This window comes from Danio aesculapii, chromosome 2 (assembly GCF_903798145.1).
Source record: "Danio aesculapii chromosome 2, fDanAes4.1, whole genome shotgun sequence".
Classification (NCBI taxonomy): domain Eukaryota; kingdom Metazoa; phylum Chordata; class Actinopteri; order Cypriniformes; family Danionidae; genus Danio; species Danio aesculapii.
This window is the reverse complement of record NC_079436.1, coordinates 3,194,990-3,328,947: the sequence shown is the minus strand read 5'-3', so window position 1 is coordinate 3,328,947 and position 133,958 is coordinate 3,194,990. Positions and strand designations below refer to the sequence as shown.

The 133,958-nt window shown below is 38.3% G+C and overlaps 2 protein-coding genes across 2 annotated transcripts in view; both read left to right on the top strand.

The window, feature by feature from the left end:
• The first annotated feature begins 45,572 nt into the window (after positions 1–45,572).
• wnt3a (wingless-type MMTV integration site family, member 3A) lies at positions 45,573–97,928 on the top strand. Its single transcript, XM_056470989.1, has 4 exons — positions 45,573–45,950; positions 72,699–72,940; positions 95,440–95,705; positions 96,074–97,928. The coding sequence occupies exons 1-4, from the start codon at positions 45,877–45,879 to the stop codon at positions 96,551–96,553; spliced, it is 1,062 nt and encodes a 353-aa protein (XP_056326964.1). The 5' UTR covers positions 45,573–45,876; the 3' UTR covers positions 96,554–97,928.
• A 34,534-nt stretch (positions 97,929–132,462) lies between these two features.
• arf1 (ADP-ribosylation factor 1) overlaps positions 132,463–133,958 on the top strand; it is a 10,865-nt gene continuing 9,369 nt past the window's right edge. The window contains exon 1 of the mRNA XM_056470979.1: positions 132,463–132,546. The gene's annotated coding sequence lies outside the window, so the exon portion shown is untranslated. The remainder of the gene's footprint in view (positions 132,547–133,958) is intronic.

The following is a 133,958-nucleotide window of genomic DNA, read 5'->3' as shown; positions in this document are numbered from 1 at the left end:
TTTATGTATTAAGAATAAATACGGAAATCAATTAACAAGTACTGTACTTGAAAGTGTACTTAATTTACTTACTAGTTACTACACTATCAAGTAGCCTGTACTTGTGAATATACCTGACTTAATTGGCCAACATTTAGTTCCTAAAAGTATACTGCAATAAGTGATGTAAGTAGCCTACTTTAAGTTTATTTCAATATGTACACTTTACGTATATGCTACTTTATGTATTGAGAATAAATACTGGTATCAATTAATAAGTATACTTGAAAGTGTTATAGTTTTATGCTAGCACACTCTCAAGTAGCTTATACTACTTGTAAATTTAATTCAAATGTATGTATACCAACAAAAATAAGTAGCCTACTTTAAGTTAATTTCATTAAGTATACTGTAAGTATATGCTTCTTTGTGTATTAAGAAGAACTACTCATATCAATGACAAGTAGTATATGTAAGTGTACTAGTTATACACTTCAAGTATCCTTCAAGCCACTATCAAGTAGCCTACACTTGTAAATTATACCTGGGACTAAATTGGCCCACATTTTAATTAATAAAAATGTATGTTTAAGTATGCATTAAGTGTAGCAGTAGTAAACTGAGGACAAAGATAGTATACTTGAAAAAGATATACTGATAGTTTACCAGTTTTATTTAGTTTATATATTTTCTATCTTAAATATAATATACAGTTTTATAAAATTTTATTTACTTTATGAAATTACATTTTATAAGTATTCTATCAATACATGAATTCCATAAAGTTACCAGGGATTATTAATAAATGTATTGTTATTATTTATATATCTTCGTAATTACATTAATTTACATTTACACTTATACAACCTTATTGTAAAGTGTAACCATTATTTTTGTACCTTAAATATATCTGACATGGGTGACATGGTGGCTCAGTGGTTAGCACTGTCACCTCACAGCAAGAAGGTCACCGGTTCGAGTCCCGATCAGTTGACATTTCTGTGTGGAGTTTGCATGTTCTCCCCGTGTTGGCATGGGTTTTCTCCGGGTGCTCTGGTTTCTCCCACAGTCTAAACACATGTGTTAGGTCAGGGGTAGGGAACCTATGGCTCGGGAGCCACATGTGGCTCTTTCACCAAAAATATGTGGCTCTCCAGCTGTCTCTCTTCAATAATATTTTAAAGTTAAAAAATTATAACTCACTAGAAATCATTGAAAATACAAAGCAATTCCCTTTTATTGTAATTTTTACAGCAAAATGAAAAAGAACTCAGTTTACAATAAAAGGACATGTGTGGAGCTGTGGATTAACCTGAATTGCGAATCCAATAAAGGGCAAGCAATTTACATTTCTTTGGTAACCTCGTGCACGTAAATGCAAACAACATTCATCAGTGGGAATGGCAAAAAGAAAAAAAATCTATAAATTGTCCTTTTTCATACATTGTGATCCGTCATATTTGTTTATTTTTGAGTTGTGCATAGATATGACCCCCAATGGCTCTTTAAAAAATGCATTTGCCAAAAAAAAATGGCTCTTTGCTGAAAAAAGGTTCACGACCCCTGCGCTAGGTGAATTGAATAAACTAAATTGCCCGTAGTGTATGTGTGTGAATGAGTGTGTATGGGTGTTTCCCAGTACTGGGTTGCAGCTGGAAGGGCATCCGCTGCATAAAACATATGCTAGAATAGTTGACGGTTCATTCCGCTGTCGCGACCCATGATGAATAAAGGAACTAAGCCGAAGGAAAATGAATGAAATATATTTCTAAGTTTCTATTAAGTTTTTTTTCCTTTCGCTTAGTTAACTTGTACACTACAACTAAATTACACAAATCAGTTGGAACATATCTACTTATCTTCTGGTAATGGTTTATTATAGCTGCCACAATGAATAAAGTCTGTTATAAAAACACCCGTGAAGTATTGTCAATAAAATCAGCCACATTTTCATCATTTCATCTTAAAAAGAGATCAGGTTCATTTCAAAACACATTTTTTCCCTCGTGTTCCAGCCAAGTGTTTGAGACAGTGTGTAAAAACAGAGCGGGGAAAATGTATTTAGTAGCTTAAAAATGTATTTTAAATTTTTTTTAGTCAGTATAAGATAATTATTCTGACTGTGTGGAGTTTGCATGTTCTCCCCGTGTTGGCGTGGGTTTCCTCCGGGTGCTCCGGTTTCCCCCACAGTCCAAACACATGCGCTATAGGGGAATTGAATAAACTAAATTGGCTGTTGTGTATGAGTGTGTGTGTGAATCTGAGAGTGTATGAGTGTTTCCCAGTATTGGGTTGCAGCTGGAAGGGCATCTGCTACATAAAACTTTGCTGGAATAGGTGGCGGTTCATTCCGCCAGGACCTGCTCAAGATGATGGCAACCCCTGATAAATAAGAGAATGAGCCAAAGGAAAATGAATGAATGAAGGTCGCTTCGAGATGTTGCTATGAGGCTTTATAATGGGAATTTTCCATTAATAAGTAAAGTATGGTCTGTGGTAATCAGAAACGGGAAAGATTCACACTCTAAACATTCTCATCCATTTATTAATTAGAAACATATGTTTTGTTATATTTGCATAAAAGCTTAATAATGTTTACAATACTACTATTTTGTACTATGTTTACAGTATTACTTATTGTAAAGAATACACTGTAAAAAAAACTATCATTTAAAAGCTGATGTTTATATATTTTCCTCAATGTATTTATGCTTTTAAATTTCCTTCAATAACTTGAAAAGGTGACTTTTGTTAAAAATTTTAATAGTTTGAAGTGTTATGTTATTGTCTGGGTAGGGATTTTAAATTATAGTACTAAAACCTGGTAATAAACTAATATTTTACAGACTTAATTCTATATACTGTTTGTTATTTCTTACAGTATATAGAATATATACGTTTACACTTGCAAACTATACTGTAAAATAAAATCTGTAAATTTTAAATCTTTAAATCTTAAAATTTTTCCGTATTTTATGATTCATATATATATTTTTTTATTTATTTATCTATGCTTTTGTGTTGCTTTATGGGACCTTGATCTATTCTCCAACAACTTGTGTTGTTGAGTTAGAAAAGTCTGGATTGATGTTGTATATTACGGTACAAAAGCCTGGTAATAAACTGCCAGTACTTTTTCTGTTACTTTACCAACCCAGGCTCTTTCTGAAAATGAACCGCTATATACATTTCTGCAGAGTGCTAAAATATGTCCCAGGAGCTACGTTCTTTCAGTTTTTGTTTTCAAGAATTCACCAGAGACCACTGTGTATGCTTTTTGATATCTCATATTTATCTCCCGAGTGCCATTCGTGCCTGCTGTTCTCATGCAGATTGACTGACCGACCCTCCTCCTTCCCTAAACCCAACCAACAGTGTTTTCAAAAGCACCAAATGACCCGACCATCTACTTCCTTAAACCCAACCGACAGTGTTTTCAAAAGCACCAAATGACCCGACCACCCACCTCCCTATACCCCACCGACAGTGTTTTCAAAAGAACCAAATGACTCGACCACCCACTTCCCTAAAGCCAACCGACAGTGTTTTCAAAAGAACCAAATGACCCGACCACCCACTTCCCTAAACCCTACCGACAGTGTTTTCAAAGGCACCAAATGACCCGACCACCCACTTCCCTAAAGCCAACCGACAGTGTTTTCAAAAGCACCAAATGACCCGACCACCTACTTCCCTAAAGCCAACCGACAGTGTTTTCAAAAGCACCAAATGACCCAACCACCCACTTCCCTAAAGCCAACCGACAGTGTTTTCAAAAGCACCAAATGACCCGACCACCCACTTCCCTAAAGCCAACCGACAGTGTTTTCAAAAGCACCAAATGACCCGACCACCCACTTCCCTAAACCCAACCGACAGTGTTTTCAAAAGCACCAAATGACCCGACCACCCACTTCCCTAAACCCAACCGACAGTGTTTTCAAAAGAACCAAATGACCCGACCACCCACTTCCCTAAACCCAACCGACAGTGTTTTATAAAGCACCAAATGACCCGACCACCCACTTCCCTAAAGCCAACCGACAGTGTTTTCAAAAGAACCAAATGACCCGACCACCCACTTCCCTAAACCCTACCGACAGTGTTTTCAAAGGCACCAAATGACCCGACCACCCACTTCCCTAAAGCCAACCGACAGTGTTTTATAAAGAACCAAATGACCCGACCACCCACTTCCCTAAACCCTACCGACAGTGTTTTCAAAGGCACCAAATGACCCGACCACCCACTTCCCTAAAGCCAACCGACAGTGTTTTCAAAAGCACCAAATGACCCGACCACCTACTTCCCTAAAGCCAACCGACAGTGTTTTCAAAAGCACCAAATGACCCAACCACCCACTTCCCTAAAGCCAACCGACAGTGTTTTCAAAAGCACCAAATGACCCGACCACCCACTTCCCTAAAGCCAACCGACAGTGTTTTCAAAAGCACCAAATGACCCGACCACCCACTTCCCTAAACCCAACCGACAGTGTTTTCAAAAGCACCAAATGACCCGACCACCCACTTCCCTAAACCCAACCGACAGTGTTTTCAAAAGCACCATATGACCCGACCACCCACTTCCCTAAACCCAACCGACAGTGTTTTCAAAAGCACCAAATGACCCGACCACCCACCTCCCTAAACCCAACCGACAGTGTTTTCAAAAGAACCAAATGACCCGACCACCCACTTCCCTAAACCCAACCGACAGTGTTTTATAAAGCACCAAATGACCCGACCACCCACTTCCCTAAACCCAACCGACAGTGTTTTCAAAAGAACCATATGACCCGACCACCCACCTCCCTATACCCCACCGACAGTGTTTTCAAAAGAACCAAATGACCCGACCACCCACTTCCCTAAAGCCAACCGACAGAGTTTTCAAAAGAACCAAATGACCCGACCACCCACTTCCCTAAACCCTACCGACAGTGTTTTCAAAGGCACCAAATGACCCGACCACCCACTTCCCTAAAGCCAACCGACAGTGTTTTATAAAGAACCAAATGACCCGACCACCCACTTCCCTAAACCCTACCGACAGTGTTTTCAAAGGCACCAAATGACCCGACCACCCACTTCCCTAAAGCCAACCGACAGTGTTTTCAAAAGCACCAAATGACCCGACCACCTACTTCCCTAAAGCCAACCGACAGTGTTTTCAAAAGCACCAAATGACCCAACCACCCACTTCCCTAAAGCCAACCGACAGTGTTTTCAAAAGCACCAAATGACCCGACCACCCACTTCCCTAAAGCCAACCGACAGTGTTTTCAAAAGCACCAAATGACCCGACCACCCACTTCCCTAAAGCCAACCGACAGTGTTTTCAAAAGCACCAAATGACCCGACCACCCACTTCCCTAAAGCCAACCGACAGTGTTTTCAAAAGCACCATATGACCCGACCACCCACTTCCCTAAACCCAACCGACAGTGTTTTCAAAAGCACCAAATGACCCGACCACCCACTTCCCTAAACCCAACCGACAGTGTTTTCAAAAGAACCAAATGACCCGACCACCCACTTCCCTAAACCCAACCGACAGTGTTTTATAAAGCACCAAATGACCCGACCACCCACTTCCCTAAACCCAACCGACAGTGTTTTCAAAAGAACCAAATGACCCGACCACCCACTTCCCTAAACCCAACCGACAGTGTTTTATAAAGCACCAAATGACCCGACCACCCACTTCCCTAAAGCCAACCGACAGTGTTTTCAAAAGCACCAAATGACCCGACCACCCACTTCCCTAAAGCCAACCGACAGTGTTTTCAAAAGCACCAAATGACCCGACCACCCACTTCCCTAAACCCAACCGACAGTGTTTTCAAAAGCACCAAATGACCCGACCACCCACTTCCCTAAACCCAACCGACAGTGTTTTCAAAAGCACCATATGACCCGACCACCCACTTCCCTAAACCCAACCGACAGTGTTTTCAAAAGCACCAAATGACCCGACCACCCACTTCCCTAAACCCAACCGACAGTATTTTCAAAAACAATCCAGGAAAAGAAAACCCCTCGTGGCAGCCTGAATTTTACCATATTTTACCACCCTCTCACCCTGTTATTTACTTGTTTATTTTATTGTTTGGCTTTTGTTATTGTCTTACCTGCTTTCTGGAACTGTTGTTCGCAGGACTCAAACCCCATCATCGTGATGAACTCCACTCTGCATCTCACGTCCTCTGACATACGTGGCAAGCCACTGGACAAACTGGTAACAGCAGAAAAGCAGTCCACAAGGAGGTAAGTGGTCAGCTGGTAAGCGTGAAAAGAAACGGCATCATACCACCCTGTAGCGTTCATTTTTAAGACGAAATGCAGCCATACGTTTCTCCGGCTACATAATTCGTAATCTCCAGAAATGTCTATAGGGCTACGTTTTCAGAATGAGCCTGTGTTGCACTTTACAGACTTATTTCTCTTATTTTATTTCTTATACATTATATTATTTCAAATGACTAAAATGACAAACTTTTTCAACATCAAAAGTCGACAGAGCAGAGATCAACATCCTATAATGAAATTCACGATCGTAAATAAACGGAAAACACTTGTCACAAAACATGGAAACTGTTAATTAACAGATAGTCCAAAAAAAATTCAACTCATTTCCAGAGAAGCCGAGTATTTCAACGAGGACACACTGGCACCAGTTCAGTCTCGGTGAGCAATTACAGGCCAATTATTTTGCCTCGTGTTTCGCAAGATCTAGATGAAAATTTAATAAGCAAGCAAAATGAGTTATTGTGAGTTATAAATCACGACCAGAGAGATTTGTTTTGGCAGGAGCGCTGGAGAAAAGCTCTGTCTATTCTTGTCTGAAGGCTTTTTTTATTGATGAGAAATGAAGACAAAGTACATCACGCTCCTAAACGTTCATCTAGAGCTGATGCCAATCAAGATCACTAACATAATATCGTTAAAAGTGCTTTGAAATGTGCAGTTTTTATTGGATGTTTGACGTGATCTCAACTGAAACATGAAGAGAGAGCGGGACATAGTGTAGCTCCTCCCCTTTTTAAAGACAGCCAATAGAGGTTTGTGTTGATCACAGCTCTGCAGGTGAGAGTGGTTGAGCTCAACCGTATCTAATGAAAAGCAAATGAGAAGAAGTGGGCGGGGCATGTCAGATACTAGAGAGCATTTGATTGTTCTGAAGATTTGATGAGAAACTAAAGTATGAGGTATGATCTTTGATCCATTTAGGCGGAAATCATATACACTAGATATCACATATGGGCCCTGAGCATGCGTCAATACCGTCGCCACATTTGTACAGTGCTCCTAGGACAAACGTCATTCAAACGCACTAGTCAAGATTAAAGCCAATCTGAAGATGCTGGACTTCTGCGCTGCATACGGGTGTAGTAACGAGCAAACAAAGAAAACAAAGCATAAAGGCAAACCATTTCATAGGTAAGATTTCGTTTTTTACGATTTCGTATGTTACGAACTTTTGTGCTAAACAAGTAACGTTATTGATGATATTACAGTCTCTTACTGCACTGACCATAAGGCAAAGTAGCACCAACTTGCACTAAATACTAGGCTTAAGCCGCCTTTCCACTGCACACGACATTCGGACACGACTGTCAGAATATGCCCCCTTGTGGCAGTCGCAGAATTTTCAGTTTTGTCGTGCATCCTGGGAAAGAAGCTGGATTTGAAATTAAGGAGTGCAAAAGCAAGTGCCATTATTCTCCATCCGTTCACCATGGTTGAATGAATGAATACTAGAAACTCATAGACCGCTAAAAATTTTGGAGGGAATGTGGAGACATTAAAAAATATTATATTTTTATTACTCATTTATGAATAGAAATGGGTTTTTTTTATTGTTCCTGACACTTTATTAAACAAATATAAATGTAATAATAATAGTTAAAAAACATTTAAAGAGCAAAATTTTACATGCCTCTCTCCTTCCCATAAAATGTGCTTGTTTGTATGTCAGCCATTTTGGGTGCAGTGTAAGAAGTGGTTCCTAGCATGCCAGCCAATCAAATGACATATCACTGTAAAGCCCAGGATGTCCTCTGAACAGTACAACAGGACTTGAGTAGCTCAAAAAATTCAAAGAAAATTCATGAAAACGCAATGTCCACTACAGAGGACACAAGTCAATGGGTGGAGTCTCAGGAGGATATGACAACAAGACGCTGCGGTGCCAGAAACTTGTATTATTGTCGGCTAAGTGAAGTAACGGATAGTTTTTGAAGTAACTTATAAGAGTACCTGATAACCAATTAATTAGTGCTGGAGCATGCCAGATCCGGATGCACCTCTTTTTACAAATCCCCCTCCTCAACCGCCCTCCTCCCCTGTCCGCTGTTCACTTTCTTCCGCGACTCCCCAACCCTCGTCACTTTCCTCCGCGACACCCCTCCTCCACCAAACCCCCCTCCATTTTCGTGCATGACACCTCTCCATCCTCGGATAACATGCCGGATCAGTTACCGTGATCCGTTCCGGGGCTTCGCAATTCACAAATTAAGCACTGCTGATAACATAACAGTCCCTGCGCCTCAATGTGCGTACTGTCCACCCTAAATTCCTGAATATTACAAATGTAATACACCATTTAGATCAGGAAGGTGGATATGCACACTGAGATGCAGTGATATCAATAGTTCATAACAGAGATTCAAACGAATTAGAAGTGAAAGCAGGAGAGGGAGTGTGTTTCAGGACACGGTTTAGATCAAATTAAACAGGGAGGGAGGATAATACATTTCCATGCACACGATCATAGATATATGTATATATGTTTACGTATCTATGACTCTGAATAATTAGTCCTCCACTGCATCTTCACCCACATTCATTTCAAAGGACACCACCCTGTACTAAAATGGCGGCTCTGTTGACGCAGTCCTTTCAATAGACAACAACAGCGTAGGCGACATCTAATGTAAATATCTATGGGCGGAAGTGTCAAACTACAAGCTTCGGATGTTTATATCTTCTAAATGCAAATTTTGTCACTGTTTTGAAGCACACTCGCTTATAGATATCCTATAGACTAACATACTGATACTAACATCTATAAAACTGTATTTTAACTTAAAACTTAAAATTCTGCCATCATTTACTTGTTTCAAGTTTTTTCTTTCTTCTGCTGAACATAAAAGAAGATATTTTGACAAAAAGATGAAAACTAACCACTGACTTCCATAGTATTTGTTTTTCTTACTGTGGAAGTCAATGGTTACCGGTTTTCAGCTTTCTTCAAAGTATCTTCTTTAGAGTTCAACAGAAGAAATAAACTCGTAAAGGTTTACAACCACTTGAGGGTGAGTAAATCAAATTTATTTGGGGTGAACTATCCCTTTTAAATGTAAACAAACAGCGGTGAAGTCAAAGATGGGACTCAAAATCTTGGCACCATCATCGCCATTGCTTTGGCAGGGATTGTTTTGCGATAGGGATCTGTTGGGCTGGATCCAGCGCGCTCTCTCTCTCCCTCTCTCTTTCTCTCTCTTGAGTAGCTATATATACAGTTGAAGTCAGAGTTATTCCCAAATTATGTTGAACAGATTCAGGAATTTTTCACAGTATTTCCTATAATATTTTTTCTTCTAGAGAAAGTCTTATTTGTTTTATTTCAGCTAGAATAAAAGCAGTTTTTAATTTTTTACAAATATTTTTAAGGTCAATATTATTAGCCTTAAGCAATATATTTTTTCGATTGTCTACAGAACAAACCACTGTTATACAATGACTTCCCCAATTACCCTAACTTAACCTAATTAACCTAGTTAACCCTATAAATGTCACTTTAAGCTGAATACTTGTATCCTGAAAATTATCTAGTCAAACATTATGTACTGTCATCATGGCAAAGATGAAAGAAATCAGTTATTAGAAATGAGTTATTAAAACCTTATGTTTAGAAATTAGTTGAAAAAAAATCGTCTTTCCATTAAACAGAAATTGGGGAGAAAATAGTTCATAATTCAGGCTAATATTTCTGACTTCAACATGACAAACTCTGAATGCTGCAACTATAAGTATCTTTTCATAGCAGGGATCACAACAAGTGGGCTACTGGAACATTTTGCCAAGTTTCTGTTTGCCAAGCGTCCTGTTCTGCTGGATCATGACACGAGTAAAGAATAAGGGTGAAAAGACATTACCGAGGAGATATCTGAGCAACCACGAGGCAGTGACGTCTGCTTTGTTTACACTATACTGTAACAAAATATCTGTCAATTAACAGTTTTCGTATTTTCACAGGTGATTTCTGTTTATTTACGGTTGTGCATTGCATTATGGGATGTTGATCTCTGCTCTGTCGACTTTCAATGTTGAAAATTTAACTCTACAGTTTAACCGAGTTACTTTTAATGACATTTTAGTAGTTTGAAATAATATAATGTATAAGAAAGAATATATAGAGAAATAAGTCTGTTAAATGACAGAAAAATGTACTGGTAGTTCAGTTTGCAAGGTTTTTGTAACACCAGCACTGACAATATATCACTTTAAACTATTAAAAATGCTCATAAAAGTCACTTTTCTGAACTCTTCAAGGTTAAAAGTTGTTAAAAGGACCCATAATGCAATTCAAAAGCAGAAATAAAAAAGGGGAATATAAAAACATGAATCACAAAATACAAAAAAATATGTTTACAGTGCAGATGAAGCTGCTTTCGGCCTCATAATTAAAAGAACTGGATTTAAAACACTAAATGACAGTCAAAAATTTATCGTTTTTTTTTTTTTTTTTGTCTATGTAAAATAAGATCATACTTCATAAGTGCTAATAAACAGTTAAGATCTTAATGATAGGTAGGTAATATGACAGTAATGGTGTGAATTGTTACTTAAACTAAAGTATACAACAGTTCTGTCTGGTTCTCGAATTGATATCTATCGATAACAGCATTTATGTAGCCTCTTCACACTTGTGTATTACTCCGCCCAAATAGAGTGAGAGCAGATCAATAAACTCACTGCAGTTTGACAAATATTGCAGCTGTTGGACAACATAATGCACTTTTGAGACTTTTTTAGGTAAGAATGTAGTTGTTTAGATTGCAGCTACGCAGTTTATTTATAAGGACAGTGCCTGTTAAAATATTTATTATTTCTGAGATTCAGCACACCGGCAGCCATCAGCCTGTCATACTGAGCAAAACAAAGACACTTGATGTTCTGCCACAAGTTGGCGACAGAGACAGCATAATAAGTCCTTAGAAGAGAAAAACTCTGTGTGAATTCAAAATACAGCTGATCAAATCCTTAGAAAACAGGTAAATTACATTCTAAGTCGATCTCTCTCTCTTGTATGTTGTAGTGCTGTATTTATACCATAGTAATATGCTAGTGTTTGCTTTACTTTAGCTTTTTTTGAGATTAATTATTGTGATCTCCTGATTGTATCAGAGAAATTTTGGGAAATCTCTGTAGACTGATGGCATTTCATGCCGTTCAGCCATATAATCTTCCTGCAAAATCACCTGCTTTGTCATCGGTTTTTGAAGTTAAAGTTTGGGCCTAATTTTGAAGAGAGATATTAAGTGAACATTACTAGTAACTAATACATCGTTGAATCTGCTTGATTATTTACAGTGTTTGATTAGCTTTGTTACAATCACTGTATTGTTGATCTCCTAACATACATTCCACCAACATCAGCTCTGTCATATACAGTTGAAGTCAGAATTATTAACCCTCCTGAATATTTTTTCCCCAATTTCTGTTTAACTAATTATCTAAAGATAATAGTTTTAATAACTGATTTCTAATAACTGATTTCTTTTATCTTTGCCATGATGACAGCACATAATATTTATCTACATATTTTTCAACATACTAGTATTCAGACAATCAAAACAATATTGCTTACGGGGGCTAATAATATTAACCTTAAAATGTTTTGTTAAAATTTAAAATCTAGCCAAAATAAAACAAATAATAGTTTCTTCAGAAGAAAAAATATTATAGGAAATACTGTGTAAAAAAACTCTTGCTCTGTTAAACATCAATTGGGAAATATTTGACAAAAGGAAAAAATAATCAATGTGACTTAAACCCTAAATCTAATCTGTCCATTATAAACCCAATGAGAGTTATATTGTCTTCAAGCTTGCATTGTAGCTCCTCCTCGTTTTGTTTGACATCACAAAGCCCCGCCCCTCAAACACCTGTCATGAGCCACCCACACTAACCTATGAGCAGCAACACTAATCTCAGGCAGAGCTGGTGGATGTGCTGCTCTGATAATCTCCCTCAGTCTCTGAAAGAAAGCAAAGTTTTGTCCTGAGATTTAACATTTAATGCATCATTAACCCAGTTCTAAACAAGCCTGTCATGTTAAGTCATTTCAGAGGCCAAACCTGCTTCGAAGAGCCAACAAACTTGCAAGGATATACAAACAAATCTGGAGTGCAATATGGTTTTATTTGATTATATTTTATATTCTAATAAGATTTTTTTCTCAGTACATACAGTATATATTAATTTATGCAGTTTAAACTTTAAATTTAATTAATTTATTTAACTGAACTTATCTTGAAAACAATATTTATTTATTTATTTATTTATTTATTTATTTATTTATTAAATATGAAGGGAAAGGGTTGTGTGTGTGTTTGTTTGTGTTTGTATTATTTTAATTACTTATTGTTATATTTACAACATGAAAAATACTATAGTAATGTATAGTAAATACTAGATACTATAGTAACGTACTTGAAATAATCTGATGATACTTCTATAGATGCTGTGGTAAAACAAACAACTTAACTTTACCACAGCTGAATATTGTACTACAATACACCGCAGTATACTGTAGTAAAAACTAAATATACTACGGTATTTATTACAGTTAATACTACAGCATTCATTAGCAGAGAGCTGTGAATACTACAGTATATATACAGTATAATTTACTAGGGTATGTTTGAAAAACACCTTAGAATTTGATAATAGCATGAGTTATTATTTTACTAACCACATCATATAACTAGTTAATACCAACTAATAATTGGGGGTTGTATTAATGTTTTAATTCTGCATATACTGTAGTACATTTAGAAACCCACTATATTGTGCAGTTTTATACCACTGTAAAAATGACAAGTACACTAAAAAAAATTTTTTTTTAATTATTGCTGCCTTAATATTTTTAGTTGAATCAATGTAACTTGTCTTGTCATCTCAACTTACATCAGTCAAAAAGACAAATAAATGTAAGTTAAACTTAGTATAACTTAATATACTTATCTGAAATCTTATTAACTTATTAAAATAAGTTAAAGTAACACGAAAATATTAGTTTTCATGACTTTTTGCCATTTTCATTCATTCATTCAATCATTTTCTTTTGGGCTAATCAGGGGTCACCATAGCGGAATGAACCGCCAACTTATCCAGCATATGTTTTATACAGCAGATTCCCTTCCAGCTGCAACCCATCACTAGGAAACACCCATACACTCTCACATTCACATTATTCAAATTATTCAACTATAGTGCGTGTGTTTGGACTGTGGTGGAAACCGGAACACCTGCAGGAAACCCACGCGAACACGGGGAGAACATGCAAACTCCACACAGAAATGCCAACTGACCCAGCTGGGGCTCGAACCAGCGACCTTCTTGCTGTGAGGCGTTCATGCTACCCATTGCGCCACCGTGACGCTTTTTGCCATTTTCTTATAGCCAATTATTATTTAGTGACTGAATATTTTGTAATTGTTACAGTATTTACTTCCACTGATTTGTTTCCAGCTATGATTTTGTCTTCAAAATATTATAGGAATTTCAATTTTTGTAGTTGACTTTAACTTTAGAAAGATTATACACTCTGTAAAGAAAGTTGTAAAATTGACAGGATTACTGTCATTGTAAATAAACAATTACAATCAACAAAGGCTCATTCTGAAAACGTACCACTATATACATTTCTGGAGAGCACCAAATACGTCCCAGGAGCTACTTTTTTGTGGTTTTTGTTTTCGCCAATCCACCGGAGGCTGCTATGTATGCTTTTTCAGATCTCAAATTTCGTTTGCGCTTGCTGTTCTCGCGTAAATCCACCAGAGGCCGCTGTCGACTGACTGACTAACCGGCCGACTGATCCACCCTCCTCCTTCCCTAAACCCAACCGATGGTGTTTTCGAAAGCAATCCAGACAAATAAAAGCCCTTGCCTGATTTTTACCACATTTTCAGATTTTCCCACCCTGTTATTTATTTGTTTATTTTATTTTTTGGCTTTTGTTTTAGTCTTACCTGCTTTCTGGAACTGTTCATCACCAGGCTGGAACCCCAATAAACTCCCTTCACATCACAAGTCTGTCGACGTATGCGGCGAGCCACTGGACAAACTGGTAACAGCAGGAAAGCCGTCCACATGGAGGTAAGCAGTCAGCTGGTATGGGTAAAAGAACGGTGTCATACCGCCCTGTAGCATTCGTTTTAAAGACAAAATGCAGCCATACGTACCTCTGGCTACGTAATTCAAGCTCTCCAAAAATGTATATAGGGCTACATTTTCAGATTGAGCCGATGTTGATTACAATTGTAAGTTTTGATTGTTCATTTGCAGTTGGCTTCTAAATTTTGTCAATAATACCGTAGAAATAGTTAGTAATACTGTAAAATTTACAAGCCAACTGTAAATTAACAATTACAGCACAACTGTAAATGTAAAACTACAGCACAATTGTAAATGTAAAACTACCCCACAATTGTAATTGTTAATTTACAGTGCAGTTGTAAATTTACAGTATTACTTGCAAGCAAAATTGCTAGTTTTATTGCAATATTGCAAATTTTTCACAGTGCAATATTGAAGGCATTTGTGGGTCACACTTTATTTTGATGGTCCATTTGTTTACATTGCATCTACATGCAAACTAGCTTTCAAGTAGACTGTTAGGGTTAGGGTTGGTGTAAATTGACATGTACTTGCAAAGTTTCTTATGGTCAGTTAAATGTCTGTTTAGCCGCAGAATCAACAGATATTAAGCAGACAGTCTACTAATACTCAAACGGACCATCAAAATAAAGTGTTACCCATTTGTGTTCAGTAGTGTAGCTAACGTTCACTTTTTACCCTAAAAATAACTCTTCATTTTACACTTTTATTAGTCTTTTTTACTAAATCCAATCTTAGATATGCCATCTCTCTTCCAATATAAAAATCATTGCATTTATCAGTGGTTACAGTGGCTAAACATAACCTTTCGCCTATTTGTCATGACAAACGCTCGCACCAATTTCAATGAGTAGGGTATGAGTGGAATTTCAATGGAAAGCATTACCACATAGAGACGAAAGCATGCTTGCATTTCTCTCTAAGGTATGCGTGGAGATTTACAAATACTAAATGCCACCTGAAGATGATGATTGACAGGCCATTTGCGCTGATGTGTAAAGCAGTGTCATGTTTAGTGAGTAATCGTGAGCCTGTTGCCCTGCAGGCTTTTATGGTTAGGTGTGTGTGCAGGACACATTCGCTCCTACACGCTCGCTGCATCCATGTCCACTTGTGTTTTTCCAGATCAGACATGCTCGAACATGCATGTGTAAATGATCAGAATGGCTGCCGTTTTTCTTCAGCATGTGCATAGCAGTGATTAATGGGGCTGTGTATTCAGAAACCCTTGTTATTAGTGACACCGGTGGCCATTGTACGGCAGCAATATCGCTCATATTTGCACTCATGCACACGTCATGTACAATTGAAGTCAGAGTTATTCGCCCTCCTGTGGATTTTTCTTTTTCTTTATCAACTATTTCCCAAATGATGAGCAAGGAATTTTCACAGTATTTCCTATAATATTTTTTCTTCTGGAGAAAGTCTTATTTGTTTTATTTCGGCTAGAATAAAAGCAGTTTTTCAGTTTTTAAACCCTTTTAGGGGCAATAGTATTATCCACTTAAGCAATATTTTGGCCCAAACCCAATTCTATTTTTGTACCCCTTCCCCTTGGCCCTTGAAACATAGTGTGAAGGGAAGGGCTTCAAAATTTACCCCTAAGAATTGGGACAACACTTGCACACGTCATCATATGTCATCGCGATCTCTTGCTTCATATAGGACCAGACGATCGCGACTGCTATAGTTATTCCAGTTGCATTATTTTTTGGCATTTATCTTCAGGAAATCACTGAAGGCGTATATCATGTTATCATACTGATATTATGTGGCAATAAGATCATAACTATACTGTGCATTTACACCCTGGCCATATTCATCATGTCAACACACCAAAAACAACATTAACATTACAGCAGACACTGTAAAAAGCTCATTCCCAGCCACTAGACTTTTCTGATAGGGTATTCGAGTGTCATAGAGTGTCAGAATGTTGTGGGACTGCTGTACATGAGTTATTATTATGCATTATAGATCGCGAAATTTAGCTTTTATTTTAGCATTTTTTTTAAAGCATAATAGTAAAACATGAATGACGTTATGAATATATTAAAACACATGCTTGTTTGTTGTAAAAATTCGTAATAATGACAAAAAATACTAATTTGTGGATCTCCTTACTTCCGGCATTTGATGTCGTTATTGGGCGTCAAAACAATGTTGACGCTTACTAGACATTGAATTTTGGTCATCTGATGTCACAACCTAAATCTAACCTAATATTAACGTCTTATGACATTGTGTGCCTGCTGGGAAGACAAAATATCTAAAAATTCTTAAAGCAAGAAGCATTTGCTAAACAAACGTGAAACATGGAAACGGTAAGTTGATTTAACTTAATTTTTCTACCTACGCACATAGTTCATTCACGTAAATATTTAAGGCAACAGGTTTACACACTTTTTAAAGTAAACTCAACTAATCGTTTAAAAAGCTGCAGGTTTACTCACTCATTTTAAGTAAACTCAACTAATCGTTTAAAAAGCAGCAGGTTTACTCACTCATTTTAAGTAAACTCAACTAATCGTTTAAAAAGCTGCAGGTTTACTCACTCATTTTAAGTAAACTCAACTAATCGTTTAAAAAGCAGCAGGTTTACTCACTCATTTTAAGTAAACTCAACTAATCGTTTAAAAAGCTGCAGGTTTACTCACTCATTTTAAGTAAACTCAACTAATCGTTTAAAAAGCTGCAGGTTTACTCACTCATTTTAAGTAAACTCAACTAATCGTTTAAAAAGCAGCAGGTTTACTCACTCATTTTAAGTAAACTCAACTAATCGTTTAAAAAGCTGCAGGTTTACTCACTCATTTTAAGTAAACTCAACTAATCGTTTAAAAAGCAGCAGGTTTACTCACTCATTTTAAGTAAACTCAACTAATCGTTTAAAAAGCTGCAGGTTTACTCACTCATTTTAAGTAAACTCAACTAATCGTTTAAAAAGCTGCAGGTTTACTCACTCATTTTAAGTAAACTCAACTAATCGTTTAAAAAGCTGCAGGTTTACTCACTCATTTTAAGTAAACTCAACTAATCGTTTAAAAAGCTGCAGGTTTACTCACTCATTTTAAGTAAACTCAACTAATCGTTTAAAAAGCAGCAGGTTTACTCACTCATTTTAAGTAAAGTCATCTAATAGTTTTTTTAAGTCTATTAAATGTATATTCAATCTGGTTAACGTTAGCGCATCACAGTCTGACTCCCCTGCCAACTTTTTCAGGGCCCTGTGGTATTTTGAGGACTTTCAGGCATCATTAGTGGTTTGGGATGTGGAGGCTGAGTCTGCACCTCAGACAACTGCGCAGTCACTTTCTACTCTGTTTATTTTCATCTGAATCACAGCCATAAACAAGAGGCTTCAAACCACACGTTTAGACTCACGCCAGTTCTAATCCCTATTTACTCTTCAGCTTGTAAGTAGCATCATACTGTATTTCAAAGGGGTGGTGGGGGGGAGTGTGTGTCTGTAATCCTTAATCAAACTGTAACGTCTTGATCTTGGCTCTAAAATATCTTTTCTGTTTTTGGCTGATGTCACTACACAAATTCCTCCACCTCCAACTCCCAGTCAAACAGAAATCAATTAATTCCAGATGGATAAAATCAAGGTTCGCCTACTTTTTGTTCTTTCTTATTATTATTGAATATCTTGCTTCACTTTGAAACAAGTCATTTTACTGAATTAATGTGATTGGTTCTTTCTGCGGTCCAACATGTTGACCTTCGATCTTTAAAACTAAGGTTTTGTTGACACTGATGGATCCATGAAGAGCCTTTTAAGGGATAGTTCAATCATCATTTACTCTCCCTTCACTTCTTCAAAACATGTTTGAGCTACTTTCTTCCGTTGAACACAAATTACGTTTGTTTGTTTTGTTTTTAAATGCTGGTAGCTGTCACCCATTGACTTCTATAGTATTTTCACAGCAACCAGCATTCTTCAAAATACACTCACTGGCCACTTTATTAGGTACACATTACTAGTATTGGGTTGGACCCCTTTTTGCCTTCAGAACTGCTCTAATCCTTCGTGGCATAGATTCAACACGGTACTGGAAATATTCCTCAGAGATTTTGCTCTATATTGACATGATAGATTCACGCAGTTGCTGCAGATTTGTCGGCTGCACATTCATGATGTGAATCTCCCGTTCCACCACATCCCGAAGGTGCTCTATTGGATTGAGATATGGTGACTGTGGAGGCCGTTTGACTACAGTGAACTCATTGTCATGTTCAAGAAATCAGTCTGAGATAATTCGCGCTTTATGACATGGCACGTTAACCTGCTGGAAGTAGCCATCAGAAGATGGGTACACTGTGGCCATAAAAGGACGGACATGGTCAGCAACAATACTCAGGTAGGCTGTGGCATTAACACGATGCTCAATTGGTACTAATGGACTCAAAGTGTGCCAAGAAAATATCCCCCACACCATTACACCACCACCACCAGCCTGAACCGTTGATACAAGGCAGGATGGATCCATGCTTTCATGTTGTTGATGCCAAATTCTGACTCTACCGTCCGAATGCTGCAGCAGAAATGGAGACTCATCAGACCAGGCAACGTTTCTCCAATCTTCTATTGTCCAGTTTTGGTGAGTCTGTGTGAATTGTAGCCTCAGTTTCCTGTTCTTAGCTGACAGGAGTGGCACCCCTGTAGCCATCTTCCTGAAAACCTGAAAGAGTTGGAGCTCATATCTATAGATTAATGGGCAAATATATCAGTAGAGACATGGGAAAAGCTGGTCAGCAATTATAGCAGGCGTTTGATTGCTGTTAGCCTATAAAGACGTTTCTATTGATTATTGACAAGGGTATGAGTAATTCTGGACATGCCACTTTTTATTTAGATGTAAATAAAAGCTGAGAATTTTTTTTTTCACACTGATGTCTCTTGTACATAGTTTTACTATCTTTTGGGAGAATGGTGTGTTATTATAAAAAACAACAACTTACTGCTATATACTGTATACATACAGTCAAACAATGCACCAACTAAAATATATAGAAAATGTTACTCTACAAATGGAATTGTCCTGAATCTAAAAACTGTATAGATCTATATATTTAAACACATTAATATAATTAAATGTAATTATGTGTGGGTCCAGCTATAGGCCAACATTACATTAAATGCAAAACCTGCACTGAACTTTAAAATGAAGGTCTATTTTTGTTACTGTGCATTGCAAGACTGATATTTAAATTGGCTAGAATTTATAACAATACAATTAAGATTTTAATACAGCTTCATCTGTGTCAGCTACAGTGTAGAAAAATGTAGAACAATGCTCCCTTCAATATTATCAATTGGGAATTGATTGTATTGTAGAGAGTGGGTGTTACATAGCAAATAGAGCCACTTGTATGGAGGGGAAAAAGTTGGAAAAGTAAGACAGTGTTTTGGAGCAAGTGATTATATTTCCTTTAAAGATAATGAATATTTTCTTTCATATTACATGAAGTAAAGAACTGGTTGCTAAAGAGTCCAATAACATGTATTAGAAAAGCAATTAAGCTCAATATGACTTCATACAAACATTCATTCATCCGGCTTAATTTCTGATTTCGCCACAGTGAAATGAACCGACAACTATTCCAGCATATGTTTTACGCAGCGGATATCCATCCAGCCACAACCCAGTACTGGAAAACACCCATACACTCTCAAACACAATACGGGCAATTTAGTTCATCCAATTCACCTGTTGCACATGTCTTTGGACTGTAGGGGAAACCGGAGCACCCAGAGGAAACCCACACCAACACGGGGAGAACATGCAAACTCCACACAGAAACGCCAACTGGCCCAGCAAGGAATCGAACCAGTGACCTTCTTGCTGTGAGGTGTAACCCTGCCGGTCCTATGCCACTCAATCCGCTCCGAGCCGTTATCGAACCGGCGACCTTCCGCAATGGAGTCGGTTGCTCTAACAAGGAGGCTAAAGACCATGGCGTCTAGCGTCTGTCACTAGAGCGCCTTTAGAGATCAGAGGAGTGAGGTTTACCTGCACAGCTCTTACTAGCTGGCCTCCGCTACACTCACCCCCTAAACCTCACTCCCATCCGGGTGACGGCACCAATGTAACCCTGCCGGTCCTACGCCACCAAACCCGCTCCGAGCTGATATCGAACTGGCGACCTTCCGCATGGGAGTCAGTTGCTCTAAAATGGAGGCTAAAGACCATGGCCTCCAGTGTCTCTAGAGCACCTCTAAATGTCAGAGGAGTGAGGTTTACCTGCACAGCTCTTACTAGCTGGCCTCCATTACAGAGGCAACAGTGCTAACCACTGAGCCACCATGCTGCCCCATTTAAACATATTTTTGTGCATGTGTCAAGCTGTTAAACCAAAGCTCCTCAATACCTTGTCATGAAGATTTATACTATGGCTCCTCAGATGTACCAAAGCTATTCTCAAATATAGACTTCACGCATACGATTTGCCTGGAATATCTTATGTTTATCCAAATTATTGGTGAAAGACAACAGTGAGAGGTCTTTCCAAGCATCATTTTTATCGTGTTGAGAGGAGCCCACATTCAAGGTGTCTGAGGAATGCGCAAGCAGAAGAAGGCTTGCATAGAAACCAGTGACTGTTGTTTGTACAGTGTGCATTAATGGACTTTATTGCATTAAAATAAAACGCATTAGTGCATCGCTGAGCAATAGAGCGGCAATGGTTGTCTGTCATAATAGGAAGACCCACTCTGTTAGTGTTGTAAATTTAAGCTAATGTACATTTCTTCTCTTAAGTGTTGTGAAATTCTTCTCTTTCTAATATGTAATGACGTGTAGGAGCATGTCCATCTCCTAAAGGTTTTCTCTTTAAACTCGTTGTCCTCACAATACATTTTTTTTTTTGGTGACACTTTTGAAAAGAAGAGATTCCTGGGGCTGAGATAGGGATAGTTCATCCAAATATTAATGTTCTGTCATCATTTACTTGTTTCAAAGTTGCGTTCTGCTTTTAAACACAAAAGAAGATGTTTTGAAGAATGCTAAAAACCTGTAACCATTGACTTCCATGGTATTTGTTTTTACTGCTAAGTCATAAGGGTTTTTTTTCTAAATGTATTATTTTGTGCTCAACAGAATAAAGATGGAATATAGTGAGCAACTTGTCTGTTTTGGGGTGAACTATCCCTTAAAGAAAAACACAGCAATCAACTTAAAGTCACAACATTGTATACAAAAGTAATAGAAGAGACTGAAATGTTAATAGGCATGGTGGCTCAGTGGTTAACGCTGTTGCCTCACAGCAAGAAGAAAGCTGGTTCGAGTCCCTGCTGGGCCAGTTGGCGTTTCTGTGTGGAGTTCTCCCCATGTTGGCGTGGGTTTCCTCCGGTTTCCCCTACAGTCCAAACACATGCGCTAGGTGAATTGGATATACTAAATTGGCCGTAGTGTACTGTATGTGTGTGTGTGAATGTGAGAGTGTATGGGTGTTTCCCAGTGCTGGGTTGCAGCTGGAAGGGTATCCGCTGTGTAAAACGTATGCCAGAATAGTTGGCGATTCATTTCGCTGTGGTGATCCCTGATAAATAAGGGATTAAGGAAGGAAAATGAATGAATGAAATGTTAATAATTTCACACTATGTACACTTCTTGTGCCCAAATACATTACTTATACTATATTATAAGATTCTGTCACTTATTTTACAGTTTAACAAAAGAAGTAGTATGTGTAGGGACTCAAATAGTTTGTAGAAACCTTCAGTACATGTGCTTATCAGATTGCTTCTCCACAAACAAAGGGTGGGAGAAAAGCACAAGACATCTCTGTCACCAGTCTTGCTGTGTGTATTGGTGCTTTATCATCCTGATACACTGCACTGCCTTCAGGATACAATGTTTGACCCATTGGGTATACATGGTCCTCCAGAATGGTTCGGTAGTCCTTATCAGTGATGTGTACATCTAGCGTAAGTATTGTGCCAAGGAAAGGCCATGATATTCCAGCCCAAACTATCACTGATCCACTGGGCATGCTACAGTCTGGGTGGTACACCTCTTTGGGGCTTCTCCACACCTTAACTCTCCCATGAAGGTGGACTCATCAGAGAACCATACATTTTTCACATTGTCCACAGTTCAAGATTTTCGCTGCTGGCACCATTGAAACCGACGTCACAAGTGACCAAAGGTTTGGCTATAGCAGCCCGGCCATATTTATTGACCCTGTGGAGCTCCTGACGAACAGTTTTGGTGGAAACTGGAGAGTTTGTTATGTTTTTTGGGTACAATCCGGGTTACTGCCTGGAAATCCCTTTCAGACAGCATCCTCTTGGGTCCACAGTTACTCCTGTTGGATGTGGTTCTTCTTCTTGTCAGTATGCCGATGTTACTCTGGATACTGTGGCACTTGATACATCACAAAAACTTGCTGTCTTGGTCACAGATGCGCCAAGGAGAAGCACACCAACAATTTGTTCACTTTTAACTCGGATATGTCACCCATAATGTTGTGTGCATTGCAATATTTTAAGCAAAACCGAGCTTTATTATTGCTCAATAAACCTTTACACTGTGCTCTTACTGGTGGAACGTGCAATCATTGAAGATTGGCCACCAGGCTCACATTTAGCCATGAAACCTCTAACCCTAATTTGGCCAGTTTCAGTTTTATTGTATAACCCAGGGGTCACCAAACTTGTTCCTGGAGGTCCGGTGTCCTGCAGATTTTCGCTCCAACCCTAATCAAACACACCTGAACAAGCTAATCAAGGTCTAGGTATACGTGAAACACCCAGGCAAGTGTGTTGAGGCAAGTTGGAGCTAAATCCTAGAGGGACACTGCCCCTTCAGGACCGAGATTGGTGACCCCTGGTATAACCCATAAGGGTGGCACCGTGGCTCAGTGGTTATCACCAAGAAGGCCGCTGTTTTGAGTCCCGGCTGGGTCAGTTGGCATTTCTGTGTGGAGTTTGCATGTTCTCCCCATGTTGACATGGGTTTTCTCCGGGTGCTCGGTTTCCCCCACGGCCAAAGACTTGGGCTGCGTCCGAAACTGCCTGCTATTCAGTAGGTACTGCATTTGAATTTAAACATACTACTCGGCCGATGGAAAAGTATGTTCTATACAGTAAGAATGGGAGTAGTATGAATGGAATTCAGACGTACTACAGCCGCCATTTTGTCATGGTCACGTGACCTACCTGCGTCAGTTGCATTGCTTCACTCCCATTCATGAATTCTCTCGCAGGGCATCTTGGGATAGCCTAGCATGCATGGCATGCACACTTCAGAATCTCGCCGGACGTAGTAAGTCATCCGGGTACTTCTCGCATACTGATTTTAGAATTCTATGAATTCCGACATACTACTCGGGTCGCATACTTATTTTAGCGTACTGTATAGTATAGAAGTATGGTTTTGGACGCAGCCATGTTCTGCAGGTGAATTGGATAAACTAAATTGGCTGTAGTGTAAGAGTGTGGGTGTGAATACGAGAGTTCCTTGTACTGGGTTGCAGCTGGAAGGGTACCTGCTACGTAAAACATATAGGAATAGTTGGCAGTTCATTCAGCTGTGGTGACCCTTGATAAATCAGAGACTAAGCTGAAGGAAAATGAATGAACGATCTTGTTTTGTAGTCAGAAAAAAGGGGGCATGTAACACTGGAACATCAACGAGGTGAATGAATAATGACTTAACATTCATTTCTGGGTGTGTTTAATCATTCAGCGTGACTTCAAAACAGACATTTTCCCAGTGTTTTCGTCCATAATTCGCTCAATTGAACTTACGCTCAACAAAACGATCAGCCAAGGTTTTCTGGGGGTTTGTCCTGTGGTTAACCTCGTACAGCATGATTCATAGATGCTTTGTTTGGTCTATCAGGGCTGACGGCTGATGAAAGCTCTCTGAGATCATCAAACGAGGCACTACCTTCAGCCCAAAAAGCCCTTTTCCTTCCCCTCGCTGTCTCTTCAGCCCATGGGTCAAGCAGTCTCCGGGAAGAGCCCAGTTTTCAAAGACTGAGGGCAGATTAACAGGTCAACGAATAGAGGATTGAGAACTCCACCCGACTGATTTCAGCTCTTCAGTGATTGGACGATATTTAAAGCTGACGTAGATGGACACGGCTGTAGTGATGCTGGTGTCAGGAGAAACTAAGACCCAATGCCTTCTGTTTGATGGAGACAATGAACAATTACGGGAATCTGGAGACAATTGTGCCATTTATTTACATTTTACTGCATAACTCACAGATTATTTGAAATTTGGTCATCTTTTATACAAGATACAAATCAAGATGCACTAATTAATGATAGTTAATAATAGATCATTAATAATTTCAGTAATAAAGACCAGACGGTTACTTTAAGTTATATGCAAGAAGTCAGAGTGTTACAGTTATCATTTTTTAAGTGCTGTGAAGTGTCTAATTTTACTTAAGAGTTTATTTTATATGGTAAAAAATTATAATAATGCGTTTAAAAATAGGCAATATAGTGGCTCAGTGGTTAGCACTGTCACCTCACAGCAAGAAGGACGCTGGTTCAAGTCCCGGCTGGGTCAGTTGGCATTTCTGTGTGGAGTTTGCATGTTCTCCCCGTGTTTGCGTGGGTTTCCTGCAGGTGCAAACTAGTCCAAACTATAGGTGCACTATAGGTGAATTGAATAAACTAAATTAGCCGTAGTGTATGAGTGTGTTTCCCAGCACTGGGTTGCAGCTGGAAGGGAATAAAACATATGCTGGATAAGTTGGCAGTTCATTCCGTTGTGGCAACCCCTGACTAATAAAGGGACTAAGTTAAAGGAAAATGAATGAATGAACATTTAAAAATACATTTCAGCATGAAAATACCCCAAAACACGCCGCACAAGTGGTGAAGAAACGATTAGCAGACAAAAACATTACCGTTTTGCAGTGGCCCAGCCAGAGTCCTGACTTAAATCCAATTGAGAATCTGCGGAAGGAGCTAAAGATTAGTGTCTGCAAAGAGAGGGGGCAAAGAGTTGGAGCTGAGGTGGAGCTCATTTCTTTTAAATGTCAGGTTTCAAATACATTATAAAATTAACAATCTTATCATTTTATTGTTTTTTTTTTAAAACAATCAAGGCGATTCTTCTAGTGGTGATAGATTTTAGCTATTTAAATATATATTTGTCACTCAATGCTTTAATTAGTTAAAATATAATAATAATAGTAGTAATAATAATAATTCCTTACATTTATATAAAACTTTTCCGAGTGGAATCTCCTCATCCACCACCAGAGTGCAGCATCCACCTGGATGACGCATCGGCAGCCATATTGCGCCACACCACACAGCAGCTGATTGGTGGAGAGGAGACAGCGTGATGAAGCCAATCAGGTCACACTTTATTTTGATGGTCCGTTTGTTGAATTTAACTTACATTGCATCTACATGCCAACTAATTCTCATTAGATTATAAGTAGACGGTTAGGTTGGGGTTAGGGCTAGTGTAAGTTGACATGTACTTGCAAAGTTTCTTATAATCAGTTAAATGTCTGTTGAACGTCTGTATCAACAGATATTGAGCAGTCAGTCTACTAATACTCAATTGGACCATCAAAATAAAGTTACCGCCAATTATGATATGGGGATGCTTAGGAGGCCATGATGGACAGAGGCCAGTTGGCAAATTTTGCCAGAATTAAATCCCTACATTTTTTTTTGGGTTGAGATTTTTAACAACTTATCTGAAAGATGAGCAGTATAAGGTCCCCTTCACTATATTGGGGCATTAGGACTCACACAGATTGAGCGCCCCCTGTTGGCCTCACTAACACCGCTTCTGGCAGCAAGCTAGCTTTCTCATGTGGTCTCCCATCTAGGTAATGACCAGGCGCAGCCCTGCTAAGCTTCAGTAAACAACCATGCGAGAGTTGCAGAGCTAGCTGCCGGCTAAACATTGCAGAACTTCAAGAATTTAATTGAAACCTGATTACCTTATTGAGATAAGTCAAAGCAACATAAAAATATTTGTTGTCTTGACTTTTTGTCATTACATTTTTACAATGACTGAGATCATGTAGAGATTTATTGATTTATACTCATTTTTAAAAAGACTTCATTCTTCTTTATTTAAGATTGGAGGAATTGAGTGTTACAATTGTCATTTTTAAGAAACGAACGCACATATTTCTTCAACGCTTGATCATAAATCAACATATTGTCTCTTTTTAAGTGATCTGAAGTGTACGTCGCTAAATAAAACGTCTCAGGATCAAATTTTCTGCTGAATAAAGAAATAGATGCAAATACGAATACATACCTATCTGCTGTTAGAGCGAACAGTACATCTGCGCTAAATCTAGAGGCATCATCCACAACACTTGTGTGCATCTGGAAATTTCATTGTACGAGTGAATTATTTGGATTTATTTGGAAAACAGACGCAATCCACAATGGACTCCGGCGTAAATCTCCAGTTTCAGCAACTCTGATAAGTAATAAATATGACATGCAGACGTTCATTTGTATTTTTTGTAATGAAAAACACACAAGAACACATCATTCACCCCTGTTAGCATCTATAATGTGTCCACTTATGCATGTTTCCTGTGTGTTAATGTCATTTTCAAATATGACATACTGACTGTCTATCTTCATGTAGATTTACCATGTTCTCCCCGTGTTGGCGTGGGTTTCCTCCGGGTGCTCCGGTTTTCCCCCACAGTCCAAACTCATGCGCTATAGGGGAATTGAATGAACTAAAGTGGTTGTAGTGTAATAGTGTGTGTGTGTGAATGAGTGTGTATGGGTGTTTCCCAGTACTGGGTTGTAGCTGGAAGGGCATCGCATAAAACATGTGCCGGAACAGTTGGCAGTTCATTCTGCTGTGGCGACCTCTGAAATATAAAAAATTCTTAAATCGTGGTCAGGCCAGTTTTCACTTTTAAGAAACACACAATAAATCTACAAACTGTTTTGCAATACACCAGGGGTCACCAATCTCGGTCCTGGAGGGCCGGTGTCCCTGCAGGATTTAGCTCCAACTTGCCTCAACACACCTGCCTGGATGTTTCAAGTACACCTAGTAAGATCTTGATTATCTCATTCAGGTGTGTTTGATTAGGGTTGGAGCTAAAATCTGCAGGACACCGGCCCTCCAGGAACAAGTTTGGTGACCCCTGCAATACACTGTTAAACATTTTATTGTATTTTTGCGGTAACTTACTGGAAAATCCACCTGGCAGACCCATAATTAGTGGGAATGAATCGATCACAGAACCCGCCTCAAAATTTGTTGATTATTTTCATAAAATCGATTGTTAAAGATCTGCCCTCTTACATTCAGGACACAACTCAGGTATTAAACACTATTAAAAATTTACACTGTATACTGGCAGCTATGGATGTTGAATCATTCTATACAAATATAGATCATAGAGAAGGTCTAGAACAGGCATGGGCAAACTTGATCCTCGAGGGCCGGTGTCCCTGCAGAGTTTTGCTCCAACACTAATCAAACACACCTGAACACCCTAATTAGTGTCTTTAAGATCACTAGAGCTAAGCTAAGCACTAAGCTACAAGCAGGTGTGTTTGATTAGGGTTGGAGCAAAACTATGCAGGGACACCGGCCCTCCAGGATCGAGTTTGCCCATCCCTGGTCTAGAAGCATTGTTATATTATCTAGGAAAGAGACCACTGTCAGAAAAGCTACCTACTTGCTTTATTGTACAGTTGGCTGAATGGACATTGAAAAACAATGTTTTCTTGTTTCAAGACCAATTTTATAAACAAATTAAGGGAACAGCTATGGGAGCCTGCTTTGCCCCAAATTATGCTCATTTATTTCTGGGATTACGGGAAGAGAGATTTGTATATTCTGATTCAAACCCATATCAGAATCAGAATCAGAAAGAGCTTTATTGCCAGGTATGTTCACACATACTAGGAATTTGTTTTGGTGACAGAGCTTCTACAGTGCAACAGGATTACAGAGACAGGACAAAAAACAGATAATAAATATATATTAAAAAATAGAAGTAAGTAGTGAGTGCAAATATACAGATTGACAAGTGTATGTACAGGTATATTACTATATACAACGTTATATGTGCAGCTGTTACTGTATGTGCAAATTGGCATGTAAAGTGTGTTGTTAAATAAGTGTATATGTGTATAAAAGTGTATAGCAAGTAGTGATGTTGGTTTCGCAATTATTATCATCAAGTGTTCATGAGATGGATTGCCTGAGGGAAGAAACTGTTTCTGTGTCGGGCTGTTTTGGTGCGCAGTGCTCTGTAGCGTCGACCAGAAGGTAAAAGTTCAAAGAGGATGTGTGCTGGGTGTGAGGGGTCCGAAGTGATTTTGGCAGCCCTTCTGCTCGCTCTGGATAAGTACAGTTCTTGGGGAGTAGGAAGGGTTGTACCAGTGATTCGCTCAGCAGTCTGAACTATTCGACGTAGTCTTTGGAGGTCGTATTTAGTAGCTGAGCTAAACCACACAGTGGTTAAACTTCCTCAGCTGACGAAGAAAGTACAGCCTCTGTTGAGCTTTTTTGACAATGGAGTCAATGTGAGTGTCCCACCTCAGGTCCTGAGAGATGGTGGTGCCCAGGAACCTGAAAGACTCCACTGCTGCCACAATGCTGTCCATGATGCTCAGTGGGGGGAGAGCAGGGGGGTTTCTCCTGAAGTCCACTATTATCTCCACTATTTTGAGCGTGTTGAGCTCCAGGTTGTTGTGGCTACACCAGACAGCCAACTCCTTAACCTCCTATCTGTAAGCAGACTCGTCACCGTCCTGAATGAGGCTGATATTTGGGTAGTATTGTGTGGTGGGGTAGATATACTGTATAGTTGATGTTATCTTGATATGGTCCGGATTGGAGGCAGATTTGATGGATTTTCGTGCATTTTTAAATACTACTAATGCAAATTTGAGATTCAGTTTGGATTTTTCACTTACAGAAATTTTTTTGGACTTAAATATTTTTAAAGATAATACAGGAGAATACACACCACCATTTTAGAAAAGAAACAGAAACACCATCCTTAGAGCAGATAGCTTCCATCCTCCATGGCTGATCGATAATATCCCTTTTGGACAATTTCAGAGGTTGAAAAGGATTTGTGATAAAGAAGAAGATTTTGATAATTAAATCACAAGATATGATTCACAGATTTAAACAACATGGTTATAAAAACAAAGTAATCTATAAATCTTATAATAAAGCAAAAGATAGTAACAGAGATGAACTTTTAATACAAAGACCTAGATTGAATCAGTCAGGAAGTTCTGTTTATTTTGTCACACAATACAGTACAGAGGCAAATAAACTTAAGAGAATTGTTAAAAAACAATTGGAATATTGTGATGAGTGATCCCCATCTTAGGGAAGTTTTACCTGTGTCCCCCTCTATTGTATTTCGAAAAGCTCCTACTATTCAAGATAAACTAATGAGAAGTTATCTCTCCACCAAGAAGACTTGGTTAAAGGGCACATAGTTGACCTCTTTTTTATGATTTAATATTAATATTATGGTTCTTCTGAGTGTGCCAGTTTAGGTTCAGTTTAAAACACAATTCAGATTTTTTTATTATAATGTGTTTAAAAGTGTCATGTTGGGGGGCGTGTCCACAGTTTGCTGATTTATGGGTGTGTTGCTTCACATGTAGATTAGTCTCGGCTTCCCGCCAACGTAACAAGTGGGCGGGGCCTTGAGCTCACCCGCTCTGCGTTTGCAACAGTCTGACAGGAAGACGGAGAAAGAGAGAGAGGATCACCATTCAGTCGTACATGTACGACTCTGACACAGACCAAGCAGAGAGTACAAAATCATTTGTGTCTTTGTACAGTTTTACAGCCAACTGTGTGCTAGTTTCAAGTGCTGAGCTTGTACACAGAAGCTAATAACCACGCACACTGAATTAACTTTGACTGAGGCACCGGATGCGCCGCTCGAAGCCGCGACACGGCACACCAGACACTCTCTGTGGCGCGGCAGAAACATGAAGTGTCCCGAATCGTCGCGCCACGCATTTTTGAATTGTAAACATAGGTTTCTGCAGCGGCCCGCGGCGCCCAGCCGTCGACTTGAGTGTGCCCTGATAGAAACCTATGTTTAGAACTCTAAAACGCATGCTAGTTAAGATCACAGGGAGCTTCTGGGATCGCGAGAAATGCAAACGGCTGAAGTATAAGGTAGACTCAATGAGAAGTACACATGTTTGCAAACCTACCTAAAGATACAACCAACAATTCCGATTAGAGCGATAATGTGGAGAATATTGCTCTTGTGTTGAGCCCAATGAGCCTTGGATCTAAATATAGAGCAAGGGTGTTCCTTTAGTGATATCGCTTCGACTCACGCTGAAAATGGCGGACGTGAATCAACAAACTGAGGATATGATGACGCGCCTGTCAATCAATATTGGTGGGCGGGGGGGACCGCTCTCCTACGTCAGGTAGCGGTCGATTTGAAAACAGCTCCAATTGGTCCACCGTTTTTTATGTTGTTAAATTGAAAAAAAACCACTGGGTGTGCTTATATCACCCCAATATGACAGTCTATACACCATACATGCACATATGTCTGTCCAAACAGCTTAAAAAGTAGATTTTTTACCATAGGTGCCCTTTAAGTCAAACAACAGGAAACTACAGATGTGGTAATTGCAATCCTTGATAACATACTCAAAACGAATATATTTAGAGATCCATCATCAGGCCGTGAATTTAAGGTTAATTCATTTATTAATTGCAATACTACATTTGTTGTTTATCGACTGGAATGTCTGTGCGGATGTTTTTATATAGGAATGACTAAGAGAAAATTAAAATTGAGATTAGCGGAGCATAAAAATGTGATACGTACCTGTAATCCACAATATCCTACGGCCCTACATTATAAAAATCAAGGTCACGGCAATCCCAGTTCATTAAAAATAGTTGGGATTGAACATATTTATAATTCTACAAGAGGAGGAGACAGGATAAAATGATTCAAACAGAGAGAGACTTTTTGGATCTATACATTGTCAAAAAAGCTCAACAGAGGCTGTACTTTCTTCGTCAGCTGAGGAAGTTTAACCTCCCAAAGGAGCTGCTGAAACAGTTCTACACCTCCATCACTGAATCAGTCATCTGCACATCAATAACTGTCTGGTTTAGCTCAGCTACTAAATACGAACTCCAAAGACTATGTCGAATAGTTCGGACTGCTGAGCGAATCACTGGTACAACCCTTCCTACTCCCCAAGAACTGTACTTATCCAGAGCGAGCAAAAGGGCTGCCAAAATCACTCTGGACCCCTCACACCCAGCACACTGCCTCTTTGAACTTTTACCTTCTGGTCGACGCTACAGAGCACTGCACACCAGAACAGCCCGACACAGAAACAGTTTCTTCCCTCAGGCAATCCATCTCATGAACACTTGATGATAATAATTGTGAAACCAACATCACTACTTGCTAGACACTTGTATACACATATACACTTATTTAACAACACACTTTACATGCCAATTTGCACATAACAGCTGCTCATATAATGTTGTATATAGTAATAAACATGTACATACACTTGTCAATCTGTATATTTGCACTCACTACTTCTGTTTTTTATATATATATATATTTATTATCTGTTTTTTGTCCTGTCTCTGTTATCCTGTTGCACTGTAGAAGCTCTGTCACCAAAACAAATTCCTCGTATGTGTGAACATACCTGGCAATAAAGCTCTTTCTGATTCTGATTCTGATTCTAAAAGCAACTAGATTCCCAGGTCTAAATGGCCAATAAGACTTTTCTTCATTTTTGTAAAACAGTTCATCCATAGATGATCCACTGATTATCTTCATACATTGTAGAATGTGTGTGTATTTTCCTATGTGTACATGTTTTTATACGTGTATGTGTGTATATATGTGTATGTGCACATGTAAAAGTGTTCGGAAGTATGTATGTACATGCCATGTTTAAGCATTTTTGTATGTCTGTGCATGGTGTAAAGTCACCCTCTATCTATGCTGAATTAATGATGATAGTTGACTGTGTCGGTTAAATTATTTGAGTGTTGTTGAGATGTTTGAATGAGTCATGTGACCATAGTACTCAAAAGAGACTCTAAACCAGGGGTCACCAAACTTGTTCCTGGAGGTCCGGTGTCCTGCAGATTTTAGCTCCAACCCTAATCAAACACACCTGAATAAGCTAATCAAGATCTTACTGGGTATACTTGAAACACCCAGCCAGGTGTGTTGAGGCAAGTTGGAGCTAAACCCTGCAGGGACACCGGCCCTCCAGGACCGAGATTGGTGACCCCTGCTCTAAACGCACCTGATCACTGTTACCCTGATGAAGGAAGATCTTACGCCGAAATGCGTAGGTTTCTTTTAAGATTAAGCCATGTGAATAAAGGCTTTTTAAACTTTCCACACAAACCTGAAAAAGTTTAGAAGCTTATAACCATTGACCGCCATAGTATTTGTTTATCCTGTTATGGAAGTCTGTTTACAGGTTGTCAGCATTCTTCAAAACATCTTCTTTCATGTTCAACAGAAGAAAGAAACTCATAAATGTTTGGAACCACTTGAGGGAGAGTAAATAGTGAGTACATTTCAAATTTTCGGGTGAACTATCCCTTTAAACTGCTATACAATAAGCATAATTTCAGACAATGCTGACCTCTAGTGGTTTTAATTGACATTTTAGACAAGGCTCATCATTGCTGGTGCTTCAGGGTCACTATCAAGCAGAATTGTATAATTAAACACACTCAAATGCAGGACTTCTGCACTTCCGGAGAGTTTCAGTCTGGTTAGATATGTTTGGTGTTGGAAATAAACCTGACGGTGGCCTTCAAGGACCAGATTTATAAGTGCTTTGGATGCATCCACAGAGCTCTGTTTTTACGGCTAACAAGGAAAGTGAGTATTTATATGTGTTTTAAAGTAAACTGCTGCTACCATAAAACTGCTTCTTTTCCGATGCTGTAACCTTGAAGAGCTAAATCATCCTCTTAATGCATTTGCCTGCTTGCAGCATTTCATTTCTTCACATTTCCTATGCCTCAGTCCCAAGACAGACCAAAACGGACAATTTTTTCTCCCTCTGGATGTTCCAGGCAGTGAGTCAGCACCTTGTGAAACAGGGATATGAAATATACTGCGTGACTGTACACCTGCTGTGATGGAAAGTGACCGGATTGATGGGACTCAGCAGTGGGTGATATAAGACAGGATGCGTTTGACTCTCTGTTTTTAAACATTAAGACCGGCAACGCTTGGTAAATAAATGAATTTTATTCCTGCTGTTTGCGAACAGGCAAAGACTGGAATGTACTCATGTTGTCTTGGGGAAATTATTAGTTCAACCTTGTGAGTCACGAGAAATAAAACAGGGTTGTAAAACATTTTAAACCGACAAAGTACACGGTCCATTTAACTTCTTCTGTCTTGCTGGTCATTTAAACCAACTGGCTGCAGACTTGCACATGCACTCTCAGACACATGCGGGGAAAATAAGTATTGAAAATAAGTATTGAAAACATATTTCTAAAGTTGCTTTTGACTTGAAATTTTCACCGGATGTTGGTAACAATCAGTTATATACAAAGAAAACATATTAATTAGTTTACAAATGAAGTTTTGTGTAATAAAATGAAGCGACACAGGGAAAAAGTATTGAGCACATGAAGAAATGAAGGTGTAGAATAGCAGTGAAAGCCCAGACAGCAGCTGAACTCTCTCAGTAGTTCTTCAGCAACCCTCTGCCCTTCCTCAGTGTATATGAATATCAGCTGCTTCAGCTTCTGCTTCTACATTAGCAGATGATGAAGATGAAACCAGGGTGGACATTTCAGCAAGACAGTGATCCAAAACACAGCCAAGGAGACTCTCAGATGCTTTCAGAGAAAGAAAATCAAGCTGTAGAATGGCCCAGCCAATCACCTGACTTCAATCCAATCCAAAATAAAGCTCAGGTTTGATAGAAGAGACCCACAGAACCATCAAGATTTTTACACTCTGTTGACGTCTGTGATAAACTCACACCTGAGAAATGCGTGGGACTTCATTCTCCATATGAGAGGCGTCTGTAAGCTGCAGCACCGAAAAATCACTTCATTAATTTGAAAAAATGTATTTGCTCTCATTGTCTTTAATCAAATATCATAACCTTCCCTACCCTCGAAATGAGTTTACTTTACTTCTGGTCAAATCGAATGCTTTTATGGCGGGGCTATCAGTCATTTAGGGAGGAGCTATTAGGTATTTGGGACAGGGCTACCAGTTGTTTAGGGCGGGGCTTTTGGTCCTTTAAGGCAGGGCTATGAGGATGTGTTTCATTTCTGCTCTGCCTTCATCCATTTATCAGTTATGTAACAAGTTTTGCAGATACTTGATTGATTGATTGATTGATTGATTGATTGATTGATTGATTGATTGATTGATTGATTGATTGATTGATTGATTGATTGATTGATTGATTGATTTAATTGGTTGGTTGGTTGGTTGGTTGGTTGGTTGGTTGGTTGGTTGGTTGGTTGGTAGACTGGTTGGTTGGTTGGTTGGTAGACTGGTTGGTTGGTTGACTGGTTGGTTGACTGGTTGGTTGACTGGTTGACTGATTGGTTGGTTGACTGATTGGTTGGTTGACTGATTGGTTGACTGGTTGACTGATTGGTTGGTTGGTTGACTGATTGGTTGGTTGCCTGATTGGTTGGTTGGTTGGTTGGTTGGTTGGTTGGTTGGTTGGTTGGTTGGTTGGTTGGTTGATTGATTGACTGGTTGGTTGACTGGTTGACTGATTGGTTGGTTGGTTGGTTGGTTGACTGATTGGTTGGTTGCCTGATTGGTTGGTTGGTTGGTTGGTTGACTGGTTGACTGATTGGCTGGTTGGTTGGTTGGTTGGTTGGTTGGTTGGTTGGTTGGTTGATTGATTGACTGGTTGGTTGACTGGTTGACTGGTTGGTTGACTGATTGGCTTGTTGATTGACTGATTGGTTGGTTGGTTGACTGGTTAGTTGACTGATTGGTTGGTTGGTTGGTTGGTTGATTGACTGATTGATTGACTGATTGGTTGACTGATTGACTGACTGATTGATTGACTGATTGGTTGATTGATTGACTGATCGGTTGACTGATCGGTTGACTGATTGACTGACTGATTGATTGACTGGTTAATTGACTGATTGACTGATTGATTGATTGACTGATTGGTTGACTGATTCACTGACTGATTGATTGACTGATTGGTTGACTGATTGACTGACTGGTTGGTTGGTTGGCCGATTAATTGATTGTTTGGTTGACTGATTGATTGATTGATTGATTGATTGATTGATTGATTGATTGATTGATTGATTGATTGATTGATTGATTGATTGATTGATTGATTGATTGATTGATTGATTGGGGAACTAATTGATTGGTTGATTGACTGATTGAGGAATTGATTGTATGATTGATTGATTGATTTATTGAATGTTTGATTTACTGGTTGATTGGTTGGTTGGTTGGTTGGTTGGTTGGTTGGTTGGCTGATTGACTAAGGAATTGACTGATTGATGCGACATTAGTTGGTATTCATATTAATTGTTTGACACGTATCGTTTCATATAATGCTGAACTGCCTCTCTCTACAGATGGTGAAGTAAAAGCTGGAATGAGGGATCCGTTGAGTGACATGCAGCTGATGTGGAGGTTTGGCCCACCCAGAACACCAGCGCTCCTGGATCCCACCTTGACTTTGCATTTCTCCACATGACATCATGGTCTCGCTGAGGTCAGAGCAGGCGCATGAAAGCCCCCTGATGTTGACTCAAGGTCCCTCTTACCCACAGAAAAAGTTAAAGCTGGGCAAAAAAATGGTTGAGGGTGAACGATACATTTACAAACATGTACATTTAAAAACCAGGAAAAACATGAAGAGATCACTGATGTAGAATCGGCCCAGATCTCTTCACATGTTTCTTTTCTACCTACATTCATTTATTCTTATTCTTATTCTTATTCTTATTCTTATTCTTATTCTTATTTGTTTTGTTTTGAACCCACAAAAGTCAAAGACAAAATGCAATCTTAAATTATGAAATAGATTTTCATTTGTTAATTTTCCTTCGGTTTAGTACTGGGAAAATACTGGGAAACACCCATGCACACTGATTCACCTATAGTGCATGTGTTTGGACTGTGGGGGAAACTGGAGCACGCGAAGGAAACCCACGCCAACACGGGGAGAACATGCAAACTCCACACAGAAATGCCATCTGGTCCAGCAGGGGCTTGAACTATCGACCTTCTTGCTGTGAGGCGATAGTGCTAACCATTGAGCCACCATGCGACTCGATTTGAAATATTGTCTGATGAAAAATGCATGTGCTTTACTAGCATTTTTTGTCTACATAACCAAGAAGTCTAAATACTGACAAGAAAGAAAGAAAGAAAGAAAGAAAGAAAGAAAGAAAGAAAGAAATGAGACTTATCGGCCTCATTCAGGACGGTGACGAGTCTGCTTACAGACAGGAGGTTAAGGAGTTGGCTGTCTGGTGCAGTCACAACAACCTGGAGCTCAACACGCTCAAAATAGTGGAGATGATAGTGGACTTCAGGAGAAACCCCCCTGCTCTCCCCCCACTGAGCATCATGGACAGCATTGTGGCAGCAGTGGAGTCATTCAGGTTCCTGGGCACCACCATCTCTCAGGACCTGAAGTGGGACACTCACATTGACTCCATTGTCAAAAAAGCTCAACAGAGGCTGTACTTTCTTCGTCAGCTGAGGAAGTTTAACCTCCCAAAGGAGCTGCTGAAACAGTTCTACACCTCCATCATTGAATCGGTCATCTGCACATCAATAACTGTCTGGTTTAGCTCAGCTACTAAATACGACCTCCAAAGACTACGTCGAATAGTTCGGACTGCTGAGCGAATCACTGGTACAACCCTTCCTACTCCCCAAGAACTGTACTTATCCAGAGGGAGCAAAAGGGCTGCCAAAATCACTCGGGACCCCTCACACCCAGCACACTGCCTCTTTGAACTTTTATCTTCTGGTCGACGCTACAGAGCACTGCGCACCAGAACAGCCCGACACAGAAACAGTTTCTTCCCTCAGGCAATCCATCTCATGAACACTTGATGATAATAATTGTGGAGCCAACATCACTACTTGCTAGACACTTGTATACACATATACACTTATTTAACAACACACTTTACATGCCAATTTGCACATAACAGCTGCTCATATAACGTTGTATATAGTAATATAGCTGTACATACACTTGTCAATCTGTATATTTGCACTCACTACTTACTTCTATTTTTTTAAATATATTTATTATCTGTTTTTTGTCCTGTCTCTGTAATTCTGTTGCACTGTAGAAGCTCTGTCACCAAAACAAATTCCTCGTATGTGTGAACATACCTAGCAATAAAGCTCTTTCTTCTTCTTCTTCTTCTTCTGAAAGAAAGAAAGAAAGAAAGAAAGTTTAAATTTAAGCATCAAGAAATGGGGCCTAGAGGTTTCTGTATACCTGGAGAAACTCCCGGTTATGACCTAATGTTTTTATATTCACCTTTCACCGTTATGGTTTTACATTAACAAGGGTCAAGTGCTCATGTATGTCTGCAGCAGCACAGAAGAAAGGTCTTTGTTTAAAGAGGTCGTCAATTGGGAAATTAAATTCTCTCCGTCTTTATACATACAGTATTCCAGTATTTAGAAAGTGGCTGTTCATTATCCAAATGTTGTTTGGAAAAAGAACAAATCAGTCTCAATCTCTCTCGCAAAATCATTGATGTTAATTTATAAATAATACAAATCAAAGTGTTGACAGTGTTTTTTTACATTTAAGAAAAGAGTTTCTATTCAAATTGTGATTCAATTCAGAAAGCAAAAAGTAATGACTGAAAATTTCTACAGTGCATAATGAATCTTTTATCTGCATTGTGTACATACACACTGACGCATACACAACAAACAAATGCAATATTACAAATCAGATCACCCATCCAGATTTAGAAGAGTTGGCATGCTGTCCCGTTTAATCAGAAGTTTACATACACTACCTGACAAAAGTCTTGTCATCGATCCCAGCAGTAAAAGAGCAACAAATAATAACTGGACTTCTATTTGATCATTAGGAAAAGTGGCAGAAGGTCGATTCTTTCGATGAATCCTCTGTTGAACTGTATCCCAATCATCACAAATACTGCAGAAGACCTATTAAAACCTGCATGGACTCAAGATTCTCTCATAAATCAGTCAAGTTTGGTGAAGGAACAATCATGGTTTGGGGTTACATTCAGTATGGGGGTGTGCGAGAGATCTGCAGAGTGCAGCCTGAGGTATCAAGACATTTGTGCTGCCCATTACATTACAAACCACAGGAGAAGGCGAATTCTTCAGCAGGATAGCGCTCCTTCTCATACTTCAGCCTCCACATCAACGTTCCTGAAAGCAAAGAAGGTCAAGGTGCTCCAGGACTGGCTAGCCCAGTCACAAGACATGAACATTATTGAGCATGTCTGGGGTAAGATGAAGGAGGAGGCATTGAAGATGAATCCAAAGAGTCTTGATGAACTCTGGGAGTCCTGCAAGAACGCTTTCTTTGCCATTCCAGATGACTTTATTAATCAGTGATTTGAGTCATTGCAGAGATGTATGGATGCAGTCCTCCAAGCTCATGATGGAGTCAGACACAATATTCATTCTGTTTCCACTGCAGCATGACCACATATTCTATACTGGACATTATTGAAGGTTCAGTGACCAGACTTTAGTCTAAGCAAAGTCAGACCTGTCTGTCCTAATTAAATCACTTAAAATCAAGGCCTGATTATATTTTATTGTGGTCAAATAAGCGTAATCTAGAGGCCTTTGACTTTCATGTAAGCCACTTCTGATACCAAATGATCAACAGAGAGTCAACTTATAATTTGTTGTTCCTAAAACTTGGATAGGCCACAAGACTTTTGTCAGGTAGTGGGTGAGGCGGTGGCATGACGAATGTGAAGAGGGTGGGTGCAGGAAGTGCGTTTTCAGATTTCAGTTTTAGATTACAAGGGCAAACTATTCTTTATTTCCTTAATGACATGCACAGATGAATTGTTCACCCATTCAAAGTAGCAATGTGAGCTAACAAAATCAATATGGTTAGTTTTGATTTCATGTGTACTTTAATGGCAGTTTCTACATAAATACCCCAAGAAATGTCAGTTTATATAAACCTTGTCAACATGAGCTGGTAGTCACGTTGCGTAAATAGGGGAAAAGTGAGAAGGTTCACTGAGTCCATACTCACCTGGGGGCAATATTAATATTAATATTCCATTCTCAAGCCTGGAATAATAGAGTTGACACTCGGCCGTATACTGTAACCCATGACTAAACATCTTCAAGCTCTGTTAGCTGGACTCTGAAGCAGAACCTCATGCATTTCTGTCTGCTTCGCAGTGATTTTGTGCACAGGTTTGCAGCTGACGTTGGTTGTTGGTGTCATTTGAGTATGTTTTGAGTGCTGACTCTGCCTGTGAGGTCATGATTACAGCGGCTGGAAAAAGCGCCTCGACTCACACCTCTGCTGTCTCTTCTCCAGAGTAAAAACACACACTCTAGATCATGCACAGAACTCATTTTCACCCTCGAAAACACCACCCAGCATCATATGAGGAGATGTCTGGGTGTGAATGAGTATATTTATTATGTCAAGAATAGCTCTCCCCAAAACGAACATGGAATAAATATTTAATTTCTCACAGTTTATTTAAGGAGAAGAAACCATTTTGAATCAGACCCACAATGCACAATTTATCTGGCCCGCACAATCAGCTTTTGCTTGGCACACATGCCACAGTGAATTACGGTACATGATTGGACCGTTCTGGCTTCCATACAAAGGCCAAACATCAAAGCGACCCGATTGGTAGAAATTTTTCTTTACTCAAAAATTATTTAAATGTATTTTAAAAGTGGGTCAAGGCCAAACTTACGTGACCCACATATCAATTTTTTACATCTGGGCCAAATACTACATTTCATCTGGCCCAAGTCTTATGTGCCGCCTCTGCTACCTCTGCCAAACCCGGGCCATGTTTGGCCCACATGCTGTATGCCAGTGGTGGAAAAATGCCTTCTGTGCCAGCTTTGTGCCAGAATTCTTTGCTACCAGGGTGTTGATGCGCACATAGCAAAGTTTCTCTGGCCCAGATACAATCAGCTTTTGCTTGGCACACATGCCACAGTGAATTACGGTACATGATTGGACCATTCTGGCTTCCATACAAAGGCAAAACATTAAAGCAACCCGATTGGTAGAATTTTTTTCTTTACTCAAAAATAATTTAAATGTATTTTAAAAGTGGGTCAAGATAGGCCAAACTTACGTGACCCACATATAAATTTTTAACATCTGGGCCAAATACTATATTTCATCTGCCCCAAGTCTTATGTGCCACCTCTGCCAAACCCGGGCCATGTTTGGCCCACATGTTGTATGCCAGTGCCGGAAAAATGCCTGCTATGCCAGCTTTATGCCAAATCTGGGCCAGAATTCTTTGCAACCTAGGTGTTGATGTGCACATAGCAAAGTTTCTCTGGCCCAGATCTGGCCCACACAATCAGCTTTTGCTTGGCACACATGCCACAGTGAATTACGGTACATGATTGGACCATTCTGACTTCCATACAAAGGCCAAACATCAAAGCGACCCGATTGGTAGAATTTTTTCTTTACTCAAAAATTATTTAAATGTATTTTAAAAGTGGGTCAAGACAGGCCAAACTTACGTGACCCACATATAATTTTTTTACATCTGGGCCAAATACTACATTTCATCTGCCCCAAGTCTTAGGTGCTACCTCTGCCAAACCCGGGCCATGTTTGGCCCACATGCTGTATGCCAGTGCTGGAAAAATGCCTGCTGTGCCAGCTTTGTGCCAGCTTTATGCCAGAATTCTTTGCTACCTGGGTGTTGATGCGCACATAGCAAAGTTTCTCTGGCCCAGATCTGTCCCACACAATCAGCTTTTGCTTGGCCCACATCCTGCAGTGAATTACGGTACATGATTGAACCAAGTCTGGCTTCCATACAAGAGCCAAACATAGACCATATCTGACCAAGTCTCAGCCAAGTTAATAACCCATAACTAGGCCTGAACTGGGCCAGATATGTCAGTGTGTCACGCCTGAAACTAATTTGATAAACTCATGAAGCATTTCACTTCATGGCCGTGCTTTTTCTCAATGTGACCCGATGAGTAGAATTATTTCTTTACTCAAAAAATAATTAAAATGTAATTTAAAAGTGGGTAAACTAGGCCAAACTTACATGGCCCACATCTGGTCCAAATACTACATTTGATATCTGGCACTAGTCTTATGTGCCGCCTTAAAGACGGTGCCACCTCTGCCAAACCTGGGCCATGTTTTGCCCACATGCTGTATGCCAGTGCCGGACGAACGTCTGCTGTGTCAGCTTTATGTCAAATCTGGGCCAGAATTCTTTGCTTCCTGGGTAGTAAAATGTAATATACTGTAAATATTATAATATTTACAACTCTTTGTTAATGAATAACCTATTAGACGTCTGACAGATGTGCATATCATGTCTATATCGCATCCGTCAGTATAATAGACATCGTTTGGACGTCTGTCAGATGTTTAATGTTTAGCTTAGTATTAACAATAGTGAACTGATAAACTGTAACAAATGTGTACTGCAGCATACTGTAGATTTTACTACAGTAAACTGTGGTTTATTGCAGTATAATAAGTCCTATAGTTGTAGAAAACAACAGTATTGGGTTGTTTGTTTATATTACTATAGCTGTTTTACCATAGCAACTGTAGAATTACCCCAACATAATGCAAGTACTTTACTACCCTGGTAGCAAAGAATTCTGGCCCAGATTTGGCATAAAGCTGGCATTCGTCTGGTACTGGCATACAACATGTGGGCCAAACAGAGGTGGCACCATGGCACCGTCTTAAAGGTGGCACATAAGACTTGGGCCAGATCAAATGTATTATTTGGCCCAGATGTTACAAATATGTGGGCCATGTACGTTTGGCCTATCTTGACCCACTTTTAAAATACATTTTAAGAAAAAATTCTACCAATCACTAAAGTGAAATGCTTCATGGGTTTAATAAAAACATTGCAGTCGTGACACACAGACATATCCGGCCCAGTTTAGTCCAGTTGTGGGTTATTAACTTGGCTGAGCCCAGATATGGTCCATGTTTGGCCCTTGTATGAAAGCCAGACTTGATCGAATCGTAATTCAATGCGGCCTGTGGGCCAATCAGAAGCTGAATGTGTGGGCCAGATCTGGGCCAGAGAAATTTTGCTTTGTGGGTCTATAGTATGGCTCAAAAACATAACAGTATTCTTTTTTATGCTTGCATTTGGAACGGATCCATACAGATTATGTTTATTATTTTTTTCCCGACCTATTTCTCATATGAATATCTAATCCAGAGGTTAATTTTCCTCATTTCTCGACACAGTTGAGTCACTTATTACTTTGAGGCATTCAAAATACATAACTCCGCTCGTTTATGATTTAATCATAATATAAGTGCGTCATACCAGGAAGCTTTTTAGTCATCTTTCTCAATGCTTATCAAAAGGCAGCACAGCTTTCTTTATTGCAAAACCCGATTCTACATGTATTTACTGACGAGCATAGTTTTTTAAATAACTAAAGACTTCTAAGTTGATCTTGTTCTAACATCTCTTTTCCACTAGAGGGCATAAGTTGGTCATGTCTTATCTAAAGAGGAACATGATGGAGTGAAATACTGACAGCTTTTACAGCAGTCAAAAAATGTAAGACGGACAAAATGAAAAGCTACACTAACCGAAGTTACCCTTTAGTCCAGTGTGTTTAAAAAATGATAAGTAATTTAAAATAAACGTTTAAAAAAATCTCGATTGAATGTGTACGGTAGACAGTATTGAGTTTGCTGCTGTTTATTGCCACCAGATGGAGACATGAAACAGAAATGGTTTTCAGTCCTGCGCATATATGAGTACACCCTTCACAAATCTCTTATTTAAATTAAAGATTTAAAAATTAAAGATTTAATATAGGAAGCTTTACAATATTATATTTGTGCATATATATTAGAGTAGTCATTAAAGCTGGAGCTAATCTAACATAATAATTTACGATAGCAGTCCAAAGATCAGTAGCCCAAATTTTGGGGAAAATAGTAAATACATTTTTTAAAAAGAGCAAAAATCAAGAGAAACTATATATATATTATTATATAACTATATAAACTATATATATATATATATATATATATATATATATATAATTTTGATGAAAATTTGCAATGATTTGCATGCATTTAAATGTACTATCTTTCTATTTAGATATTTGGTGACTAAAATATTATTTAACAATATATCTCTCTTTTATTCGAATGCACCAAAATAAATTTCCTATATTCACTGAGAAATTGAAAAAATATTCATTTTCAAAATAAGATGTATTCATTTATTCATTCATTCATTCATTTTCTTTTCGGCTTAGTCCCTTTATTAATCCGGAGTGGGCACAGCGGAATGAACCGCCAACTTATCCAGCATATGTTTTATGCAGCGGATGCCCTTTATATATATATATATATATATATATATATATATATATATATATATATATATATATATATATATATATATATATATATATATATATATATATATATATATACTATGTATACAATAATAATAATAAATATAATAATAATAATAATTATTATTATTATTTAAATAATAAGTAAATCAATAAATACATTTGATAAAATATAGCTTAACCAATTCAAATGTAAAGATTGCCTCATGATAATGTAAACGATTTAAATGAATTAGTTTAAGTTTAATTTATATAAAACTAAAGGAAGACCGAGACATCATTTCAAGAACTTCTCCCTCATTGTAAGATTAATTTAAATTGCATCTGCGAAACTCTTAGGCCTATGTGACAGTCTGATTTGTACGTTTCTTCTTATTATTATTATTCATATTAAAAAAGAAACGCGCGTGTTGATGTGACAGTTCATCGATAGTTAATAAGTTAATTTAACAGTTAATAGTCGGAAAGAATTCTCCGATTAGATCTGCGAGTTAGTCATTATATGGAGAACGACCGATTCATTCATTTACACACTTGATATATTTCCTACAGGCTTTTCCTTCAGATCTGGAAGAAATAAAAACTATGCGCAAGACCTGTTCCACCACAAAGCGCATTTGATCAGGTGTGTGTGTATGTGTGTGTGTGGAGGATCAATGAATATGAATACACAGGATGAATACACTTCCAGTCGGAAAGACAACACGTGCTTTGAAGGAATTTACTCTGAAACTTGTAGGAGAATGTTGCAACTGCGATTCACACAGAATAAACATTTCCCAATTTTAAAATGCGACAATTAAAACAGCTACTATTTTATTAATCGAGATCCTATGTAACTTAGTAAAACACATTTAGTTTAAGTAGCAATTCTTTCTATTAGGCTAGTGGCTTATTACATGCATATTGTATGTTTATTAGTGCTACGCATGGCATGCAAACGTATTCTACATCCCTAGTCATATCTAATAATTTAAAGTGCTTCCTTAACTATTAATAAAAAGCCAATTATGATTTAAAGGAATAAATGTCATAGTTAGTGGTGGTTCAATAGCGAGAATTGTACCTTAAATTAAAGCGTGACCAAATTATTGTTTGGTTTTGATTATTGTTTGGTTATTGTTTGGTTTTGGCGTAACCAAATTATGGTAAATTATTATTAGTAGTAGTAATGCTTAAAATGTTTATGAAATTTCAAACAACAAAACAAATCGTTGTGTTTTATATATATATATATTTGTTAATAATAGACATTCTATGGGCCTATTCAAAGTATTTAATTTTCTCTCTGTTAATATTAATGTTGTTATTATTTAATGTTGTTATCGTTTTTTTATTATTATTTTTTTATTATTATTCTAATAATATGAACACATCGAAGCAAGTATTTCGAAAGGCAAGCAAAGCAATTCACACGTTTTCATTTTTGCATATGAGGGGCTTTAAACCAGGGGGTGAAATCCGGACAGGTTGTTATAGCTACCCAATCCACAGGGGTCCCCCCACCCACCCTTAGACAACCTTATATATATAACACACAAAGCCTCGCATGTCTCAATAACTATTAAAACAGTCTGAGTGTCCCGAGCATTGCGGTTCAGGCTAACTGAGTGACTGTATCGTCAAAATTCCGCCCGTGGCAAAAGCCTGTGATTGGGTCCGAATGCAAAAGCTGCTCTCAACTTTTAATATGCGCCTCATGAACGCGCACGGGAGACGGCTGTAGGATTACCGGAGAGAAATATCGCTCAACATCACCTCGTGAATTCTCATTGACAATCGCGGGCGAGTGTGTGTGTGAGTGAGTGAGTGAGTGTGTGTGTGTGCGCGGGTGCGTGTGTGTATGTGTGTGTGCGCGCGTGTGCGTGTCAGTTTAAGCCTAACTTTTTAAAGGATGATATATCTTGGATATTTCCTGTTCCTTTTTTGTGGGCTCACGCGTGTCATGGCAAGCTACCCGATATGGTGGTAAGTTTTATGACTTCTTTAACCTCTCTCTGTGTTGAAAACAACGAGTTTTGTTGTTTAGGAAGGGTAAAATGTCCAGCTTTCAACTTGACAATGATTCGGGGGGATTGAAAATGTGTGTCAACAATACTCGAAGACGCTATCTATCTATCTATCTATCTATCTATCTATCTATCTATCTATCTATCTATCTATCTATCTATCTATCTATCTATCTATCTATCTATCTATCTATCTATCTATCTATCTATCTATCTATCTATCTATCTATCTATCTATCTATCTATCTATCTATCTATCTATCTATCTGTCTATCTATCTATCTATCTGGTGGTCTGTCCGTCTCTTTCTGTCTGTCTATCTATCTATCTATCTATCTATCTATCTATCTATCTATCTATCTATCTATCTATCTATCTATCTATCTATCTATCTATCTATCTATCTATCTGGTGGTCTGTCTATCTATCTATCTATCTATCTATCTATCTATCTATCTATCTATCTATCTATCTATCTATCTATCTATCTATCTATCTATCTATCTATCTATCTATCTATCTATCTATCTAGTGGTCTGTCCGTCTCTTTCTGTCTGTCTGTCTGTCTGTCTATCTATCTATCTATCTATCTATCTATCTATCTATCTATCTATCTATCTATCTATCTATCTATCTATCTATCTATCCATCTATCTATCTGGTGGTCTGTCCGTCTCTTTCTGTCTGTCGTGCACCTGTTAATACCGTAAAATCAAGTTTGATTAGCATAGACTGTGTATGTGTGTGTACAAACTCGTGTTCAATTTATCAACAATAGCCGTCAAATAAATCTGTTGAAACTGTTAGTATTTATCTAATTGATAATCTATGACTATTCTAATGTTGGGAATTGTAATATTTCCCTCAGGGATTAAGTCTTAATGTCATTTTATGACTTGTTGAAACTACTCCAAAAAGAGCATTTAAAACCTGACTGACTTCATACTAAACTATAGTGTGATGATAATTGTAGCCTACTATGTGCGCTGTATGTTGATAAATCCTGTTTGATATCATTAATTAAAGCTAAATCTTATGTAAATTAATTCATACTAGCGCTAAGCATATTCAGAATTCATTTTTGAACTAATAATTATTGTGGTTTCAGTAACAACATCTCATAATTCTATCTGATGAAGCTATGCGATCGTGTTAAACACCTCTAAATTCTTAGTTTTTCTCAGTGGCTTGCTTTGGTGCTTTTCTCACAACACTATTTACATTTGCACAACAGTTACTGCATTTCTCAAAACAACTTGTACAAACTGCAAAACCTAGTTGATAACCTGCAAAAGTGTGTCACTTGCTCAAAATGGAGAGCTCGTTCCTCAAAAGCAAGTATTGATGTCAATGAGAGTTCCAGTGTCATCAAGATGAAAAGTTCTGACACCATTGCTTATGAAGAAGATAGTCAAATAGCTCAGTCATGTTTTTATTATGACAGTTTACTCTGTACATTTTTTCCAATGCAATAAAGTCAGATTTTGATGAAACTTCCTGAAAATGCTCAAGACAGCACTGTATACTATTTGCACAGCCATTTGAAAACTACAGTAAAGTTAGACATCACTGTATTTAGTGAGGTATCTGAGTATAAGACACTGAATATGTGTGCTTCACGGTTTTACTGCATAATCTCTTTGCAATTCTAATTTATATTCAGCATTGTGCAAAAGAATAAACACCCTTATTCACAACAAACATAACTTCCTTTGGGTAGAGCTGAAGACAATATTGCAGTACATATTGGAACTGAACCTACAACATACACAGTTCTGTAAATCATTCATCAAATTGTTAAATTTAGAAGACATTTTTAGAAAAAAAAAAGATTAATTATTATTATTTTTAATAAAATTAGCTTGGCAGACTTTGCCTAGTTCAACATTTCTGTATGTAATGACTCAAGTAATGAAATGAGGACTACTAGTTTTATATGATATGACTATTCAGCATTCACAAGTTGAGTTAATTTTGACTGACATGACATAGGCTAATGATAATGTTATAAAACTGTTGTATGAAAGCAACTGATGCATGTCCAAAAGCATTCGCAATTTGTTGGAAGGAATGAGAAACTGCTACTGTGATGTGCACCAATGACTAACTGTTTTGAGAAATGCATTAACTGTTGTGCAAATGTAAATAGTGTTGTGAGACATGCACCAAAGCCTTTGAGAAAAACTGTAATCAAATGCAGAATTGCGTTTTTAAAGACGAATTTTACCAAAAAAATGAATAAAAACAGCGTTATTTTATGTTAAATAAAATCTATGAAGATTAAGGATGTCTTATATAAGACTACTGCACTGATTCCATGCACACACACACCCCAGCATCATTGTTTTCGGGAGGAAAGACAATAAAGCAGAGTTTTCTCAGTGGTTGTAAAAGCTGTAATTGAGTAGGTCATTAGTCACAGTCCAGGCCACTCTTTTTTGGGTAATTGTTGTCTGTCTGACCCTCTTGAGATTTTCAAAGATGTGCTTTCCTTCTCATCCACAATGCCAGTTCAGGAAACACCATCCGAAAACTTCTTTTTGGGAGGCAAATAAAAGTACTCGTAAATACATTGAATACGTTTTTTAATGTACCATGCATATATTTTACTATTCATGATGTAAAAGGTCAGATACTTATCGCACGTAAGTAGACTTTTAAGTGCTCTTCATAACATAGTAAAACACTGATGTCAACTCATTTTAAAATGATTTATAATAAGCATGCTTTTTAATCGTTATGTTGACTAACACATTAAAGCACGTGAAGTATGTGATTCTAATTGTACCTGCAGTACAAATGTACATCTTAATTATAACGAATCTGTAATTACAGTAGTTAAATGCATGTAGTTTCAACAGAAACCAGAAAGTTAGACAAATAAGCATATTTCAGTTTACGTTCAGCAATTGCAAACCCCATTTCAAGGAAAGTCTAAGTAGTTAGTAGTTTAGTAGTAATAGTAATTGCAATATATATATATATATATATATATATATATATATATATATATATATATATATATATATATATATATACATATACATGTCCTACTTGATTGCATTTAAAAGAAAAAAATTTAAAAAATTTAACTTTTTCAATTAACTGTAAATAACTTGGAGTTAAATATCCAGAAACAGTGCATACATTTCATTTACTCTGTCGGAAAAAAGTATGAGAGATACACTGATAAAAAATTGTATGATCGATAAGTCATAACAACACATGTTTTTAGTTCATTGTAACTCATTAAACTAAGTTAATCATGTCCTAACTTAATTTTATAAGTTAGCCAAGCTGTTTTAAGTCAGTTTAACATAATATAAGTTGAATTGACTCAGAAGGATAATTTGATTCAGCTTAAAAATTTAAGGCAACCAGCATTTTTTTACAGTGTACACAGCTGTAAAGAAAATGCTGGTTGCCTTAATTTCAAGTTTTTACAGCAAATGTCACACGCATAACGCTGGAATTGCTCTAAAAAGGGTGAGTGAATGATGACAGAAGTTTCAGTTTTTGGTGAACTATCCCTTTAAGCTCTGAGGTTGGCTTTCCCGTAACAGAACGGACAGACGTGAACGCACACTGACAGCGTTGGGCAATTGAGCTCAGCAGGGTGGCCTGCGGTCCTCCAGCTGACAGAGTTATGTGATATGATAACCTGCAGACTCACTGCACACTTCCTGCACCACCGCCAGTTCCCTTTTAAGGGAGAAATTGTCAGGATTGATTTTATTTGACTGTATTTATGCACTAAATTCTAACTCAAGTTTAATTGCGTAGCGCTTTTTACAATAATTGTTTCAAAGCAGCTTTAAAATTATGCATATTATTGCATTTCAATCAAATGAAGTTATATATATATATATATATATATATATATATATATATATATATATATATATATATATATATATATATATATATATATATATACATAGGTAACCTGCAGAGATTAATTATTAATCGAGATTAATCGCATTTAAAAAATGGACATAATATATGTGTGTGTACTGAGTATATTTATTGTGTATATTTAAATACACACATGCATGCATATATTTAAGGAAAATGGTTGGATATAAAATATATATGCATGGGCGGCGCAGTGGCTCAGTGGTTAGCAGTGTGGTGTTAAAGCAAGAAGGGCGCTGTATCGAGTCCTGGCTGGGTTAGTTGGCATTTCTGTGTGGAGTTTGCATGGTCTCCCCATGTTGGCGTGCTTCGGTTTCCCCCACAGTCCAAACACATGTGCTATAGGTGATTTGAATAAACTAAATTGGCCATAGTGTGTGAGTGTGCATGTGAATGAGTTTGTATGGGTGTTTCCTAGTACTGGGTTGCTGCTGGAAGGGCATCCACTGTGGAAAACATATGCTGGAATAGTTGATAAATAAGGGACATATATATATATATATATATATATATATATATATATATATATATATATATATATATATATATATATATATATATATATATATATATATATATACATGATGCAAATTATATATAAAATGAAATATCTATGTAACAAAAGTGTTTTAATAATAATATAAATAATAATACACATAATAAATATAATATAATAATAAATACACACACATATATTATGTCAAAAACTAATTTTTGTTTTGGATTCATCGCGATTAATCTTTGCCAAGCACTAATTATAATCTAACTTTCTGCTGTTGTATTATTATTAGACAGTCATGCCGATATATTCAATATGTTGTGATAATGAACATGCGGGATATTGATATTGTGGACACTTCAAAATACAGTGAATAATTATGTATTATTATTTCAGTGGGTATTTCAGGAATATCTAGATTGTTGTATTTCAGTGGCCGTTCATCACAGCAATCTAAAAGCTACAGTTAAAAGTGTTCATTTTCAGCCATAGCATTTACATGTGTTAATCTGGCCAATGACATAGAGAATTCGATCTCTATTACCAGGCGATTGATTCGTTAACGCTGTAAGTTAATGAAGTAAGACTTCATCGTTTATTCATTCATTCATTCATTTTCTTTTCGGCTTAGTCCCTTTATTAATCTGAGGGTCGCCACAGCGGAATGAACCGCCAACTTATCCAGCATGTTTTACGCAGCGGATGCCCTTCCAGCTGCAACCCAACACTGGGAAACATTGTTTATCATCACTTAATTAAACTAAAGTGAATATAATGAAAATTACAAAAGCATTAATTATTCTTTGGTGATTTTATTTTATTAGTTAATACCTAAAAACTAATTTAAATCATAAAAATAAAGTCAAAAGTGTGTTATTTAATGGAGTTAATAACTAATAAATTCAGTTGTGTTTTTATTATTAACTTTAACCTATGACTACAAACATGGCTTCATCGCGTTGTTGATTTTAATACATTATTAACTTATGAGGCTTTATTTTAAGGGGACCTATTATGCAAAAATCACTTTTACAAGGGGTTGAAACACAGTTGTGTGGCAACCATCTGTAAATATATCCAGCTTCCTATGATAAAATTGTATTCATTTTATTGTTTATAATCAGACTTGATAAAACCGTCTGCAGAAACACTTCGATTGACATTCTCCCTTTGTACGTGTCATCAGAGGGGGAAAGCCCCACCCACTGGCGACCATCTCTCCCTCATTAGCACAGAATGTTAGTCCTGTTTTTGAATCTGCTACTATGCTGACACACAGGTATTTGTAGCTCCGCCCTATTTTAAAAAGCGCTCAATCTCATTTGAATTTAAAGCGACAGTCACCAATACAGCAGACTTAGGATCAAAGGCTAACAGGGGCAGTTTCAAAGAGTTATAAAACATTATTCATGTGGTATTTTGAGCTGAAACTTCACACACACACTCTAGGGACATCAGAGACTTATATTACATCTTGTTAAAAGGGGCATAAGGTCTCCTTTAAAGTGTTCCCTATTGTACTTTATCATCGTTTTGCAATGTAATTAGTTTAAAACATTCATCTACTCTGAACATATACAATTAAGCATTGTTTTTTTATATATCATACTTATTTTGCAGCTTTGGTAAATATTACTGTATACCATGATGAAAGCTTTAGCAATTAATCACAACAACAAAAAAATCTGATACTGGCAGAAGCCTAACTATTATGATGATGTGGGTCGGGTATAGAAAGCATGATCATGGTTTCCTCAAAGGTGGTGTTGCCTGACTGCACCCTAAACAACCCCCCCTCCACCCTGTGCTCCACCTTAAAAGATAAATACCTGGAGGTGAAAGCTTGCCGCACATTCCTTCTCCCAAACACTTCTCTCTTGATGTCAAAGTCAGCTCTGTGGCCCCGGGGCCTACGAGTAAAGTGGTAATTCAGAGGTGCGCTTGCTTGGGCTTGCTGAAATATGCATTAAAACCGAGACTGGATACACTTCAGATGAAAAGTGTGCAAATAAATCTTAGACTCCAGAGCAAAGGGAATGTTCATTTCTTGCCTTTTGTCTTTTAATTACCTGGATTTAAGAGATTTGGGGGGGGAGGTAAAGATGGTGCAGTTCTGCCAGGATGAAGGGTGGATGATAGTTGGTCATCGTTACATTTGGAAAATCGTAAAAAAAAAAGAAGAAATTAAAGTGTTACAGTTAACTGATGAGCAATTCTGTGCAAATGTAAATCTTAATCTTTATTTTTTAAAGTCACACTAGCGGAAATTTCACATCTGTCACATGCATAACAGAGAGATGTCACATACATAACACAGCTTTTTCCTCATGAATGCTAAAAATAAATACAAATATTTTCTTCTATAGAGATCCGATTCTTATCCTTTTGATTAGTATTGTTTCCTTTGAGTTGTGCAGTTTAATTCACAGAATTTCTACAAAGTATGTTTAAAAGGACATACTCTTTTGGTCACATCCATAACGCATGTTTATTTGGGATTTAAAGGGCAGCTATGGTAAAAAATCTACTTTTCAAGCTGTTTGGACAGACATATGTGCATGTATGGTGTATAGACTGTCATATTGGGGTGATATAAGCACACCCAGTGCTTTTTATTTCAATTTAACAACATAAAAAACGGTGGACCAATTGGAGCGGTTTTCAAATCGACCGCAACTTTACGTAGAAGTGCGGTCCCCCCGCCCACCAATATTGATTGACAGGCGCATCATCATATCCTCAGTTTGTTAATTCACGTCTGCCATTTTCAGCGTGAGTTGAAGCGATATCACTAAAGGAACACCCTAGCTCTATTTTTAGATGCAAGGCTCATTGGGCTCAACACAAGATCAATATTCTCCACATTATCGCTCTAATCGGAATTATTGGTTGTATCTTTAGGTAGGTTTGCAAACATGTGTACTTCTCATTGAGTCTACCTTATACTTCAGCCGTTTGCATTTCTCGCGATCCCAGAAGCTCCCTGTGATCTTAACTAGCATGCGTTTTAGAGTTCTAAACATAGGTTTCTATCAGGGTACACTCAAGTCAACGGCTGGGCGCCGCAGAAACCTATGTTTAGAATTAAAAAATGCGTGGCGCGACGATTCGGGACACTTCATGCTTCTGGTGCGCCACAGAGAGTGTCTGGTGTGCCGTGTCGCAGCTTCGAGCGGCGCATCCGGTGCCTCAGTCAAAGTTAATTCAGTTCAAAAATCTGAACTGTGTTTTAAACTGAACCTAAACTGGCACACTCAGAAGAACCATAATATTAATATTAAATCATAAAAAAGAGGTAAACTATGTGCCCTTTAAAAGATTTGGGGAGGAGGTAAAGAGGGTGCTGTTCTGGGAGGATGGAGGGTGGATGATAGTTGGTCATCGTTACGTTTAGGAAATTGTAAAAAAAAAACATGTTTTGAAAGTGTTACAGTTAACTGATGAGCAATTCTGTGGAAGTGTAAATCTTAATCTTAATTTTCACCAAAATAGTGAAACCGTTTCCTAGTTTGGCGGCGGTAATGTAAAATTATTCAAAAATGTCTCAGTCAACGTTTTCAAACTATTTTATTTGATTTATCAAAGTCACACAAGTGGCAATTTTACATCTGTCACATGCGTAACGGAGAGATGTCACATACACAACAAAGCAACTTCCTCATAAATGCAAATATTTTAAACAAATATAATAACGTTTCTTTTGGGTTCTGCAATTTAATTCACAGAGAATTTCTACAAAGAAGGCTTAAACTTGCATACTTTGTGGTCACATACATAACGCGCGTTTATTTCAGATTTAAGAGATTTTGGAGAGAGGTAAAGAGGGTGCTGTTCTGTCAGGATGGAGGGTGGATGATAGTTGGTCATCGTTACGTTTAGGAAATTGTAAAAAAAAGAAAACATGTTTGAAAGTGTTACAGTTAACTGATGAGTTATTTCATACAAATGTAAATCTTAATCTTAATTTTCATCAAAATAGTGAAACTGTTTCCTAGTTGTTTGGGGGCGGTACTGTAAACATACTTAAAAAAAAATGTCTCAGTCAACGTTTTCAAACTATTTTATTTGATTTATCAAAGTCACACAAATGGCAATTTTACATGTCACATGCGTAACGGAGAGATGTCACATACACAACAAAGCATTTTCCTCATAAATGCAAATATTTTAAACAAATATAATAATGTTTCTTTTGGGTTCTGCAGTTTAATTCACAGAAAGGCTTAAACTCGCATACTTTGTGGTCACATACATAACGCGTGTTTATTTCAGATTCAAGAGATTTTGGAGGGAAGTAAAGATAGTGCTGTTCTGCCGGGATGGAGGGTGGATAATAGTTGGTCATCGTTACGTTTGGAAAATCATAAAAAAATAATAAAAAATAAAACGTTTTGAAAGTGTTACAGTTAACTGATGATGAGCAATTTTGTGCAAATTTAAATGTTGGCATGAAACAAAAATAATTTTCACCAAAATCGCAAACCTTTTTTAAGTTGTGTGTTGACAGTGTGTAAAAAAATGCTCAAAATGTCTCAGCGTTTTTCATTCATTTTCTTGTCGGCTTAGTCCCTTTATTATTCCGGGGTCACCACAGCGGAATGAACCACCAACTTATCCAGCACATTTTTATGCAGCGGATGCCCTTCCAGCCGCAACCCATCTCTGGGAAACATCCACACACACTCATTCACACTCATACACTACACACAATTTAGCCTACCCAATTCACCTGTACCGTATGTCTTTGGACTGTGGGGGAAACCGGAGGAAACCCACACGAACGCAGGGAGAACATGCAAACTCCACACAGAAACGCCAACTGACCCAAGGCTCGAACCAACGACCTTCTTGCTGTGTAATCAGACAGCACTACCTACTGCGCCACTGCGTGTCTGCGTTTTATTTGATGTACATGAGTGGAAGTTTCACGTCTGTTACATGCGTAACGGAGAGGTGTCACATACACAACAAAGCTTTTTCCTCATACTTTTCAACAAAATAAAACAAATCATTTAGTTTTTTTAAAGAACCAACTCTTACCCTTTTGATTAGTATTATCTCTTTTGAGTTGTGCAGTTTAATTAACAGAATTTCAACAAAGTATGCTTAAACTCGCATGCGGTCACATACATAACGCATGTTTATTTCTCTTATTCAAAATATGAAGCGCGATTACTAGATTGATTTGATTTTAATGCATTATTAACTACGTTATCATCATTTTGCAATTCAATTAATTTAAAACATTTGCTTTCTTGCTTTGGTCACATACATAACGTATTTTTATTTTTCTCTTTTATAATATAAAACACGTTTCCTAGATTCATATTTTTCTAACACTGTGGTTAGATGTTTCGTCAAATATAAACAGATGTTTCAATATTGTGAACATATACATTCCGTGTGAATTTAAGTTTCAAGATTTTACCTCAAATGTCACATGCATAACACTGGAAATGCTATACATGCAAATGAATATGACGTCATTGCATTTGATTGTATCCCCAGAGCCAATCTCTGTGCATTAAAACAGTGGCTGTGGATTCAGAAAGTATAACCCGGACTCTGTTGATTGTGTTTTGACGGCCTGAGTTGTGTGTTCTTACGAAATCATGAGCTCAGTATCGTGATGTACAGTGGCGGAGACACACACACACACACCCAAGACAGCTGAGCATGAGGACATGTCATTGAAACACCTGTTGGGCTCACTCAGCGCTGGTGACGTCTCAAATTCATCAGCTTCTGGCAAAGCACAATACCAAAGTATGAGGTGGTGATTCTAGCCGTCAGCGGTGCCTATTAATTATCACTTTAGTCTTGACTGCCGTGTACCTGAGGGCTGTCCACGCTTGACGGAATCTTCACCCACAAACCATCTGCCAGCCAAAAAAAAGAAGAAAAAAAAGAAAAGTGAAACAGATAGCTCTAGTTGTAAATCTGATGGGATGAAACATGATTTACACTCATAATGCATTCAAAATCTATTCCAATTCTGCTTACTGCTGACTTTGGTTACCTTGATAATTATTATTATTATTATTATCATTATTCATTCATTTTCTTTTCAGCTTATTCCCATTATTAATCAGGGGTCACCACAGCGGAATGAACCGCCAACTTATCCAGCATACATTTTACGCAGTGGATGCCCTTCCAGCTGCAACCCATCACTGGGAAACATCCATACACACTCATTCACACACATACACTACAGACAATTTTAGCTTTCCCAATTCACCTAAAGCGCATGTCTTTGGACTTGTGGGGGAAACCGGAGCACCCAGAGGAAACCCACGCGAACACGGGGAGAACATGCAAACTCCACACAAAATTGCTAAGTTAAAATATTAAGTTAAACTTTGTATAACTTGTTTCTATGGTTACTCATTAGTTAGCTGATTATGTTCACCTGTGTCTGGTCTGGATTCTCATATAAGGGCGTTTCTATGGTTACTCATTGGTTATCTGATTATGTTCCCTTGTGTCTGGTTTGAATTCTCGTATAAGGGTGTTTCTATGGTTACTGACTTGTTAGCTGATCATGTTCACCTGTGTCTGGTTTGAATTCTCGTATAAGGGTGTTTCTATGGTTACTGAATTGTTAGCTGATTATGTTCCCCTGTGTCTGGTTTGGATTCTCATATAAGGGTGTTTCAAGGGTTACTCATTGGTTAACTGATTATGTTCACCTGTGTCTGGTTTGGATTCGCATTTAAGGGCGTTTCTATGGTTACTCATAGGTCAACTGAATATGTTTACCTGTGTCTGGTTTTGATTCTCATTTAAAGGTTTCTCTATGGTTACTCATTGGTTAACTGATTATGTTCACCTGTGTCTTGTTTGGATTCTCAATTAAGGGCATTATTATCGTCACTCATTGGTTAACTGATTATGTTCACCTGTGTCTTGTTTGGATTCTCAATTAAGGGCATTATTATCGTCACTCATTGGTTAACTGATTATGTTCACCTGTGTCTGGTTTGAATTCTCATATAAGGGCGTTTCTAAAGTTACTCATTGGTTTACTGATTATGTTCACCTGTGTCTTGTTTGGATTCTCAATTAAGGGCATTATTATCGTCACTCATTGGTTAACTGATTATGTTCACCTGTGTCTTGTTTAGATTCTCAATTAAGGGCATTATTATCGTCACTCATTGGTTAACTGATTATGTTCACCTGTGTCTGGTTTAAATTCTCATATAAGGGCGTTTCTAAAGTTACTCATTGGTTTACTGATTATGTTCACCTGTGTCTTGTTTGGATTCTCAATTAAGGGCGTTACTATCGTTACTCATTGGTTAACTGATTATGTTCACCTGTGTCTGGTTTAGATTCTCAATTAAGGGTGTTTCTCTGGTTACTCATTGGTTAACTGATTATGTTCACCTATGTCTGGTTTGGATTCTCATTTAAGGGCATTTCTATGGTTACTCATTGGTTAACTGATTATGTTCACCTGTATCTTGTTTGGATTCGCATTTAAGGGTGTTTCTATGGTTACTCATAGGTCAACTGAATATGTTCACCTGTGTCTGGTTTTGATTCTCATTTAAAGTTTTTTCTATGGTTACTCATTGGTTAACTGATTATGTTCACCTGTGTCTGGTTTTGATTCTCATTTAAAGTTTTTTCTATGGTTATTCATTGGTTAAGTGATTACGTTCACCCGTGTCTTGTTTAGATTCTCAATTAAAGGTGTTTCTGTGGTTACTCATTGTTAACTGATTATGTTCACCTGTGTCTGGTTTGGATTCTCAATTAAGGGTGTTTCTGTGGTTACTCATTGGTTAACTGATTATGTTCACCTGTGTCTGGTTTGGATTCTCATTTAGGGGCATATTTATAAAACAACTTTTACAACTATTTTTGCTTTTTTTTGAGCATAGTGTCTCTTTACAAAGTAACATCGCCAAGTAATTTCCTGGCCGACATAATACAGCATTTTTAGTTTTATGTGGATCTGTGTGAACTAGAACAGTTTTGACAACATTGTTGTCTGTATTTAAAACTTGACAAAAATGCAATGGAAATACTTTTCCATTTTTCGTACGTTGTCATCATGTAAACATACCCTAAATCCTCAGTTTAGTTCTCCACCTTGTCCTGTAATGTCTTTACATGTGTGAAGCTGTAAGGTTGGTTCTGTCTTTTGGATTACCTTCTTTGTTTCTGTAATAAAGACAATCTTCTGCATTTCAGATCTTCTGCTCCTTGCCTGAACGTGTAAATTACACTGTAAGGCCTGTTTCAGTGAAACAATTAGACGCATTAAAGGGATCGTTCACCTGGAAAATCAAAATGTACTCACCATTTACTCACCCGCAGGTGGTTCCAATTATTTATGACATTATTTTTATTTCTGTTGGACACAAAAGAAGATACTTTGAAGAATGTTGGAAACTATTGGTAGCAATTGATTGCCATACTATAAAAAGCTAATGGCTATCAACATTATTCAACATATTTTCATTTGATTTAGACAGAAGACAAAAACCCATACAGGTTTTGAAAAAGGGTAATGGCGTTTTAATATTTCACCCTCATCACCATTTTTTTAATTATTATTATTTGACTTGCTTGTCAAGGGACAGTTCATCCAAAAATAAAAATTCTGTCATGATTTGCTCACCCTATATTTATTTATTTATGATTCTATTGAACACAAAATATTACACTAATAACACAAGATATTTTGAAGAATGTTGTAAACCTGTAACCATTGACTTCCATAGTAATTGTTTTTCCTTCTGTGAAAGTCAATATTTACATGTTTCCAGCATTCTACAAAGTATCTTCTTTTGTGTCCAACATAGCTCAAATTGGTTCGGAACAAGTCAAGGGTGAATAAATAATAACAGAATTTAAATATGTGGGTGAACTATCCCTTTAAAGTTGCTCGTGTGATTTGGTAATAAAAGAGATGGCAGCTGTGACTCTGGTCGGTTGTGTATTTCTATGAAATTCATGCAGGAGTGTGAGACGGGCGGGGGGAACGTAAACGTCCCGTGCCGTTGCTTTAAGAGGCTACTCGTCCCCCGAGGCCAAGGACTGACAAAAGGCTAAGAAAAGGTCAAAAAGTAATAGGAGTTACTTAGTGAACAAATCCTCCATAGTTTCGCTACACCCTGCTAGATGAGGTTTTGGATCTTCTCTCGGGCCAGTTTCATTCAAGTTCCCTCTTGTTCTGTGCTCTCTTAGTCTTTAAAGTAAAATTCAGATTAAGCTCCTCACAGAGAAAGATGTAAGACGGCCTGACTCATAGAATAATAATGCCAGGGATCAACTGATACAAAGCGTAGCCTATTGAAGTTAAAGTTTAGAAGTTTAGACAAGAGCTGACATCAAAGAGTACACCAATGCAGAAAAATGACAATGAGGACGTTAGCGACCTAGCTATGTTTGCGTTCATCTGTTTTTATGCGCATTTTGGAATATCGCATAAAATTATGCATAATGGGAACTCCAAGATGAGCATACATTTTGAACATGCGAATTAAAAAAATCACGCGCGTTAAAAAAGACGTGGTTTTGTTTTATCAGATCATGTGCTGATGTAAAGGGGCATGATGGGATGGCTGTAATGTACAAACCAGCATTTCGTGAAAATTTAAAACATACTAAAATCCCTCAGCTGAAGTCTGTCATCACAGTGGTTCAGTATTATTATTATTACCTCTAGAACTGTTTTGAGCAGCAATCTGCGCTCCAAAAGAGTGTCTCATGCCTAAAAAAGCCACCACATTGCATTTCATCTTCAGGCACAACTCATTTATTAGAGAACGAAAAAGGTCCACGGTGGCTCTTCGACTGCAGCAAGCTACATTTTTATTTCTAATATTTGGTGTCAGTTTATCAGGAAGTGATGATTTTGTTCTCTGTGACTCATTGGGTGGAAACAGTGCTTAATTCGCAAATGGTCTTGCGTCTTTGGATGGAAGCATTGATGTTGACTATAGCAGCGGTAACCAATCCTGGTCCTTGCAGCCCCATACTATGCACTTCTTCAGAGATTTGTTCCACTCGAACGTAAGTGCCTTACAGACCAATCAGATTGTGTCTTACCTTCTTTTTCTGTTTTAAAGCGGTGCATGCTGGTTAGAAATTTTGTCCGGAATGACGCTACGCCAACGCCACGTGACTGTCACATGTGGCATCAAAGTACCACAGCGCTCCGAGATCAGATGGCTGATTCAGGCCGTGCAGCATCTGAAGAGCGACTGCACGAGCTCTGATGACGGCACTGATATTACACGATTGGCTGAGTTTACCGCATGACAACAAGCACGTGTGTTTCGGGTGTATTATTGGACAGATTCCCATTCACAAATTTCAAAACAAACAATTCACTTTTCATACCATCTCTATCTTGTACACATCATGCTTATTAAAAGACTTCAAATATTTTACTGCAGTAATCATGTTTTGGTAAATAATCTGGTTATGAAGGCTAGATTGTTTGCAAAGGTTTATGTTCAACCTTTTTCATACAGACTATTTACTGCATTCAGCTCCATGAACAATTTAAATGATATATTTAAGTGAATAACCTAAATATGAACTCAAATAAGTCTTACAGACCTGAAATAAAATAATTATCATCATTGATTCTGCCACCCTAAAGCTTTCTTAACAAATTAAGTTAAAGAACGATTTTATTAAATAATTATGGTTTTTAGGATTATAAAATATATTTATTTTATTTCCAGTCTGGCCGTTTATACCTGCTCTTTCTGGAAACGTCTACTTAAAGTGGAGCTCACTTATTTTGGTATTTTTCTTCAATCTTTTTGGATTAAAGTGCTTTTTTGAAAATGCTTTCATTATCCAAAATAATCTTAATCGTTGTTTAAGACTTCATCAAAAATCCTTGTTTTGGGTTTTACATTAATATATATTGGAAAGTTTAAAATCTATAAATGTAAATAAATGTAAACCCCTTTTCAGCATATTCAAACAAGAAGTATTAGCCTGGAGTGATGTTTAAACTCCTAGAATTTGTGCTTATTGCTTTGTATTTAATAGGCCTGTTCGTTTTTATGTTTATATTACCCTCTCGTTTCCCCTTATTCCTCTCATGCGTTTGTTATATATTTAATTTATAATTCCCTTATTGTTTAAAAATGAACTATAGTTTGTAGAGACTGTATTCTGTTTTAATTGTAAATCTTTTGTTGTTATAAATTTTAAAAAATGAAAAAATTATGACGCCACTTTGAGGCCCGAAGTGTCCGGCTTGACGGCTCTGTTTTCAACTCCGCCCCCGCCTGCGTTCAGCTAATCTGCAGCTGTGCTTCATGTCGAACGCACCTATTCACTAGAAGGTAAACCTAGATCTGAAAATAAAATACTAATGACGGGAGTCAAGACAATAACAACAGCCAATGAGTCTGAATATTTGACCAAGTTTTCATTCATTTGTAGTCTCAAAATATTTGCACCTCGACAGATTTTTAGATCAGTAAAGTTCATTAGATCAGGAAAATATCCATTATTACCGCTTTATTTTAGTATGATCATTACATAAATCATTTTTTAAGCGATTAAAATAGCTTTTCTCGGACCAGCGGTGGGGGCAAGTCGGAGCACTCACTCTGGTCCCCTGGGCTCTGGTCCCCTGGTTGGGGAAATTCCAAATTGAACCAAAACAATCCATTACAATTGGCTTAAGATTGGCAACCAAAATTCGGGACGTTACAACCTGCAGAACCTGGGTAGTTTAAAAAAAATTGCTTTTCTCTAGGGAAGTGTTATATCGTAAAAAACAAAAAAACACTCAACAGAAACATCGCATATTTTCCCAGTATCATGCGCTGTAAAAAATCTGACAAAAAGTCAACAAATGTTTTTATGGTACTTTAACTTATTTTATAAAGTTAATCAGATTTCATCTAATGTTTTTCAGTTATACAACGTTTAACTTAATATTTTAAGTCTCTTTAATTGATAGAAGTTGAGATGACTACAAAAAGTTGTTTGATTTAACTATATATATATATATATATATATATATATATATATATATATATATATATATATATATATATATATATATATATATATATATATATATATATATATATATATTACAATGTTTTTCCAATTGACAGTTTATTAGATAAGAAAAATATCTGTTATTACCGTTTTTTAGCATGATCACAAAAAAAATCATTGTTTTAAGTTAATAAATATTATATTGTAAAAGAACGCTCTCGCAATACGCAACAGCAACATCGTATATTTTCCCAGAATCGTGCGTTGTAAAAAATCTGACAAAAAGTCAACAAATGTTTGTTTTTCATTACTTTAACTTATTTTATTAAGTTAATCAGATTTCATCTAATGTTTTTCAGTTATGCAAAGATTAACTTAATAGCTTCAGTCTGTTTAATTGATATACATTGAGATGACCGCACAATCCTATTTGATTTAACAAAAAAAGATTGTATAAATATATATTTTATAATATTTGCACCGGGAGACGCAATGGCGCAGTAGGTAGTGCTGTCGCCTCACAGCAAGAAGGTCGCTGGTTCGAGCCTCGGTTGTTGGCGTTTCTGTGTGGAGTTTGCATGTTCTCCCTGCGTTCGCGTGGGTTTCTTTCGGGTGCTCCAGTTTCCCCCACAGTCCAAAGAATTGGACAGTACAGTACAGTACAGGTGAATTGGGTAGGCTAAATTGTCCGTAGTGTATGTGTGTGTGAATAAGTGTGTATGTGTTTCCCAGTGATGGGTTGCAACTGGACAGGCATCCGCTGCATACAACAAAAATGCTGGATAAGTTGGCGGTTCATTCCGCTGTGGTGACCCCAGATTAATAAAGGGACTAAGCCAAAAAGTATATGAATGAATAAATGATAATGATTGCACCAATTGACAGTTTATTAAATCAGAAAAATGTCCATTATTACCAGTTTATTTTATTATGATCATTCCATACATCATTTTTTTAAGCGAATAAGAATAGCTTTTCTCTAGGGAAATGTTATATTATAAAAACAAAACTACTCAACAGCAATATCTCATATTTTCCCAGTAAAAAAATATGACATAAGTCAGCAAATGTTTTATTAGGGCTGCACAATATATCGTTTCAGCATCGATATCGCAATGTGTGTGTCCGCAATAGTCAGAATATGCAATGTTGAGGGATTATAGTTGATCAGCACAACAATTGAGAAAACATGAGGTTTGTGGAGTCATTGCAAAGTATAACCATAGCAGAGTGAAACTTTATCATTTGCATGTGTGTTTTAAGTGAAGTTTCATAAACTAATTTCGAGAGGAGCACGTGATATGATTGAGCACGTCTGGCCGCTCATCTGTAATCAGTAATAATCCAATCAGAGTGATCCTAGTTTACTATAAATGGATCATTTTCTCCCTACTGCTCTATCTTCGTTTGGAAGAATCCCCCTTTCCACCCCATCTCCTCCTTTTCCGCCCTTTTCTAAAGGGGGAGCTCTCGAGACCTACCTGATCTCGGATCTCCTGATATGCTTAACGACCGGGCGGGAGCCCTGGGCTCAAATATCTCCGAGCTCAGGGTTCTCTCCTGGGACAGCATGCCAAACCTGCGTTATACGCCAAGAATATCTAAGTGGGAACTCTTGAAAGGCATTTTAAGAGAATTTAAAGCACAAAAATGTACTAAGTTTGTAACTTAAGTGAAGAATAATTTAGCTGAATTATTAATTCAATAAAGAATATACAGTGTTCTTTTACATTTCATTATTCAATTTCTGTACCTGAATACTGTTTGACTCTTCAAAAATCAAAAAGCACTGCATAATTGCCATTTTCTTTGCTCTTTTGTAATAATTCTTACTTGCAATGTGTTTATTCCTTTTATATATGATTTACATCCTTACAAAACCACCCAAATCAATCTAAATTCAAGATTTGTTTGGTTCCAAATTGAGCTATTCAGTCTATCTGGTGGATTTGTATTCATATCGCAATATATATCAGCTTAGTCTCTATTTCAGAGGTCGTCGCAGCGGAATGAACCGCCAACTGTTCCAGAATTTTTTTTTAAGCAGCGGATGCCCTTCCAGCTGCAATCCAGTACTGGGAAACACCCATACACACTCATTCAGACACATTTAGCTTATTAAATTCACCTATAGCGCATGTGTTTGGACTGTGGGGGAAACCGGAGCACCCGTAGGAAATCAACACCCACAGAAATGCCAACTGGCCAAGTCGAGACTCAAACCAGCGACCTTCTTGCTGTAAGACGAGAGTGCTAACCACTGTGCCACCGTGCCACCCCTACTTTAACTTATATTATTAAATTAATCACATTTCAACTAATGTTTTTTAGTTATACGAAGTTCAACTTAACATTTTTAGTCTGTTTAACTGATATAAGTTGAGATCACTATAAAACAACGCAAATCCATTAAATTAACGGAACAAATTTAAGTGGATTAAACTTAATAAAATTAAGTTTCCCCCGAAAAAATGTCCTGAACAATTGCAGCTAAAATCATGCAGAACTTTTAATTTAAGCTGCAAGTATTCAGCATTTTCCCCTAATTTGCTTCAGGCCGTCAGGTTTGATGTAGGTCAGCCAGAGATCCATGACTTCCCTCCAGAACAATGGCTGGGAGGAAGTGTTGAGGAATGCAGCAGGTATAGGAACTGGTTAGTGTCCCGTCAGCTGACGAGGGAGTGTGCTAGTCTTTGTCATTGAGACGGGCCCTTCGGGTGTAATCGCTGCCGGTTGAGGGGTCACCGAGGGGCTGCTTGCTGTGATTAGTAATCAGCTCTGTAACACAGGTCAACACACACTGCTAATTGAGAGCGCTTCACACTGAACAATTTAAACACTACCTGACAAAAGTCATGTTGTCTATCCAAGTTTTATGAACAACAAATGCTAACTTGACTTCTAGTTGATCATTTGGTATCAGAAGTGGCTTAAATGAAAGGCAAAGGCCTCTAGATTACATTTATTTGACCACAATAAAATATGATCATGCCTTGATTTTTACTTATTTAATTAGGACAGTAAGGTCTGACTTTAGTTAAACAAAAGTCTCATCACTGAACAGAAATAATGTCCAGTATAGAATATGTGGTCATGCTGCAGTGGAAACAGAATGAATATTGTGTCTGACTCCATCATGAGCTTGGAGGACTGCATCCATACATCTCTGCAATGACTCAAATCACTGATTAATAAAGTCATCTGGAATGGCAAAGAAAGCGTTCCTGCAGGACTCCCAGAGTACATCAAGATTCTTTGGATTCATCTTCAATGCCTCCTCCATCTTACCCCAGACATGCTCAATAATGTTAATATCTTATGCCTGGGCTGGCCAATCCTGGAGCACCTTGACGTTCTTTGCTTTCAGGAGCTTTGATGTGGAGGCTGAAGTATGAGAAGGAGCGCTATCCTGCTGAAGAATTCGCCCTCTCCTGTGGTTTGTAATGTAATGGGCAGCACAAATGTCTTGACACCTCAGGCTGTTGATGTTGCCATCCACTCTGCAGATCTCTCGCACGCCCCATACTGAATGTAACCCCAAACCATGATTTTTCCTTCACCAAACTTGACTGATTTTTATGAGAATCTTTAGTCCTTGCAGGTTCCAGTAGGTCTTCTGCAGTATTTATAATTATTGGGATGCAGTTCAACAGAAAAAAAATCTTCTGCCACTTGATCAACTAGAAGTCCAAATGATCAACTAGAAGTCAAGTTATTATTTGTTGCTCTTACAACTGAGATCAAAGACAAGACTTTTGTCAGCCCAGTGTATGGGCTGAATTTTAACAAAGAAAGTAAGTTGAACGATCCCTTTTAAATAGTTTGCAAACACATACCTTAAAAAAAATAAGTAAATTCAATGAATAATTTTTTCAGTGCGTCTGTAAATGATCTGCAGATGATCTGAAAGCACATATTTACAGATCCTTGGTTTCTTTCCACTCATACGCTCACCGGCCACTTTATTAGGTACACCTGTCCAACTGATTGTTAACGCAAATTTCTAATCAGCCAGTCACATGGCTGCAATTTAATGCATTTAGGCATGTAGACATGGTCAAGACGATCTGCTGCAGATCAAACCGAGCATCAGAATGGGGAAGAAAGGGGTTTTAAGTGACTTTGAACGTGGCATGGTTGTTGTTGCCAGATGGGCTGGTTTGAGTATTTCAGAAACTGCTGATCTACTGAGATTTTCACACACAACCATCTCTAGGGTTTACAGAGAATGGTCTGAAAAAGAGAAAATATCCAGTGAGCGGCAGTTCTGTGGGCGCAAATGCCTTGTTGATGCCAGAGGTCAGAGGAGAATGGCCAGACTGGTTCCAGCTGATAGAAAGGCAACAGTAACTCAAATAAGCACTCGTTACAACCGAGGTCTGCAGAAGAGCATCTCTGAACACACAACACGTCCAACCTTGAGGCAGATGGGCTACAGCAGCAGAAGACCACACCGGGTGCCACTCCTGTCAGCTAAGAACAGGAAACTGAGGCTACAATTCACACAGGCTCACCAAAACTGGACAATAGAAGATTGGAGAAACGTTGCCTGGTCTGACGAGTCTCCATTTCTGCTGCCACATTCGGATGCTCGGATCAGAATTTGGCATCAACAACATGAAAGCATATATCCATCCTGCCTTGCATTAACGGTTCAGGCTGGTGGTGGTGGTGGTGTAATGGTGTGGGGGATATTTTCTTGTCACACTTTGGGCTCATTAGTACCAATTGAGCATCATGTCAACATCACAGCCCCTCTGAGTATTATTGCTGACCATGTCCATCCCTTTATGACCACAGTGTCTCCATCTTCTGATGACTACTTCCAGCAGGATAACGCACCATGTCATAAAGCGTGAATCATCTCAGACTGATTTCTTGAACACGACAATGAGTTCACTGTACTCAAACGGCCTCCACATTCACCAGATTTCAATCCAATAGAGCACCTTTGGGATGTGGTGGAATGGGAGATTCACATCATGGATGTGCAGCAGACAAATCTGCAGCGTGATGCTATCATGTCAATATGGAGCAAAATCTCTGAGGAATATTTCCAGTACCTTGTTGAATCTCTGCCACGAAGGATTAAGGCAGTTCAGAGAGCAAAAGTGAGTCCAACCCGGTACTAGTAAGGTGTACCTAATAAAGTGGCCAGGGAGTGTATATTTACAGCACTCACGTTTAGGGTGTATCATTTACAAATTCAGCCCAAATAGCCAGAACGGTGTAATTTTCCACAAATTACAGCATCAAAGCGTTAATGTTTGTGGATGAACTCCAGGTCCCAAAAGGAGGAGATCAATCCGTCTTTGGCCATCGTATACAGTTGAAGCCAGAGTTATTCGCCCTCCTGTGAAGTTTCTTTTTCAAATATTTCCCAAATGATGTTTAATAAAGCAAGGAATTTTTCACAGTATTTCCTATAATATTTTTTCTTCTGAAGAAAGTCTTATTTGTTTTATTTTGGCTAGAATAAAATCAGTTTTTAATTTTTTTAAAACATTTTAAAGTCAATATTATTAGCAATTTTTTCTTTGATTGTCTACAGAACAAACCACTGTTATATATATATATAATTAACCTAGTTAAGCCTTTAAGCTGAATACTAGTATCTTGAAAAGAATAGAAATGTGTTGAAAAGAAATCTTCTTTCCATTAAACAGAAATTGGGGGGGGATATACAAAGGCGCTAATAATTCAGACTTCAACTGTATGTACAACGCCAAGAGGAACTATTGTGTTGTTTGAACCTGTCAAAAGGCATTGAAGATCTTCTACTCTTTGTGGGGAGGAGCTCAGAATATAACACCACAACACGTTGCTAAGTGGTAAACAAACATGAAAGAGCCCCGAGTAGTAGACAGGAGACGCTTGATCAAGGATTCACGCTGCGGGACAGGCACCTTGTCATTAAGGGCCACTGACATCCTTAAAAGTGTCCAAAAAGTGAAATAGGCTGTAATGACACAGTGCACTCGGGTCTGGCTGAGCATCACAGGACGCTTGACTTGTGTTAGTTTCAACTCCGCTGTTCTTTGATGACACAGGGTTTCAGATGCGACATGCGCCGACACGCTTTTTCACTTGGTTTTCCATTGCAATGTTGTGGAAAGCTTGCGAGCTGTTGGTGCTGTATGTACATTGCTATACTGTACTATACTCTTATATTTATATATATATATTTATTTTTTCATGTGAGTAATTAACAATTAGTTTGTTTGCTTGCCTCGGTCTGTTTTTTTGCTCTGTATTTATCTGAAACATATTTCCATCCTTTCAATTATTTATTCATTTTCCTTCAGCTTAGTCTCTTTATTTATCAGGGGTGCCACAGCGGAATGAACCGCCAACTTATCCAGCACATGTTTTACACAGTGGATGCAACCCAGTACTGGGAAACACCCATACACAACTCATTCACACACACACTCATACGCTACGGCCAATTTAGTTAATCCGATTCTCCAATAGTGCATGTGTTTGGACTGTGGGGGAAACCGGAGCACCCGGAGGAAACCAGCATGGGGAGAACATGCAAACTCCACACAGAAATGCAAACTGACCCAGCTGGGGCTCGAATCGGTGACCTTCTTGCTGTGAGGCGACAGTGCTAACCACTGAGCCACCATGTCACCCTGGTTTCATCTGAAGCAGCTGATGTTGATTTACACTGAGGAAGGGTTGCTGAAGAACTACTGAGAGATTTCAGCTGCTGTCTGGGCTTTCACTGCTGAACTACACCTCCCTTTCTTCATGTGTTCGACACTTTCTGCCTGTGTCGTTTCCTTACACAGAACTTCATTTGTGAACTAATTAGATTTGTTTTCTTTGCATATATGGATTTCTTTGGTTGTTACCAACATCCGGTGAAAAGTCAACGGCACGTTTAGAAAAATGTTTCTGAGAAAAATTGTGAAGCGCTCAATACTGATTTCCCCCGCTGTATGCATGTACTATAGCGTATATGTTTTGTTTTCCCAATCTTGTAACAGATTTTGTATTGGAATGTAAATAATAAGTCACCTCTCTTCAAAAGCCACTGCTTTGCTCAAAATGGCTTTTGAAGTGCACTAAGAAGAGACCATACAATTGTCAATCGGTAAATCACTCAACTAAACTGTAATAAAAATAACTAAATTACATACACCGGGTGTATGATAGGGCCCTTAATGACAGTTGTCATAAGCATACATAAAATCTCATTCACATTCATGACATGTGTCGGTAGTTTTGGGAAAAGCATCGCTGTTTGAGTTTCTTTCTGCTGTTGATTACAAAAGAAGACATTTGGAAGAAAGCTGGAAACCATTACCCATTGACTTCCATAGTATTTGATTTTCCTACTATGGAAGTCAATGGTTACCAGTTTTCAGCATTCTTCAAAATATCTTCTTTTTTGTTCAACAGAAGAAAGAAACTTAGAAAGGTTTGGAACCACTTGAGGAAGAGTAAACAGTGAGCCAGTATTTTTGTATGCACTATCCCTTCAACCAGCTAAACCAGTAAGAACACCACTCATACCTTGGTAAGTCATCTTTACTGGAGGCATTGAGTCATAGAGACCACCAGCAAACCTCCATGTACAGGCTTGCATGACTAGCATGAGTTCAGTTTTAAACTAGTATTTGTGGCTGCTAGACTTGTTGTGAAATCTGGTGCGTTGACCAATTTGTTGGTCATGTTAAGTCTTTTATTTGTATTGTGCTTTATGCTTGATGGTTTCAAGGCAACTTCAGAATAATAAATCAGAAAATAACTTACCTCTTAAAGGGATAGTTCATCCTAAAATGAGTCATTTATTCACCCTGCACTTGATTCATTCCTCTTTAAAAGACAAAAAAATTGTTTAGATTAATGGTGCAAACGGGTACCCACCCATTGACTTCATGTTTTTTTTTCCTTCCAACTATGGAAGTCAGTGGTTACCCGTTTCTAACATTCTTCAGAATATCTTATTTTAGGTTCAACAGAATGACTTACCCTTAAAATTAAGGGTAAGTAAAAGATGATAGAGTTGAATTTTTGGGGTGAAATATTCCTTTAGAATAAATTTTAACTAAAACTTTCTGTATTATGTAATAAATCAAAAAATAACTTACACTCTTAAAGGAAAAGTTCACCCACAAATGAGTCATTTACTCACCCTTCACCTTTCTCCACTTTACACGGTAAAGTGTACAGTTTCCTTTCGCTGTAAAATAATAATAATAATAATAATAATAATAATAATAATAATAATAAATAAAAAGTGCGAAGCGCAGGGCGCAAAAGCATTAAGGGCATGTCAGAATACACTTTTAGTATTTTAAGGATGGAAAAATCCACATTGCGCAATGGCGCATGGTCTAACAGGGTTGAGCTTATTCTCGTAATGAGTTATAGGTGTGTTTTGAGAATAAACCAATCAGAGTCTCATCTCCCATTCCCTTTAAGAATCAGTTGCGTCGCGCCATAGCGCATTTGCTATTTACATGGCGGACTTTGTAAGTGGAAAAACTGAGCATGTCACTATAGCAAGAAAACAGTTCAACAGAGTATCTGCAGCGAGAGAATGAGAGATGAGCCTCCTCATTGTTTACTTTCACTTTCACCTTTGTGGATAGGGAAACTTCTTGTACGCACAGACATCCATTAGCTTATACATAATTAATTTCGTTTGTTAAGCGCAAAGATTTGTTTCAAAACTATTTCCAAATTCAGTTCTAATTTCCAGCAAACGAATAAATGAACAATAATAACGAAGTGTGGTCAAAAAGTTATATCCAAACACACATGCTGTGCCCCATATGGTCTAAAACCTGACAGGTGGACAAATCTAAGCTTGTTTTAATAAAAACAAATATAAATATGCAGATAATGAATAATACTGCTAATAATAATAACATTATAAAAAAAGCTAATTGATATGAATAAACTGAACCCCCCCCCCCCCCATATAATTTGCAAATTTTATGTTTTGTAATATTTTAATCCTTTAAATTTATATCCTATATATCCTTATTATATTATATGTATTTCCTTAATATTTTAATTCTTTTTCATTTGTAAAGATATTTGCGTATTGCTGTACATCTTGTGTGTATTAAGCAGTGTGTAAGCGAGGCGCACAACTAACGCGCTCTGCACTGGACTAAAGACCGGCTTTGTTCTGGTCTATAGAACAGTCTATTATAGTTTCTCAAATTAGCAACACGCCAGCAATGTGCCTCAACACACCTCCTTTTTTTTAGACCAGAACGCCTATGGGCGCACATATGAGCGTTTGCTATTTAAACAGCGTGCTGCAAAACGTCAAAACGACTCTTGCGGCAAGCTGAAACTAGCAAACAACAATTGCGTCCCGCCTTGCGCCGCATTGCGCCGGGAGTATGATAGGGCCCATAAGCTTGGGTATCGTCTGCATAAAAAATGAAAATGTATGTAAAAGACAAAACTGGCACCCATTGACTGCATGACTGTGGAATGAATGGTTACCCGTTTCTATCATTCTTCTGAATATCTTCTTGTGTTCAACAGAATGACTTAGTTCAAATTGAGGGTGAGTTAATGATGAGTAAATTATCGAGGTTATAGACATTTAGCCATTTATAAATGATTAGCAAAAAATGAAGATCTAGATGTTTCCTTGTTTACTGCAGTGAAGGTTTAAAATAAAAGTAGCTATAATCAGGCTCAGGGGAAAAATCAGATCAAGATATTACATTTGGGGTGGCACAGTGGCTCAGTGGTCAGCACAGTGGCCTCTCAGCAAGAAGGCCGCTTGTTTGAGTCTGGATCAGGTGGCATTTTAGCGTGGAGTTTCCATGTTCTCCCCATGTAGGCGTGGGTTTCCTCCGGTTTCCCCCACAGTCCAAACACATGTGCAATAGGTGAATTGAATAAGCTAAATTGGTTGTAGTGTATGAGTGTGGATGTGAAAGTGTATGGGTGTTTCCCTGTACCGGGTTGCAGCTGGAAGGGAATCCGCTGCGTAAAACATATGCCGGGATAGTTGGCGGTTCATTCCGCCGTGGTGACCAATGATAAATAAGGGGCTAAGCTGAAGGAAAATGAATGAATGAACATTACGCATGATGATTTGAACATGAAGATTTACGCACCAAAATTTAAATTCCCAAGAGCGCAGTGCATACTTCACTAGTAAATAACATTTGAAACACACACACACACACACACACACACTTCAGCATGCTTTCTATGCATGTTAAACCACTCATGTTAATGGTTGATTTAATATGTTCATCCAATGATGCACCAGTGGATCGCTGACCTCTGTTGTGTTTCCGTCTGCAGGTCTCTGGCAGTTGGACACCAGTACACCTCTCTGGGTACGCAGCCCATTATGTGTAGCTCAATTCCCGGCCTGGTCCCCAAACAGCTCCGCTTCTGCCGCAACTATGTGGAGATCATGCCTAGCGTGGCGGAGGGCGTCAAAATCGGCATCCAGGAGTGTCAGCATCAGTTTCGGGGCCGCCGATGGAACTGCACTACAATCAATGACAACCTGGCCATCTTCGGACCAGTGCTGGATAAAGGTAGGCCTAAAATGAGATTAGTGAAATTAGTTGACTCTACATGCTCTTCGTTTGGTGGTTTTAATCACAAGATGGATTTATTTTGTAACTCCACTGTAAAAAATATCTGTTAGTGAGCAGTTCCTGTATTTCGTGATTCACAAGTGTTTATTATGGGATGTTGATCTTTGCTCTGTCGACTTTTGATGTTGAAAATTCAACTCTATAGTTTAATAAAGTGACTTTTATTGACATTTTAGTAGTTTAAAATAATATAATGTGTAAGAAATAATGTGTAGAGAAAGTAAAATAAGAGAAAATAAGCTGGCAGTTTATTACAAGGTTTTTGTAGTGTAATATACAACACCAACACAGACGATATAGCACTTTACACTATTAAAAATGTTCATAAAAGTCACTTTTTGGAAGTTTTAGAGATTAAAAGATGCTAGGAGAAAGATCAAGCTCCCATAATGCAATTCAAAAGCATAAATAAACAGGGGAAAATAAAAACATGAATCACAAAATAAGGAAAACTGCTATTTTACAGATCATTTTTACAGTGTGCATGATATTCTCTGCATGTGCGCCAGACATCTTCTTATTAACACTTTGCAATTCTGAGTGTGCTTCATTCAGTTGAGTGGGTTTGACAAACCACCTGTAGGAGACACACACGTTCCTCTCCATGTGCACCAGACACTTTCTTACAAAGACTCTTGTGCAAAGTTAATAAAAAAACTGCTAAACTTACTTAGACTCGTCGAAGCATCGATATTTTGGTCGTTCTTTATCATTTGTAAGTTGCTTCGGATAAATAAATAATAATAAATTTAAGGCACGGTGGCTCAGTGGTTAGCAGAGTCGCCTCACAACCAGAAGGTCGCTGGTTCGAATCCCGTCTGGACCAGCTGGAATTTCTGTGTGGAGTTTGCATGTTCTCCCCATGTTGGTGTGCATTTCCTCCGGGTGCTCCGCTTCTCCCCACAGTCTAAACACATGCGCTATTAGGGAATTGAATAAAGTAAATTGGCTGAAGCGTATGAGTGTGTGTGTGAATATGAGAGTGTATGGGTGTTTCCCAGTACTGGGTTGCAGCTGGAAGGGCGTCCTCTACGTGAAACATATCCTGGACATATGTTTCATATGAATGTGAAAGTGTATGGGTGTTTCCCTGTACTGGGTTGCGGCTGGAAGGGGATCCGCTGCGTAAAACATATGCCGGGATAGTTGGCGGTTCATTCCGCTGTGGCAACCCCTAATAAATAAGGGACTAAGCAGAAGGAAAATGAGTGATGAAATTTAAGGTGTGCTTAGGGCCTACCAATATGATTTTGTGCTTAATTGACATCTAATAGACATCTAAACATCCAGACTTCTTGGCTAAAACAATAATAAGTCAACGATAATCTAACAATGGTCCAAAAATAGACCTCAAATGACTTTTTTCTTAAACCTTTATTTTAGATTTTCGCCCACATTTTACCTCGTTTTAGCTAAGAAGTCGACGTTTGGATGTCTATTAGATGTCTTTTAAACACAAAAAATGTCTTTTAAGGGGTTAAAGTTGGGTTTTGTAGTAAAATAGTTTATTAGCATGTGCATTATAAGTATGCAATTTAAAGGCTTAACTAGGCTAACTAGGTTAATAATGCAAGTTAGGGTAATTAGGCAAGTCATTGTATAACAGTGGTTTGTTCTGGAGACAATCCAAAACAAATATTGCCTAAGGGGGCTAATAATAAAGACCTTAAAATGGTTTAAAAAATTAAAAACTGCTTTTATTCTAGCCGAAATAAGACTTTCTCCAGAAGAAAAAATATTATAGGAAATACTGTGAAAAATTTCTTGCTCTGTTAAACATAAATTAGGAAATACAAGGGTCCCTCGTTTATCGTGGGAGTTACGTTCTGAAAAAATAACCCACAATAGGCGAAATTCGTAAAGTAGTCGGCTTTATTTATTAATTATTCTAGATGTTTTAAGGCTGTAAAACCCCTAACTATGCGCTTTATACACTTTTCTCAGAAAGGCATTAACATTTTCACACTTTTCTCTCTTGTTTAAACACTCTAGAAAAATCCAGTATTATAAAATGAACCCAAAGATCCAAACCATGTGATCTTCATTTGTTTATTTCAAAATGGCGCCCCACAGCCGCGTAACTTCTACCTTCCTTTAGCATGTCCAGATGTTCAACTTTTTGTGCGATGGTTAGCATCTTCCTCTGCCTTTTGAATGCTACCGTAGGTGCCTTTGTCTACGTCAACGTTTCGTCGACATTGTGTGGAGAAAACTTGCAGACACACAGCACAGCACTTTAGTCACACTGCTAGCGATCAGAGATTCAATGTACATTTGGTGAGCTGAACGCATTGTGCTGTTCAGGAGACACGGCGCACATTGATTGACAGTGGTCTACAGCCAATCAGAACGCAGAACACAATGCGCAGTAGAAAAAAAAAGCATGTCAAATTGCACGGAAAAACATCGGCGAAACTGCGAGGCCACGAAAAGTGAACTGTGTTATAGCAAGAGACCACTGTGTTTGAAAAAGAAACAAAAATTCAGTTCAGCTGTAAGCGAAATGCACATATTAAAAAATAGTGAATGTGAAAATGAAAACTCTGTCATCATTTACTCACCGTTTACTTGTTCAAGACTTATCTGAGCTTCTTCTTTTCTTTTGTGTTCAACAGAGAAAGAAAGAAAGATAGGTTTTGAGCAAGTAAAGGGTGAGTAAACGATAAGAGTATTCATTTTTGTGTGAACTATCCCTTTAATACAATGATTGTGCATGTGACTCTTTTTCTCTAAGCCTTATTTATTATAGATCAAAAAATCCCTAATAATTTAAACACACATATAGTTTTAAAGACAGGAATGTGAGCTCTCTTTATCCACCCCATAATGAAAGCTACATGAAAATCATATTTCACTCAGTGCTTCTTTGTGGCTATGTAACATTACGGCTTCTCGGGTACAGCAAAAGCCCCGTGTTTGCACACCGCTCTGATTGCTGAGATTACCCTGTTGTTCTGCGCTCATTATTTATTTGCCGCTCTGTAATCCGGCTCTCAATGGCCATTAGTCAGGTGCACCGGACTATGACAGCTCGTACAGATGTAGCGGTGCGCGCGTGTAAAGTGGGTGGGACGTGTTTGGTTTGTTTCTGTCAAAGGGAATCCCCACATTTCTCACTGCATTTGTCCCGGCACAGTTAAAACGAATGCATTCTCACACTGACGTTTTCTGTGTGCGTGTGTGTGTGTGTGTGTGTGTGTGTAACAGACATACTTCACAGCGCGCTCAAAATGGATTTACATTGCCAACGTGTGTGTTTATCTAAGGTGAAGTTATGAATGTGTTGTTTTGGGCTTTAATCAGTTGGGATTCTTGTCGAAAGCACAAGTCTGTGCATAACACGGTACATTTTAGGTACATTTTAGGGTGTATTTTCAGTTTTAAAAAATCCTAACTAACTGTTTGTTGTTTACTACTTGAGCTACAGTGTTTCGGTAATGTTTTGCTAAGGTGAACATCATTAGCGCTATTGTTTAAACGCTTGTATCTGCGCTGAAAACATTTATTTTTGCAAAATTGTTTCAAACTTGGCGACACGGTGGCTCAGGGTTTCCTCCAGGTGCTCCGGATTCCCCCACAGTCCAAACACATGCGCTATAGGGGAATTGAATGAACTAAATTGGCCGTAATGTATGAATGTGTGTGAATGAGTGTGTATGGGTGTTTCCCAGTAATGGGTTGCAGCTGGAAAGGCATCCACTGTGTAAAACATATGCTGGATAAGTCGGCGGTTCATTCCGCTATGTGAAAACCCCTGATGAATAAAGGGACTAAGCCGAAGGAAAATGAATTAATTTTGACAACCAATTAAATGGGCTGAATTTAAACACACAAATTAAATTTAGTAACGTTTAACTTAATTTGTTTAAATTCAGCTTAAATAAATTGTTTGCAACTACTTTTGTTGTTTACAAAACTGTTTGTTGTTTACTACTGAAGCTACAGAGTTTTGGTAATGTTGTACTAAGGTGAACATCATTAGTACTATTCTTTAAACGCTTTTATCTGCGCTGAAAACATTTGTTTTTGCAAAATTGTTCCAAACTAGGCAGCACGGTGGCTCAGGGTTTCCTCCGGGTGCTCCAGTTTCCCCCACAGTCCAAACACATGCGCTATAGGGGAATTGGATTAACTAAATTGGCGTAGTGTATGAGTGTGTGTGTGCGAATGAGTGTGTATGGGTGTTTCCCAGTACTGCGTTGCACCTGGAAGAGCAGCCGCTGTGTAAAACATGTGCTGGATTGGTTGGTGGTTCATTCCGCTGTGGCGACCCCTGATGAATAAGGGACTAAGCTGAAGGAAAATGAATGAATGTTCAAACTATTTAAATGGGCTGAATGTAAACACACACATTTAATTTAGTAACGTTCAACTTAATTTGTTTAAATTCAGCTTAAATAAATTGTTTGCAACCACTTTTGTTGTTTACAAAACTGTTTGTTGTTTACTACTGAAGCTACAGAGTTTTGGTAATGTTTTGCTAAGGTGAACATCATTAGTGCTATTGTTTAAACGCTTTTATCTCCGCTGAAAACATTTATTTTTGCAAAATTGTTTCAAACTTGGCGACGAGTGAGATGAGATGAGTGTGTATGGGTGTTTCCCAGTACTGTGTTGCACCTGGAAGAGCATCCGCTGTGTAAAACATGTGCTGGATAAGTTGGTGGTTCATTCCGCTGTGGCGACCCCTGATGAATAAGGGACTAAGCTGAAGGAAAATGAATGAATGTTCAAACTATTTAAATGGGCTGAATGTAAACACACACATTTAATTTAGTAACAAACTGAAGCTGCGGTCACACTGGGCTTTTCCTCCCATAGACTTCCATTCATACGCACACAAATGCATCAGACTGGAAACGCAAGGTCATGCGTCAAGTTTCGCATGCCGCTGCAGTGCAAAGTTCAAGCTTGGTGAACTGTGACCTGCGAAATCGCATCACTTGACTGCGTGAGACCAATCGAGGATTAAAACAGGACCTCTCTGGACAGAAATTTAAAACATGGAGCAATCGCTGGCTTTTTTAAATGTCTAATCATCTTGTTTAATCCCGCCCCTTTTCGCAGCGCTGTACGACAGAATTTCGCACACACAAAGCCCAGTGTGACCGCAGCTTAATTTCGAGAGGAGCATGTGATGTGATTGACTGCAGCTGGTCACCCATCTACAATCATTAGTTAGCCAATCAGATTAATCCAAACTCACTATAAGTAGCCTAGCTAGAACTACTCCCTTACCTTCATTTTCCGAAGAACATCCATTCCTTCTCCTCCTTTCCTCCTTTACCATGGGGAGCTCTCGAGAACCACCTGATCTCGTACTCCCCTCACATGTTCTATTGACCAGGCGGGAGCCCTGGGCTCAACTATCTCCGAGCTCAGGGTTCTCTCCCGGGACAGCATGCCAAACATGCTAACATTTGTCAAACAACATCTAAGAGTGAACTCTTGAATAATATACCTACTTAAAGACTGAAAATATTACTTTACACACTGACATTAGTCAAAAATATTACTGAAATTAATTTAAAAACTAGATGAATATAAATTTACACACTTTTACACAAGTAAATAAACAGAATCAATGACGAGCTAAAAATCTGCGTAAATCTGCACGCACTGATTCCATGTGGGCCTAGTTATGGGTAAAACAAAGACCATGCGAGTTGAAACGGTAGCCTACAAAAACTAAAATTGTTATGAGTTAATTCATTATTCATAAATAATTAATTCGATGTTTAAGACGATGATGCCATCGTCCATCGCAATGTTTCACTATAGACATCGTACCGCACACAGCATGGGGAAAAAAACTCTGCATTTCGCAATGCGGATGTCTGTGGTCGTTCACTCACACGGTAGGTGCAGAGCATCAAACAGCCATGTGTATAGACCAGTGGTGTTGTCCTAAAACAAAAGGTGGTGTACTATTACACCCGACCCAAACTTTAAAGTAGGCAAATAAACGACGAAAGTCAACGTTTCTTTGATTCATTAGCTTTATATTATATATATATATATATAAGCTAGCCTTGGCAATTGGCTGTATGTATACAGTATGTAGCTTATATAATCATTTTAATCCTGAAAAAAAGAGTCAATCAAAATAGTTACAACAATTTAGTTCACTTTTATTTAAGTTAACTCAATAGGGCCTGTGCTTACATGGAAAGACAGCTTTTTTACTTACTTTCTTTATTGGCTTATTACTTTACATTTAATAGGTTCCTTTAAACATCAGTCAGCCATTATTTTTGATTGTCACATTCGTGCATGCTTGTTTTAAACCAAACTTTTAGGAGTCTGTCTTCTGTTGTCGCTATTATATACAAGTAGTTTCACTTTTAATCGCATATTGTTACGCTATTTATGAGTAGTCTTTGCCTCATTGTTTTTAGTGTTATATATATATATATATATATATATATATATATATATATATATATATATATATATATACACAATATATTTTATTTTTTGAAAGATTTATGATATTTTGGAGCAGTAAACATGTCAGGCTAAATGATGAAAATGAATCATAGACTTCTGCTGTCTTCATTAGTTTCAAAAACACAGATTTCTTTACAATTTAAAACAGCATCTTGGATATTCTACTGGATATACTGTTGTCCTTTAAAAAGTAAATAAAAAAATCTTACACACACCTTAGGAAAGGTATTACAGAATATGTTGGCGGTTTTAAAACCTTGACTTTTCCAAACAGCGGTATACCTTGAAAATGGTTATCGTCCCATGCCTATATAGCTCTAGCATTTGACAAAGGATAGCTGTGGATTCGGCTGGAATCGGCTGAAAACTCCTTAAAGGAGCAGCTCCAACAATAATAGACGAAGCTGTGGATTGTGAGCCACAACCTGGAAGTGATTATATTTGTTAAGATTGATCTATTACATGCACAGTTGCTAGCGTGAACGGTTAAATGCTGTAGCCAGGATGTAAAGAAGGATGTAAGCAACAGGAAATGTTGTTTGGCAACTCTACCAATTTAACAATCTTATAGAAATCACTGGGTCAAAGATAAAAATGGGTTAGGGGTTATCCATATAGAATCACGCACATCTTTTAATTTGGCTTCTTGTGCAAACGACTTATTTAGAATCAGTTGGAACAACAAAATTATTGAGATTTTTTTTTTTTGTGGTAAGCTAAAAGAGCCAAGAGTCGGATTGTCACATTCGTACATGCTTGTTTTAAACCAAACTATTAGGAGTCTGTCTTCTGTTGTCGCTATGATATACTAGTAGTAACCCTTTTAAATCGCATATTGTTACGCTATTTATGAGTAGTCTTTGCCTCATTGTTTTTAGTGTTATATATATATATATATATATATATATATATATATATATATATATATATACATATATATATATATATATATATACATATATATATATATATATATATATATACATATATATATATATATATATATATATATATATATATATATATATATATATATATATATACATATATATATAATATATATATATATATATATATATATATACATATATATATATATATATATATACATATATATATATATATATATACATATATATATATATATATATATATATATATATATAAACATATATATATATATACATATACATATATACATATATATAGTGTCGTTCCCTGTAGCAGTAGGCACGATTAAGACAAATGTGAAATACTGTTGTACAGGGGTGATTTTAGGATTTTCATTTTAGGTCGGATCAGAAACAGATCATTTTGTGGTAAACAAAGAAAAAGGTATATACATTTACACACATATATATATTTAAGTAAGAATTTAAATTAGTAATACACTAAAATTAGGGACGTTTAATTAGAAAAATAAGTGAGTATACCGAGGGTATACTCAATTATTGATCCTTAGAAGTGGTAATACCCAAACAGCTTGTGGAAAAAAGTAAGCATACTGAGTATACGTGCGTATAGCAAGGACTACACCACTAGTATAGACTATCCCAGGCATGGGCAAACTCGATCCTCGAGGGCCGGTGTCCCTGCAGAGTTTTGCTCCAACACTAATCAAACACACCTGAACACCCTAATTAGTGTCTTCAAGATCACTAGAAAGCTACAAGCAGGTGTGTTTGATTAGGGTTGGTGCAAAACTATGCAGAGACACCGGCCCTCCAGGATCGAGTTTGCCCATCCCTGGACTATCCTGTCGCAAAATGCGGTGAAAATTCTACACGATGGTAATAGTTTAAGGTGTTTACATGTCTATACTGCACTTCAATAATGCGATTAAAATCAGCTACTCCACATGTCTTCATTCCATTTCTGTTAGTTCGATTATGACTTTAGTCAGATTAAGGTCATCAAAAATTGCTGTGTTCACATGGTCGACTCTTAATAAGAGTATTGTCTTAAACGTATTAAAATCTGAGTACTGGTGTCCATGTAAACGTACTCAGTGTATCAAAACAGTTTTATTAAACAGTTGTACCATTAAAATGACAACACAACATTAAAATCATTCTTACGGTCTACTTGGGCCTTGCGATGGAAAAAGCAGCCCTGGTATTTTTTCACAAGAGTAGAGATGTGTTTAATAAGCTTTCGGCTTCCTGTTGCTGCATTCACTCCAGTGTCTTCACTCACACACACACACACACACAGACAAACACAAAAAGCAGTGTCAGATTTGTAGTATCAGTCACTACAGGAGAAACGAGAGGTCAGGGTACGAGGGGCTGAATACGGATATAAGCGGCTACGCTGAGAGGCGGCGTCAGCCCAGCCAATTGCTTTTAATAAACCCTCCAGCGATTGTTAGATTGATGGAGAGGGCTTGAGCCCAAGCGGGCCACTGATGATGATGGGACGACTGCTCGGCTCTTCTCCATTGTGTTGTTAATAGCCACTCCACGTCCCCTGCGGTTCCCCCTCCTCCTGCCTAAATTGAAGGGGAGATCGGTTCGGGACAGGGGGTGACGGGGGTTTGAACCAGGTCAGTCATCTGGGTCCAGGGGTGGCTTTAGTAAATCATTTTGATTGGATTAAAGCTTCTGAAGCTCTTAATAATGCCAGAGGTCAAAGCGGGGCAGATTAAATGCTTTGTTGGGGTGGTTCTTCCAAGCTTTTCATACGGCTTAAAGAAGAGCACCTCTCACTTTCGCTGCTTTTGTGGCTAACGCTGTCACTTAAGCAGAGCTAGCGCTATTGTGGCGTCTGTGGCGCAGACGGATGCATGTCGGTTTCCTCCTCTGTTTTGTGCTGGGATGAATGGAGCGCTGATCTTTAATAGGTCTTCAGTGGCTTGTTACTGACAATCAAACTGCAGTCTGAGATGCCGGGTGCACATGGTCCTCCGGAATGGTTCGGTAGACTTTAGCAGTGACTCGTCCTTTAACACAAGTATTGTGTCTAAGGAACGCCATGATGTTGCCAACTAGGCTTGTGCCGGTATTCGGTAATGCGATAAATCACGGTAATGAATATGCACGATATTGTTATCGCGGGCACTTCAAAATACCGTGAAAAATAATAGATCCGAATTTATATTCTTAGAACGCGCCTTAGCTTATTTTCCATCAACCGCTTGAAGAAACACTGCGTATATGCTGCGCAGAACTGATGCGCACTCTGATGTAAACAATCCCCGCATGTAGAAGCACCGACAATTTATCCCCCTTCAAAAAAAAATTCTGAGGTTTGGAAATAATTTGGGTTCCAAAAAAAATGCAGAGGGATTGCTGATCGAAGACGGTTTCCCTTTGCACATTCACTTTGATATAATTGCTCAAGTTTACTTTTACATTGTGTATTGTTTTATTTATATTTATTTGTATTTAAATGTTTGAAGTACTTTTAGTTAATTAAAAAGTTATTAAAGTTACTAAGTTGACGAAACTGAAGTTTTTTGTGTTTTTTTTACCTGTTTCTCTAGTAAAATTACAATATCGGGATAATACCGTATACCGTGATAAAAGCTCAATCAATTAATCGCAGCATGAAAATGTGATACCGGCACATGCCTATTGCCAACCCAGACTCAATGCGGATACGTACCCAAGTCATTTCTGGGGACATCGAAATATGTGAATGGAGGTACGTCTGCTTACAGTTTTTAGTTTTGCAAATCCACCAGAGGCCGCTGTGTACACTTTTTGATGATCTCAAACTTCTCTTGGAGCAATTATCCTATCTTCATATACATAAGACTAAAAGAGCATGACCTCTTTAAGCATCACAGGCATCTAAATCACACTGAAGCAGAAAGTTCACATCTCACCTGTAAAGGTCTATATTTTGTCAGGCCCTACTGAAAAAAACAGCTTAAACCAGCCTAAGCTGATTGGCTGGTTTTAGTTAGTTGACCAGCCTGGATTTAGAGGGGTTTTGGCCATGTCCAGGCTGGTTTCTAGGCTTTTCCAGCCTGGTCTTAGCTGGTCAGGCTGGAAAATTACCAGCTAAAACCAATTAATGTAACTGTAATTACAGTTCTGTTTATTGAAAGCAAACGTTTCTTGCAGTACTGTTTTTGTAATAAATAGAAAACAAATGACCTTTGTCATTGTCTCTTTCCCTTTTGACTGATCCGAAATATGGTCCGATCTGACTAAAAACCCATAATTTGATCCGAACTGTGAGATATCTGGTCTATTACACCCTGATACCCTTTGAGTGCTTGGTTCTCAGATGTATGTGTGGAAATTCTGTCAGCTTTGCCACCTAGCTTTGCTTGCTTTATACGTCTCATAAATCTGAGCATGTGTCACTTACAGTATCGCATTGTTTTCCCAAGGAGAAGTGTCTCTCCAAGCTCGGCCCCATTTATCTATTTCACAGTGCCGCCTCAGGCTACGTCTGCATCGGTGCTCATTAATTTACATTAACCAAAGTGTCAAAACACGGCCCGCTGGAATCCACTGGCGATGAAAGGAGAGTCAGCGCAGGTGTTCCCGGAGAGTTTGCTGAACACACCTACAGCAGATAACATTGCCAGTCGCATGCGAGCTGTAATCGGACACCAGAATTAACTTGTTCTCACTGTCACTCACGATTTCTGTTGTTGCTGAAAACAGACAGTTAAAGCGAAAAGCGATGATAGGCTTTTACACACATACACTATACACACGGTTAAAAAAATATCCCTAAATTAGGATATTTTGTGTTTATTTATACTTTTGAATTGCATTATGGGAGCTTGATCTTTCTTCTAACAACTTTTAACCTTGAAAAAGTGATCTTTATGGACATTTTTAATAGTTTAATATTAATATTTTAATATTTTACACACTTATTTCTCTATATACTACTAAATATATCTATATTTACTACTAAAATGTCAATAAAAGTCACTTTGTTAAACAGGAGAGTTGAATTTTCAGAGATCAACATCCCATAATGCAATGCACAACACTTGTGTTTATATAAAACGAAACATTTTATGACATGACGGCATGTTATTTGTGTATTCTACTCAAATTTTCCTTGTTTAAGGTTGGGGGTGTCACAGTGGCTCAGTGGTTAGCACTGTGGCCTCACAGCAAATAAGGTCACTGGTTCGAGTCCCGGCTTAGCCAGTTGGCATTTCAGTATGGAGTTTGCATGTTCTCCCTGTGTTGGCGTGGGTTTCCTCCGGTTTTAACCGCACAGTCCAAACACAGAGGAATTGAATGAACTAAATTGGTTAAATTGTATGTGTGTGAATGTAACAGTGCATGGGTGTTTCCCAGGACTGGGTTGCAGCTGGAGGGGCATCCACTGCTTAAAACATATACTGGATAAGTTGGTGACCCCTGATAAATTAAAGGACTAAGCTGAAAGAAAATTAATGAATGACTGTTTAAGGTTGTGTTGAGGGTGGGCATTAGGACCTGAGGATGCTGTTAGTCCAAGCAGAGGCTGTAGTGTTATGTTTATGTTACTGAGGGATATTGTACACAGAGTTATTCTGTATTTTTTTCTACTCTGTAGTCCTGTAGTCATCTAAATCACATGTAAAATTTCACCTCATATTGCTGACCAGTTTTTTCCACAGTCTCATTGGCAGCATCTTGCAGACTAGCCACGCCCACTCATTTACATATCACAGTATACACAGCATTTTAGAAAATCATTTACATTTGACAATTTCCACATTTCATTCATTCATTCATTCATTTTGCTTCGACTTAGTCCCTTTATTTATCAGGGGTCACCACAGCAGAATGAACCGTCAACTATTCCAGCATATGTTTTACACAGCGGATGCCCAGTACCGGGAAATTTACACAGTTTTATTCCACAGTAATGACACATTCAATCACACGTCCCAATCTAATGAGTTATTCTGTACTCAAATGTTTCAACACTGTAATCCAAAACAGTTCATCTAAATTCCATGTAGACTAGCCACGCCCACTCATTTACATGTCACACAACATATAGAATTTTTAAAAATCTATTACGTTTGACAATTTATTCTGCTTTCCCAGAGATGGGTTGCGGCTGGAAGGGCATCCGCTGCCTAAAAACGTGCTGGATAGGTTGGCGGTTCATTCTGCTGTGGCGACCCCGGATTAATAAAGGGACTAAGCCGACAAGAAAATGAATGAATGAATGAATTTATTCTGCGGTAACGACACATTCCATCACACTGCCCGACCTAAAGTACACAGAGTTATTTATTTTTATACATTAAAACATTTTACAAAACAGAACATTCAGTGACAGCAGCGATTATAAAAACGACAGAAAAAAAGCAACCCTAGATGTTAATTAAAAAAAATTTACAAATCAAAACATACATTATTTTCAGTTTGAAAGGAGCTGGAAATACTAAGTCCTGTTCAGATACAAAGTAACAGGTGCCCCTCTTTGTTAAAAATATCCATATTAATTGAAGTTGAGCAGTCATATACTCCATTCTATATATAGATTCAAGATTTTCTATCCACTGTACTGTTGTTGGGGGGTGTGGCTTCATCCAATTTATTGTTATAGTCTTTCTTGCACTTAGTAAAAGTATATGTAGCATATATCTCTGGTTTTTATTATATATATCCTGGGGTATCCCTTCAAGCTAAAAAAAACAGGGTAGTAAAAGGTAGATCTAACTGCATAATTTTCATTATCTCGATCTTTACCCCTTGCCAAAATGCAAGTATTTTCGGACATTCCCAAAATATATGTGCGTGATTACCCACATTCCCGCCACGTGTGTATGGTTAGCATATTTTGAGACCGTCAATGGTGTTCTAAAAATACAGAGTTATTCTATACTCGAATTTTATATCTATACTCTTACTTTACTTTGTAATCCATAACAGTTCATCCAAATCACATGTAGATTAGCCACGCCCACTCATTTACATGTTGCGTTATATATGTCATTTAAAAAGTGAAGTTTCACAAACTAATTTCGAGAGGAGCACGTGATATGATTGACTACAGCTGATCCTCATTGCTAATCATTAGCTAGCCTATCAGATCATTCTAAAACTACTATAAATATCCTGCCTAAACTTCATTCCTTATCTTCGTTTTTGGAAACCCCCCATCCTTCCCTTCTCCCTCCTCCTCTTTCATGATCGGGCAACACGGTGGCTCAGTGGTTAGCACTGCTGCCTCGCAGTAAGAAGGCCACAGGTTCAAGTTCTAATTGAGCCAGTCGGCACTCCCTGCGTGGAGTTTGCATGTTCTCCCTGTGTTTGCGTGGGTTTTCTCTGGGTCCTCCGGTTTCCTCCCACAGTCTAAAAACATGTACATAAGTGAATCGTAATACAGTCACAAGCACTTAACACATACATAGCAAAAGGGGACACTCGAGAAACACCTGATCTCGTATCCCTCCTAATGCTCATTGACCAGGCGGGAACCTCGGGCTCATCTATCTCCGAGCTCAGGGTTTTCTCCCGGGACAGCATGCCAAACCTGCTATCATAGTCGAGCATTATCTAAGTGTGAACTCTTGAAAATCTATTATGTTTGACGATTTATTCCACGGTAACGATAAATTGCATCACACTGCCCAGCCATAGTGTACACAGAGTTATTCTGTACTCAAATGTTTCAACTTTTCAGGCTAGCCACACCCAGGAATCTTTCTCAGTAGACGTCCTGAGGTCTAATTAGACATGTGCTGATATTTAAAAATTCTGTGTGTCGTGATAATATACATGCGTTTGTATTAGCAGTCATAACAGCTCCAAATGGTTCAATCATGAACATTTTGACATGCTAATCTGGCCTACTACATGCTGAATTATTGATTGGGAGTTCTGTAACTATTTACAGGGCTGTTATTATTGACTATACACGATATTTTAATTATGTTTGACAGTGTATTCCACGGTAACGATACAAAAAAAGCCCTCAGACTTTTAACAAAGCAATAAAATTACATCTGGGTGTCCGTGAAACCCTTTTGATTGGAATTCCTCAGGGATCACCACCACCACAGAACGAAGCAAAGGACGACTCTTAAAGCTAACAGCCTCATCTAAACCAACTTTGCATGAGGTCAGGCTACCCGGGTTATGACCTTTGCCCTCGGGAGGAGAAACTGTTACAATTTAGGATGTACCGAGAGCACGGTGCCTTTCATCTAATGCATGTTTAACTGTGCCGGGGGAGGGCTGCTCGCTGGTGTATCATTAACTCTGCCCACCGAAGAAAGAAAGGGGGCGTGGCGAACGGTGGGACCTTAGCCCCGCCTCCTGCTGGGCCCGACTCACCACACAATATCAGGGCGACCATAAGATTAAGCCAGAGAGAAAGCTCCTTTTCACAATTCACACGCCCTTTAGATTGTTTTATTAAAGCATTTCAATGGGGATTTCCCCGTCTGCCGACAAGTGGGGTCCGGCCAATGCATAGTTTTCTGTTGCTATGACTTAACTTGGTCGCCACTAATCACTGGCAAGGGCAAATTTCATATAAAATATCGGGGGGCTTTTGTGTGTGTAATTCGGCGTGACAGTGGCAGCACAATGGGGGAGTCAGGGTCCCAGCAGGTAACAGGGGACCGCTCGCCATGTCAGGGTCCGGCGCTGTTGGCCAGAAGGTGGGCAGCAGGGGCTCGACTGTTGTGTTGTCACAAATAATCAGTCTAATCGGGCTTCACCTGCATTCATTTCTCAGGTAAAGAAAGAAATCCGCCTCTCCGTATCTCTCATTGATTCATTCTTCCTCTGGATATTAATCTGCTGCCCCTTTTTTTCCCCGTCTCTCTTTTAAGCCCCCCAACCATTATCCGCCAGCCGTATTTAACCCTCATTCTATTGGCTGATCATAAAACATAGGCCACTCGGTGGGTTTTAAATTGTAATTGAATAGTCCGGGTCATTGGGACCTCCGGTTACTAGATGATGGATATGAAAGCAAAAGTTGCTTGTTTTAAAACTATAGACTAAGTCTAGCAAATGATTTTGATATATCTGTGTTTTAAAGAAACATTAGCTGTGTTTCCAACATGTGAATTAATGCGCAAAGCCAGAATATCGCATAAAAATATTTGTAAATAAAGCAACGTTTTCATCCAATGAGTCAAACTTAATCGTCACTTCCTGATAAAACTAGCGCCAAATATAGTTAAAATAAAAATTAAAATAAATATTTAAAATAAAATAAAACAAAATGGAGTTTGCTGTTGTAGGAAAAGCATATTTTTTCTTGTGTAATAAATAAATTGCACCTCAATAGACAAAACACAATAATACCAACACAGGCTCATTGTGAAAACGTACCCCTGTGTACATTTCTGGAGATCGTGAATTATGTAGCCAGAGGTACGTATGGCTCCATTTCATTTTTAAAACTACAGGACGGAATGACGCTGCTGAAGGCTTCTGTTTCATTTCGTGCTTAACAAGTGACCGCTTACCTCCATATGGACAATTTTTCTGCTGGTACCATTTTGTCCTGTGGCTCGCCATGTACGTCAGCAGACTTGAGACGCAGAGAGGAGTTGACAACAGGGTTCGAGTCGAACGATTCCAGAAAACGGATAAAACAAAAGCAAAAGGCAAATAATTAAATAAACAAGTAAATAACGTGGTAAAAGTGAGGTGAGGGCTTTTCTTTTTCTAGTTTGCTTTTGAAAACAGTAGGTTGGGTTTAGGGAAGGTAGTAAACCAGTCTTTTCTGGCTTTTGAAAACACTGTCGGTTGAGTTTAGGGAAGGAGGTGGGTGGTGGGATCTGTCGGTCAGTCAGTTAGTCAGTGGACAGCGGCCTCTGATGGATTTACATGAGAACAGCAGGCGCGAATGGCACTCGCGAGAGAAATTTGAGATCTGGAAAAGCGTACACTGCCTCTAGGGGATTCGCGAAAATAGAGACTGCAAAAAACGTAGCTCCTGGGATGTATTTGGCGCTCTCCAGAAATGTATAAAGGGGTACGTTTTCAAAATGAGCCTGGGTTACATCTTGGTCTTCCCATCAAGCCTTTTTTTAATGCAGCATTTCAAAAAAATATCCATAAATGACCAGTTTTTTGTATTTTTCCGTATTCATGTTTTTATTTTTTTATTTTCCCGATTTATTTATGCTGTTGAATTGCATTATGGGATCTTGATCTTTCTAACAACAATTTTTAACCTTGAAATGTTTGAAAAAAGTGACTTTTATAAACATTTTTAATAGTTTGCAGTGCTATATTGTCTGGGTTGGTGTTGTATATTACACTACTAAAACCTTGTATTAAACTGCCAGTGCATTTTTATGTTATTTCACACACTTATTTCTCTATAAATTATTATTTCTTATACATAATATTGATTTAAACTACTAAAATGTCAATAAAAGTCACTTTGTTAAACTGAGAGTTGAATTTTCAACATCAAAAGTCGACAGAGCAGAGATCAACATCCCATATTGCAATGCACAACCGTATATAAACACTTGTGAATCACAAAATACAGGAACTGTTCACTAAAAGAAACTTTTTACACTGTAAAATGACCTGAATCAACACAATTCTCGAGTTTTTTGGGGGTACAACTTAATTGTTTTATATTCAGTAGACTTCAGTTTGTAAAAACAATTAAGTTAACTTAATAAATTTAGGTTGGGACAACATGGAGTTGAGTAGAACCCAGCATTTTTACAGTAAAGGTGGATTGAAGCATAGCTAATGATTCTGATGGTGATTTCAATCAAACACTCAAACGCACAAAATATCACTGAGTACGTTTACATGGACGCCAATAATACGATTTTAATACGATGATTAAGAGTCTACGAAGTAAACATCAATATCAAACTAATACATCATAATCAAACTAAACAGAAATGGAATTAAGACATGTGGAGCATGCCGATTTTAGTCGCATTATTATAGTGCAGTACAGACATGTAAACAACCTTAAACTATTACCATCGTGTAGAATTTTCGCTCCATTTTGCGACAGGATAGTCTATACACACGGCAGTCTGACACTATTCTCTGCACCTACCGAGTCAGTCAAGGACCACAGACACACATTAATTCCATTAAAACAACACTCTTCCAGCAGAAGTCGACAAATTAAAAATGAAACACCCGAAATTACATGAAACTCCGGAGGAAATGAGGATAGCGCGGTTACACAATGATGTCAATCAAATTATGGGCTCATGAAAAGAACATTCAAAAAGCGATTCATGTAAACACCTTAAACATATTATTGCAACCCAGGCTCATTCTGAGAACGTAGTCCCGTGGACGTTTCTGGACACCGCTAAATACGTCCCGGGGGGTACGTATTTTTGCAGTTTTTGTTTTCGCGAATCCGTGAGAGGCCACTGTGCGTGCTTTTTCCCGCGCCGTTCTCGCGTAAACCCGCTAGAGGCCGCTGTCGACCGACCTTCTGCCTGGATGACAGAATGATTGACCGTGCGACCGGCCAATCGGCTGACCCACCCTCCTCCGTTCCTAAACCCAACCAACGACGATTCACAAAAGCCGTCCAGAAAAAGAAAAGCCCTTGTCTATTTTTACCACGTTTTCGGATTTTGACCACATTCTCACCCTGTGATGAACTTGTTCGCTTCATTTTTTGGATTTTGTTTTTGTTTTCTTTCCTGATTTCTGGAACCGCTCTTCGTCCGGACTAGAACCCGGTCGTCGTCTTCGGGGTCAGCCCCTGTCTGCGCCTCGAGTCCGCCAAATTACAAGAAGAGCTAACCGGACAAACTGGTTGCACCAGGAAAGCCCTCAACACGGAGGCGAGCGGCCGGCTGGCAAGCGCCGAAAGGAACGGCGTCACACCGCCCCGCAGCGTTCGCTTAAAAAAATGAAATGCAGCCGTACGTACCCCAGGCTACGTATTTCGCGGTCTCCACAAACGTCCACGGGACTACGTTCTCAGAATGAGCCTGGGTTGTATTATTGTCTTATTCAGATTAAGGCAAGTAATTTGATTACTGATCTCCACGTAAACGTATGGCACTGTCACAATTAGCATTGTGGAATAAGAAAGACTTGTGGCCAGTTTTGCAGCATCATTATCTCCAGCCTTGATTTTTCTAACCAGTTGAAACCTGCACCAAAGGAAGACTTGATTCTCCACAGTCGTTTCTTCTCCTGCATCTGCAAGACTGCACAAGACCGCAGAGTATTTATCAGAATTACCAACCTTATTAGCTGTCTGTTGAAAACACAAAAAAAAGCACTTTCAAGTTTGTAAGAGGGGCCCTCGTCAGCAAGAATCGTCACAAAATCCCCTGTTGGACAGAATGCTGGATCATCGTAGAGATTATAATCAATCTAAACTCGCATTGTTCATTTTTCAAATTAATTCAGAAAGTAACACGTTGGATCTTGTAAGCACGATTCGACAGTGAGTCTTAGACATGAGTAATTCAGGTCTATTTCCCCACCTCAGAGTTGCTTAATTGACTCTTTCTAATTATAGACTTGTCAGACTTTTATTTACCTCATCTGAAAGGATACGCTTGGTCTTCCCTGACTCATGCATCAGTAATGTCGACAATGAGACTTGAACGAACTGCTTTTACCCACAAATTTAACCGTAAGACGTTTAATTAGTACAACCCCAAATCGGAAAAGGATGGAAAACGTAAATAAAAAAGAAAGGTGTGATTTCTAAATTTACTGTGACTTGTATTTCATTGCAGACAATACAACAAACATTATTAAATGTGTTATCTTATATTTTTAAAATAAACACGTATTCCAATTTGGCTTGCAACACATTTCAAAACAAGCTTGAACAGTAAAGCATTTACCACTTTGTAATGTTGCCATTCATTTTCACAACGTTTAGGGACTGAAGACACCAAGTGATGAAGTGTTTCAGCAGTAATTTGGTCCCATTCTTGCTACAAAAACTTGTCTTAATGTGAGCAACAGTACGGGGTCTTCATTGTCACATTTTTTGCTTCAAAATGCGCCACACATTCTCGATTGGAGACAGGTCGGGACTGCAGGCAGGCCAGTCAAGTACCTGTATCCTCTTTCTCCGCAGCCAGGACTTGTAATGTGTGCAGAATGTGGTTTCGCATTGTATTGTTTGAATATGCATGGACGTCCCTGCAAATAAAGGCAGAAAATTGTGCTCCAAAATCTCTATGTACTTTCAAGCTTTAAAAAAGTGCAAGTTACATCGTTATTTAACCAATTTATACTAGCCTTAAATTGCTTCTGTCCTGAAATGAACCAAAATTGGAATTTGAAACTACTAAAATGTCAATAAAAGTCACTTTGTTAAACTGAGAGTTGAATTTTCAACATCAAAAGTTGACAGAGCAGAGATCAACATCCCATAATGCAATGCACAACCGTTTATAAACACTTGTGAATCACAAAATACAGGAAATGTTCAATAACAGATACTTTTTACACTGTAAAATGACCTGAATCAACACAATTCCAGAGTTTTTGGGGGTACAACTTAATTGTTTTATATTCAGTAGACTTCAGTTTGTAAAAACAATTAAGTTAACTTAATAAATTTAGGTTGGGACAACATGGAGTTGAGTAGAACCCAGCATTTTTACAGTAAAGGTGGATTGAAGCATAGCTAATGATTCTGATGGTGATTTCAATCAAACACTCAAACGCACAAAATATCACTGAGTGCGTTTTACATGGACGCCAATAATACGATTTTAATACGATTAAGACAGTACTCTGATTAAGAGTCTACGAAGTAAACATCAATATCAAACTAATACATCATAATCAAACTAAACAGAAATGGAATTAAGACATGTGGAGCATGCCGATTTTAGTCGCATTATTATAGTGCAGTACAGACATGTCAACACCTTAAACTATTACCATCGTGTAGAATTCTCCATCGGGACTGCAGGCAGGTCGGGACTGCAGGCAGGCCAGTCAAGTACCTGTATCCTCTTTCTCCGCAGCCAGGACTTGTAATGTGTGCAGAATGTGGTTTCGCATTGTATTGTTTGAATATGCATGGACGTCCCTGCAAATAAAGGCAGAAAATTGTGCTCCAAAATCTCTATGTACTTTCAAGCTTTAAAAAAGTGCAAGTTACATCGTTATTTAACCAATTTATCCTAGCCTTAAATTGCTTCTGTCCTGAAATGTCTTGTAAGAACCAAAATTGGAATATGTAATTATTTTAGGGGGGAAAAAATAAAAATCATGAGGAACACATTAAATAATGTTTGCGGTATTGTCTGCAATAAGAGTACATATGGAAATCACTACTTTTTTATTTGCGTTTTCCATACTAACCCAACTTTTTCTAATTTGGGGTTGTATATTCGTTATATCACAACAAAGAATTGAATCTTCCTAAATAATTCATAACTTAAGTGATCTAAATAGACATGCCGATGTTAAATAATTCACAATACCGTCATAATAAACATGCGCAATATTGATATCGTTAGCTCTTCAAAATATTGTGAATAATTATTTGAACTTTTAGAGTGCTTATTCAAGAATATTCAGATTGTATTCGCAGTCATAACAGCGCCAAATGGTTTAATCATGAAAGTTCTGTGACTATTTATAGGACTATTGTGCGTTAATATCATGTAATAATGCTTTATTAGTTAATGTTAATCAAACTAAATTCACAATGAAAACTACAAAAACTTTTATTTATCTTAGCTGATGTAAATTGCTTAGTTAATTACTTATAACTAGGCCCATGCGGAGTCTGCCGTCGCAGAAATGCACAGATTTTTAGCCCATCATTGAGTCTATTTATTTTCTTATGCAAATATATGTATATATTCTGTTTTTATATTAATTTCAGTGACATTATTGACTGATGTTCAAATGTTTAGATGATTTATTTACAATACAGCTTGTAAAGTAATATTTTCTGTCTTTTAGTAGATATATGTTATATGAGAGGCTTGCTTTGTTGGATCTATTTGCGTTTCTGTTTCGTAAATAAAAGTTAAAATGTTATTATTTTTTGTCATGTTTTAAGCTTTTAGTTTATATTCTCACAAAGATCGTTCCGCATTTATCTGCAGATTGTTTACATTCTGCGCGGAAATAGCAAATAAACGTCCTCAGATTCAATCTGGCCCTACTTATAACATGTTAAAATCGTAATCATAATCTGATTATGCATATAATTATTATTAAAAAGACACGTTTCGATTCCTAAAAAAACAACATCTCAGTGTGGACGGAAGGCCAAAACGTAGAGGAAAAATATGCGGTTTTAAACGAAAACATATTAGTGTGGACAAGACCCAGATCTGTTACATATATATGCTATCATGTTTGCAGCAGCAGTGTGTTATATTCTCAGACTGCATCTCTGGGAATATACTTGCAGTAGCAAGTCTCGGTACTTGCTGTGCCATAATAATCAAACCGCAGCAGCAGCGTAGCAGATTTATTCCACCAAGATCAAACACATCAACATTGCAATATGCAGTTGAAGTCATAATTATTCGCCCTCCTTTGATTTATTTATTAATTTTTTTTGTCAAATATTTCCCTAATGATGTTTAACAGAGCAAGGAGTTTTTCACAGTATTTCCTATAATATTTTTTCTTCTGGAGAAAGTCTTATTTGTTTTATTTCAGCTAGAATAAAAGCAGTTATTTTACTATTTTAAGGTCAAAATTATAAGCCCCTTTAAGATATATATTTTGTAATCATCTACAGAATAAACCACTGTTATACAATGACTTGCCTAATTACCCTAACTTTACCCTAATTAACCTAGTTAAGCCTTTAAATGTCACTTTAAGCTGAATACTAGTGTCTTAAATATATCTAGTCAAATATTATGTGCTGCCATCATAGCAAAGATAAAAGGAATCAATTAGAAATGAGTTATTAAAAACTTTTATGGTTAGAAATGTGTTTAGAAAACAATCTTCTTTCTATTAAACAGCAATTGAGGAGAAAAAAAATATACAGGGGGGCTAATAATTGTGACCTTCAACTGTATTACCATACTAAATCTTTCATGAGAGAAATGTAGTCATGCTTGTTTTCTCTGTTTTCTCCAACAGCCACCAGAGAATCAGCGTTTGTGCATGCTATAGCCTCGGCGGGTGTAGCGTTCGCCGTGACGCGGGCTTGTTCGGAGGGCTCAGCCACCATCTGCGGCTGTGACACCCGGAGAAAAGGACCACCAGGCGAGGGCTGGAAGTGGGGCGGCTGCAGTGAGGATGTGGAGTTCGGCAGCATGGTGTCCCGAGAGTTTGCTGATGCCCGCGAGAATCGACCCGACGCACGATCCGCTATGAATCGACACAACAATGAAGCTGGACGTTCGGTAAAAATACTTGTTTTTCACTAAATCATTCTGCATTTATCCGCATATTTACATTCTTCGGAAAAATTGATCTGGCCCGGCTTATCAAACGTTAAAATTGTAATCATAAACTGATTACAAGTCATGTTCATTAATTTTCCTTCACCTTACTCCCTTATTTATTAGGGGTTACCACATCAGAATGAACTGCTAACTATTCCGGGATATGTTTTATGCAGCGCATGCCCTTCCAGCTGCAACCCAGTACTGGAAAACACCCATACACTCCCACATTCTCACACACAGACTCTGGGCAGTTTAGTTTATTCAGTTACAGACAATACAGTCTTAGCACTAAGATGAATATCCTGTTTTCCTTTTTCCTCTAGTCAATCACTGACCACATGTACCTGAAATGTAAGTGTCATGGGCTTTCGGGCAGCTGTGAGGTGAAAACCTGCTGGTGGTCTCAGCCGGACTTCCGGGTGATCGGCGACTACATGAAGGACAAGTACGACAGCGCATCGGAAATGGTGGTCGAGAAACACCGGGAATCCCGAGGTTGGGTTGAAACCTTACGGCCAAAGTACACCCTCTTCAAACCACCGACCGAAACCGACCTCGTCTACTACGAAAGCTCACCCAATTTCTGTGAACCCAACCCAGAGACCGGCTCCTTCGGCACCCGCGACCGTACGTGCAACCTGACGTCACACGGTATAGACGGCTGCGATTTGCTGTGTTGCGGCAGAGGCCATAACACTCGAACTGAGAAACGTAAAGAAAAGTGCCACTGCATTTTCCACTGGTGCTGCTACGTGAGCTGTCAGGAGTGCACGCGAGTGTATGATGTTCACACCTGCAAGTAAAACCAAAACCAGATTAAACACATGGGGTTGTGAACAAGCAAGGGAGCCTTTTTTGTTGAAACTTGTAGACAGAGTTTGTGGACGATCACAAATAGAGAAAAGGTGGACCTTCAGTAAAGATGCTGGACAAAAAGAAAAACCCATAAAGGCTTTGTTGTTCATCCGGGGGCATTGTCGAGGCCAAACTGCGGACTGTGGCTAAGCTTTTGCAAGGGACTAATCGTTTCCAGTCTGATAAGTGATGGATCAGATTACTAGAGACTCTGGCCCTTGGGACATCCACCAATTGTTTCTCCAAGAAAGGAGGAGAAAACCTTTGAAAGGGAAGAGGTTTTTGCGGCACGTGGCGGCAAACTCCGATGGGAGATCTCTGTAACTGAATACTCAAACTGAATACCAGGGTTTGCCCACAAGTGCCTTTGAAATGTGGTGATTAACTATAGCCTTACTACTAACACCATTAAAGAAGCTATTTGTTTCATTTGTGCATTCCAGCAAACCGGCAAACAGCATATATTATAACACGTGATGTTGTCTTTGTTTGCGAGACCAACACTGAATTTCTGTATTAGCTCGAGTTTAGAGTAAGTTACTAATACTAGGTTATGAATGCACTTGTGCCTGAGTGAATGTCGAAGCGTTGTTTATATGTTTTCTTAATGTGATTTTGAAACTCCTTCAACATGTCTAGACCTCTTCTAGATAATGTCGTTTAGGCTGCTTGACTCCTTACCTGGACTGCTTGAGTCCAGATTGCTCAACGTTCCTGTTCACACTGTACTTTTGGGTCCAAACTGTGGTACATGTGCATTAGCAAAGCAGTAGCTGTTTACCCCCGGCTTTGTTTCCAACACAGTACTTGCGTTCTTGCTGCAAATGCATGGCGAAGGTTCCAAAGTAATTTCGGGTAGCATTGCCTCAGTCCCGTTTGACAGAAAAGTGAGTAAGCTACTGATCTATTTAGGTATTGTTCATTATTTTACACATAATGGCTCTTTCCACTGAGTGGTACGGTTCAGTACAGTACAATATAGTGTGGTATGGGTCAACCTAGTCAGGCTTGCATTTCCACTGCCAACAGTACCCTTACTTGGTAGCACGGGCAATGTTGGGGATGTGGGGGCAGGGCTGGGGGATTGGAAGTTAAGACGATTCTAAGGGCCCATGCAATTTTGAGGCCCCCAGAGTTACACCTAGAGGCCCCGCAATCTCCCTTGCCTCCCGCTCTTCACTTTCGTCCGTGACGCTCCCCCAAACCAAACCACCACTGCCCCCCAACCCCTCTAAATTAAAGAAGCTATTTTCATTTGTGCATTCCAACAAACCGGCAAACATCCTATTAACAACATATATTATATATATATTATAGACAATTCTAAGGGCCCACATCATTTTGGGGCCCCCAGAGTTACTATTAGGGGCCCCGCAATCTCCCTTCCCTCACCCTCCGCTCTTCACTTTCTTACTCCCCTAACCCCAACATCACTGCCTCCCAACCCCCCACTTCTTGTCACTTTCGTCCGTGATACCATGAATGTTGTCATCTTCTTAAAGAAGAAATAAAGTGTGCTCAAGTTATTTTTTTTTTAAATGTTGACATGTAGGAAGCCTATGCAAATAGAGAACGGAAACAGCATCTCTAGAACTTTCCCTAAATTTGTAGTTGCAGTGGTTGAACATAAACAACAATAGAGGACATACCAATCCTGTTTTTGCTCCTTGGCATGTTGCTGATTGCCAGAATAAGACAACAAGCTTCCTGTTTTGCCTTTCCCATGACTTTTTCCATGTGCTAGTGGTGATTCTCTGTAAACTAGTCTAGCTCCATCCTTTTAATACTTTCCTTGGGGGGGATTTTGAGTTTTGTTAGATGCTCAGAATTTCAAAAAACTCAACTCAGAAGATCATACAGGGTTGTGGTTGGGGGGCTTGCTAGTTCCATCTTTTGCCGGGTTTTAAGTTTTACCTCCAGTCACTGAATGTATATATATATTGTTCTAATCAAGTCAAACTATTTTCTCATTTATAGTAATTAGCTCGGACCTACAGGAAGGCCCAGCCTGATCTCATGAAAAAACATAACTATTTGAAGTATTGTCAGAAGAGTGGCTATGAATTTTTACGACTTCGTATGATGATGTACGATTTTTAAACGGAGGCGTGCCTCATAACCCCACACCCTAACCCTAGTCCTCATTGGGGGATGAGCAAATCATACTAAAACGTATGAATGAGATCATATACATGAATATGAAATATAAATCAAAACGTTACGAATTGCCATGAAATTGCGTTGGAAGACCACTAAATTTGTACTAGGTACCCTGATGCTGCTTCCACACTAAAAATTTAAGTATTCTTGTGAGTAAATTACATACGGTCAAAGCAAACGTGTGAATTAAGGCAAATTTCTGACGGGCGGCAAAAATGACATGCAATGTTCAGAATTCACCTCAGTCACATCTTCAGTCGAGCGAAAAACATCCTGTGGGTAATTCGGAGCAAGTGACACAATGACGAATAATAATGTAATGACAAATAACATGGGAAATGCTGAATAACTTGCAAAGTGACGCACAGAATTTGCCTCGATCACATCTTGAGCTGAGTGAAAAATGCACGTGAGGAAAACATCCTGTGAGTAATCTAGAGCAAGTGACAGTGTTTTGCATATAGGGGAAACCTAAGCCAATTTACCATTATGCTGGTTTCATACTAAATGTGAACTGAAGTATTCATCAATCAAAACAAAACATGTGAGTTGAGGAAAATTCACGGCACAACTGACATGGATTGTGCGACGTGCAGAGTTCGCATCTTCAGTCCAGCAAAAAAATTCACATGAAAAACATCCCGGGAGTAATTTGGAGCGAGCGACACAATGACGAATAACAATAAATAAAGCACAAATAACATGGGGAATGCAGAATAACATGGAATGTGTGATGCCTCAATCACATCCTCAATCACCTCAATCACATCTTGTGTTGAGTGGGAAATTGGTACTTTTGACAGTGGAAATGAACACACTGTACTACACCTAACTGTACCTCTCAGTGGAAATAATTTGACCACATTGTACACTGGTATCTGCAATAAACCATGTCAGAGTTCAAATGAATCATATCCCAGACCAGCTTTATCTCGGGTTCATTTCTCGAGCGCAGACCTGAGTTTGGAAAACAGGGTTTATATCGTCCAAACAAACCAAACTCAATCGCAGTGTTCACCTGGTGTGAAAGCATTTCCCGCAAAGATCTACAATATATAAAAGCAAAAACACACAGATGTCAGCACTTCTATCTTGAAATGAAGCGTGATATTCATTCACCTTATTTGTGTGCGGCAGTATTATTGATATTTCACAGACAGAGAGGTCCACAACAATTCAGAATCAAAATACAAGGTGCCTTTAATCAGTAGCCAAAACACTACAGTGCATGCAGGGCTTCAAAATAGCACTCAACAAGTGTCAAATGTGGACAAAAATTTGTGTTATTACTATAAAAGAATTAATAAGGCCAACACAGTATCATGACGGGTATATTTTCTCATATATTCGCCCACCTTTGAATTGTAACTACACTCTCAGAAATAAAGGTGCGCGAGCTGTCACTGGGGTGGTATCTTTTCAAAAGGTACACATTTGTACTTAAAGGGTCCATATTAATACCTTAAGGGTACATATTAGTACCTAAAAAGTACAAAAGTGTTCCTCTTGAATTTTTTAGGTAATAATATATACTTTTGAGGTACCAAAATGGACCCTTTAAGTACAAATGTGCACCTTTTAAAAAGGTACCACCCCAGTGACAGCTCACACTCCTTTATTTCTGAGAGTGTACTAATATTTGGATTTGCCGTTATTGTAGGTTTAGTTTCAGTTATGTCATGTTTAATGTTTTTATTTGCAGTCGTAACAATCACATATGTGAATCCATAAGCAAAATTAATGTCTTTTTTTATTTTCTAACCTTTTCCCCTACGTGAACGTTAGCAGCAGCGCAGAAGCTTAATGGATTACCCTCATTTATAATGCTGCTAACTGATAACAGGTCTGTTGTTATATTTATATGTTTCTCTGTGCAAATCTACTGTACGCGTCTCCATGTTTGTTGTCTGTATATGTGCATGACTCTCTGTTTTCTTCTTTCTGTGAAAGACACTGTGTAAGCATAGTTACAAACTAAAATGTGAAGTTTTCTACTAATGGATTCCTGATAGAGTTTGTATTCGTTAGCCTATTAGATATACTCTAACACTTCTGCGTGACCTTTTGAACAAAATATGTTATGAAAAGTGAGATGCGTTGAATGTGGTGTTATTAAAGCCACGGTATATTTCGGCGCTATAGATTTGAAAACTGATATGTGAGCAATTTTCTTAAGAAACGTTATTTATAAGTAGCAAACACACTTTGAAATATTTGAACTAATATAACAGGAAAATGTGAGAAGGTGACGATAAAACCCAAGTTGTCAAAGTGTTTGTGATTTTCTTTTTAAAAAAAAATAAAAATAAAAATCATGCAAACATCTGATGTATACACTCACCGGCCACTTTATTAGGTACACCTTACTAGTACTAGGTTGGGACCCACTTTAGCCTCCAGAACTGCCTTAATCATTTATGGCATACATTCAACAAGGTACTGAAAATATTCCTCAGAGATTTTGCTCCATATTGACTTGATGGCATCACGCAGTTGCTGCAGATATGTCAGCTGCACATTCATGATGCGAATCTCCCATTCCACCACATCCCAAAGGTGCTCTATTGGATTGAGCTCTGGTGACTGTGAAGGCCATTTTAGTAAAGTGAACTCATTGTCATGTTCGAAAAACCAGTCTAAGATGATTCGCGCTTTATGACATGGTGCGTTATCCTGCTGGAAGTAGCCATCAGAAGATGGAGACACTGTGGTCATAAAGGGATGGATATGATCAGCAACAATACTCAGGTAGGCTGTGGCGTTGACACGATGCTCAGTTGGTACTAATGGACCCAAAGTGTGCCAAGAAAATATCCCCCACACCATTACACTACCACCAGCAGCTTGAACTGTTGATACAAGGCAGGATGGATCCATGCTTACCATGTTGTTGATGCCAAATTCTGACCCGACCATCTGAATGTGGCGGCAGAAATGGAGACTCATCAGACCAGGCAACGTTTCTCCAATCTTCTATTGTCCAGTTTTGGTGAGCCTGTGTGAATTGTAGCCTCAGTTTCCTGATCTTAGCTGACAGGAGTGGCACCCGGTGTGGTCTTCTGCTGCTGTAGCCCATCTGCCTCAAGGTTGGACGTGTTGTGTGTTCAGAGATGCTCTTCTGCAAACCTCAGATGTAACGAGTGACTATTTGAGTTACTGTTGCCTTTCTATCAGCTGGAACCAGTCTGGCCATTCTCCTCTGACCTCTGGCATCAACATGTCATTTGTTCCCACAGAACTGCCGCTCACTGAATATTTACTCTTTTTCGGACCATTCTCTGTAAACCCTAGACATGGTGGTGCGTGAAAATCCCAGTAGATCAGCAGTTTCTGAAATACTCAGACCATTGATTGGCTGATTAGAAGTTTGTGTTAACGAGCAGTTGGACAGGTGTACCTAATAAAGTGGCCGGTGAGTGTACGTCACCCACATCCGGTTTTTACATTTTAGCATTTCACATGTTGCATTCAACAAATTTTCCATCTGTATTCTTAACAAGGTCTTAAAATCCCAAAGTTTTGTACAGACTAGCTCTGTGTTTATGGATTTCTAAAGTCTTTTTTTATGATTATTTATTTTACTGTAATGTACATATTAGCAAGAATATATATTTGCTGACAAAAGATTATTACTTGTGAGGGAAATGTTGTCTCTGTTAGCTGAATTCTAGCTGTTAATGTTATAACCGAATTAAATAAAACACAAACATGTTTTCATTTCTGTCATTGTCTCTATTTGGATTTGTTTTTCCTTCAAGGGCCTACATTTGACATTAGACATTAAGGTTTTTAGTTTAAAACATTTTAGCAACACAGGCTCATTCTGAAAACAAAGCCCTATATACATTTCTGAAGATTACCAATTATGTAGCCAGAAGTACTTATGGCTGCATTTTATCTTTAAAACGAACGCTACGGGCAGGGGCTACTGGACGCTGTTGCTTTTTTCGCTTACCAGCTGACCGCTTACCTCCCTGTGGACGGCTTTTCCGTTGTTACCAGTTTGTCCAGTAGCTCGCCACGTACGTCGGAGGATTTGAGATGTAGATCAGAGTTGACCGTGACGATGGGGTTCGAGTCTGGTGAAGAACGGTTCCAGAAAGCAGGTAAGACAAAAGCTAAATCCAAAAAATAATATAAACAAGTAAATAACAGGGTGAGAGTGTGGTAAAATCTGAAAACGTGGTCAATCAAAATCAGCCGAGGGCTTTTCTTTTTCTGGATTGCTTTTGAAAACACTGTTGATTGGGTTTAGGGAAGTGGGTGGGCGCTGGTCAATTGGTGCTTTTGACAACACTATCGGTTGGGTTTAAGGAAGGAGGAGGGTGGGGGATCAGTCGGTCACTCGGTCAGTCAGTCAATCATTCGTCAGCGGCCTCTGGTGGATTTAAATGAGAAGAACATGCGCGAATGGCACACGCAAGAGAAATTTGAGATCATAAAAAGTGTACGAAGCGGCCTCTGGTGGATTCTGAAAACAAAAACTGCAAAAAACTTATATATTTGGCACTCTCCATAAATGTATATAGGGATACGTAATCAGAATGAGCCTGGGTTGCGTTTTTGATCGTTTAAAACAACGACACATCAATTTTCCAAAATGATCTCTCAGCAAAACATAGGAAAACAGCAGGACAAGCATGTAGATTTCTTTCTGAGATTCATTTATTATGTTGTTGATGCATCCCACATAGCAAAATTCCTCTGGCCAGATCTGGCCCACATCATCTTTTGCTTGACACACATGCTGCAGTGAATTACGGTACATAATTGGACCAAGTCTGGTTTCAATACAACGGCCAAACATGGACCATATCTGGACCTTGTTTTAGTTAATAACAAATAATTGGGTCTGAACTGGGCAAATATGTTAGTGTGCCACGACTGCAATGAATTTGATAGACACTTTTTCTCGAAGCGACCCGATTGGTAGAATTTTTTCTTTATTAAAAAATAATTTAAATGTATTTTAAAAGTGGGTCAAGATAGGTCAAATTTACATGGCCCACATATACATTTTTAACATCTGGGCCAACTACTACATTTCATCTGGCCCAAGTCTCATGTGCCACCTCTGCCAAACCCGGACCATGTTTGGCCCACATGCTGTATGATAGTGCCAGATGAATGCCTGCTGTGTCAGCTTTATGCCAAATCTGGGCCAGTATTCTTTGCAACCTGTGTGTTGATGCTTCCCACATAGCAAAATTTCTCTGGCCCAGATCTGGCCCACACAATCAAGATTTGCTTGGCCCACATGTCGCAGTAAATTACATGATTTGACCAAGTCTGGCTTCCATACAAGAGCCAAACATAGACCATATCTGGGCCAGGTCTTAGCCAAGTTAATAACCCATAACTGGCCCTGAACTGGGTCGGATATGTTGGTGTGTCATGACTGGAATGAATTTGATAAACCCATGAAACATTCCACTTGGCTACGCCTTTTCACGAATTAAAAGTATTTTATAAGTGGGTCAAGATAGGCCAAACTTACGTCTTTACACATATAAATTTGTAACATCTGGTCCAAATACTACATTTTATATGTGGCCCAAGTCTTAAAGACGATGCTACCTTTGTCAAACCCAGGCCATGTTTGGTCCACATGCTGTATCCCAGTGCCGGACGGACGCCCGCTGTGTCAGCTTTATGCCAAATCTGGGCCAGAATTCTTTGCTACCTGGGATTTCAGCATAAAGAACATGCAGACTGACATGAAAAAGCAAATGTTTTGTTCTAATTGTGAGTATCCACAAATAAAAAGACTCGTTACTGTTTTTACCAATATCGTTTTCTTGTCTGTATGACCAAAATGACATTAAGGCATTAAGGAAAAAGCGAGTATAAACATACCTATGTGTTTGTCGACGTCACGAGTTGAACCATTTATGCAGTGAGTATTATTTATAGCAAACATGTCCAAACTCACCATTCCTTTTATAAAGAAAAAGTGTGAAAAAGCTCAACAAAATGAACTGAAGCTGACTATAACTAAAACCATATCCAGACCTTTAAAGAGCTTAGAGGTCATTATAAGCGTCCGTCTATATGGAACCTGTCCCCCACTGACTCACAGAAGAGCAAACCATCCAATAAATAGACCAGATTAAAACTTGGGATAGTTGTCGGTCTTGTCCTCAATTAGGATCTCGGAACGCACAGGACACAAAAGCATCATTCTTGATTTCAGTGTGAGAGAAAGGACGGGGAAAAATCCCTTGATAATAACTTGATTCTTTTGGGGGAGCTCAGGAGCCAGCTTAGTTCTCCGGGGGACAATAAGGGCAAAAAATTCTCTGTGGTGACAGGACTGCATCACTGATCAGCCCCTGAAGCAGATTATAGGCCGAAGTGAATAGAGCCCACCAATAGCAGGGGCTAATAGAGGACCCCTGATAACTCATTCTTCCTCTCACAATGTCCCTGCCTGAAGCTGGGACTTAGTAATCCTTAACCCCACTATCGGAAAAAAAATATTGACATACATGGCCTCCTAATGAGGAGATTCAGGATGTTCAAATGTTTTGTGAATTGCTATGTTATACTGAGCTCCAAAGAAACTTAGAGCTGAGTATTGTTAGGCTAAATGTAAAAACTAATCTTGGTTTATTAATGATTTATTTCAATTATAGTGTATACAGTGTCAAAAGCAATGGTCCAAGTATTGAGCCTTGAGGTACTACATGGTAAAATGCCCCTGTGTGAAGCTAGGACTTAGTAATCCTTAACCCCACTATCGGAAAACCTCCTCGCTGTGGTCACAGGGAGAACATGCAAACTCCACACAGAAATGCCAACTGACCCAGCCGAGGCTCGAACCAGCGACCCTCTTACTGTGAGGCAATTGTGCTACACACTGCGCCACCCTGATGCCCGAAGCTAGGAATTAGTAATACCTAAACCCCACTATCAAAATACTGACATACATGCCTATTTAACAGATTTCCTTTGGCCCAGATCTGGCCCAAATCAACTGCTAAGATGTGGCCCAAATCATTTAGTGTTCCCCAGCCCTGAAATGGCCCACATCGTTTTTAGCCAGAACTGAACCAAAGTAGCGCCACAACTCCACCAAGTTTGAGCCAAGTAATACATTTTAATGTGGCCCAGATATGGCCTTGTATTTAAGATTAGTACGGCTGAAGAATGCACACCTCCCACCAGTGCTGATATACAGCAATATCGCACTGCTACTCGTGTGATATTGCTCATATATATATATATATATATATATATATATATATATATATATATATATATATATATATATATATATATATATATACATACATACATACACACTCACACACACAGTGTTGGGTAAGTTACTTTAAAAAAGTAAAAAGATAAGTAATAGATTACTTCATGTAAAAAGTAATCAGATTACTAATTATTTTACTTTTAAAACATAAAATATACCTATAAAATACAAAATAAACTGCAGCTCTTTTAGTAATTTAATATTCACTGAAAAACATTACAGTGGGTTGAACACAGTAGCTCGACATATTCAGAAGACTTAAAGAGTTCATCCAAAACTTAAAATTCACACGCATAATGCTGAATTGTTATAACCTAAAATTGTGTCACATACATGGACAAACCCAACATTGGGTTACAGCATTGGGTTAAAAATGGAGCCTGTTATAGTGTCTTAACATTAAAGGCAGATCATTTACTCTCCCTTCACTTGTCCAAAAAAAATTGAGTTTTTATTTTTTTATGTTAAACACAAAAAAGATATGAAGAATGCTGGTGGCTATTGTCTTTTTTTTCTTTTCTTTTCTTTTTTTTTTAGCTACCATAGGAATCAATTAGTGCCATTAACCAGCATTCTTCAAAATATCTTCTTTTGTGTTCAACAGAAGAAAAAAAAGTCACTTAAAAAAACAACATTTATTTTATCTTGAACTATCCCTATAAGGAAGATTATTGTGTATTTGAAGCCACATCTCGTGAGACGAAGAGAAACCAGAACCAGAAAAACTGATTCCCAAATGAGCCGTAAATGACTCCTCAGGCTAAGGGAAATCGTCTGCTTTCACACAGCCAAAAAAACCCACCTAACAAGCTTGTCACCAAGGTGAGAGCAACCTAGTTAGCAGGTAATTGCCTGTGGAGGACTTGGCAACTCCACGGCGGGAGACTTCAGTCCGCGAGTGTGAGAACTTTGACACAGTCCCAGTGGTTCCACCCAATAACCATATAAATAGAGGACAATGGCTCTAATTGCGATCAGCTCTACTGTCTACATTTCGCTCACTGTTCTTCTAATGACCCAGAATTCAGCAGACTTTTACAACAACATCTCAATGAATATCAATGCCAGCACAAATCCTGCTTTTTTGGGGGGGTGAACGTTGGGAAGTGTGTTTAGGTGGAGCTCCTGGAGAAAATCACACCTCTGTTCAAAGTGTTCAGGATTCACACGTGATGGTCTTTTGATGTCTGAAGGATCTGCGGTGGAATGACTTTGCTGTTAAAAAGGGCAGACGCAGAAAGGCCAGGGAGGTATGAGATGTGAGTAGTCAGTAATGTGGTACAATTAAATGGAGTAAGGTTTAGCGCCTGTCGTGTGACTTCTCCATCATATCCTCACTATAATACTGATAGTTAAAGCAGAGAAAATAAAGAGTTTAAGCTGAATCCTAGTCTCTTGAAAAGGTCAAATGTTATGTGCTGTCATAATGGTAGAGATAAAAGAAATCAGCTATTAGAAATTAGTTATTAGAACTATTATGATTAGAAATGTGTTGAAAAAATCTCTCCGTTAAACAGAAATGGGGGAAATTATAATAATCAGGAGGGCTAATAATTCATTCATTCATTCATTTTCTTTTCGGATTAGTCCCTTTATCAAATCAAATCAAATCAGATCGAATCACTTTTATAGTCGCATCATCGGTAGCACATGTGCTGTGATGAGTGAAAAGCTTAGGTGCTGGCTCCAGACAGTGCAAAATACAACAACATACATCAGCATACTCCCAAAAAAACAAGACAATGTAAAATTTGCAGTGTTGACAGCGATATGTACAATGAATAGGTGTACACATAGCTGTAGGCAGTATTGTTTTTAAGTATGGATTGGTTAAAGCGCAGTGCATGCTACATATGCAACTTAGGCTCATTCTGAAAACGGACCTCCACGGACGTTTCTGGAGACCGCGAAATACGTCCCGGTGATACGTTTTACTGCAGTTTTTATTTTCGCGAATCCGCCAGAGGTCGCCGTGTACGCTTTTCGAGATCTCTAATTTCCCTCGCGAGTGCCATTCGCACCTGCTGTTCTCGCATAAACCCACCAGAGGCCGCTGTCGACTCACTTTTGGACAGACTTTCGGACTGATTGAGCAAACGATCGGCTGACCCACCATCCCCCTTCCCTAAACCCAACCAATTTTATCGATTGACCCGCCCACCCGCTTCCCTAAACCCAACCAACACGTTTCAAAAGCAATCCAAAAGAATAAAAGCCCTCGTCTGACTCCTCACCCTGCTATTCACTTGTTTGTTTTATATTTTGGATTCAGTTTTTGTCTTACCTGCTTTCTGGAACCGCTCTTTACCGGACTCGAACCCCCGTCTTCATGGTCAACTCCTATCTGCATCTCAAATCCGCTGACGGAGGTGGTGCGCTAACGGGACAAACTGATTGCAGCTGGAATGCTGTCCATACGGAGGTAAGCGGTCAGCTGGTAAGCGCGAAAAGGAACTACGTCGAACCGCCCCCGAAGCGTTCGTTTAAAGAAGTGAAATGCAGCCATACGTACATCCGCCTACGTAATTCGCTGTCTCCAGAAACGTCCGCAGGGCTACGTTTCCACAATGAGCCTGTGTTGTACATATTGATAGTGTGCAGTGAGGGGTGTGTTAAGTGTTCATCAGCCTGATCGTCTGAGGGAAGAAACTTTCCTTCAGTCGGCTGGTGCGTGACTGGATGCTGCGGAATCGTCTGCCTTGAGGGTAGCAGAGAGAAAAGTCTATGGCTTGGGTGGGTTGAGTCGCTGATGATTCTCTTGGCTTTCCTCATGCACCGCCTGGTGTAAATGTCCTGGAGGGAGGGAATCTCACCTCCTACTACACGTCCAGCAGTACTTCGCACAAACCTATGTAGGCCTTCGCGATTGCGGCTGGTGCTGTTCCCATACCAGGTGGTGACACAGCCAGTCAGGATGCTCTCCACAGTGCAGGTGTAGAACGAGCGGAGGATGTGGGGGCTCATTCCAAACCTCCTGAGACGCCTGAGGAAGAAGAGGCGTTGTTGTGCCTTCATCAATCAGGGGTCGCCACAGCGGAATGAACCGCCAACTTATCCGGCACATTTTTTACACAGCGGATGCCCTTTCAGCAGCAACCCATCACTGGGAAACACACATACACTCTTGCACACACTCACATACACTATGGCCAATTTAGCTTATTCAATTCACCTGCACTGCATGTCTTTGGACTGTGGGGGAAACCGGAGCACCCGGAGGTTGGGTTGCAGTTATTATATACAGCTGAAGTCTTTGCCATGACAGCACATATTTGACTAAATATTTTTCAGGATACAAGTATTCAGCTTAAAGTGATATTTAAAGGCTTAACTAGGTTAATTAGGGTTGATTGGACAAGTCATTGTATAACAGTGGTTTGTTCTGTAGACAATCAAAAAAATTATTGCTTAAGGGGGCTGATAATATTGACCTTAAAAAAGTGTTTGTTTATTTATTTATTTATTTTAATTAAAAACTGCTTTTATTCTACACTCCCAGAAAAAATGGTTCAATTTTGTACCACAGAAGATACAAACCCTTTGTCACTGGGGCAGTACCTTTATATGGAACAGAATTGTACCTTAAGACAAAGAAACAAATTTGTACCATCGCAGTGTACTTTGTTTTTTAAAACCTGCAGATGCAATATTGTACCTTCATCAAAGTTACAAATATGATCCATGAAGGCACCACTACAGCGACAACACACTTTGTACCTCAACAAGAGGTAAAACTTTGTTTTACAATACTAAAATGTCTGCATGAATGCATATGCGGGACTTTTGCCAGCTCACATGTGTAGTGGAAAGCAAATCGATAGTGGATATCAATAATAAAAATGTATTTATCAGAAAATGCTTACTTAACGTTTATTAAAAATGCCTTCAATGTTTAGTTTACAATACCTATAGTTTTATGTTTTATCAGTTGTTTTGTATTATAGAACTTAATACATGCTTTTAATGATGATTCATATTTTAATATGGGAATTATTCATAAATCACTTTGCATATTTATTTTCATAGATATTGTAATATAGAAGGAGTTGTCCAACACTTTTATGAGAACAGTTGTGTACCTTCATTTCAATTGTACCATAAAAGGTACAGAACAGTATCATAAGAGGTTGTAGCATATAAGGTACAACTTTTACAAAGGTGCAAAACTGTTTCTTAAGAACAGTGTAGCCGTGTAGTGAAGCAGTGTAGCTTTTCTGAGAGTGTAGCCGAACTAAAACAAGACTTTCTCCAGAAGAAAAAATATTATAAGAATTACTGTGAAAATTTCCTTCCTCTGTTAAACATCATTTGGGAAATATTTGAAAAATAACGAGAAAAAAAAATCACTAATATTTGTGACTTCAACTGTTTAAATGTAGTTAGCCTGCAGTTACGTCTATGTGTACATGTCCAGTGTAGTGTTCTGCTGTTGTGGCAGGTTTCAGTCAGTGTTTCTCCAGCGCAGATGAAGGATTGTGAACGCTGTATAATGAGTATGTTGGGAACAGATAGTAACATGTCATGTTTTGACTGCCTGCTCTATTTGGATTCACCTGAAAGCAACCTGAGCTTAAACCCCTGAATGTATCATTAAAGAGCTCTGTTTATGTTCTGTTGTTGTTGTACTTCTTACTGTGACCACTACATGTTCACATGGAGAGTGTGTTTTCTGCAATACTATCATAACAGTCAGATGGTGTCAGATACAGTCAGTATGACCCTGGTAGCAAAGAATTCTGGCCCAGATTTGGCATAAAGCTGGCACAGCAGACATTCATCCAGCACTGGCATACAGCATGTGGGCCGAACATGGCCTAGGTTTGGCAGAGCAAATGTGGGCCACGTAAGTTCGATCTATCTTGACCCATTTTTGAAAAACATTTAAATTATTTTGGAGTAAAGAAAAAATTCTACCAATTGGGTCGCTTTGAGAAAAAGCGACCCAAAATCCTTTATGAGTTCATCAAATGCATTGCAGTCGTGACACACTAACATATCTGGCCCAATTATGGGTTATTAACTTGGCTTACACTTGGCCCAGATATGGTCCATGTTTGGTTCTTGTATGCAAGCCACGCTTGGTTCAGTCATGTACCGTAATTCACTGCGGCATGTGGGCCAGATCTGGGCCAGAGAAATGTTGATATGTGGGGACTGTCGCAATGTAAACAATGAACTATGATTAATATATGCCCACATAGCAAAATATATCTGGCCCACACAATCAGCTTTTGCTTGGCCCACATGCCACGGTGAATTACGGTACATAATTGGACCAAGCCTGGCTTCCATACAAGGGTCAAACATGGACCATATCTGGGCCAAGTCTCGGCTGCCACATTAATTACGCATAACTGGGCCTGAACTGGGCCAGATATGTTGGTGTTTCACAACTGCAATGAATTTGAGAAACCCATGAAGCATTTCACTTTATGGCCGCACTTTTGTTCGAATCAACCTGATTGGTAGAATTCTAGAATTTTTTTCTTTACTCAAAAGTACTTAAAAAGTATTTTAAAAATCAAGATAGGCCAAACTTACATGGCCCACATATACATTTTTAACATCTGGGCCAAATACTACATTTGATCTGGCTCAAGTCTTATGTGTCGCCTTAAAGACGGTGCCACCTCTGCCAAACCCGGGCCATGTTTGGCCCACATGCTGTATGCCAGTGTTGGACAAATGCCTGCTGTGCCAGCTTTATGCCAAATCTGGGCCAGAATTCTTTGCTACCTGGATGTTGATGCCCACATAGCAAAATTTGTCTGGCCCAGATCTGGCCCACACAATTAGCTTTTGCTTGGCCCGCATACTGCAATGAATTATGGTATATGACTGGACCAAGTCTGGCTTCCATACAAGGGCCAAACATGGACAATATCTGGGCCAAGTCTCAGCAAAGTTAATAACCCATATTTGTGCCTGAACTGGGTCAAATATGTTGGTGTGTTACGACTGCAATGAATTTGATTAACCCATTAAGCATTTCGCTTTATGGCCGCACTTTTTCTCGAGCGACCCCATTGGTAGAGTTTATTTTTACACTCAAAAATTATTTAAATGTATTTTAAAAGTGGGTCAAGATAGGCACATATACATTTTTAACATCTGGTCTAAATACTACATTTTATATCAGGCCCAAGTCTTAAAGACAGTGCCACCTTTGCCAAACAGGGCCATGTTTGGCCCACATGCGATTTGCCAGTGCCGGACACACGCCTGCTGTGCCAGCTTTATGCCAAATCTGGGCCTACCAGGGTGTAGCAACTATCGTTCATACTTAGTTCCTGTTAGTAATACATTAACCAATGAAACCTTATTGTGAAGTGTGATGAATCACGCATTGGTTTACACTGGTTCACCTGTAAAAGACAGCAGCGAGCAGAAAAACTCATTGACTTCTCCATCATTGTGCGAAGCCCACCCTGCAGTGAAGTGTGCTTATATCAGCGTAAGTATATCAATGACAAGGTGACTGGAGGGGGTCGAGGAGAGGGGTTATCATTAGTGAAGCCTGCTGCTGCTGTTCACTACTAGTTCCAGTAATTACTTCACAAAGGCTGCTTTTCGCCGTCCCACTGTTTTTCCCACACGGAGCAGCCACCGAATTCCCAGTGGCCTCAGACTCGCAATCTCCTTGCTTTAACCCGGGCAAATTGCTAAGCTTGGCCATTCTTCAGGCACCGTAATTGCATTTTAGTGCTGTTTTTATTGCCCAGCCCCTTGGTCTGACCACTGAACGCTGCATGGGGATGCCATTGAGACTTGGGGTAAATAGAGAGTAAATCATTTGTTGATTGGCAGGTTTAAATTAGGGGGTTAATTAGGGATTCATCATTTTTAAGGCCATGTCCACTCTAATACTGTTTTGTTTAAAAATGCAGATAAAAGTTATGTGTGTTACATACCTATGAAAATAATACAACAAATGTATATTTTATCATATTATATAAAACATGAGGCACCGTCTTGTCTTACAGTATTTCAGCATTGCAGTTAAATAAATAATAATGATTTTGTCGAACTTTATAATAAAGTTTCATTCATTAATGAACAATGAATAAGTATGAACAATACTTGTAATCATAGTTAAACTTTTACTAATGCATGAAAATCCAATGTTGTGTTTGTCAAAACGAATTCACATCTGTTAGCAACAACTAACAATGCACGACTAAAGTCATTCCAACATCAAGCTGTCAATTGACATCAAATCAATTAGCATTTTTGACATGTTTTTTAATTGTGGGTTTGGTTGGATGGATGGATGGATGGATGGATGGATTGATTAATTAATAGGTCAATGAATGGATAGATGGATGGATGAATGGATGGATGGGTGGATGAATAGATATATGGATTTATGGATGGATGCGTGGATGGATGGAATGGATAAATGGATGGAGGAAAAAAGGGATGGATGGATGGATGGATGGATGGATGGATGGATGGATGGATGGATGGAAGAAAAAAAGGAATGGATTGATGGATGAAATTGATTGATGGATGGATGGATGGATGGATGGATGGATGGATGGATGAATAGATTAATGGATTTATGGATGGATGCATGGATGGATGGATCAATGGATGTATGGATGGATGGATGAATGAATAGATTAATGGATTTATGGATGGATGCATGGATGGATGGATCAATGGATGGATAGATGGATGGATGGATGGATGGATGGAAGGAAGAAAAAAAGGAATGGATTGATGGATGAAATTGATTGATGGATGGATGGATCAATGGATGGATGGATGGATGGATGAATAGATCAATGGATGGAGAAATGTATTGATGGATGAATAGATCTATAGATGGATGAATGGATCAATGGATCAATGGATGGATGGATGAATAGATCAATGGATGAATAAATTGATGGATGGAAGAAAAAAGAAAGGCATGGATGGATGGATGGATGGATCAATGGATGGATGGATAGATGGATAGATGGATGGATGGATAGACCAATGGATGGATGGAGGGATTGATGGATGAATAAGTCAATGAACGATGGATGGATGGATGGATGGATGGATGGATGGATGGATGGATGGATGAATGGATGGATGGAAAGGTCAATGTACGGATGAATGAATGGATGGACGGATGGATGGATGAATAGATCAATGGATTTATGGATGAATGATTGGATGACGGATGGATGGATGGATGAATGAATAGATCAATGGATGTAGAAATGGATTGATGGATGAATAGATCAATGAATGGATGAATAGATCAATGGATGGATAGATGGAAAGATGAGATAGATAGATAGATAGATAGATAGATAGATAGATAGATAGATAGATAGATAGATAGATAGATAGATAGATAGATAGATAGATAGATAGATAGATAGATAGATAGATAGATAGATAGATAGATAGATAGATAGAGGTGAAGTCTAGCAGAAACTAATCCTTATGTTAACAATTGCACAATCTCTTTTAAACAGAGTAACCCCAAAACCCCTATTCTCTGACACTTTTTCTCTTTTCCCCCATTCTTAACCATGTGAGGAGGACACTTACATTCATCTCATTAAAACACTCAAAGAGATCTAATTTTGTTCTTGGCACAGTTCTTCATGCTCGAGTGTCTCTGCTTTTAGTTCTATGCTGCGGATACATTCCAGAGCTGGACAACCAAGCAAGTGCTGTTTGCGATGAATGGAAATAAGAGCAGAAAACTGAAATGGTGACGGGATTAAGGGATCTGAACAGGATAAAAGGATAAAAGATTCTCAGTGTTATCCATTTTAACGTAGAAATGGGGAGTCTTAACTAGGATTCTGGACCTCACAATGCCTAGAGTCTTTACAGGACATGGTTGTGCAATTTGTAATGATGCAAATTCAACATTTTTTGTATTATACTTTGTCAGTGAGTAAACACAAACTGGAAGAATGTTTTCAGGGTGTACTTTTGTTGTCTGTCTGTCTATCTATCTATCCTGAGTATAACTACATACACTCCCCGGCCACTTTATTAGGTACACCTTACTAGTACGGCGTTGGACCCCCTTTTGCCTTCAGAACTGCCTTAATACTTACTGGAAACATTCCTCAGAGATTTTACTCCATATTGACATGATAGTTCCACCACATCCCAAAGGTGCTCTATTGGATTGAGCTCTGGTGACTGTGGAGGCCATTTGAGTACAGTGAACTCATTGTCATTTTCAAGAAACCAGTCTGAGATGATTCACGCTTTATGACATGGTGCGTTATCCTGCTAGAAGTAGCCATCAGAAGATGAGTACACTGTGGTCATAAAGGGATGGACATGGTCATCAACAATACTCAGGTAGGCTGTGGCGTTGACACGATGCTCGATTGGTACTAATGGGCTCAAAGTGTGCCAAGAAAATATCCCCCACACCATTACACCACCACCAGCAGCCTGAACCGTTGATACAAGGCAGGATGGATCCATGCTTACATGTTGTTGACGCCAAATTCTGACCCGACCATCCGAATGTGGCAGCAGAAATCAAGACTCATCAGACCAGGCAACATTTTTCCAATCTTTTACTGTCCAGTTTTGGTGAGCCTGTGTGAATTGTAGCCTCAGTTTCCTATTCTTAGCTGACAGGAGTGGCACCCGGTGTGGTCTTCTGCTGCTGTAGCCCACCCGCCTCAAGGTTGGACGTGTTGTGTGTTCAGAGATGCTCTTCTGCAGACCTCGGTTTTAACGAGCGGTTATTTGAGCTACTGTTGCCTTTCTATCAGCTGGAGCCAGTCTGGCCATTCTCCTCTGACCTCTGGCATCAACAAGGCATTTGCACAGATTGTCTTGACATGCCTAAATGCATTGAGTTGCTGCCATGTGATCGGCTGATTGGAAATTTGCGTTAACGAGAAGTTGGACAGGTGTACCTAATAAAGTGGCCGGTGAGTGTATTCCAGCCCAATCTCACAAGTAAACATAACTATCTTACGTTTTGTCAGTTTAGTGGCAAACACAGCATCTGCTCAGGATACGGCCTGGTCCAGGATTATGGAGAGCTCGGGATGATGTAAAACAGACTAACATAAGCGTAGATGCTGTTCAAATTAAAATGTCTTTCGGAAGTATTCCCGACTCCGGTTGGTCTAATAAATGCACCACATTAATTCATACATTTAATCCCTTACACACAATTAGCATTTCTGAAATATGAAATAGAGATGGAGCTCTGATGTAAACTACACCCAGAATAACACACTTCTCCATAACAGATTCATATGGGACACAAGTGAACAACTAGGTAAAAAGACAATGTCAAAAAATGATGTTGCCAAGTCAAAGGCTGAAAGACAGACAAGTTTAAACTGAGGATTAACAGCGGGTTACTTTATGCAGAGACCCAATTTCAAATCAGTTACGGCATGCATAAACATTCCTGTGAAGCTCCAAATGATTTTACAGAACATCACGGATGGTGCATTTGGTACAGATGTGCTTTGCAGAAGACCTTTCAAACACTGCATGAACCGACATTCCAGCCCGCAGATCAAACACACACACACACACACACACACGTATAGATAAAGTCTCTCAGAAGCCTTTCATGGTGGAAGCATCCCTTGTAATTATGAAGCTCAGTTGCTGGACGCTCCTCGGCTGTAATTTTGTGTGGTAATCAGTATAACACAGCTCCCGCTCGCCGTGGCCTGACACCTTTGACCCCACGCCCAGTGTCAAACAGCCTGTCAGTGGGGCTTAATAAAGCAAAATGACAAGTCTCCAGAGATGTTACCGCACCGCCGTGTCAGACGGCAATGAGTGGTTGTTGCCGCCTGCCAGGTACTGAGGTATTTTATTTAGCCTAGAGGAGGACAGGTGTGCTCTGCAACAGCACGAGAGAGCCAATGCCAAAGTCTCGGAGCTGGAAGCCGCTACAGGTGCTGGCACACAGACAAGACGGTGCGTTCATGTAAATATGAACCGTTTTATTATCGAGGTGCATTTTCACGCATTTCACGATTAGAACAACAGGGGTGTCATTTGTAAAAATAGTGTGCGGAAATCGCTCTAAGTTTGTTGTAAGATCATTTCGCAAAAGTAAAAGTAAAAATAAAAATCTTTTAAAAAAAACGTACATTTACATACAAATTAAATTTCATGAATTTGTAGGAATTAGCCAATTTTCTGACAATACGTAAAATAGTGCATTAATGTAAATATGAACTGTTCTATTATTAGGAAGCATTTTCACGCATGCAATTAAATAAACAGTGGTGTAATTTCAAAGTGCATAAATGCGATTCGGAAAAAACGAACGTGCGCACAAAAAACTGTATACGCATTTATAGCAATTCGTAACTTTTTGATTTTGATCGTTTTGAGCATTTTATAAAAACGTTGTGCTGAAATTGCTCTAAATTTGTTGTAAGATCATTTCGGAAAAGTGAAAGTTAAACGAATGTGCTGACAAAAAAACTGTGTGTACACGTTTACAGCAATTTGTAACTTGTAACTATAAAGAAGCATTTCAACATGCGATTAAAAACAACAGGGGTGTCATTTATAAAAATGTTGTGCTGAAATTGCTCTAAATTTGTTCTAATATAATTTCGCAAAAGTGAAAATTAATATTAACTTCCTTCTATAAAAACTTACATTTTCATGCAAATTAAATTCGATTCAAAGAAAACGGACGTGCACACAAAAAACTAAAAGCATTTATAGCAATTCGTAACTTTTTGATTTTGATCTTTTTGATCATTTTATAAAAACGTTGTGCTGAAATTGCTCTAAATTTGTTGTAAGATCATTTCGGAAAAGTAAAAGTTAAAACGAACATGCTGACAAAAAGCTGTGTACGCATTTACAGCAATTTGTAAATTGTAACTGTGAAGAACATTTTCACGCATGCGATAAAAACAACAGGGGTGTAATTTATAAAAATGTTGTGCTATAATTGCTCTTAATTTATTGTAAGATCATTTTGCAAAAGTGTGTAAGTGCGATTCGGAGAAAACGAATGTGCGCACAAAAAACTGTGCGTACACGTTTATGGCAATTCGTAACTTTTGGATTTTGGACTTTTTGAGCCTTTTATAAAAATGTTGTGCTGAAATTGCTCTAAGTTTGTTGTAAGATCATTTCACAAAAGTGAAAATTAATATTAACTTCCTTCTATAAAAACTTACATTTTCATGCTAATTAAATTGCATGAATTTGTACAAATTAGCGAATTTTCTGACAATATGTAAAATAGTGCATTAATGTAAATATGAACAGTTCAAATATCAAGTATGCGTTTACGACAATTCTTAACTTTTTGATTTTAAACTTTTTAATCATTTTATAAAAATATTGTGCAGAAATTGCACTAAATTTGTTGTAAGATCATTGCCCAAATGTGGAAGTTAAAACGAATGTGCGCACAAACAATTGTATATGCATTTACAGAAATTTGTCAATTATAACTATGAAGGAGCATTTTCATGCATGCGATAAAAACAACAGGGGTGTCATTTATAAAAATGTTGGGCAGAAATTGCTCTAACTTTGTTCTAAGATCATTTCGCAAAAGTGCGTAAGTACGAATCGAAGAAAACGAACATGCACACAAAAAACTGCATACGCGTTCACAACAATTCATACCTTTTTTTGTTTTCAATCTTTTGAGCGTTTAATAAAATGTGCGAAAATTTCTCTAAATTTTTTGTAAGATTTCGCAATAGTGAAAGTTAAAATGAACTTCCTTTTTTTAAAAAAATAACTGTTTATACAAATTAAATTGTATGAATTTGTACGAAATAGCCCATTTTTTGACAATACGCAAAATAGTGTATTAATGTAAATATGAACAGTTCTATTATCAAGACGCATTTTCACACATAAGATTAAAACAAGAGTGGTGTCATTTAATAGTGCATAAGTGTGATTCAGAGAAAACAAACATGCGCACTAAAAAAATGTGCATACGCGTTTATGGCAATTTGTAAGTTTTTGATTTTGTACTTTTTGAGCATTTATTAAAAATGTTGTGCTAAAAATTGCTCGAAATTTGTCATAAGATCATTTCGCAAAAGTGAAAGTTAACAGGAACGTGGGCACAAAAATGTCTTCACAGCAATTCGTAACTTTTAGATTTTTGTGGCTAATTCATATTAATTTGTATTTTAATATAATTTTCTCATCCTCCAATGAGGGCTAGGGTTGGGGGTGGGGTTTGGGGACACGCCTCCTTTTAAAAAAACGTACGTTTTCACACAAATATAAGTATTAGCAGCCTTATCTCATGAGAAAACGTAAGTATTTTACGTTTTGTCAGTTTAGTGGCTAATTCATACGAATTCGTACTAGTTCAGTCGTACGAAATTGTACGATTTTAAAAAGGAGGCATGGCTCCTAACCCCGCCCCTAAACCCAACCGTCATTGGGGGATGAGCAAATGGTACTAAATTGTACGAATTAGCCACTAAATCAAAAAGTTACGAATTGCCGTGAGATTGTGTTGGTATTAGCCACTTTTCTGACAATATATGAGATCGGGCTGGACATTTATAAGATCTTACAATCGCTTCCGTTAATAAAACCTGACTAATCTAATATAAATCAGACTACACTGCACAATTAATCTCTCACTCTGCATCTTTGTTATTTATGATAAATTTGATGTGCATACGCCACTTTTATTAGATGTTTAAATCATTGTAGTACTATCACATTGTCACAGGAATAAAAAATGTTCGCCTACTCAGACCATAACATGGCAGTACGTACTTTTCCACATTTAAGCTTTTTAGAAATATGAATAATGCACTGCATTTAAGCTCACACACACACTCTAAGCTCAAATCTGAGCACACACACACACACACACACACACACACACACACACACACACATTTTATAAAGGAGTCTCTTTTGTGACATGGGTGAAATGCTGATAATTCCAGCACAGCGTTCCTGAGTGTCAGAAGTGATTCATCCTTCACAATCAATAGACTGCCTCTGCCACAAATGTGGGATTAAATATAATTAAAGAAATTATGCCCATCAAGGAGCAAAAGCTTGTCTGTGGGGATTTGATCATATCAAAAGAGATACTGGCGTGATGTGAAATGCAGTGAGGAGACACGCCTGGACCACCTCTGATGCATCCAGAGCTTCTTTAGATGCTTAAACTCCCTCTAACCCCATTAGGGGAATTCGGGCTGCCGTCTCTTAGCCTTCATCCTGAGAAATGACAAAAACCCACGAAGGTGGCGCACGGATCAGAATGACAATGTGGTGCGCTGTGCCAAGTGGATTTGTCTTTGGTCTCAGGTTGGCTTCAATAGGTTTGACGTTTCAGGAAGCGTGCCAAACAAGGTGGCACTGATGGTTTAGTGAAATATCACAACATTTCATGAGCTTCTGTCCTTATTACCTCACCGTGATTGCATGGGCCAAGTGGCTGAACACCAAATAGTTGTCATGCAAATGTGAGTGGTGTTAATGCGTCAACGTTAGTGATATCATGGTTGCAACAATACAGTTTTTCAGCGTACACACTTAAATGTTTCAAAAGAGAAACTCAACAAGCAACTCATGAGTTCACATTTAACTGATGATTGATTATAAAGCTTGTTTGGCATGATGTCCTGAGAGAGAGCCCTGAACTTATAAGATCCTCGAGCCCGAGGCTCCCTTCCGCTTGCAAGGGAGTTTGAGCTCAGGTAGATCTGGCGAACTCCCCTGCTGTAGTAGCTAATGAACAGATAGTGATTGCTCTTAAGAGATTACTAGGTGCATGTCTACGGTGCCGATTTAGATTAGTCAATTAACTTAAGTTGCATGTTTTTGGATGGTGGGAGGAAACAGGGGAACCTGTGGGAAACCCACGTGAGCACGGGGAGAAAGTGTAAACTCTGCACAGAAACGCTGGCTGGCTTGGTAAGGACTAGAACCAGTGACGTTCTTGCTGTGAGGCAATAAGGCTAACCACTGGGCCACCGTGCCACCCATCTAGGAAAGGAGGGGTGGAAGGGGAGATTCTTCAAAATGAAGATGGCTGTCATATGAAACTGAGGCTATGTATAGTGGCTTAGGAATCGTCTGATTGGTGAATCATAAATTAAATTATGCAGGACCAGCTGCAAGCAATCATAAACACGTGATCCTCTCAAAATTAGTTTATAAATAAACTTCACTTAGTTGACTTGAGCTTTATGAAATTATTAAGCAAATGAACTATGTGCATAATTAGAAATTATGTCAACTTAACAGTTAAAGCAGTGCTTGATTTGAGCCGGATGTTGCTGGATTCTGATCCTGAAAATGTCAGATATTTGTGTTTTGCGTTCCGGTATTTATGTTAATGGATCCGGCATTAACTTGTGTGTGGTGAATACCTACATGTGTGTGTGTGTGTGTGTGTGTGAGAGAGAGAGAGAGAGAGAGAGAGAGAGAGAGAGAGAGAGAGAGAGAGAGAGAGAGAGAGAGAGAGAGAGAATGTGGGTGAATGCAAAGTGAAGGCTGTGTGGATTGGGCATATCTGTCAACATTGGGATGTGAAAATAAGGGATATGCCCACCGTAATAAGGGATCACATCCCCCCCCCCCCTCACCCCCTTAAACAAATCCCCCGAATGGCTAAATATGTTCATTTAACATTGCGTTATTGCTGCCGCAGTAAAACTCCTTAATTACTACGCCAAAATGAGAGTATAGTTCCTAGCCATATCGGCTTAGAAAACTCATCGAAACTCTTATGTCATTTTTGAGCGAGATGCTAATGGTCTAATCTGATTCAAGGACTAATGCTAAGCTAAGCTTAAAGTGCTCCAGCAAGACCTTGAGATCAATTAAATTAATTAAAAAAAAACAATAAGATGAACTGTTTAACCTTTAAAATGAGCATATTTCCCAAAAAAAGTGGAGTGTTCCTTTGAGGAAAATCTTTTTAAGCCTTGCGCTCCAATCAGTGATTCGTATCTATTTGATCTGGAACACAAGGAAAACTAGCTGATTTTCTGATATTGCATTATTGCTGTAGCCATAGTACAGCAGCAAAATTCCTTAATTACTATGCCAAAATGAGAGTATAGTTCCTAGCCATATCGGCCTAGAAAACTCATCGAAACTCTTCTGCCATTTTTTGAGTGAGATGCTAATGGTCTAATCTGATTCAATGATTAATGCTAAGCTAAGCTAAAAGTGCTTCCAATAAACTGAGAGATCAACTGAATGGATAAAAAAAAAACTATAAAACTCACCTGTTTAACTCTCGACTTTAAAAATGAGCCTGTTTCCAAAATAAAGCGGAGTGTTTCTTTAAGGAAAGTCTTTTATGGACCCGGGGGCTTCTTTAAGCCTTGCGCTCCAATCATTCAGATCTATTTGAACCAGAACACAGGGAAATCTGGCTGATTTTCAGACACTGCGTCTGAATGGTACCACAGCAAAATTCCCTCATTAATACGCTGAAATGAGAGTATAGTTCCTAGCCATATCAGCCTAGAAAATAGCAACTTAGAACATGATGTAGCTACAAAAGGGTCATGCTTTAAATAGAAAACTCATCGAAACTCTTCTGTCATTTTTGAGCGAGATGCTAATGGTCTAATCTGATTCAATGACTAATGCTAAGCTAAGCTAAAAGCTCTCCCCCCAGACCCAGAGATCAATTGAATGAATTAAAAAAACAATAAAACTCAACTGTTTAACTCTTGAAATGAGCCTATTCTCGAATAAAGTGGGGAGTATCTTTAGGGAAAATCTTTTATGGGCTTCTTTAAGCCTTGCGCTCCCATCAACGATTCGTTACGCAGACCAGAAAAGTAGGTTTCGAGCTGTGGGTGGAAACTCAACATTAAAACAATCATTACGAAACCTGCGCACGTTTCTTGACTGCGGAAGTGGTGCAAAATGCGATGTAAATCCCTTTAACGACCTTTCAGGCTATCAGTAATCAGCACACAAAGCTGATTGGCAGGCGACACTGAGAGCCGCATTTATTGGGTGTTGACCCCTACTGTGCGAGGCGTGGGGTAGAGTGCCCAACAATTTCAACTGCCAATGCGCGGAGCCAGCGAGCGAATGGGAGGCGTGGTCCTAACGTTGTTTGTTTCCTAACCCTGGACGTCTTTGGGTCCTTTTTGTAGTGTCTGAAAAACCGAGGGGTGCTTCCACAACTGTCAAACCGCTACACGCTAACTCGCTTCCCATTATATCCGATTAAGCAAGTTTCGTTGTTCCTGGCCCCGGTCAATGAGAACAAACGGCGATGCACTTTTGCCATTGTCATCATTCACGTTGTTATTATTATGACGGACATGCCTAGCGCACCAGGTGGCGAGTTGCTTCCCCAAATTCTCAATTGACAAAGCCAGCATGGCTCGCATTTGATGGCCTCGTACTCGTCTCAATGCGTACACAATTCTCCCACAATCCCCCTTGAAGGACACACAGTTCTCACACTGTGCAATATTCTGCCCCGTCTCAGAGGGGAACGTGGTTGTACCCTACTGAGCTGCAAGCCCCATTTCCTACTGAGAGGCCCGTTTTTTGTCCCCTGGCGGTCCCTTCCTCCATTGAAGTGGCGCTCCATGCTACCGATACACAAATCTAAGGGGATTATCTTCTTTTTGTGGTGAGTGACCCTATAAATAAAAACCTGCAGCACAGACTGATGAGCATGTCCAGAACTATTTTCGGTTCTACATATTTGTCCTTTATCTTAAGTTATTGTTGCTGGTGTTAATGAATCTATTGAAGATTAGTGGTGTCAGAGAGCATGCTGAGGAACGAATAAATGATGATGGACAAATTAATTGTTGAAAACTGCATCCATTTTCAGTAATTCAGAGCTAATTGTTCCAATTATGAATCTCACTTGTCTTTTTTTATTATTTTTATTGGCTTAAAAGCATCGTTCACCTAAAAAATGAAAATGTTCTTATTATTTACTCTCCCTCCAGCAGTATAAGTTTCTTTATTCTGTTGAATACTGAAGCTGAAAACCTGTGACCATTGACTTTCGGAGTAACAAATACTGTGGATGTCAGTGGTTTCCAGCTATCTTCAAAATATGTACTTCTGTTTTCAGTAGAAGGAAGAAAGTCAAACAGGATTGGAACAAGTAAAGGGTGAGTAGATGATGGCAGGAATTAAAATTTTGGGTGAACTGACCCTTTAACTACAGTTCACGCAGTCGTAAGCTCTTATTCAATAAAACAAGCAGACGGAAAATACTGGAAGAATATAAAAAGCCCTACCAGATCATTCATTCATTTTCCTTCAGCTTAGTCCCTTATTTATCAGGGGTCGCCACAGCAGAATGAACCGCCAACTATTCCAGCATATGTTTCAAGCAGTGCCCTTTCAGCTGCAACCCAGTACTGGGACACACCCATACACTCTCGCATCTATTCACGCACTCATACACTACAGCCAATTTAGTTCATCCAATTCATCAATATCACATATGTTTGGACTGTGGGGGAAATCGGAGCACCCGGAGGAAACCCACGTCAACATGGGGAGAACATGCAAACTCCAGACAGAAATGCTAACTGGCCCAGCCAGAAATCGAACCGTCGACCTTCTTGCTAAGGCGACAGTGATAATCACTGAGCCACCGTGCAGCCCTTACCAGATCATGTTCAAGAGACCTAAAGTAACAGCTATCACACGCAGTTATGAAAAGCAACCAAGGAACCGGTGAACAAAATCATAAATCATGGAAACTAATCAAACGCAAGATTTACACCAGCTATTAAACTGTGTTTCGTCAATCCAATCACACGCTGACAATATTAAATGCAGGTGTAAATAGGGGATAAAATATTTTGAGCTTGTCTACTTTTGCCCACTTTCAGGGGTAACTAATGCATCATTTCCACTGAACAGTATGGTATAGTACAGGGGTTCTCAAACTCTGTCTTGGAGATCCTGTGTCTTGCAGATTTTAGTTTTAACTTGCCACAACACACGCAAGGTTTCTAGAAAACCTAGTAAGAGCTTGATTAGCTAGCCCAGGTGTGTCTGACTGGAGGGTTACTGCAGCTAAAATCTGCAGGACACTGGACCTCCAGGATCGAGATGGAGAACTCCGTAATATAGTATAAATAAAATATAGTATGGTTTGATACAAGTCATCCTGATCAGGGTTGCGTTTCATCAAACATTAATGTTCATGCTCTGTTTTCATAAAAGTGAACTGAGTGAATCCATTGGGTTTGTTTATTAAGCCGAATTGGAGTTTGACTCAAAGCATTCATGTATTTTGTTCAACACAGGCTCATTCTGAAAAAGTACCCCTATATACATTTCTGGAGATCGCGAATTATGTAGCCAGAGGTACGGTTGGCTGCTTTTCGTCTTTAAAATGAACGCTACGGGGTGGTGTGATGCCGTTTCTTTTCGCGATTACCAGCTGACTGCTAATCACCATATGGATCACTTTCCCACTGTTACCAGTTTGTCCAGTGGCTCACCGTGTACTTTGGCAGACTTGAGACGCAATGAGGAGTTGACCATAACGACAGGGTTTGAGTCCGGTGAAGAATGGTTCCAGAAGCAGCTAAGACAAAAACAAATGGCAAAAAATAAAATAAACAAGTAAATAATGGTGAGAATGTGGTCCTATCTGAAAACGTGGTAAAAGTCAGGCGAGGGCTTTTCTTTTTCTGGATTGCTTTTGAAAACACTGTCGGTTGGGCTTAGGGAAGGAGAAGGGTGGGTCAGTCGGTCGGTCAGTCAGTCAGTCAGTTAGTCAGTCGACAGCGGCTTCTGGGGGATTTATGCGAGAACAGCGGGCACGAATGGCACTTGCGAGAGAAATTTTAGATATCAAAAAGCATACACAGCGGCCTCTGGTTGATTCACGAAAACAAAAACTGCAAAATAAGAAGCTCCTGGGATGTATTTGGCGCTCTCCAGAAATGTATATAGCAGTACGTTTTCAGAATGAGCCTGGGTTGATTTTTCTGACAGTGAAACTTTCAGAATCACTGTTGTTGAACTGTGTCGGTTTCTGTTGTCACTGATTCCAGTTCTTTTCATTTCTCTTTCACCCCAGTCAGACTTTTTTTTTCCTGTTGGAGCGGGTCCATTTGATCTTATTAACCCATCAGAAACCTTGATGTAAATGCAACAACAAAATCAACTTAAAATAGATGTCAAAATGCAAATTTATTTGATGTCAATTGACTACCTTAAATAGCTAAACGACATTAAACTGACATCTAACACTGGCCTCAAAAAATATGTCAAAAATCAATTAAAGGACTGTCCTGTAATTTGATTTTGACCCAATATTAGATGTCAGTTTGATGTTGTTTTGACATCAAGGTAGTTTACATGCATCGTAGGTATACAAAATCCTGAGTAAATTTGTAATTGAGGCTTTATTTATATTTTTTGGTGATCAGAAGGGCATCAGTGAGTGGATGTCAAATGGACGTCAAGGTTTTGATGTCAAATTGATTTGTATGTTGATTTGTTTTTTGACTTTATACTTGATGTCAATTTGATCGAGGTGCCTGCTGGGAAATGCATTATTAATATGACTCCAGGATAATATATCTGCACTGTAATTTTTTTTTGTTTTGATTTTATTTTATTTTATTTTATTTATTTATTATTTATTTATTTATTTATTTATTTATTTATTTATTTATTTATTTATTTATTTATTTATTTATTTATTTATTTATTTATTTATTTATTTATTTGTTTGTTTGTTTGTTTTGTTTGATTTTTTTTGGAAGGGGTTTTTGTTTGTTTTGGGGTTTTTTGTTTTGTTTTGCTTTGTTTTGATTTTATTTGACTTATTTGTTCATTTGTTTTGTTTTGTTTTGATTTTATTTGTTTGTTTGTTTTGTTTTGTTTGATTTGCGTTTTTTGTTTTGTCTCGGGGGGAGGGGTTTTTGTTTGTTTTGTTTTGAGGTTTTTGTTTGTTTTGTTTTGATTTGCTTTGTTTAGATTTAATTTGACTCGTTTGGTTATTTGTTTTGTTTTGATTTGTTTTGATTTGATTTGTTCGTTTGTTTAGTTTTATTTGTTTTTGGGGTTTTTGTTTTGTTTAGGGTTTTTTGTTTGCTTTGTTTTGATTTTATTTGACTTATTTGTTCATTTGTTTTTTTTGTTTTTTTATTATTATGTTGCACATGTGCATTTGAGGTAATATTTAAAAATACATTGTATGGTTCCAAATTATTTTTCTTTTATGCCGAAAATAACTGAATATTAATAAAGATCACATTCCATGAATACACTTTGTAAATTTCCTACAGTACATAAAGAAAAAACTACCTTGTTGATTAGTACTATTATTCATCACTAAATACTTCATTTGAACAACTATTAAGGAGATTTTGTCAATACTTAGATTTTTTTTAACCCTCAGATTTCAGATTTTCAAACAGTTATTGAAATCTTGACCTATCTAAAAACATACATCAATGGGAATGTATTCAACTTTCAGATGATGTATATCTGAATAAATAAATAAATAAATAAAACAAATGACATGTATGACTTGTTTGGTTCTCTGTTTTCACATTTCAAAACTATGCTACTTCAAACAAATGTTTATTGTGTTCAAAACATGCAAAACTTCAGAATTTTGACATTTTTGCATTTTTACATATTTTATTACTACAAATTTAAAAAATACCAGATGAACCAGATGTCTTAATCAATCCTCTGCACAACTGAACACAGAATTCAATGTTAATTTTAATATTCAGCACATTAAATATTTTTGACACAGAAACTTGAGCAATAGAATAATGTTATCTGCTGGAAACACATTCATCTTTAACCAAATAGGCTTAAAATGTAGAAGACTATATAGTATCTTCAAGAATATCTGTATAATTCAAACTAGCCCTTACTGTTTATGTCACAGAACAAAATATATAAAAATGTGTGGATTAAAGTTTGGTTTTAGTTCATCTGCTGTAAACTCACTATACTGCCCCCTCTGGTGGACTGATTCATTTATTGACTTGCTCAAAATACAGCAATGAATTCCAGAGCAGGGAGCTTTTGCATGATATTTGCTTTAAATGACCTCAAGTGCAGCAATCAAGAGGAAAATGTTCAACTTGATTGAATGATGTGCAAAAAGAAAGCCCCGCCCCCTACACAATGCCATTTCTAGGTTGTCTTCCCAGAACTGGGTTGCGGCTGGAATGGCATTCGCTGCATAAAAGCATATGCCAGGGTAAATGGCGGTTCATTCTGCTGTGGCAAAGTAAAATGATGAATGAATGAATATTGAAAATGGGCGACACAGTGGCTCAGTGGTTAGCACTGTGGCCTCACAGCAAGAAGGTCGCTGGTTCGAGTCCCAGTTGGCGTTTCTGTGTGGAGTTTGTATATGTGAATGGGTACGGATGTTTTCTCAGTACTGGGTTGCAGCTGGAAGGGCATCCGCTGTATAAAACATATGCTGGAATAGTTGGCGGTTCATTCCGCTGTGGTGAAGTAAAATGAAAATGACCGAATAAAAATGAATGAATGAATGTTGAAAATGGGTGACATGGTGGCTCAGTGGTTAGCACTGTGGCCTCACAGCAAGAAGGTCGCTGGTTCGAGTCCCGGCTGGGTCAGTTGGCATTTCTGTGTGGAGTTTGTATATGTGAATGAGTGTGTATGGATGTTTTCTCAGTACTGAGTTGCAGCTGGAAGGGCATCCGCTGTATAAAACATATGCTGGAATAGTTGGCGGTTCATTCCGCTGTGGCAACCCCTGATGAATAATGAATACATTTTGAAAAACGAAATCTCCTGCATCATCATTAGCTTCTTAGCTGCCACATACACCTGATATTACACACACACACACACACAGGCAGTACTGTGCTTCTCCAGTGCGGTGTTAATATTTCTGGAGGACTGGAGGTGCTGAGGTCTCCATCTTCCTCCCCCAGAGGTGCAGCAGCTGTTAACCTCGCCTCGAGAAACGCCGCATGAAAAGACAGCTGCCTTTCTACTTCCTACATACTTTGATGCTGCGCAAATGAAAAGCAGCTTTATATTCATAAGATGCAATGCTCTGCTTAAAATGTACGTAAAGCAAGAATATAAGAATACAGTTGCAATTCAGATTAGCTCTCAAAAAGATGACCTTGCACTGTAAAAAATGTCGGGTTCCACACAACCCATTTGTGTTGGGTCAACAAGAAGGAATTAAGTTTTCCTATTTATTTCTGCTTTTGAATCAGGTTATGAGACCTTGATCTTTCAACAACTTTTAACCTTGAAAAGTTCGAATAAGTGACTTTTATGAACATCTTTAATAGTGTAAAGTGCTATATTGTCTGTGTTGGTGTTGTCTATTATGTTTTTTAAAACCTTGTAATAACTTGCCAGTGCATTTTCTGTTATTTAACAGATGTATTTCTCTATATATTATTTCTTATACGTTATATCATTTTAGGGCGTCATGGTGGCGCAATGGGTGGCACAATCGCCTCACAGCAAGAAGGTCGTTGGATCAAGCCCCGGCTGGGTCAGTTGGCATTTCTGTGTGGAGTTTGCATGTTTTTTCCAGTGTTGGCGTGGGATTCCTCCAGGTACTCCGGTATCCCCCTCAGTCCAAAGATGTGCTATAGGTGAATTGTATAAACTAAATTAGCCGAAGTGAATTTGTGTGAATGAGTGTGTGTGGATGTTTCCCAGTGATGGGTTGCTGCTGAAAGGGCATCCGCTGTACATAACATATGCTGGATGAGTTGGCGGTTCATTCCGCTGTGGCGACCCCAGATTAAATGAATTAATTATATAATTTCAAACTACTAAAATGTCAATAAAATTCAGAGTTGAATTTTCAACATCCAAAGTCTACAGAGCAGAGATCAACATCCCATAATGCAATTCACAACCATAAATAAATGGAAAACATCACAAAATACTGAAACTGCTCTTTAACAGATATTTTCTGTACAGTGTATAGGGTATTTTTGCGGTAACTTACTGGCATCACTGTTCCCAGCAGCTGCCACTTTACGGTAACTTACCTGTAAATGTGTTTTACAGTAGCAGGGCCCTACTGCAATTTCATTTGACAGTAAAATAGCCATAACGCAGCTTCTTTTTATGGTAAAATGCCCTTTACCACATTTAATTTGACAGTATGACCATTTTACAGTACTTTTACTGTAATTTATTTACATTTTACACACTAGCAGTACAAAACCTTAATTTTTCGTATTTGCTGTTGAATGTAATAAATTTTAAACAAGTGACGAGATCAGTATCTTTAATATTCATTTTTATTATATCCATTTTAAATGATCTACAAAAGTAATTTTCATGCATATATATATATATATATATTAAATACATTTTGTGTACTCATTCATACTCATTCATTCATTTTCCTTTGGCTTAGTCCCTTTATTTATCAGGGCTCGCCACAGCAGAATGAACCGCCAACTATTCCAGCATATGTTTTACGCAGCGGATGCCCTTCCAGCCGCAACCTAGTACTGGGAATCACACACTCTCGCATTCACACACACACTCATACACTACGGCCGATTAAATTTATTCAATTCCCCTATAGCGCATGTGTTTGGACATTGGAGGAAACTGGAGCACCTGGAGAAAACCCACACCAACACGAGGAGAACATGCAAACTCCACATAGAAATGCCAACTGGGACTTGAACCAGCAACTTTCTTGCTGTAAGGCAACAGTGTTAACCACTGAGCCACCGTGCCGCTGTGATATAAGATGTTAATGAATAATATTTTCGGTCAACTGTCTTCAACTAGTTGCAGTACTTGCTTACATTGATTACAGTAGAATACCACAAACTCCTAATATGCAGTGTTACTGTAAACGTGTTGAAATTACCCACAATGCAGTGCATATTACAGTAGTGAACTGTAAGAATGTACATGGTATTTTACTGGGCGTTTTTGCAGTAAATAACTGTGAGATTGCAGCAAAGTCTAACAGAGATAACTGACAGTTTTGTCAATTATTTACATACCTTATTTACCTTATTTACCTTATTTAGTTTGAATTATGTAATGTGATTTTTGTACATTTTGGCACATTTATTTATAAAACATTCTAAAGGTTTTCAATAATATATGCTGTGTTCATTCGTTTTCCTTCGGCTTAGTTTCTTATTTATCTGAGGTCACCACTGTGGAATGAACCGGCAACTATTCCAGCATATGTTTTACACAGCGGATGCCCTTCCAGCTGCAACCCAGTACTGGGAAACATCTATACACACTCATACACTATGGCCAATTTAGTTCATCAATTCCCCTATAGCGCATGTGTTTGGACTGTGGGGGAAACCGGAGCACCCGGAAAAAACCCATGCCAACATGGGGAGAACATGCAAACTCCACACTTCCAGCCACTGAGAGTGCTAACCACTGAGCCACTGTGCCACCTTTTTGCTGCATGCAGTGCAATGATTGTAGCATATATATGCCAAAGTGGAGAACTCTCAAGCATTGCCATTGTCAGTTTCTGGGATAAATAAATAAATAACTGGTCTTATTAACATCTCTTTCCTGGTAAATGTGTTCATATAGTAAAAAAGAGTCCACTACATTCTATAAATAATATCTAATAAATAAGATTTATGATTTATAGCTATATTTTGTTTAAAACGTAATTTTTTGTTTTATTCTGTAAACTGCTGATTGCGTTTTCACATTTTTTTCTTTTTTTTTTTTTTCAAAACAAACTTTTAAAAGTTGTCATTTAGAGCTGTTTTTGTATGAAATAACAGAAAATGGCGACCATTTTGAGGGATGTAAACAATAACAACGGTCCTAGCACATTTCCTGGTATACATTTTTAATTTCCATAGCTTCAAGGAGTTCAAAAAGGTTGACATATTGAGAAATAATGATATGATAGCTGTTTTAACGTAAAGTTATGATTAGATTGGCTTTTTATATGAAATAGTTTGACAATAAACAGTAAATGGTCAATGACATCACATTGAAATGGCCTATACTATAGTTTTAGACACTTTTATATAGTTTACATTCATTTTAGACAAGATGTAGACAACACATTCGCAATATTTGTTGAAAATACACTGTAATAAAAATGTCTGGATTGTTTTTGCTCTAAATGACATTGTTTTATATGAACGTTGTAAGAAATGGTATTGAATAATAATAATGTTATCAGTTTTTATCAAAATAGCTGTGTTTTTATGCTAAACAATCGTTATTATTACAGTTTCTTTGATAATTTGGATACTTATGAGATAGTAAGTTTCAATATAGTCTAATATATCTAAACAATTGAAATACGTTAATTTTATGTATGAAGTACATATAAGGTATTTTAAAACAGTAATTTACAATATGAAGTCATTTATATCTACATATTGATAAAACAGTCATTTTAATTATTTATAAGACAATTTATAAAATAACTACCTGTAGTACTAAACCTGACCCACAGAGTTCTCCGCTCTTATCACCTTCTCGACGGAAGTGATGCAATACGCACTGACGTGGCCGGAAACCCGCCATCTTGAGGAAGGAAACGCCTTGAACTTAAGGAGGAAACTTGGAACTGTGAGTTTTGTTTTGTTTTTTTTAACTCATCAATTTTCAACTCTAATTGTTTATTAGACTTTTTGCTCTATGGAAACAGTCGCCGGATAATCGCGAAGTGTCGTCTGTGATTAAAACGGAAGACTTTAAACTGAATTAATGATGTGTTTGTGACAAAGGAAACAGCAGTATGATGACTTCAGCTAATTATATTCTGTAAATAACTAATTATTTGATCCATAAATGTGTTATATTTGTTGAACACAACTTTAAATATTTATCCGGAGTAATAATAACTAAAATCGCGGAACTTCCGGAGAGTTTGAACGTTAAATTTAATAAAGAGATCAAATATATGTGCGAGTAAGTTTATCTTCTTAACCCCGTCAGACTTTTATTATTGTTTTTGTTGTTGTTTTGATTTTTTTAATGCATGTCCAATCTGTTCAGATAGATTAGTTTTATTATTTAAATAAATTATTCATTATGACTTTAATGTCTGTTATCGTGTGTGGCTTTTCCTGGTGTTCTTAAAGGGACAGTTCATCCAAAAATGAAAATTGTCGTCATTTTAGTCACCTTTTACCTGTTTAAAACCTGTTTGAGATAGTTTCTTCTGTGAAACACACAAAAAGATATTTTGAAAAATGTTGGAAACCGGTAACCATTGACTTCCATTGATGTGTTTTTCCTATGCATGTCAATGGTTACAGGTTTTTAGCTTTCTTCAAATGAAGAAACTATTTGATAAATGTGTGGAGCTACTTGATGGTGAGTGATTAATGGTGAATTTTACTCTTTAAATAATAACTTGTGTGATCTATAAATGTGTTATAGCTGTTCAACACAAATTAATATTATGCTGGAGTAATATAAACTAAAAACGCGAAACTTCCAAAGAGTTTTAACGTTAAATTTGATAAAGCGATAAAAATATATATGGTTGTTTAAGTTAGGATGATTTTGTAATGTTATTCTTTTAACACCGCCAGGTTTTTATTATTATTTATTATTACTTTTTAAATACTTGTCCAAGCTGTCGAGTTAGATTAGTTTTATTATTAAAATAATTTATTCGTTTAGACTTTAATGTCTGTTATCGTGTGTGGCTTTTCCTGGTGTTCTTAAAGGGACGGTTCACCCAAAAATAAAAATTGTCGACATTTTAGTCACCTTACACCTGTTTGAGTTTGTTTCTTCTATTAAACACACAAAAAGATATTTTGAAAAATGTTGGAAACCGGTAACCATTGACTTCCATAGTATTTGTTTTTCCTATGCATGTCAATGGTTACAGGTTTTTAGCTTTCTTCAAAGTGTCGTAATTTTTGTTCAAATGAAGAAACGATTTGATAAATGTGTGAAGCTACTTGATGGTGAGTGATAAATGGTGAATTTTACTCTTTAAATAATAACTTGTGTGATCTATAAAT

Bases quoted from the DNA above. Each gene is read 5' to 3' on its own strand.
- wnt3a (XM_056470989.1), top strand. From the start codon at position 45,877: ATGATATATCTTGGATATTTCCTGTTCCTTTTTTGTGGGCTCACGCGT. The intron at 45,951-72,698 runs GTAAGTTTTATG...TTCCGTCTGCAG, and splicing joins GCAAGCTACCCGATATGGTG to GTCTCTGGCAGTTGGACACC. The intron at 72,941-95,439 runs GTAGGCCTAAAA...TTTCTCCAACAG, and splicing joins CGGACCAGTGCTGGATAAAG to CCACCAGAGAATCAGCGTTT.